Source organism: Rattus norvegicus, chromosome 3, assembly GCF_021556685.1.
Source record: "Rattus norvegicus strain SHRSP/BbbUtx chromosome 3, alternate assembly SHRSP_T2T, whole genome shotgun sequence".
Lineage (NCBI taxonomy): Eukaryota > Metazoa > Chordata > Mammalia > Rodentia > Muridae > Rattus > Rattus norvegicus.
Genome location: NC_141536.1, coordinates 7381849 through 7503744, shown reverse-complemented (window position 1 = coordinate 7503744; position 121896 = coordinate 7381849). Strand labels below are relative to the sequence as shown.

The 121896-nt window shown below is 49.2% G+C and overlaps 10 protein-coding genes, 1 long non-coding RNA gene and 2 pseudogenes across 24 annotated transcripts in view; 5 read left to right on the top strand and 8 right to left on the bottom strand.

Annotated features, from left to right (window-relative positions):
- Positions 1–2663: 2663 nt before the first annotated feature.
- Lcn15l1 (lipocalin-15 like 1) lies at positions 2664–7489 on the bottom strand. 2 transcript variants are annotated; one of them, NM_001431845.1, is given in 6 exon segments: positions 2664–3207; positions 3923–4018; positions 5261–5368; positions 5566–5639; positions 6386–6522; positions 7215–7489. In NM_001431845.1, coding segments are annotated over 6 exon segments (618 nt in total). In that variant the 5' UTR covers positions 7362–7489; the 3' UTR covers positions 2664–3151.
- A 1570-nt stretch (positions 7490–9059) lies between these two features.
- Positions 9060–9732, bottom strand: Eif4e-ps4 (eukaryotic translation initiation factor 4E, pseudogene 4; annotated as a pseudogene).
- Positions 9733–11106: 1374 nt separating this feature from the next.
- On the bottom strand, positions 11107–14407 carry Paepl1 (progestagen associated endometrial protein like 1). Of its 2 annotated transcripts, XM_087655088.1 has the most exons (6): positions 14266–14407; positions 13528–13664; positions 13219–13292; positions 12423–12524; positions 12155–12256; positions 11107–11220 (listed from the first exon to the last, which is right to left on the bottom strand). In XM_087655088.1, exons 1-6 carry the CDS (start codon positions 14362–14364, stop codon positions 11201–11203), a joined length of 534 nt encoding a protein of 177 aa, XP_087511214.1. In that variant the 5' UTR covers positions 14365–14407; the 3' UTR covers positions 11107–11200. The 2 variants fall into 2 exon arrangements, with proteins under 2 accessions (XP_087511214.1, XP_087511213.1); XM_087655087.1 differs by lacking the exon at positions 11107–11220 and having other exon boundaries at positions 12088–12256.
- A 9047-nt stretch (positions 14408–23454) lies between these two features.
- Positions 23455–26402, bottom strand: LOC148006408 (vomeronasal secretory protein 1-like). 6 transcript variants are annotated; one of them, XR_015684926.1, is made up of 8 exons: positions 26255–26402; positions 25779–25900; positions 25528–25598; positions 25187–25315; positions 24513–24640; positions 24348–24373; positions 23853–23976; positions 23455–23611 (listed from the first exon to the last, which is right to left on the bottom strand). XR_015684926.1 is itself a non-coding variant. In XM_087655312.1 (7 exons), exons 1-6 carry the CDS (start codon positions 26357–26359, stop codon positions 24348–24350), a joined length of 555 nt encoding a protein of 184 aa, XP_087511438.1. In that variant the 3' UTR covers positions 23455–24176. The 6 variants fall into 6 exon arrangements, 1 of the variants encoding a protein (XP_087511438.1); XR_015684924.1 differs by lacking the exon at positions 24348–24373 and having other exon boundaries at positions 24553–24640; positions 26255–26359; XM_087655312.1 differs by having other exon boundaries at positions 23455–24176; positions 24553–24649; positions 25182–25315; positions 26255–26359.
- A 7876-nt stretch (positions 26403–34278) lies between these two features.
- LOC147995383 (uncharacterized) lies at positions 34279–51376 on the top strand. Its single transcript, XR_015684190.1, has 2 exons — positions 34279–34506; positions 50225–51376. It is a non-coding gene; the product is annotated as an uncharacterized LOC147995383 (long non-coding RNA).
- On the bottom strand, positions 44641–48060 carry Obp2b (odorant binding protein 2B). 3 transcript variants are annotated; one of them, XM_087650176.1, is made up of 7 exons: positions 47718–48060; positions 47071–47204; positions 46798–46868; positions 46083–46193; positions 45381–45482; positions 45141–45167; positions 44641–44812 (listed from the first exon to the last, which is right to left on the bottom strand). In XM_087650176.1, the coding sequence occupies exons 1-6, from the start codon at positions 47802–47804 to the stop codon at positions 45142–45144; spliced, it is 531 nt and encodes a 176-aa protein (XP_087506302.1). In that variant the 5' UTR covers positions 47805–48060; the 3' UTR covers positions 44641–44812; position 45141. The 3 variants fall into 3 exon arrangements, with proteins under 3 accessions (XP_087506302.1, XP_087506304.1, NP_775171.2); XM_087650178.1 differs by having other exon boundaries at positions 47922–48060; NM_173148.2 differs by having other exon boundaries at positions 44665–44817; positions 47718–47852.
- Positions 51377–55305: 3929 nt separating the features above from the next.
- Positions 55306–58646, bottom strand: Prknl1 (parkin RBR E3 ubiquitin protein ligase like 1). The gene is made up of 6 exons (XM_087655086.1): positions 58153–58646; positions 57505–57638; positions 57226–57296; positions 56662–56772; positions 55961–56062; positions 55306–55653 (listed from the first exon to the last, which is right to left on the bottom strand). The coding sequence occupies exons 1-6, from the start codon at positions 58237–58239 to the stop codon at positions 55628–55630; spliced, it is 531 nt and encodes a 176-aa protein (XP_087511212.1). The 5' UTR covers positions 58240–58646; the 3' UTR covers positions 55306–55627.
- Positions 58647–62581: 3935 nt separating this feature from the next.
- Positions 62582–79439, bottom strand: LOC134486059 (von Ebner gland protein 1-like). Of its 2 annotated transcripts, XM_087655084.1 has the most exons (6): positions 79203–79439; positions 64742–64875; positions 64467–64537; positions 63903–64013; positions 63201–63302; positions 62582–62885 (listed from the first exon to the last, which is right to left on the bottom strand). In XM_087655084.1, the coding sequence occupies exons 2-6, from the start codon at positions 64792–64794 to the stop codon at positions 62875–62877; spliced, it is 348 nt and encodes a 115-aa protein (XP_087511210.1). In that variant the 5' UTR covers positions 64795–64875; positions 79203–79439; the 3' UTR covers positions 62582–62874. The 2 variants fall into 2 exon arrangements, with proteins under 2 accessions (XP_087511210.1, XP_087511211.1); XM_087655085.1 differs by lacking the exons at positions 64467–64537; positions 64742–64875 and having other exon boundaries at positions 79203–79431.
- Positions 65123–67238, top strand: Obp2bl1 (odorant binding protein 2B like 1). Its single transcript, XM_087655083.1, has 5 exons — positions 65123–65243; positions 65445–65515; positions 66115–66225; positions 66818–66919; positions 67133–67238. The coding sequence occupies exons 1-5, from the start codon at positions 65176–65178 to the stop codon at positions 67156–67158; spliced, it is 378 nt and encodes a 125-aa protein (XP_087511209.1). The 5' UTR covers positions 65123–65175; the 3' UTR covers positions 67159–67238.
- A 7656-nt stretch (positions 79440–87095) lies between the features above and the next one.
- Lcn3 (lipocalin 3) lies at positions 87096–90043 on the top strand. Of its 4 annotated transcripts, XR_015683330.1 has the most exons (8): positions 87096–87243; positions 87598–87719; positions 87900–87970; positions 88183–88311; positions 88858–88985; positions 89125–89150; positions 89522–89645; positions 89887–90043. XR_015683330.1 is itself a non-coding variant. In NM_001430809.1 (7 exon segments), coding segments are annotated over 6 exon segments (555 nt in total). In that variant the 5' UTR covers positions 87096–87138; the 3' UTR covers positions 89887–90043.
- A 9066-nt stretch (positions 90044–99109) lies between these two features.
- Paep (progestagen associated endometrial protein) lies at positions 99110–102404 on the top strand. Its single transcript, NM_001135809.1, is given in 6 exon segments — positions 99110–99235; positions 99837–99973; positions 100209–100282; positions 100977–101078; positions 101245–101346; positions 102291–102404. Coding segments are annotated over 6 exon segments (534 nt in total). The 5' UTR covers positions 99110–99136; the 3' UTR covers positions 102311–102404.
- Positions 102405–103793: 1389 nt separating this feature from the next.
- On the top strand, positions 103794–104466 carry Eif4e-ps5 (eukaryotic translation initiation factor 4E, pseudogene 5; annotated as a pseudogene).
- Positions 104467–121248: 16782 nt separating this feature from the next.
- Bmyc (brain expressed myelocytomatosis oncogene) overlaps positions 121249–121896 on the bottom strand; it is a 760-nt gene continuing 112 nt past the window's right edge. Inside the window, exon 1 of the mRNA NM_001013163.2 lies at positions 121249–121896. This exon is cut by the window's right edge and continues 112 nt beyond it. Within this exon, the coding sequence (NP_001013181.2) occupies positions 121286–121792 (507 nt within the window). The 5' untranslated portion in view covers positions 121793–121896 and the 3' untranslated portion in view covers positions 121249–121285.

The window sequence follows — 121896 nt, the reverse complement described above, 5'->3', positions numbered from 1 at the left end:
GGAAGCCCTTAGAGTTTTTATGCAACCCTTAGATTAAGAGAGATTAGGCATACTTTTTTTTGTAACCCACTTTTAATAAGGGTTCACCCTCTCCTCTAGCCCACCACCCGGCAGAGGCAGTGGTAGGGGAGGTTCTGTTGCTAACCTTATTCCACCAATTGGCTCTTGATCTGTCAATAAAGAAGGCCAGAGGCCGATGGGAGGAGGATACAGGTGGCACTTCCGGGTCCCGGGACGAAAAGGTAGATGCAAGAAAGGAGAGGGGCTTTTCTGCCATGCTTTAGAGGAAAAAGGGTGCAGCAACCATGTAAGGCCTTGGGGGAAGCTAGACCTAGTGGCCTCCGTGGCCCGAGATGTTTGGCAGGGACCAGGTGGAACAAGGGCAGGAGGGGAAACGGAGATAATAAATTGCTAAGGGCACGCCTTTCTAGGCTGCCATTATCTGTGCCCAGCAATTGTACTTAGCAGGCCAGCTAAAAGGTAACAGGGCTGTGTGTGTTTGTGTGTTTGTGTGTGTGTGTGTGTGTGTGTGTGTGTGTGTGTGTGTGTGTGTGTGTTTCTGCAGATTCCAGGGTCTCGGGAGTGGGCTGATAGCATACCTTTGGAGCAAAGGTGGGTAGAAAGAGAAGCTAAGCTGAGTGGAACAAAAGGAAAGCCGGGAGGGGTGGTTGCTCAGTCGAGGGCCCTGCATCCTGGGGAAAGGCCGTAGCGATTTTAAAACTACTTGCAACAAGGTAGTAGAAGAGAAAAGTTATTAGGATGTGGGGGAGTGGACCTGTTCAGCAGTAGTTCTTTGTGGGTGAGCTTGATCTCCTTGGGCAGCAGTTCTGTGCCGTAGCAAACACCAAATACGACTCAGTGCCTGCAGAGCAGTCTTCCAGGCAGGCAGACACCAGGCACAGACTGGCAGCTTCAGTCCAGTGCTTTCGGCAAGCAGACACCAGGCAGCTGTAGTTCAATCCTGGAGAAATTGCTAGGCTCGCCAACTGTCCTGAGGCAAGGCTGCAGAAGCTGCTTCCAGTTTTCCTCAGTGGCAGCATTACCACAAGTTGAGCTCAACAATGCTATGTAAGGCGAACCAATACATGTATGTCCTTAGCAAGATATAGCAAGGTGGAGCAAACCAAACCAAGGCTCAGTGCCGGTCTCCCACTGTCTGTGAGACTGGTCTCCCACTGTCTGTGAGGTCATGTTTACACTCCTTCATCAAGCCTCCTTTCATGAGTCTGCTGTATCCAAACAGCCTTTCACCTGTGGGCCCCAGCAAAACATCACTTGATACAACCAACTTTGTAAAGAAACTAGAAGTTTCCACTTCAGGGAAATGTAAAGGCAGCAAGTAGGGCAAAACTCCACAACACGTAGTCCTCAGGGCCGTGCCTCTGTGAGGCACACCCATCGTAATTGTGCTAATCAGTGAGCTGTATTCCATGAGCTCTAAAGCCATTTGTGGGTCCCCTTGCGTAGGCCTTGACAGCTGAGCTCAGGTTTGCCATGGGCACCTTGTGAGGAGTGGGTAGATCTTATTCCCTTCTTTGTCAGGAAGAGTGCTTCAACCGGACACTGGACTACTTAGTGTGTGGAGTAACCTGAGGGTTATTAAATCTTTATCATGTAGTGAGAAATAAGTCGTCATGGTCCATTTACAGGATGGCAGCGCTCACAGAGTTACAGATACAGGTGAGCTCCAGGCCCCTGTTCCTTCTAGCTAATGCTTGCTGCTCGTTCCGGAGAGCTGGCAAGTTGTGAACATGACCGAGTCCATAGTCAGAAAAGGGGCAGATTTTCACTAGATATGATTTTGTGTCCTGATACAACAGGATGGAGAATTTGGGAAGGAGTGGGGCAAGCCAGATGAAGGCAAAGACCGTCAGTCACTAGAGTTGGGGGAGGGGGCGTAGAGTTTCTTGTGACCGGAGACTTTAAAAACCATTTTCTCAGATTGGTGAGAGAGCTCGCTTGATTAAGATCATTTGCGGCTCTTGCAGAGCTCCTGAGTTCAATTTTCAGCACCCATAGTGTAAACCCCTGCTCCGGGACATCAGAAAATCTCTTGTGGTATTTGATGGTGGAGCGCGCGCGCACACACACACTCTCTCTCTCTCTCTCTCTCTCTCTCTCTCTCTCTCTCTCTCTCTCTCTCTCTCTCTCTCAAAAACTAACAATACCCAGAAACTAAACTACCTCACGCCCGACCAACATGCCAAGCGTGGAGGGTTGCATAAGAACGACCCACATAGGCTCGCATGTGTGAGTGTTTAGTAGGCCGTGGAACTGCTTGATAGGATTAGAAAGATTAGGAGGTTTGGCCTTGGAGGAAGTGTGTCACTTGGGGTGGGATTTAGGTTTCAAAAGCCCACACCAGGTCCCGCTTCTCTCTCCGCCTCTTTCCTTGCAGAGCAAAATGTAGCTAGCTTTCAGCTACCTATCCAGTGCCATGTCTGTCTGATTCCCACTGGGACGATAATGGACTAAGCCTTTGAAACTGTAAGCCAGCCCCAGTGAAATGCTTGCTTCTCTAAGCATTGCCTTGGTCGTGGTGTCTCTTCAGGGCAATAGAAGAGTAACCAAGACACCAAGACACCAAGACACCATTTTGGCCCTTTTCTCCACACTAGAGTCCCCCTTTTTACAGAACACTATATTAAAATACCGAGGCAGTCTTACTTTTTACAGTTTTATTTATTACTGAGTGAGGGTCATGCTTCCTAAAACATTGAAGGCTACACAGGGATGTCACATCTCTATGTATTCAAATCGCTCTTCATTTGTTACCAAAGATGGAGGGAAGCTAGGTCTTGAGTGTGCTAGGCAAGCATCCTGTGCCTGGGCCTCCCCTCATTCCTCAAGAAACACTTCTGTGTGCAAGATCGGGGAGCTTTCTGAACACAGAGCTTTGCTCACCCCTTTGCAAGCCCATAGATCCTAAGCCACAGGCCAGGCTGGGAGCCTTGCATGTCTGTCCCTGTTGTTTGATAATATTGATTACCACAGAAAGTGGGTGGGGAAAGACAAAGCCGGAAGGGGTCAGCTGCAGGCCCTGAGTTCTGGGCTCTGGGATCCAGACCCCTAGGAGGGACAGAGGGGTTTTTTGAGCTGCTGGCCCTGGTGAGAAAACCGAAGGAGGCTGAGCGGCAGAAGGTTGAGGGGCTCATGTGGAAGCCTCAAGCAGTGGGCTCATCGAGGCCCTGTCTGGGGGACACTGGTCTGTGGAGGACATAAAAGGTGGGATTAAAGTCTTTGCTTGTTTGCTTTCAAGTCCGTCAGCCAAGAAACCAATCATAATATGAAGATGTTGAGTCCCCAAGACTGCCCTGCCTTCTGCCCTTCAGCCCCCACGATGGCCAAATAGTCTGTGGTCTGGTAATGGCTCACCCCCTCACGTCCCAGCATGGTCCCTCTTCCAGGGGGCCTCGAGTTTCTCTTACGACCCCTGCATATGTAAGAGGCCCCTGCAGCCTGTGTTCCTGACAAATAGCCCAGCCCAGCCTGGCTCGTCTGCTGCTGCTGTCTGATGAGGTATGACCTGTACTTTTGTAAGCCTGTCTTGTTCTGTGTGTTGCCAAATTCTCAGAACAGACACGGCTGTGTGTATGTTGATCAATTAAATGACACCCTGAATGGTGGAACAAAAAGGCTCCGTGCTGAGGTCATGGGACCCCAAGATCTGGGCCACACCCAGGCCCTCTTCCCTCTCCCTTACTCGGGACTGTCTCTAGGGCACAGCCACAGCACAGAGTCAGTATGTGCCCCATCACTATGTCAAGGCACCATAGGAAGCCTGGCAGGGAAGCCACCTACCACAGGTCTGGCCAGAAAAGCAACATGGTGAAGGCTGTCCTTGTGTTACTGAATCACAGAGTGGATGAGAAAGGGAGGAACTCCTTATACAGCCCTGAGGCAGATAGAACGCCCCTCTTACCAGCTATGTTGAAGACGAGGGCCTTTTGAAGGTAGAATTTCTCTACAAATCCCAGGTATTTGCCCAGCCACATGGGATCTTCAAGCATTCTTCTCGCTGAAATTAGAGGGCTGGCAGTGAGGGTGAAGCCCTCTACGCTCTCAGCTTTAACTCTGGGGAAACACAGAGGGAGCAGAGCCCAGGCAGCATGACAGAGGCCCTGGCTGTCAGTTGCCTGACACTGGTCTGCTTCTGAGGTACAGAGCATATGACAGGGTCAGTTGGATGGCAGTGCCACCTCCCCAGTTACCTCCCTCTGCTAGTGGTTACAACAGTCCCTTTGTTGTCTCCTCTAAAAGTGCATCTGGGGCCACCAGTGTGGCCCAGTTGGCAGAAAACTGTAGAGAGAATATCTTAACGTCTGTGTGGATGTGGCACGTGTCGATAATAGATCTGATGGCCTATGGCTTAGGCAGGATGTGGGAGGTGGAACATGCGGGCGGCAGAAAGAATTCTGGGATGGAACCAGGTGAGGAGAGGTTCGCCTAAGGAAGATGTGTCAAGATGGATGCATAGGTAACCAGCCACGTGGCAGGAGGTAGGTTAAAATGAATAGTATATTTAAGTTCTGATCTAGACAGAGAAGAGCCTAGCTATAAGGTCAAGGTAAATACATTTTGAATCTGAGTCTTATTTCTGGTAGCACAGGTGGAAGAACCAGACCTAACTTCTACAGAGAGCACATGCAGTATGGTTTTTATTCCCAACATAGAAGAAAGGAAAAGGGGGCGGGGCAGGGATAGGTCTGATTCTAGCACAGGTAATGCTTCTCTAACAAACAGCGAGGAGACCCCAGAGAGCCCAGAGAGCCCAACCTCACCCCTGCACTCACATCCACACTACCCCACCCCTCATCCTTCTCAAGGCTCTTGACTACCCTCAGTGTCACCCAGGACCCTGGCTGTGGCCAACCCCACGTACCTCCAGTCTTCAGAATGCAACAACTAGCGCTTCCTCACAAGCACCTCACAAGCTCCTCAGGCCTTTCTCCCCTGACACCGTCCTTTGGGGCATCCTGAACGGGCCCAGTTTCTACCGATCCGAACCCCCAGCACATCGGTACATGGTAGCACCAGATGTTTGGTGCTTGTGAGGTGAATGAGAGAGTGAATGAATGCGTGGGAGTGTTGCGCCATTCGGTGGAATGCCTGCTTGCAGCTTAGAGCTGCCCACACCCTCAGCAACCAGTGTGAGACTCACCCTTCCAGACAGACAGTCTCTGGTCAGACTAGGGAGTGACCGCAACCTCCCCACAGGACCTGGACACAGAAGCCAGAGCTAGGAAGAGCCACCACCTACCCAGAAGTGCCCACAGGTTGATGACTTCGTTGTCCTCAAAACGTGCATAAAGAATGAGGTGGTTGTAGTCAGTGCTGACAAAATGCACGTGCAATTTGCCCCCATCAACTGTGGAGAACCAGGTGTGACACATAATGCCTCTGCCTTTTGTCCCCAGGTTACCGCCTCCCCACAGAGAACATGATGTTACTAAAAAGATGTGTGGCCTGCCCAAAGCTGGCAGTTCCTCCAGGTGTTTGTCTCTGAAGAATCCCTGGCTGGGGGCTTCTTCCACAGGGGACCCAGGTTTCCCATGAAGTACTCACAGGTTCCTTGGTACTGGCCTTGGAGCCCAGTTGGATGGACGGTAACATTAAATCCTGTGCACAACCCCTCTCCTCTAGAAAGAAGAGGCATTTATATTACCTCTGGCTGAGAGTGTAGCTGGCTCAGGACATAGAGAAACGTTGGTGGTGATCCTGGCTGAGAGCCCTGAAGGCCTCCTAAGGGTTCTCAGCTCCCAGTGTCTGGGAACAGCCTTTGTTAGGGTTAGACAGATGAAGAGAGAGGGTGGTAGCCACAGGCAGGAAGTAGTGGGATGGGGTCTTATTCACAATCGGATGAAGCCAGACCTCCCAGAAGATGCTGAGTCCAGAATGTCCTCTGAGCGTTGGGTGTTGGCACCAGGACCCTGGCCTGATTGTCTCTGGCTGTTTCTGCTCTCACCAGACAGTGTCTGTGTGTCCTGGGGCAGCCTGGTCTTGGACTCATTATATAGCTAAGGGTGACCTTAAATTCCAGACCATCCAGCTTCTACTTCACAAATGCTGGGATGAAAGGTATGAGCCACCAGGCTCAGGTAAGTCCACCACTAATGTAGCAAGGATTGTAGAACCAGACTTGAGGTTCCCTCCATGGCCAGAGGCAGGGCCACACAGTCTGCTCCTAAGGGAGTGTCAGTCAGACTAGGCAGCTAGCTGTGTGCCTGCCTTTTCCTGCCAGCTTCTTCTCTTAAGTCTTGGGTCCTGCATTTTGCAAGCTACAGCCTTCAGCCCCAGGACTAAGGACCACGGTCCCTCTGGCCACCAGTGCTAACTAACTGCTTTGAGCTCTGGGCATGAGATAAGAGTTACCACATAGACTCACTTCTCAAACAGCACAAAGTTCACATCCCCATTGTCTCTGGTCCAAATGGAGTGGAGAGAAAGTCTCAGGGGGTCAGTGGGCAAGACTAGGTCCCTGAGGCTTGTGGCCAGTTGGATGGTAAACCAACGTCCTTCCACCTGCAGGAGTGAGGGCATGGGGACCAGAGAGAGAGCTAGTTCAGAGCCTCCAGTCTCAATATACAGACAAGATACCTCTAAGCCTGGTCAGTAGGGGAGCACAGATTCCCAGAATGTATACTGGCTAACCCCACCCCCAATGTCAGTGAGCTTCTAGGGGTCACAGGTCAGAGGAGAAGCTGTGGTTTTCTACTTGAAACAGTCATCCACACAGCCATCTACACTGTCTTCTAGTCTTCCTCCCCTCTCCCCTCCTCTCCCCTTCCGTCCCTCACCTCTGCTCTGAGCCCTGCTCCCCAGAGTCATCATGGCTTGGAATTGCTCCCACTAACCCTCCCAGCCTGCCACTACCCACAGCTCTCACATCTCATTCTGGGCACCAAGACCCCAGCATGGAGAGGCAGAAGCTGACAGGAGACCAGACACACTTTGTGCCTGTTACATGTCATCCTAGCAGGGACCTATCACCCTAGCTGTGGCTCTGCGTCCATAGCCAAGACCCAACAGCCACTGAGATTGCACAAAGATTCCATTGCCCAAGAAAGGACCCCAGAGTTAATGCTCCTTGTGTCTGCCACAGCACATGAAGACCAGGCTGCTTAAGCCTCTGCCCCCGACTGGAGCACACCCTCAGTGTGGCCCTGCATCCTGTCCTCATCCCAGAACTGACTTGGCCTGGCCATGGTACTCACCTTATGTGCATCAAAGTCCGGCTGCACTGGCACCTCTTCCAGATTCTTCTGGGCCAGGTCTATATTGAACGACAGCACCAGTAGCCACACCCTCACCAGTGTCATGGCACCTGGGGCCAAGAGCAGCGGGTCCCAGCAGCAACCCATCTCTAAGAACACCCCAAGTAGTTCACTTCCCCTAAGAAGTTGCTGGCCAGCCTAGGTGACCTCCAAACCCTGCACATTCCAGTCTTCCCTAGGACTGACGCAGAGCACAGTGCCACTCAAGTTAGTCACAAACATGGTGAGCCTGTTGGGGCAGCTTAACCACACTGGGAGTCTGTCCTCGGAGCCCAGGGAGAGGCTGGTGGCTAGGCTACAGAAGATCGTAGGTGTGTCTGTTACCCCCTCAGGGGGTAGCCCCTTATCAGCAGGCCTGCCATCCTCCTAGTGTGTCCCAGCCGCTGGCCACAAGAGCAGGAGTGAAAGGTCCCTTCTACATCCTTGTTCACCTCACACCCAGACAGTTCCTTCTTTCCCTGGGGCATGGGGAAGCTTGGGCACATACAGAGAGTCTCTCTGGCCAGCACTTGAAGAATGTCAGTGCCCAGCCAGTGTGGGCTGTTACTGTACCGATCTACAATGGGTTTTTCTCGGCCACCCTCACTCCCAGCTGCATGGCCTCTCGGTCCCATGCATCCAGGACAACATGAGCTGTCTACTCTTCTAGCATCTTCCTTGGCTTTGGAGTCAGCCCCAGCTTTGCTCAGTCCCTGATGCTCCTCCCTTTATGTACATCAAAGTCTGGATTGACTGTCACCTCTTGCAGATTCTTCTGGGCCAGGCCTATATTGAAGGCCAATGTGGGGCCGTGGACTCTGAGCAACTTCGAAGCCGGGAGACCCTGAAGGAATGGGAGGAGTTTCACCTGCACCTGTGCGCCATGCCCCTGTCCCATAGCCTCAGGCCCCTGCCATAGATTTGTGGCCATCAGTCCCGTAAGGGCAATGCCCCAAGTCCTTCCACGTGTGGATAAGGCATCCCTAACATCTCAGACCAAGACAATAGGAAAAGAGACAGTGATGTGGTTGGGTAGGCTCAATAGAGAGAGCTCCATGCTAATGACATACCTAGAGGCCTGGAGACTTAGCCAATGAGCTTCCCTGCCCAGACGCTCCTCCCTGCAAAAGGCATTTCATCTTAGGCCCAACATGAGAAGTGGAGTATGGTTTTACCATCCACTTTCCACCACGACAATAAACGGTTGGGAACCACAGTCTATCTCTTGTCCTTTTTTTTTTTTTTTTCACAATGTAATATTTATTCCGCCTTTCTGTCATATTCATGGATCCTTCACCAATGTTACATGAGGAAGAAAACAAAATTCAAAACAAATGAAAAACTGAAATCGGAATCACTAATGTTATCAAGCAGGGAAGCAAATAAACTAACATCTAGCAGCCGTCATAAGAGGACAGCAAGGACAATGCTGTGACAGGAAAGAGAAGGTTGCTAGAAAGCTGTACTCAGACTCTCACACCAGCAAATCCGCTCCTGCATGGAGTGGAACAAACCCAGATCTCTTCCTGCTAAGGTGATAGAAATGCCCGTTCTTCTCTGAATACCGTGGAAAGGCAAGCGTGTGTGTCCTGGTAACTCTACCCGGCTGTTACAGAGTGGGCCAGGAGCACAACTGTGGGTTGTGGGGTGACGCGTACTGTAATTCTTTGATTGGGATAGTGGACACACTAGCAAGAGTTGGGGTGGGGGAGGAGAATGAACACAGAAGTACAGGCAAAGGCGAATGAGACTTCTCTTGTATCTTAGCAACACTTGGATGGGATCGGCTTCAGTACAGCTCCCAATCTCGATTGCGTGACGCAGTCTCCTGTGAGGATACTCAGAAGGTTCTTCTTAAACAACAAACCTATTTTTAGTGGTGGAGCTGCTCTTTGTAGCTGTGTCTGCGTGGGACTGATAACCGATCACTATCTTCAGAGGACGTCCTAACCTTTCCTTGTACACCCTCCCTATGTGTGTGACTGCATCACTGTTCTCACATTCAGTTGTCCATATTGCTATCTTATTACCCTTAGCTCTAACACCGACAACAGCTCCACACAGGTCATCACTGCAGCCATCAGAGGGTTCTCTAATAAGGCACAGCAGTGTCTCTAGCTAAACCTGGTCGCGGTCACTTCTTCTCTGCTCAATGTAATGTAATTAGCCATCGTCCTCCCCATGTGTCTGAATACCACCCTTAAAAAGTGAGTAGTCACAGCCCGGCATTAAATTATTAGACAGCTGGATATGGTTGCATAGAACCCAAAAGTCTTCAATGGTTTCACACTTAGAGATAAAGATTTGCTTGCCAAGATTTGCTTTTATCATTTTTTAAAAACTAGAGTGCCCACCTGTTCTGAAGAGGGCATTTGAGATAGTGCTTTGGGTTAGCAACCTCCTGAGGAGGCACTGTTTTGACCTCTTCTGCAGATGGGGGATTAGTGGTAACGGTGGTTTCTGGTTCCACAGTCACCATCTAGATTGTTCTGATCGCACAACCCAGACTGTCTCTTTTCATCAGGATCCACCCTGGGGAGACGTGGAGAAGGCCTTTGCCTACAGAGCTGCTGTCTAATCACCTGTTGAAGGCCTCCCTGCACTCCCAGCTACAACCAACACCATGCCTGCTGCCATTGAGCCAAGGACTCTCTCCATGGGACTAGTAGGAGCTTCCCTTTCCCCATCCCCCATCCCTGAACTAGACCCTACTCTGTTCTCAACACTTCCACAACTCCCAATGGCATCTGGATGTCCAAGAGCCTGAGAACCCCACGGCTCTGACTTATCCCAGGCCCAGGGAACCCCAAGGAAGCTCCAGCTTTCCCACTTCTCAGACTGCACTTCCCCACTCTGGAGAGATCTCTCCGTGCTCCTCTACTGCCCAGCAACCTTGCCCTGTGGCAGCATGGGGCAAGCACAATCAAACATCCCAAGTCCCCCCTTCCCAAGCAGCCAGACCCTGTGGCAGAGCAGATGTGGGACCCACAACCTAACAGCCAACAATAGCCCTCCCTAGTGTCCTGGTACCTGGGGCCAAGAGCAGCAGGTCTCAGCAGCTCCCCACCCAATTCATGCCAAGTGTGACGCCTTCTTCTGCACTGTCTGTTCCCCAGCCCTTTCCCCAGGCTCTGACCTATTTTGTCCTGCATAGACCAGGTTCAGGGACACTCTAGAGACCTGCACAAAGGGATGGGCCCCTACTTTGGATTTGGGGCAGGAATAGCTTGTGATAGGGTAACAAGAAGTCCAGCTTCTCATTGGTTGAGTTAGCTGACATTAGGCAGGTGCTTGCCTGCTCCTTGACTTCAAAGTTAAATTGACTTCTGAGGCAGGAAATGGTCACTCATCAGGAAAAGCCAATCCAGGGAGAGCCTGGCCTTACCTGCAGATCTTTCTGTGTATGCACAGCTCCCTGGTGATGTCCTACCCTCTACTCCTGGCCAAAATATCTCTGGCTTTGAGAGACCTGATGATGTGTCCCTTGTGTCCTAGAGGACAGAACATTCCTGACCATGGTTGATCTGGTCGTGGCTGACCCCAAAAGCGCTGGTCCAGGGTCTAGGAGGGGAAGGTGGTCAATGACCCTAGCATGGTTACAATAATGCATAACTCATGTCCCCTTGGGCCATTCAAGTGTCCTCTCTCATCTGAGATCAACCTCAGGAATCCCGATCTCCCTGTGGCCCCTCAGAGACCAGCTGCTGCCCTGGACAACAGATTTCTACCTGGGGACATAATCCCTTCCCCTCCTTGCCAGTGCTAGGGGGGGCACCACCCCTCTCTGGGCGACCTCCCTCTGAGCAGAGGAGCCCTGTGGCCTTTGGGTACAGCCAAGAAATCACTGGAGGCCTTGAGCAGATACTGAGTTTATTTATTACTCGGAGAAAAGTGGGTCAGTGTACGACGTCAGAAGCTTCAGGAGATGTGGGTCGTGGAAACGCTGACTAGAGTGTGTCACACTCACCTGGAGAAGGCAGATGCTCTGTGAATGATCTCCAATTGGTTGCAGGAACTTGCACATTCTAGAGAGCTCATGGCTCTGGATCAGTGCCCTGGAGTTTCTCTCTGTTTCTTCCTCCCAGGGCCCAGCCTCCTTCCTGCCCTCAAGTTGCTGTTCTTATCTCCTAGGCCTTTCACACCCAGGTGAGCAACATGGTCAACCGAGTTTGCCAACAGGGCTATAATTTCCCACATCCAACTACCCCTGAGCCCTGTCCCCACCTCAGAGTGTGATTCTTAGTGCCAGGGTTTTGAGGGACCTATGGAATGTCTGCACACTTTGTGCTGCGATGCTGGACCTGGGTTAATAGGGCTCACCCTGCTTTCTTGGGGATATGGATAGGCAGTCTGGGAAGTCAGGAGACAGAACTGAGGGGAGAGCCTGGACCAGGAGACCCCTGAGTCCAGGAATACAGACTGTGCGTACACACAAGATTTGTGCAGAGGTGCACACACACAATGCCAATGCATGCAAGGGTGTGTGTCCATGCACCCCAATGCCCTGGAGAAATCCTGGGTCTTTCTGGGCCCCATTAATGTTCTCATTCAGGCTGGGCCCTGGGTGCAACACCTTTTAAAAACCCTGGCTAATATACTGGGGAGTTATATATACTTTACAGATGCTCCCTGGAAAATCTGTCTGCCAGAATATGGGGGATGAAGACGGGAAGGAGTCTTGTCACCTACAGAGCTCAGGAACTACACCGTGTTGGGGATCACAGTGGACGCAGAGGTCTAGTCTCCTTTTCCTTCCAGAGACCCCTCATCAGATCAGCCCTAGTTCTCCTAAGTCCCAGACAGACCCCTCCATCCCCTCAACACTGTGGCCTACAACAGGCATCCCAGCTACTGTGGCTCGGTCCCCACAGAGGAAGCTCTACGTAGGAAGGGAAGCTTACGAGAGAAGGAAAGGTCCTCAATGTCCAGTGGTGAGATGCCTCTTCTGCATGTGTGAGAGAAGTAGTAGTCCCATCCAACGTCACTTGTGGACAGACTCCTGGCTACAGCCAACAGGATTGAATGCACAGCGAAACCAAGAGATCAGTAGGGAGGGTAATTGGGGTAGGGAGGGTGGCTCCAGCCCCCATCTCCCTGCCCTCCCCACCCGCCTCTCTAGCTTCAGACATTTTCTGCCTTCTTCAAGCTGTGGGTGGGAACAGCACTTACCATGGAGCTCAGTCACAATTAAGCTGCCCACTTTGCTTTCCAAGTCTATGATGGTGTAGTCTTCAGTAACATCCATAAAAGTCAGAAAGTTTTTGCCTTGGTCTGTGATGAAAAACCAAATGTTCATGGAGTTTGCTGGGATCCTTAGTGTCCTGGTACCCTGCACTGCCCTAGGTGGCACAGTGTGGCTCTTCCCCCACATGCTCACCTCACCTCACAGAAGCCAGCATACTGAGGAGTGCAAATCCCACCAGGTTGGGGCTGTTTCCTGCCTCTGCTTCTCTACCAGCCTCACCCTTGCTCTGCCTCCCCAGCCCTCTCTTCTCTAGCCTCTTGAGCTGGGTCTTTTTCTGGGTCAGAGAAGGGGCATTTCCAGCAAGGAGGAAGGGCTCAAGGGTCCCTCACTCTGTCTTCTGTCATCTGTCCTCCTCACCCACTGACACTGCCTGAGCGACATCTGTCCCAAAGGGAAGCCCTTACACAATACTCCAGAGCCTCAGATGGGTGAGGCTCCTGGGTCCCTTCTCCCTGTCAGCCTCCCCATCAATGCCTGACATCTGACAATGGGTCAGCTCTCTGCTGGGTTTCAGAAGGATTGTGGGAATCCCTGGGAACCCAAGGGAGCACAGTTTGGAGTCAAGGTTTTGGATTTTGAATTTCTGAAGATACAGCTGTGAGGTCTGTGGGGTTACCGTCCGTGTCATTTCTGCTCAGTCAGATCTGTACTGCAGCAGATGCCACAACTGTCCAAGTCACCATGTCACCCAGGGAGGAAGCAGTAGCTTCCTTCACTCACAGTCAAACGTATAGCGTCCAGGTGTCTCAGTCTTCTCTGCAATGTAGAATTTCTCCACACATTTTCCATCTTCTCTATGAGGAAAATAGCCTTTCTGAGCCATCCCCTGTGGGAGCTGGGTCCTAAAGCGTCACCAGACTCTCCCAGATGGAGCCCCATATGCTTCCCAGGCTCTAGGGAGCAGCCCATAAGATCAGTATCATCAAGGTCTTCTCAGGGTCTGAGCCCTGAGTCACTGAGGATCTGGGGGGTGGTAAGGAGAATGTGTCCCCACAGAACCTCGTCAGAGGTCTTTCCATGCCAAAATACCTGTGCAAGTAGGTGACGTTCAGGTTACCATTGTCCAGGAGAACAATGCCAGTCATGAAGCACCGATAAGCACCTCCTTCCTCAACGACAGATGGGTCAGTGGCAGCCAGCTTGAAGGTATGCCAAGATCCTGTCACCTGCACAGAGGAAAGTTTAATCCTGGCCACTGAGCCTGGAGAATCATCTTCCTGTGGATCTCAGTGGATCACTGCAGGAGGAGCCATGCATGTCCTGCAGAGGAATAGAGTACAGGCCTCAGCTCACGTGTTACTGTATGCTGAGAAGGAACCTTCTGCACTACTAACCGTGCTTCCACCTCACCCCAACCAAACAGGCCAGCACACTGCACCCATTGGCCATGGAGAATACTGTTAGAGTGTGGTGGCTCTCTGTTCTCCAGATCTCTAAAGAGCGATGACGTCCTCTACCATATGGAAACCTTCGGGTCTCTGTGCAGTAGGACACAAAATAGAGGGTCTGGCTACCCTGTCTATCCTATTGGGTCCCTAGGTTCAGGCTTCTCCTGGGTCCGACCATCTTTAGTGGGGCATTGCAGTGGCTCACACTCTAGGGGACCTGGTAGAGTGTCTCTGAGTCCGTGGCCTCAAGTAGAACCCCACTCCTTGGTCCCCATTACTGTGAGTTGCTGTCAAGACTTTGTAAGGTGATAGGGACCTGGAATAATAACTGAATACGTGGGCTGACTCCCTGCCTTAGCCTGAGGCCCCGGAGCATTACCTGTTCAGGTACAAAGTACGGCGTCACGGGAACATTGGTTTGATCCTGAAGTGCCCAGGTCAGGCCCAGCCCCACACTGAGCAACAGCAGGACCTTCATTTCTCTACTGTGTCTTCTTGGACTGAGCACTCACCATGTGGGTGCACAGATGCTCCAACCTTCTGTACATATACTGTTCTGAGGCCTGAAGTCCATCTACCCTTGCCCCACCCACAGGAGCTAACACGTTTGGAAGAGCATGGAGTTCAGAGGAGGATGCTGTCAGCCCTGTCCAGGCCAGGCCTGGGACACTGTGTACCTTGGCTTCTGGACTGAGGCACCTTAGTGGGTAAGCCCGGGACACTTTAGATGTGGTACCTCATTGGCCTGGAAAAATAACCAAGGGCTAAGCCCTGAAGTCTCAACAATTGAAGGCTAGGCAGGGTGTGTGTTCCTCTGGGGAGAGACCAGGGCTTCACAGAACTCGAGGCCAATGCCCTAAAGCAGAGCTGCACTTGTGCCCATGGGGTGTGACCTCTAACCTGATACAGTTATGTGGCTGTTGTCTCCTGAGGAAGCTGGGTCTTTAGGTCACTCTGTGGTGGTCGTGGGGCAGCTGAGCATGTACTTAGAGGACGGTTGGTCTTCATGGCAACCTTACTGCCAACTTTATGCTATCACCTAAATCTCTTTGCAAGATGCTGAAGGCTCTTACAAGGTGCTTTGGGGTACGTAGGTCAGGGATCCAGGCACAAGCAGGGCTGAGCTTTGGGGAGGACACCCCTCAGGGTACCCTCTGCCCTTTGCTCATGTCCATAGAAATCCTGTATGCCAGACACTTCCCCGCCATCTCATCCTCAGCTCCAGCGTTGGAATGGGAGCCAGGCTGTTCAGCCAGCAAGACTAAAAGGATTATGGCTCTAAAGGTCAGAGAATTGAACACACATGCAGAAGGGGAAGGAGATCTGAGACCCCAGTCTCCAGGTTGTAGGTTTTTCTCCCCCTTAGATGACAGAAAGGCCAAGGTAAGCCAGGGCCACTCCAGGGGTCTCAGTGGAAGTCCCACTGTGCTCTGTGATGAAACCGGGACCTCCAGCGAGGTTGTTACTCTGACTGTGGTTTTCTTTCAGTCAGCACCTGCTGCTCAGATTGCGTGGTATATATGTGTGCACATACACCAGCTTGTAGTTGTATACATTGTGAGAGAGTATACATGTTTATACGTGTATAGTATTTTTGTGAACCTGTGAGCTTATGCACTTCATATTGTAAGCATTCTTACATGTGAGAGTAAGCACGCATGTCTGTGTGGACACACATGTACAGACATCATGAGAGTAAGCATGCATGTCTCTGTGGACACACATGTACACATGTCATGAGAGTAAGCAAGCATGCTGTGTGGACACACATATACACATGTCATGAGAGTAAGCACACATGTCTCTGTGGACACACATGTACACATGTCAGTCTTTTCTGCTCGTTGAGCACTGACTCTGTCAGGAAATTCATGACTATTGGAATGTTGTAGAAATTCTCACAATCACCCGGGGACACCATGGCCTTGTTCTCAACTATGTCCTGTCACATCCACCAAAGTAGTGTGGAGGCCTGGCAGAGCAGCACAGTCTGGGGCTGATGTTGGCTCTAAGAAGAGAGTAGAGACTTTAGGTTGGGTGCACTGACACAGAAGCCAGCAAGAGATGCACAGGGTGAGGTGAAGCTGAGGTGTCATGAGGGACCTATGGGAGGACAGATGTTGCCCCTCAACCCCTAGTTACCAAGGAAGAGCTTCAGACAGGAGGGCTGGGACAGGGACCGTGTTCATCTAATTGTTGAATGCAGGACACCCAAGTTCCTGCATTAAGATGCTCCACAATGGACAGTGTCCATCACAAACATGGTGTCCGCACCATCTGGTCTGTGACACGGGTCTGGCGCCTGCGGGATGGCAGTTGGTGGGGGTCATGAAGCTCATCTGGGGATGCACACACAGCCTCGCTTGACAGGATCTGGGCTATACTCACTTCCTGCTTCTGGGTGAGGTGAGACGAGTGAAAGATCAGAAGAACAGTGTCCTCGGGGATGGGCCACAAGAATCCGGGTCTAGAATGTACTGCCAAGTTGGTCCCCAAGGTGAGAAGTGTCACTGCGTAAGTTCACAAAGGCAGGCGGGGTAGGTCCTTGTTTATTGTCCAAGACAGGGGATCTCTGGGCATCACACATCACTACCTGAGTCACTTTCTCCTGTGGCTACAAGGGGATGTCCGGGCACATTTCCCAGCTATAGGCCATCATGTGCCTCCCTCTCATGTGTCTGAGCCTGAAGTCACATTCGGATTCCTCCATAGAGAACACTGAAAGACCAGCTCATGGGAATGGCCTCACCTTGACCCAGCACTCAGGGCATCACCAGAAGCCCCTCCCACTGCCTGCCTTCCTGGGACAGAATAGTCCCACCAGCAGCCAGAGGTGGGCCTGATGCTCCGATGGAATTCCCATTCTCTTTCTTTATAAATTCAAAAACGATTTTATTCATTTTTATTTTATGTGCATTGGTGTTCTGCCAACATCTGTGTGAGGGTGTAAAAAAAACCTCCTGCAAATGGAGTTACAGACAGATTCATATATGAGCTGTCATGTGGGTGCTGGGAATTGAACCCTGGTCCTCTGGCAGAGCAGTCAGTGTTCCTCACTGCCGAGCCACTTCTCACGGCCTGACTTCCCATTCTGTAGCTCAAAAACTTCTTGATCTGAGAGTCTTGGATTAGATACTTATCCTAAGCTGGACAGGTAGCTGCAGAGCCCAGAGGATATCTGCTTCTCCTTAATCTCTTAACTCTGAGCTGAATCCACTGTGTGTCATTCATGGCGCTTACCTTAGTGGGTGGCTTAGTGCATCCAGGGATCTCAGGGTCCATGATGGCCAAGCTAACAAGGGGGCATCTCAGTTCTGGGGCTCCTAGAGCTCACCTCCTTGAGTAACGTTTTAGGCCTTGAAATAGTTCTCCTGTAAAAGTGGACATTCCTGCCATGTCGTTCTGGGTCTGGTCTATGTACTGTGGTTGCGTACTCTCCCATGATTCTTCTGGCTGTGAGCCACAGAGCGAAATGCGAGATAGGCTAAGGACGGCTGTGGAGCATCTGAGCCCAGTTTTCACAGAAGAAGAGAACTCAGCCTCTATCTATCTATGAAGTGGCCATCTGGGGACATGACTGACTAACTCAGGAGCTGCAATCCTAGCAGCTAGCTGTTAGGCCATCATACCTCTCGACAGCCTGTCCCCTCTCATGGAACCCTGCAAAGACATTTCCTGTGAGTTGTTGGCTAGCAAATTTTCTTGTGCCAGGATCTCTCACCAGGGTATTGGTGGCCACACATCCTGTCCCCCTCCTGCCTATGAATCAGGTTGGCTACAGGTTGGGGTGAAACCTCCAGCCTCCTTAGAAAGATATAGGGAGGAACTCCCACTCTGGCCAAGTGGACCTTGTTTCCTCTCTTCAGAGTCCTTGCTGCTGTTTGTCTGTTTGTCCATGGCATTAAATAAATCTTGCTAGCTCATGGAGCAATTTATGCCTTGGTGTAGAGTGTCATATCCGAGACCTCTCCAGGGCCACTTTTCTGTTGCCATTGACCCCTCTTTGCCATTTTAAAATCCAAGTGCAATCCTTGGTTGGGAGCAAAGTGTCCCCTTTGAGAGACACTGGGTCAGCCCTGGCAACTCCACTTCCTCATGATATTGGATGGTTTCCTATGACTCATCCGCATATGTTCCTTTTATGGACTGCTGATAGAACTGAGAGATCCCTCTCTTTTTGAGACAAGATTGGGAATGTATCTAGTTCCAGAGGCTCGTAGTCCTCAGTTGCACTTCCTCACTGCCTCTGATCACACTTACCTGCTGAGGCACCTATGCAGATGTGTGCTTGCTCGACAGATTTGTATTGAGATAACTTTATGATACGAGGAGGGGCCAACAAGATGGCTCTGTGGGTAAAGGTAAATGCTTTGCGAGCCTGGTGACCCGAGCTCAATATCTATAACCCACATAAGGTGATGGAGAGAATCAACTCCACAGCTTACCTCGAACCTCCACATACGTACCACGGCATGTTCACCTAAGGTACACATATACTCAATAATAAAATAGCTAATATTAATCGTAATCAGGGGAGAGTTCTAAAAAGCAGAGATGTTTGCCCTTCTTCCAGGGTTCACATCCTCCATGACCCCGTTCAGAGGTTCTTTCACATGCTCTTGGCCGGAAGCCTGTCCTGTTCAGGAGGGGATGCTGGGACAGAGAGTACTCCTTGACATCAGAAGATGTTTTTATACCATGGTCAGACATATAGTCAGACAAGAGCATGATTCAGTCTTTGAGGAGAGGACTTGGGGCCTACTTGGCAGAAGCGGAATCTCTTTGTCAGCCTCTGGAACTTAGGGTACACAGGATGTGTGGCCATCGATATACCACTCTTTGATGTATATTTCCATCCCAGATAAGATGCATCTGAAATTCTGTCAAGCTAGGGACTCGATGACTGTCTCAGCAGGGAGCCTGTTGCTACCTGTGGAAAGGGAAGAACCACTATAGATACGATGGTCTGCACAGCTGCTGTGTCTCAGATCCACTTCTGTACCACACAGCATCACTTCTGACCAAGGACCTGACTTCCCAGCTGAAGCACCTCACCAGGAACGGGACAGTGCTGCTGGCTGGCTGGCCAGAAAGCTACCCTACAGTCAACAAGCTTTCTGATACTCTCCAGGACCACCTGCTTAGGGAATAGTGCCACCCACAATGAGCTGGGCTCTGTCACCTTCATCACTTCATAACCAGAGCAGCTCTCCCTAGTCCACCAGCCCATCTGGTCTAGGTAATTCTCAACTAAAGAATTGAGTCAAGTTGACACTTAAAGCTAACCGGGAAGGGATCTCATCAAGATTTTTCTCACCATCTAATCCTCACCAGAGACCCATTCAGAAGAGTGCCACACTACCAGAGGTGGTTCTTATGAAGAAAGGGAAAGAGGAAGGAAAGAAGGGGGTGAGAGGAAGAGAGAGAGAGAGAGAGAGAGAGAGAGAGAGAGAGAGAGAGAGAGAGAGAGAGAGAGACATGGTAACCAAGGGCCAGGCTTAGTTTAGGGCCTTGTCTACACACTGGATTCTGGAAAATCCTGAAGCCTCTCCTCCTATAACTGTGAATGTGTGTAAAGACAGATCTCTCCTCTGGTGTTTTTTTTTAATCCAATGAATGAGCTACCTATTCAAAAGTGTCTTTACAATTTGAAAGAAAACTGGCCATTGGAAGGACACTGGTGATGTTCTTGTGTCTAACTGATGACCAACCAGAGAAAACTTAGCAGGACTGAGTGAAGTGTGACAACCAGAAGAAAGGGAGAACAAGTGACAGCAGAAGAGAAGATCTTCCTTAGCCCCTGGCCAGCAGGGAGGAGGGTGTGTGGTGTTCCCCAGAGTTCAGGAGGAGTCTGGGTTTGCTCTGTCCTCAAGTAAAATGAGGGTTTTAATTACTCCCTCATGTTTTATATAGTCATTTAGGGTTTTAAAGAGGAGAATAGTCTTCACACACATAGGAAAGCCTCCGTGTGCCTTCTATGGAAACCTGTGTGCTATGACGTTGTTCAGGGAGTGACATTTGAATTGGTCTGCCCCGGGGTGAGATATGCGGATAGAAGGAGAAAGCTAGAGTCTCAGCACAATGCTGTGCCAGAAAGTGCTGGAAACAGGATGGGGTCAGCCATCTTGCAAAAGGCCACTTTAAAGCACGGGTGGCTATGGGCCAGCCAGCTGGAGGAGGTAGTGGGGACACCCCAGTGCATAGCTAGCGCCCTGGATTCTGTTAGCTGACTCCATGTCTGGCTCACTTGAGAGCCTTAGGCCTCCCTTCCTTAGGTCACAGGGCTGGGCTTATAAGGTATGGCGCGGTGAGACCCTCCTTGCTTGTCCAGTGCCTGCCTTTACCTCAGCTTCGGGTGCAGAGTGGTGACCCCTCTCTTGCTTTTGTTAACAGCACTCTCTGTTGGCTGGGTCTGCTAGGTCAGCATGAAGCTGTGAGACACAGAAGCAAGGGGCTGTGCAGACCTCTGCAGAAGGGTCCAGGGGAACAACTGAGCCCTGCCCAGTCAGGGAACTGAGGGGCAGGGCATGGGGTAAGGGGCGAGGGCACAGAGTGTGCGTTTGAAACTGTGGGTTCCCTTTGTAGTTTATCGTGGCGTTGGCGGGGAGAAGAGTTCACATACTGCATTTTTCCTGAGGAAAGAAGTGGTTCTAGGCCGGTGAGCCTAGAAAAGCCTTCGGAGGAAAAGGATGGCTGCAGTTAGTGCTCCAGACAGGGAAAGGAAGGAAGAAACCCAGAGAAGAGAGAACGGGACAGAGAAGGAAGGGCAAAGGAAGGTGGGGGAAAATGGCCAATGCCCAAGCAAGATGACCCTCATGACTGGAAGACAGAGTGGGAGCTGTGGTGGATCATGAGAAGAGATTATGACTGAGATGGGGGAAGGTGTCTGCAGGGAGAGCAGAAGGATCCAGAAGGATTTGGTTGTAACCCAAAGGTAGATGCAGCATGACCCCCCCCCCCCCAGCTTTGCTGCTCTCTCCCCTGACAGCAGAGGCCAGCACTGGGGAGAGATGACCATGAGGTCATTTTGTTTTGTTTTTCACAACAGTGAATGTGGACCTATCACACGAAGGAACTCATTAATGAGTCTATCAAGAAAAAAGTCCAAGAAAGTTCTGAGACCTGATCAGCATTGGGCATTTACGGAGCCTGAAACAGCAGGGGGAGAAAACAGGGAGGGAGCAGGGAGAAGCACACAGAGTTCACAGCGACAGGCCTGACTTATAGCTGTGTCTAAGTATGTTCTTGTCTTATCACCTGGGCACCTGTCCATCCACCCATTCATTCACCAACATCTAAATATCCACCCATTTATCTGTTAAATCCACTCCACCTCCACCTGCTTTTTCACCACTGACTTCCATCCACTGATCACTCTCATCCATCCATCCACCCCCACCATTCACCCACCCATCCATCCCCCACCATCCACCCACCCACCCACACACTCATCCATCTGTCCATCTGTCTGTCCATCCACCCACCCACCCATCCACCCCCCACCATCCACCCACCCATCCACCCCCCACCATCCACCCACCCACCCACACACTCATCCATCTGTCCATCTGTCTGTCCATCCACCCACTCACCCACCCACCCACACACCCACCCATCCATCCATCCACCCACCCACCTACACACCCACCCACCCACACACCCACTCCTCCATCCACTCACCCACCTACCCATCCTTCCATCCATCCATCGAATGACTAAGCAACACGGAATGGAGATTATATGATTATGTGGTAACTCTGGCATTTTCTCTAATGACACTGAGAATCTAGTGTTTCACCCAATTGCTATTTATACAGGAACTCAAAACTGTGAAGTTCCTTCCAAACAGTCACTTTGACCTCTGAGGCTTTTAGAATGATTATGTAATTGTCATAACATTCCTGTGAACGTGGGCTTGGGGACAGTAATCAACGCTGATGGAAATATGTCTTGGTAAGATGCCCACACACTGGGCTGTGCCACATTGTCCCGTGGGGTGCCTGGGTACCACATGGACTTCCTTCTCTACCACGCAGAAGTCTGTAAAACATAAGAGAGCATCCTGGCTGAACTCCACGCATGGCTCTGATCACCCAGGGTCTGACCTCAGTGTAGTCTCACTGTTGGAGGCTCACCTCTTCTGAGGTAGCCTTCTGAGGTAGCTCCTCACCAGGGTGACCCTCCTTAGAACGGGCTGCAGCACTGCAGCCAGCAGGAGCCCACGCATGCTCTGCATGGCCGCTCTGCTCTCTGGCCTTCTGAATCTGTTTAACTCATGGAGGAGGCCCTAGGGCAGGACCCTCCCCTCTCTCACCCACACAGAAGCTCTAGCCAGACGGGAGGCCTGATCTCAGTTTGGCTTGGTCCTCATAATTAGACAGAGATAATCTATAGAATTCCTGTCAGAGGGAGATCCTATCAGTGTGGGAAGTGCTGCTTCAGGACTAGGAACCAAGAACTGTTCCAGGCCCCTTTCCCACAAGAAATACAGTTCCTGCGCCAGGCCATGCTCCCAGGCCTTCCAATTCCAGGCATGGCACTCAAGACCTTTCTAGAGCCTTTCCTTGGGGGCAGCATTCCATATCTATCCACATATGTGATCATGTGAGTGTGTATGTATGTCTGTGTACATGGTGACACCTAGGCATCAGTATGCTCATGTGTGTCTGTGTACACAAGCCATCCGTACGTCAGATTTCTGGAAATTACCAAAGCTGGTGTTTTCAAAACAACAGGTTGCTTGTCCCACACTGGAGTGGGGACTCCCTGCCAGTGGAGGACACGGAGCACATCCTCTTGAGGGAAGCCACAGAACTGTGTGAACCCCCTAAAGCCTCTGATGCTGGTAATCCCCACCAGTGATATCATACCCGGCACTGGGGAGGATTGGGTAAGAGGGTTCATAGATTAAAGAAAAATGGCCTGGATCACATCCCCCTTCCGATGGTGAGAGAGAGGGAGGGAGAGAGAGAGAGAAAGAGAGAGAGAGAGAGAGAGAGAGAGAGAGAGAGAGAGAGAGAGAGACTGGGTCCTAGCTGACCCCTCAGGCCACTCAGAGCAAAGTTTGAGAATGACCTGAGAAATAGCACTGAATGGCATCAGAGTGCTTTAGTAAGGTCGCTCCTCCACAGACTGTTTCTCCAGCTTGCACAGAGAGATTGCAAGTGTCCTGAACCCATGTGGACAATTTCTCAGTGTCCTACATACTGGATCTGGGAACCTACCCCAGGCCTGTGTCCTGGCCTCATTCCTACCTCGAGTCCCCAGGGGTCCCCACCTGCTTGGACTCTGTTGCTGCTCACCTGTGGCTTGGAGTCCCACCCTGTCATTGTCATGGACGTCCTCCTCATTTCACTCACGGCCTGAAACTTGGTCTCTGGGGTGCCACAACTATACAAGGATCCCAGGGGCTGGAGACCTGGCACCGTCTCCAGCTTCCGTGCCTCCCCCAAGCAAGGCTGGGGGTTCCAGCTCTCCTAAGTTCTTCTCACCCCATCTTCCCCTCAGGTGATCACAAGGGAGAGAGATTGAGACCACCAAGGGTCTCACACACAGGCAGAGTCACCAGGCCTGCTGAAGCTCTTTATTGAGGCGATGGGGAGGAGGATGAGGAGAGAGAGGAGAGTCGGAGGGACCAACAGGGCACTCTTTCCGCCTCCCACAGGACAGAGATTCTGGCTGTGCTCGCTGCCTTGGACTTCTTTGGAGCCTTGGTTCGCCATGCTCTAAAAAGGGGAGTTTGTGAGCAAGCAGGGTACAGTGACTGACTGGTTATGGTGGGGGGTGGGAATGTTAGGTGCTTTGGGGCAGCATCACAGGCTCACAGAGAAGCAAAACTAGCTAGTGCTGGACAAGGAATTCCTTTCTGCTGAGTTCTCTCAGAAAAGCTCTGTCCACGTAGTGGTGATTAGGCAAGGGTGTGACTGACAAGTGGAGGCATAAAGGATATGGATATCATGACCCCACCTGTCCCTGGCCATCCTCATTCAGGGCCCAGGACTTTCTGCTCCATGGTCAGAGTAGGCTCAGGGACACAGGGATGGCAGGTATACACCAGCAGGTAGGAAATCCCCAGAAGCCCTGAAGGAGACTAAGGACAGGACGTTTGCTGGATGGGTGGCAACTGGGCAGTGTATGTCAGGGTATCCCAGCGTGTCCCAGCGTGTTCCAGCGTGTCCCAGATTATCCCAGCGTGTCCCAGCATGTCCCAGCGTGTCCCAGATTATCCCAGCGTGTCCCAGCGTGTCCCAGCGTGTCTCAGCGTGTCCCAGCGTGTCCCAGCGTGTCCCACTGATGGAATGAAGAAGGCAAGCAACCCTTAATGACCCAGGAATGAAGTTCAGGGCACATGGAGCCCGGGGACACAGAAACCAGGAAGTTCCTGGCTGCAACTGAGACCTCCACGTGAAACCTGAGGCACAGTGGAATACCAAGGTTCTTCTCTGTTAAAGGGTCACTTACCTAGTTACTCTCTGGTTCACATGTTTCTGTAGGAAGCAGAAAACTCAGGGATAAGAATGAGCCCTGGACAACAGTCCATGGCTCATTTCTTCCCATGACCAAGAACTGTTGCAGGGACCACACTGTCCTCGTTGGGGGCAGGGGACATGAGAGTGGCAGACTTACTGGGGACAGAGAGAGGATCATGGGTTGCATGTGCCCTCACCCATCTGTTCAGGTATAAGCAGGTTCTCTGGAACAAGTCTCTTTAGCTGTGTGAACTCCTTAAATTCCTCCAAAGCCTCCAAATCTTCCTGGGGGTGGAAGACGGATGGGTGAGCAGAGGGAGGTGACCACATGTTTAAAAGGAGCCAGTGCCACAAAGACAGGAGCCCAGCACCAGGTGCTTCCTCATGAAATAGCCAAGGGCTGGAGGTGACCTGGTGTGGAGGGTTATCACTGAGCGTGGAGAGCATCTGAGCCATCAAAGGACCCTGGAAACCAAACCTCCCAGTGGAGGCCTGTAACTTCTTGCCTCCGACCTTAAAGGTCCCTGTACTGAGAAGGCTTCAGTCAAGTCACCACTGTCCTGTGTTATAAACCCCGCATGACACCATGAGATTCCACAGAGCATCACCAACAGCCTCTGTGGCCAAGAGGCAATGTCTTCCTCTATCCTGGGTGCTGCCTGCCAGGCTTGGCAGTTACTGCAGTGGAGGCTCAGCAAGGTAGGTGTGGCCAGCCAGCAGCACTGTGCCCTGCCCCCTGCCCAGGAGAGGAAAGCTGCTCCTCTCACACGGGGGCCTAGAGGAATGATGGGGTTGGCATGGGAATGGTGAGCTTGAGGGGTGGAAACTTACCCATGAGCTGGGTCATGGTGAAGCTCATCTCCTCCACATCCCCCTCACAGTAGAGCATGTAGTGACCCTTCACAGAAGATGGCTGCACCTGCATCTTCAGGTGGGTCTTACCCTCAAATGTGGGGGTCCCTGAAATGTCAAGGGCAGCTTACAATCTTGGGTCCCTCTCCTGACTGTCTCCTCAGTCTCTAGTCCCAGATTCTAAATGACTACTGTGGCCTGAGAGCCAAGGACTAGGGATCCCAGGACTTGCCTGTGATCCCTCCTAGGGGTGGGGCTTGGCAGGAGGCTCTCCCTTCCATGGGCTGCCAGCCACCCATCCCTGAGCTGATAACACTCACAGGCAGTGTATTGGCCAGGCACATCTGTTTTCTCCAAGATGATGGTCACTTCAAAGCACTGGCCGTACATCCTGAAATCAGAAACAGTTTGCAGTGGCCCTCTTATACCCAGCCCTCATACCGACTGGGGTCCTCACTCTTCAACCTGTTGCTGAAGTTCTTTCCAAGTAGGGGGACTTTTTAAAACTATTCATTGAGAGGTAATGGGGCAGGTAAGAGACCAACCAACCACAGGAGCCACAGACACTCACATAAATGTGACAGAAAACTCCAAGTCTCCGTTGTTCAGCACCAAGATAAAAATGGGTGAGACCTTGCTTATTGGGAACTCGTCTTCTGACACCATGGCCTTGTTGAACCACTTCCCGGAAAACTAGAAAGATGAATTTTCTCTTTGCCTAATGCCTGACCCCCCTCCCTGTGGAATACGTGCCCTCCGTCTACCATTCATGCCTGCCCATTCCCTCCCACCACCAAAACACAGAAAGTTCATTTGATGGGGACCTGCTTACTCTGAGGGTACCAGGGCCTTCTTCTAGCACACTCTCTCAGACTCCACCACTGAGCACAGGGAGGCCTGAACATACATCAGGATCCCTCAACTCCAAATTGGTCTGTTCTGTTGAGTTACCACCACAGATCACGTTGGGATCACCCTGAATCCAGAACCCTGGTCTTCCTGCACCAGTAAAAGCTGAGAGTACCCTGTGGCCCAGCGCTGACTCACATTCACATTATTGAAAGCAAGTGATGAGGAGTCCTGGGGCTGCAGGGCAGCAACCAGACAGAAGCTAACGGTCAGGAGCAAAGCCTTCATCTCTAGGGTCTGCATTCACAACCAACCAGCAGGTAGCAGGGGCAGGCGAGCCTATACTGGCCCCTCACCTCACTTGACTGCCTTTATACAGACCCATACAACATCCTTGGGGAAGATGTCAAAGAAGACCGGTTCTTCTGGGTTATGTCCACAGCCAGCTGGCAAGGGGATGTCAGTGTTTTGCGTAACAGCTTGTTAGGACTTCAAGTAATCAAGGCCATTGGTTGGAGTGGCAACCACAGTTTACAGTTCAAAGACCTGAGGGAGAATTGGAAACTCAGAGGAAAGGCCATGTGACCCACGCGGTCTGATCCTTTGTTGGAGTCTGGAGAATTGCAAGGACCACCCAGCAGTCCCTGGGGAGGGGTCAGAATGGGGAGAGAGCGGGATTTCAGACCCACTCCACCACATGTGCACCAGCTCAGCCCCTTGAGCCTCGTGCCTGCTGTTCTGTTGGTAACCTTATCCACGGGTGTCCTCAGGACACAGCTTTCCAACTCAGGGCACAGCCTGGTCATTGAGTTGTTCTTCTAGAAACAGTCTCCATATTTTCCCTTCTTGGCTTTCTCCTCCTCAGAGCACTGGCTGGGACTTCCTAAGGCCGCTGTAACAAACCACCTCCAACCAGGTCTTCACCACCTCACATCTGCTCCCCTCAGCCATGGAGGCCAGAAACTGGTTGTGGAGACTAGGCAGGCCAGAGCCACACTCCCCAAGGCTCTGGGGAGGACCCTGGGTGATCGGTAGCTCCCCATGACTCTCTTATTGTGTTTCCTTACCCACGTTCTGCTTGTCTTCACCTAGCCTCTGCTCAGCCCCGAAGGCCCCTCTGACCGCTTGTGACAAGGACTCTCGTCAGAGAATTTAGGCCACCCTAGTTCTTGCTGACCTTAGTTGAGATTGTTAATCTCTGAAGCAAGGCTTCGCTGTCCATAAGAACTCAGAGTCACACGTCAGTGGACCACATTGGCCTTCTGCACCTGGGCATCTCAGACAGTTTTCTGTGGTTTTTATTTGCCCTTGAAGGTTGAGAGAAATAGGTCTGAGATAGGGGACCAGGCCATAGTCACCATTGCACTCAGAAGGGCTCCCTTGGCTGTCCTCATCTGCTCCTGGCACTTAATCATGCAACTCCCATGCCCCACACTTTTCCTTCTGTCTGTCTATATCTGTGTCTGCGCCTTCAGCATCTCAAGTGAGAGCATCAGTCAGCCTGCTTTGGGTGGCATTCACTGCATGGCCGCTGCACTGAAGTTCTCCAGGTCTCTGAGAGAGCGGTCATGTTCTATTAACTTGAACAATAGAGGCTCCTAGATTGGGTGTCTGTCCTGGGACCCCAGACTGACCTAGCAACCCAGCGTGGGATGCAGCATCTTCCCAATGGAGTCTTTGTGTCCTGGGGCCGGGACTTGTGCTCCACATGCTCTCACTGACCTTTGGGCTCAGAATAAAAGGTGGCAGCTTGACCTGGTCATTGTCCTGTAGGAAGTTCTGAGCTGCCCCTGCCCTTCCAGGTAGGAAGGCACAAGGCCAGCACCTGTCAGGCCAGGGACCAAGATGTGGGTCCCAGCCTCCCGAGTGGAAGTCTCTGGCAACCCTTCTGTGTTGACCTTGTCCTGGTGACACACAGGCACCCTGCCAGCTGCCTAAAGAGTCCAGGTATTTGTCTGGATCTCTGAACGCCCTCCATGGCTGCACTGCGTTAGCCACATATTCAAGGACATCTCAAGGGACCAGGGTGCACTTCTGCTCATTGCTCAGTATGGTTGGTCAATGTGAGGGAGGCTTCAGTTAAGGCCCGGCAGTCCACAGAGGGACAGGAAATGTCTTAATGTCCCTTGTACATAATGTCAAGGCAGGGACACTAGAAAGGTATAGACACTTTTATCTCCCACCTGTCCTGTCCTAAAATTCATAACGGAAGCAAAGCTGCAGCTTCCAGAGCAGAAAGGGGATTCAGAGCCATGAGGGGCTGAGGGCACAAAGATTTCCCTTAGGATGGGGTCTTAAGACCCCTTCATGGTCTGCTACTGATGCATGAAAAAAAGCAGTGTAGGTGGGGACCTCACCAGTCCTGTGGACCCCACGCTGAATGGGGTGGATCTAGTGTCCCCAGTGTAGGCCACCATAGCCCTGTCTTTTGCATGGGTCAACAGCTCCGTGATCACTCTGAGGCTTCGCCAACTCCAGGCTCAATCAGGGATGGCATCACAGATACTGAGACAGATGAGGGAATTCATCACCAGTGTCGAACACCGAAAAATATTATTCGTATTGCTATTAATGCTAATGGAAAATTACTAATATCAACACTCCTTCTGATGTTAATTTTTCTGTGGAAATGCTGGGGCGTGCGGTGTGACTTGCCCCCCCATTTGAGAGCTGTGAGACTCTTCTTCCCTGGTATCCTGTGTGCCTTGAGAAAAGCGCTGTCTGTCAAGCAGTCGGCCACACTTCCCCTTGCCAACCACAGATGTCTGGAGGACGATGCTCAACAATTGCAGGACATGTCACTCGAGCACCGCTCTGGCTCCAGGAGGTGAGGCCCAGCTGTGCCTGTTTGAAACAGTTGATGGCAGACTTTTCCTCTAACACATCCGCCCCAGCCGGAGGAGCAGCAGCTTTCCTGGTGGCCTAGCAGGGGGAGAGCCATGCCTGGTGCAGAGGGGTAGTGCCCTGCCCAGGACAGATGCAGCCCTTACTGTGTGTGAATGTTTGCTATGGTGGGTACACACACCCCTTTTCTAGAGGCAGGGTGGATTCCTGAGCTCCCTTTGTGAGCTAAGGGGTCTCTTACTGTCTGCCCTGCTGTGCCTGCTGTCTTATGGTTCAATATTAGATTCAATAAAAGACTTCTTCAGGGGTTTGGCAGGATGACTCATTGGGTAAATGCATTTGGCATCAAACCTGACAACCAAAGTTTGATCCATGTGAGGCTCATGGTAGTGAAGAACAGTCTGCTGTAGTTGTCCTCTGACATGCCCGGCTATGACATGGTACACGCACAAGCCCTCACACAATAAATGCAATCTAATGAAGAAGAGGTGTAAGGGATGTCTCATTCGGTCAAGTACTTGCCTCATAGGTATTGCCCCACTTGGTATAGTTCTATGTCTCATGCCTCTGAGCTCTGTTCCCAGAACCCGTGTGAAAGCAAGGCACAGTGACAAGTGGTAAGCGCCTGTGATCCCTGTGTCAGATAAGAGGCAGACAGGTGGATCCCTGGAGATCACTGATCAGCTAATCTAGCAAAGTTCCAGGGCAGTGAGAGACTGTCTCTCAAACAAAAGATGGAGAACGCCTAAGGACTGACACTAAAGGCTGTCCTCTGGCCTACAAACACATCCCCACACACCCTGCCCCCCGACACACACAGATACACACAGACACACTCACAGAGAAACACACAGACACACATACACAGAGACACATACACACTCACAGAAACTCACATGGACACACATAGACACACACAGACATACACATACATACAGAGACACACACAGACCTACACGCAGACCCAAGCACAGACACAGTCACAGAGACACATAGGGACACACACAGACACAGAACACACAGACACACACAGACGTACACACATATACAGAGACATACAAACAGACATACACACAGATGATCCAAACACAGACACACAGAGTCACACACAGACCCAAAGACAGACAGACAGACACATGCACACACACACACACACACACACACACACACACACACACAGATACACACAGAGTTGTATGCAGAGACACAAAAAGAAACACACACAGAGATAAACACACAGAGAATTATACACAAGGAGACACATAAAGACTCACACAGAGAAACACACACAGGGAGATACAGATTCACACACACACACAGACACACTCATACATACACACAGAGTTGCACACACAGAGACACACACAGTCACATACAGAGAGACACACGAAAATACACAAAGAGACAAACAGACACATAAACACACACAGATTCACATACAGAAACATATACAGAAACATACACAGAGATACAGACACACAGATACACTCACAACCACATACCCACAGACGCACACAGACACACACACAGACACACACACAGTCACACACAGAGGGAAACACATACATAGAGACATGCAAACCCACACGCACACGCACACACACACACACACACACACACACAGAGACACACACAGTCACATACAGAGAGACACACGAAAATATACAAAGAGACACACAGACACAGACACACAGACACATACAGACTCACATACAGAAACACACACACACACACACACAGACACACACAGTCACACACAGAGGAAACACATATACAGAGACATACTCACAGATACACACACACACACACACACACACACACACACACACACACACACAAGAAGACAACACAGGCGGTAGGCGGTGTGTTCCTGCCTATTTTCTTTCCCCATCACGAATAGAGTAGAATGAGCTGGTCTAAGGAGTGGCTAAGATTTGACTTTTGTCAGACAATGGCTGAAAAGCCACAGCAGCTGAGAAGCAATGGAGAGAGAGGCAGGGAAAACAGGAGTTGGAGCCCTGGGGGAGACAATAGCCACTCCCAAGACAGGAGCCAAAGCAAAAACAACATGTGGCAGCATGGCAGGGGTCATACAAACAAGAAGGAATTAGAAGGTCCCGGTGGATGGCCAGGGCAGTGCTAAGATCGAGTGCAGAAGGAGAGAAATTGATAAGGCTCTTAGATCGAAAGACGGAAAACTGTAAAAGCCAGAGAAGAGGGACTGCAGACAGCAGTGCGAGAACAATCCTGAGAGTGGCCAGGATGTAAAGGCCAGGGTCTCGGGCAATCAGGTCTAGAACCGTCGTCAGTGGATGGACAGTCCCGCCCTTCTGGGCCTGCACAGAGCTGTCACACATCACTGTAGGGCCAAAGGTTTCAGGAGCCATGAGCGCCCTAACACTGGGCAGTGCCACTTGCTCCTGGTTCCATCTACTGCTGCCCCTGCCACCCATTGTGACCTGCAGCTTAGAAATACAACAATAGCCCCGGGACCAGCTTAAGAAGAGCTTCTTCCTGGCCACAAGTTCTATCCATCTGGGAGCATTACCAGACCCAGGGGCAACCTGGACAGCTCCTGACAGCAAGAGGAGTCCTTGATTCTCAGGGGTCAGACACTTAGATCTGGACTACAGAGGGGAAGAAGCCACAGGGTGTGACTGACACCAGCACAGCCTGGGACCCTGTGGCCCGAAGATCGTCCAGTCTCCCCGAGTCCCACTACAATACAGCGGCTGCTGCCGGGGTCCTCGGGATCCTGAGATCTCAGTTCCTTCCAGGCCCCTCTAGGCTGTGTTTCCTGAATTGAATCTTCTTCTAAAGAGCAGCTACAGTTTGCCCACAGCTTCCTGTGGCTGTGCAGGATCTCCTGAGATGCTGTGACCAGGAACCACGTGGAGTCATCACCCAAGCTTCCTGCTGACACACAGAGCGATGCTACTAGAGGTTGTCAATAATGGCCTATTCTGGAAATATTCAAATCTTCTTCTAAAATCAGAAGTAAACTTGCTTGGTTTTCTTCTCACACCCAGCACACAGTGTTTTAGGCACCATCATATGGAATTTGAGAGTGTGGGTTTCAGTCTGTCTTCTTTCCTGCTGCAGTCGTCCCAGTGACAAGGCTCCAGGTCAGCTGTGACAGCCGCACCTCACAAACATCATGTGCTCCACAGGAAACCCTCAGGGCTGACGTCAGAGAGATCGGCACCATCTCTGTTTAACCCACAGTTGGGCTGGTTCCATTCGCAGATGAACCGCGTAGATTTATTCTACAAGACAAACCACCCTTCAATCCAGCGGTAACCCCACTCCCACCACATGTCACCCCCAAATTCCAGACTGCCTCCCCTTCAGGGTCACCTAGTCCTTATTTCACAGCATCTGGGAACCAGACATCCTTCCTCTGTGTATGTCTCCATGGCGTATTACAGATGAAGCCTACGGGCTGTGACCTGTCATGACGATGCCTTGACACCAATGCTCAGTGTTCTGTGTATCTGCAGGTTGTCCAGGTCAGTGCTGGGTAGTGACTCACTCTGGGGACACTCTATAGATGGCCCCGCCATTCCTAGCTCTAGGTCAGTATGAAGTAGGCCTCCCTGTTGGTTATAGTAGAATCCTTTGCTTGCCTTTTTGCACGGATCCCTGACAGAAACTGCTACACAACATGTTGACTATTTACACCTACATAAAGATGTCACAAACTGTTTTCCAAATGTGTTTACAGACATTGTGTTTCTGCGTCAGTGCACTGAGTTCCTATTATCTAAGAGCGCCTGGCTGTTGTCGTGGGCCTGTGTTGTCTTCTTTCCTGGGTGGCTGAGACGTTCCCCTGTGCTTGTGAGCTTGGCTGCCACACACCTGTCATCATCGGCCGAGTCTGTTCTAGACCTTTGCTCGTGTCCGCTGGTGATTTGCTGGCCTGATGTCAAGGGTCGCTGCTTCCTCACTGACACTAGTGTTGTTCATGTAACTTGAAATGATCTCAAGGCATGGCTTGTTTTTCCGTCCAGCTAGGCGTGTCCTACCTACATAGCTGTTCTAAGTGTGAGGAAGTCAACGCTCTAATGTCCCTTTACAGGGCTGTTCCTTGCTGGCAGATCTCAGAGCTGCCTTGCCACCCAGGTCATGACAATGCTTTCTCTGTTTTCCCTTCATTCCTTTGAGATCAACAGGAAATTGAGGCCTGTAATCCTGTCAGAGCTGACTTTGACAGGAACACCCAAGCTCAGGGTCTGCCTGCTGACCTGCCTGTGCTTGGCCGTTGACCCAGTGCCACGGGAAGGAACGATGGAGACTTGCTTTTGTAATGATGTCAGAAACTAGGTTGATTTGATAACAGGTACTTTAATGAAATGGATAGCATTGTGAGCAACTGGGATTTGTCCCTCCCTCAGCATCAGGGTGGGGCATTCTATGTTATCTCAAGGGGGAAGCAGAAGCCCAGACCCATTATCCTCTTAGTTTCCATCCCTGCAGACTGAGGCTGTGTTAGCCAGGTTTCCATCACTGGGTTAAACACAACACAAAACAAAGTGAGGGAGGGAGGATTTATTTTGGCTCCAGGTTTAGATGGTCTGCCATGACCGATTGGTCTCATGGCTGTGGGTCTGTGGTGAGTCAGAGCCTCATGGCAGAGAAGCTTCAGTGGAGGAGGTGGCCATCTATGGTCTCAAGGTAACAGAGAGAAGGGGCGAGGGGCCATAATGAGGTAAAGTTGAAGGAGGCACTAACTGCTACCAGCCCCAGCCTCATTCTGCAGCCTCCCAAAACAGGACCACACTTGAGATCCACAGAGGACAGTGAGTTTATTACCTCACACCTGTTTTTCAAGACTGTGTGACAGAGAAACACGAAAGGAGACACAGGCATTGGTCTGGGAAGCCACTAGTCCCTCCGTCTGTTAGGCAGTGTCAACTGCAGTCACACGGAACTCTAATGTCACCCATCAGCACTTGCAGCAACAACCCACACCTGCACAGACACCTGAGGAGACAAATCCAGTCCATTCACAACTGCATGGGCTCTGTCTGCTGCCATCGAGTTCCGGCATGCATAGGAACATCACCGACGACACTGGGAAAATTCAGCTGCTGAGACACAGGCAGGAGAAGTGACCAACAGAGACATCCGGAGAAATCCATGGTTTCCAGCCAAGTGACAGTGCCCCTGGCTCACTGTTGTTCTCCTCCTGTCCAAGGATTGTGACACATGTGCCTCTGTGGGGACACGCGTACAGGAACGATCCAGGCATCGTATGAAGGACAACCTGACAGGTACAGAGACCTCGCCCATGATACGGAGCTGCTAACCTGCTTCCTGATCTCTCTCACAGAGCGCCGCCCCACTCGCTCACACCCAGCTCCTCAGGTTTCCTGCCCAGTGCCTTCCATTCTCACATCAAGGCCGGCCACGCCAGCTCCTCCGCACAGCCCAGCGCTTGTCAGAGTCCTCACTGATATTGTTTATGGATACTTAAGCCTGTCCACCTTTGATCCAGAGAGCACAAAGATGCCATTGTGGGACCAGCACCTGTCTCCAGGGCCATGGCGTATGGACAGCCCCGCAGGAAGTGAAACCCTTTCCAGAGATGACCTTCTGTGTCTCAGGTAGGTGGCTAAGTCCAGGAGCTCTAGAGTGGAGGGTGGAAGGCAGAGTTCCCATTGGGAGGGAAGCTGGGCTAAAGCCAGAAGCCAGGGCAGCCAGGGCGGCCAGGGCAACCTTCACTGAACTCAGAACACAGGCTGGCAGGTGGACTCATGGTGTCTCTTGTGTGCATTTGTCTGTAGGGAATGAGACCTGGCTCTGTTGAGAGCATGAGGGTCCTCAAAGCTAATGAGAAGGGAGACTGTGGACTCCAGAGGCATGGAGTTCATTCAGTAGGAGCAGAGGGGTGGCTCAGGACCGGCTGTGATGGAGCCTGGTTCTCCATCCCACATCAGGACACAAGATGGCAGAAAACGAATCACATGGACCTCAGTTGTACCAGAGCAGCCCCAGCTCTGCAAATGTCCTGTCCGTGGACCCTCAGATGACAGAGCAGCAGAAGGTCAAGTCCCTGTGTTTGAGATGAACCCCCTTGAGTTCACAGAGGGAGCCTACTCACTGATGCCTTCAGGGTTTACTCTGCCATATTGGAAGCTAACTCTTCAGTTCACCTGCTCATATTGGTTGGATGCATGGTTTAGTATTATTTTTCCATTAATTAACTCATTTATTTACTTTGCACCCCAAATGGAGCTTCTTCTCCCTCCTCTCCTCCCATGACCTCACTCTCCATTCCTGTTCCCTATGCCCTCGTCCTTTTCTCCTCAGAAAAGGGGAGATGTCCCACGGATATCAAACCATTTTGGCATATCAATTTGTAGGACTGGGTACATCTTCTACTGAGGCTAGATAAGACTGTCCAGTTAGGAGAAAGGAATCCAAAGGCAGACAACAGACTCAGAGACAGCTGTTAACAGCTCCTGCTGTTCATGGGCGCACATGAGGACCAAGCCACATATCTGTTACATGTGTGTAGGGGTTCTAGGTCCATTCCATGGGTGCTGTCTGGTTGGTGGTTCTCTGTGAGCCCTTATGTGCCTACTTAGTTGATTTTGTAAGTTTTCAGGTGGTATCCTTGTCCTCTCTGACTCTTTCAATCCTTCCTCCCCTTCCACAAAATTCCCTGAGTTCTGCCTGATGTTTGGCTGTAAGTCTCTGCATCTGCTTCCATCAGCTGCTGAGTGAATCTCGGATGAGAGTTATGCTAGGCTTCTGTCTGCAAGCAGAACACGATATCATTAATAGTGCCAGAGGTAGGCTTTCCTGGCATGGGAGACAGGGTGGGCCCGTTATCGTTTAGCCATTCCCTCATTTTCTGCTCCCTATTTAGCCTTGCACCTCCTTAAGCAGAGAAAATGGTGGGTTGAAGGTTCTGTGGCTGGGAATGCAAAGTTGTACCACCACTTTGGACATCAATTTGACAGTTTCTCAGAAAACTGGAAATAGTTAAGGCTCAAGGCCCAGCTATACCATTCCTAGGCGTATGCCCAAAAGATGCTGTACCATCTCACAAGGACACTTGCTCAACTATGTTCAAAGCAGCTTTATTCGTAATAGCCAGTCATTGGAAACATAGAATTCCTCAACTGAAGAACGGATAAAGACTATGTGATTCATTTTCATTTACTACTCAGCTATTCATCATGAAAATTTTAAGCAAATGGACTGGACTAGAAAAGATCATCTTGACTTTGGGATCCTAGACCCAGAAAGACAACATGGTGTTAAATATTTTAAGTAATTTATGTATTCTATATGTCGTTCCCCTGCTGGCTGTCCTGTGGCAAAGGCTTCGTGCCCTCTGTGGCGCCTTTCACTGCTGATTGCTTGCTTGGCTGTGCAGGAAGAAGAATTTCCATTTCACACAGCTCTTGTTGTCTTGGGATTATTTCCGTGTAATTCCAGCCCTATCCAGGAAGTCTTGTCTCTGTCTATCCTGAGTCACCCAGCTGACTTGTGTCTGTGTCCTGTATCCTGTCACACTGACTCATTCCATGTCATACCGGTTAGTGACTGCAGCCCTGTACTGTACTTTAAAACTAGGTGTATAACGCTTCCAGGTCTCGACCTTCTCTGCTCTGTATGAACAGCAGGATTATCTTCTATTTCTGTGAAGGCCATTGAAGAAATTTGCACTGAAGCTGAAGCTTGATTTTAGTAGCATTGCCGTGTTCACAAAATCGAGTCTCCCAATCCGGGAATAAGGTGTGCATTCTGCTATTCGTGCTCCCAAAATTCCTTTGTGCTTTTCAGGTTCTATAGTGATTTAATTTGAACACGTCCTTCCTTAGGTTTATTCCTCAGTACATCTCGATTTTTTTCTTTCTTTCTTTCTTTCTTCCTTTCTTCCTTTGTTGTTGTTGTTGGTGTTGACATTGGTTTTGGAGCCGGTGTTGGTGTTGACGTGACTTGGATCATCTTCACACTTTTGTGGCATGTTTGTTATTGTTATTAAATCTTGGTAAATACAAAGTAAGTTAATGTGCCCACAACCATAAACTTGACCTTTCACTGCCTTTGCGGTCATATTGCTTGGACTAAGACTTTGAGCTCTGTACTGAAGAGAAGAAGAAGAGAGGGATCATACTCTTGTCCTGCGTGGGGACCCGTCTTCCTACGTTCAAGGCCTGTTAAAGTGGAGTCTGTGACAGGGATGTGGGGTAGACCACTGCAGCTTCAGGGTCCTCAGACTCCACAGTGGGAGACACTTAAAACTAAGTATTGCTACGGCTGCTGGCCCAAGTTCACTGCTACCAAACTGCAGAGACCTCCAAGTTGATAAGGTCAGCTGCAGGCCACAAGGGTGGAGTCCCTTCCCTCATGCAGTGCCTGCGGAGCCCAGCTTCCTGCCACTGCGACCCTTTGGGCTCTCAGTACCAGCCCCCTACTCTCCACGGCTGCCTCCCAGGCTCTCAACCTGGAGCTGCAGGCCACAACAACACTGTTCTCCACATCTGGACCACCTGGCCAGGAAAGTGACTGTTCCTAACAAGAAGAGCAGCTGCATTTGAGGCATGTGTGAGGTGGGAGCTTACCCTATGGGAAGGACCACCAGGCTCTACACAAGACCACCATGCTGACCTCTGCCTGAGGCTCTGACCCCTCCCCATAAGTAGCTACCATGCTGGAGCTTGGCTGGCTCTTGTATAAGGACACCCCAAGCCAACATCTCAGCACAGAGGGGATTATCTGCCCAGAGGGACAAGGACTGGGAATAAGAAACAAAGCCAGGAGCTAGAGGAGGAGAGAGAAGCAGGGAAAAGAACAAGGGAGAGGAGGAGGGATGCCTGTCCCAGGGCAGCAGGAGAATATGGGGGCACATGGAGGGAGATGACAAAAGGCTGCCTCTTGATACAGAGAGGACAGATGTGTCGCAAAGGCAAGTGGTGATTTATAAAGGTAAAGTGGAAACTGGATGTCAGGATGGGGTGATTTTATTTAGATGTTTACTAGGGCAGCCAGAGGGGCTTTGATAGACAGCTGGACCTTGGTGGTCAGCCTCAGGAGGAGGAGGAGGAGGTGGACAAATTAGGGAATGGGCCTTGGTGTCCAGCTGTAGGACTGTAATCCAATGGTTTTAGCAGGGCAGAGGGAATGGGGGAGAGGGCCAGGCCTGCCTGAGTCACTCTCACTCGCCAGGTGCGGGCTGGCTAGCGTTCCTTCAGCTCTCTGCCTTCGGGTACATGCTGTCCTCTGTTCCTACATGTCCCCATCTGTCCTATGACTGCCTTGGTGAGTGTCTGACCTGTCCCTTCTTCCTCTGTAAGAGCAGCTCTCTATAGAGACTTTTCCTTACCCTGACTCTCCTCATCCCCCCAGGGCCCATGAAGTCACCTGTCAGCCTTCTGTAACTGCAGGTCTCTCAGTTAGGTCTTTACCATGCTAGAGAATTGCAGTCGTTGCTGCTCAGCCATTGGTCAACGATTTCCATGTTGCCCATTAGTAATTAGTTCCAGTCAGTTTTGTTCCTGCTCTTGTGCCCTGTGAGCTCCTGGCTGAGGGCATCCAGCCGGCACTCTGGGTGGGGCACCTCAGAGTTTGACTTGGTTCTGAGAACAAAAGAACAAAGGCGGTGTGGCTCATTAACAGAAATTGATTTCACAGTTTCAGAGCTGGGGGAGCCCAAGGTGAAGGAGTTGGCAGGTGTGGTGTTTGCTGAGGGACCACTTCCTGGGTCTCCGATGGCTGTGAGCCACTGTGTCCTTGCATGGTAGAAGGGAAGAACCCTGGTCCCCTCTGCTCACTTCCAAGTGTCAGTTACACTAGGAGACATACATCTCTGAAAATCCCCAGCCCTGACCCCATCACCTTGAACTTAGGTCTCCACACACAGAGCATAGGTGGACACAAAAATGCAGGCCACTGTGAGGCTGGCTCTCTGAATGTCAAACCCTGTCTGAGCTGTGACAACCAAGACTGTCCCAGTGTCTTTCAGATCTTGGTGTCAGGTTGTATTATGCAGCCATCTTTAACTTTCCAGCAGTATGGAGTTTCCTGGAGCTCTCCCAGGCAAAGAAGGAGAGGGAGAAGGCACGAGGAAGTAGGGAAAGGGCATGAGGAAAGGAAGAGGATGGGAGGAAGTGTGTGTAGAGAAAGGGAGGGGGCAGGAGGAGAAGGGGGAGAGGTGCCAGCGAAGAGTGAATGCTTGCCCCACATGAGAGAGATGACCTCAGTCTTGCTACAGACTTTCTCTGGGGCAAGAAAGGCTGGTGTTATGAATTACTCCACAAAATTAGACAGAGTGATCAGAGGACACAAGCTCACCTGAGCCGTTGCAGATGGGAGCTCTGAGATTCCTTAAGGTGGTACTGGCCACTCCCTCAATGTAACAAGAGTTTGGCCTCACTGCTTTGTGTGCCCAGTGGATCCTACCTATGCACCCACCCAGAAGCTATCTTTGGAGCTGTGAATGAAAGGCACACACACACACACACACACACACACACACACACACACACACACACACACACACACCTTATTTTTTAAAAGCCTTTGCTACCTCAAAGGCTGGGCACTCCTAAATCACTCTCTGCTAAATCATTCCCATTCCATAGGAAGTGGCCCATGTCCATTTACCTGAAATTTCACAAGGCTGGTTGGCCTCATTTCCTGCTGGTCCTGCATCCCTCTCTGTTTTTGCCTGCACAATTCTGTGTCACAACCCGTGTGGGCCATTGGCCGTTGGCATCCTTATTGGTTGATCAAAAACCATTTGGGGACAAGGACCTTTTAGCATTTGGGCATGCAAGTTCCCAACTGAATCAAAGCAAAAGCTCACCTTTTCTGGCCCAATTTATCAATAATAATAATAATAATAATAATAATACACTCTTCTCTGAGACATAAATTGAATATAACCATCACAATTATATAAGCCACAGAGTCTGGTATATAATTAACATCCAGTTCATCATATCTGTTTTGGCAGACTCTCTTACATCTGTTTGTGTTTTGGACAGTATTTTCTCTGCAGGTAAAATACACAATTTCAGCCCCATGGCTACCTTGCCATCATAAACATCCTCACGAGGAGGTAAAGATGCTCAATTCTTCTTCAAAGGAGAACGGGGAAGCTGTCAGGAGTAGACGTGACATTGTCAAATCAGCCTTAATACTGGAATAACGTTAAATGTCGCATTCTGTAGACTTCTGACGTTTTGAAGACTACCTATCTATGTAAAGCATATTTGAACTGAAAAACCTTGGCTGCTGTTAGCACTTCCCTGGCTTCTTTTTCTTTTTTATAAAACATAGCAGCTACTCTTAGCCATTTCTATTTGAGTACATTGAAATCACTTTAGGATAATTAAATTAACATCTAAACTAACCACGAGAATAGTATCTGGCCCTTAATTTGCATTACTTAATCATTCTAAGCAGTTTGTAATAACAGCTATAAAAGGACTGGGTCAAAGTCTTGTGTTCTCAAATGAGTTGCAGGGGAACAACGCCTATCTAAAGAGTAACAGTATTAATTTCAAATTGTGTATCAATATCCAAATTTATACCAATGAAAAACTTAATTCTATATCAATATATAAAGTCTCTATCTGTACCAATGTAAGAAATTATACTTCAATTTTACATCAATTACAAAGATTTTTTACCAATGTAAGATTATGGTTTCATAGTGCCTTTTTCAAGAATAAATTTAGTAATCCATCCCATCTTTTTCCTCTCTGTTCAAAATCATGACCATTCCTAAATTATCCCTTAAAATGACAACCAATCTATAACTTGTAAAATAACCATAACCAGATACCCAAACCGAAGGAATCTGCCTGACAACTCTCCATAGCTTCTACTTGCTGAATAGGAACAAAGAGAAATTCTTTAAAGGGATGGGGAGGGGTGGGAAGTTAGAAATTTGGTTAGACTTAAGAAAGCTAGCGCTAGCATCTGTTATCCAGTCTTTGCATGCTTAGAAGGCTCAGGGCTTGACTGGAGATCTGACTGAATCTGTCTGAAAGGTTGGACGAGGCAAGATCATCTGGTATCAGTAGCAATTCCTAAGGCTGTTCTGGAAGCAAGTCACTTGAAACAGCCTCAGGAAGCAGGGGGCTGGAACAACAAGTCAGTTCAGCATCTCTGAGGATGAATCTTGTCAAAGCTGTACATTCTGTAATACATGAATCTCACAACCAAAAGTTTAGTGCCATTAAGATTTTCATATGGATTGTACAGGGTGCACAGATCAGTTAAGGATGAAATATTGCTCCTTGTTTGGGCAGGTGAAAGACTACAGACCATTTTATGAGTCAATTCATCAATAACCAATTGTAATACATCTTCATTTATGTGAAGGGTGTCATGATGAGTCTTGAGGGTTCCATAACCAACAAGATTCATGACTTAATTTAGGGGAAGTTTTGGCTAGAGACATTTTTATGTCTAAGCCAGTTTCTGGGCTGTTCCCAAGTAGAGAAATCAGCAAATCAATTTACCTGCCTTGTTTGGTTTTTCTCTAATTTTTCGAGATCCTCAGATGGTCTTCCCCTGTCATATCTCATCCATATCACTCTGAAAAGACTTTCCTCCTCTCCTGTCAACACAAATACAGAAACTCTCCCCAAAAATAGCATGTGCTTGGTCCAGTAAATGGGAATCACCAAAGGTGTCGCTTGGCCTCCCCAGAGGGTTTAATGCAAACTTGTAACCATATGCATTTTGATAATTCAAACAACTCAAAGCAATTAGGGCAGTCTAGGCAAGTATTAGCTGTTGAGACAGTGCTTCTTCACCACCTCCTGATTTTCACCCTATAATGTAAGTTCAAAAGCCTCGATATTTTACACATTAATGTATACCTAAATGCCCCTGCTATGGAGATTAATATCTCTGTGGGTGCATATTGTAGTATGCCCCTTCCTTTTTATACACCTTGAATTAACATAAGTTTCCGTTATCTGTCTGAGGCAAGTTTTTTCTACCTACCCCTGCTCTTTGTTCTATAATTTGAGATCAAAACCTCAGCTTATTTATTCAACTATGTATTTAATTTTAATTAAATTCCCTTCTACTTACTGTATAAGCCTATTTCTAGGCTCTAATTTTTGTCATCCCAGAAATCCACTGTAGACAGCATTCAAAGATTCTGGGAATTTGCCTTGGTAAGACTTTTAAATATCTTTAAATTATTTGCTCATTCATTCTCCCAACCTTCTCCCTTCTGTGCAGCATGTCTGCTGTGCCTACAAAATGGCTGTCTGCCTCTCATTTTCTTTTTCAGAGCACTCAGCCAGGCTCTTTGCACAGCAGGGGCTCCCAGCCTCTCAGCTTAGGCTCTTTGTATCAGTTTTGAACTGAGGGAAGAAATCCTCAAATAATTTGGGCAAAATCTGTGTATTCCTTTCTATCCTTAAAAACAATGAAATCACATTGTAAATCTCTATCCTTTATTTATCTGGTTGCTACAGGAAGGCAGCTTTTATTCTTTGTTTCTTGCTGTCTTCCTCCTGGCAGAGGGACCAGGATAAACACCTGTCACTGCCAGCGGCTGTGTTCCTTTGTTCTAGTTTCAATGTTTGTGCAGAAACCGTGTGACTCTAGATGCAGCTTTGCTGGCTGAGAAACCAAATCTCTTCTCCTCCTGGTGCATGTGTAGTCTCTCTCTTATTTGGGAATATCTAAATTATTTTAATAGTGTGTACTTGCCCACTACCTTGCATGCCATCTATAGTGGAAGCTCATTGCAGATTACATGCATGCACTCTCCCAGAAGCTATCTTTGCATCTATGAATGAAAGATACACACATTAGCTTATTTTTAAAATGCCTTGGCTACCACAAAGGCTGAGCAATCCTAAACATTTCCCTGCTACCCAGGGCCAATTGGGGAAGTGGCCACTAGTTGGCTTTGTTTCTTATTGCTCTTGTATCCCCTCAATCTACTCCGAGTCATGGTGAGTCTCCCACTCCTCTCTGTGTCCCCACTGGCACAACCCTAAGTATCTTATCCTGTGTGCAGCCATTGGCCATTGGCATCTTCATTGATTCATCAAAAATCAATGAAGGATCTTTAGCATTTGGGCACACAGATTCCTGGTTGAATCAAAGCAGTAGAATCAGTCTCCGGCAGAGCTGTCACCCATGCTGGGGTGGGCTTGGTGATGCAGTTGCCTTTGAATCACTTCTGCTTCCATAAGTAACCCCTCACCCATCCTTTGTAAGTGATCCCAATACAACTCTGACTCATCAGGACGGCTGGTGGCATCTGTGCTCTGGGCTGTCATGAGATCCCAAACTGGAGTGAGTTGCTTCCCTGCAGGAAAAGATTTGTCACACAACATTATGTGACACCTGATTGCTGTGTGCCTTTTCCTCCTCCTCTTCTTTTTCCTCCTCCTCCTCCTCCTCTTCTTCCTCCTCCTCCTCTTTTTCCTCTTCCTCCTCTATCCTCTCTGACAGAACTGTTCACACAGCTTCCTGTCCCAGATCAGCAGTGAGTTAGATGTATGTGGTTAATCAGCAATCATATAAGTGATAACTTATTTCTCCCCAAGTGAAACGAACCAATTCAAGCCACATTCAAATACATATAAACATGGGTTTATTGGGAAGATGCTCTCAGGCAGGCAAGTTAAATGGCTCCAAGGAAGGAGGCCAGGGATATCAACATGGGGAAGAGAAAGAGAAAGCATGCACATGAGGAGAGATGGGAACCGAAAAAGAGCAGGACGAATCACAATGTCTGGGTTAAATAGGAATAGGACTCCGGGGAGAGGACAGCCCAGCATCTGGGCTGGAAAGCTTAGAGTTGGAGACAGAGTATGCCAGGGAGGAACTGAGGGATGCTGGGAGTGCAGGTCTGCTTTGGTAAGTAAAATACGCACCTCGGTCCCTTGGCCCAGGTTCTGAAACTCCCCATCCCAGCCTTTTGTTGATTAAAAAAGGAAGAAGGGTGACATAATCTTCTAAATACTTCCTCTTGTCATTTGACTCTCGTTATGGGGGAGGAAGGCTGGAAATATTGGCCAAGTCTAGGTAGAGGTGGCTGTTTCATTGCTGTCCATGTTGTGGGACAATCTGGGTTAGGAGTGTATAGGCCCATCTGAAGCAGTCTGTGAGGCTGACCAGAGCTCTGTAGGTAACTACTTTGGAGCTGTCCTGGATGAAGGTTCTGAGGGAACACCTAGACCTACAGGATGCTGGAAGAGATATGTATGTTAGGGATATACATATGTGTGTGTGTGTGTGTGTGTGTGTGTGTGTGTGTGTGTGTGTGTGTGTGTGTGTGATGTTCAGGAGTTTAGGAAGAACTTTTTCTTGAGTATACATTGGAAACTTTTCGGCCCATGTCCTTGGCAGGTTGGGGTGAGGTCCCAGAACCAATTAAAGTGTACTAGATCCCACCCTTGGGGACAGGCAGTTGCAGAGGGAAACATGCTGTTGATTGACAGTACTTACTGTGGGAGGGGGATTCAAGTGGATTCCATGAAGCGTATAAGAATCATTTTAAGTTGACTAAAAGACTTGCGTTTACCAACCCCAAATATCTTTCCTGTGACGCACGTTCTTCATTCCTCCTAAATACCTTAAATCACTTTCTGGTCACCACCAAGGGTTTGCCACACCCTCTAGCCTCCAAAACTTGCTTGATCACCTTCTGTGACCCACAAACACCTCCCTAGACTCTCAAGCAATTTCTTAGAAGCTTGCTAATGCAAGACCCCCTGCAGACAAGACTGAGACAGAAGGATGCTGAAGTGCTTTATTAGGAGAAGCTGTGCTGGGGTGGGTGAAGCTGAGGTGGAAGGGAAGTCCATCCATGAAGGTGAGGAAAGTCGTCTGGAGTTCGGGAGCTCCCAGGATGTATCAGAACTGAGTCAGCATTAGGGCAGGATCAGCAACTCTATCCCTGACGGGCAGCTGTGCTAAGGAGAACAGAGGGGAGTGGGAGACACTGGCCACTGTGCTTCTACCCTGAAGCCTTTGCAGTTATTGGTGGACAGTCACAGGCATGAGAGAGACTCTGTTTCTTATACCCGTGACCTGTAAAGTGTCTGCATGTCCCTGGGTTTGGGCGATTTGGGGATACAGCCACACGGAGAGCAGAGGTCAGGGATTGCATGAGGGATCACTCCTTGAGTAGACCTATTCTGCACAAGGGGATGAGAGGGGATTGAAGCTCAGGGACCCTCCAACTACAGAACCAAGGAGTTAGGCTTTGCCATGGTCCTTCCAGAGGGCCACTTACCCTAGTCACTCCCAGGTACACACTCATCTGTAGAAAGAAAGGACAGGGCAGGGGTGAGGAGGAGCTTTAGTACAGTGACCCATCACATCTGCAGCTCAGACCCTCCCAAAGCAGAGACTTGAAGCTGGGCTCTGATGCCCTCATGAGTGAAACAAAGTCAGACAAGGAACCCAGAGGCATACAGGGGCATGGAGAGAAGTGAAACAAAGTAGGTTTGGGGATGACATTATCAAAGCTCACCCAACAGCTCAGGGACAGTAATGTTTTCTTCTCTGAATCCCTTGCTCTTTACAAATTTCTTGAATTCCTCCATGGCCTCTGGGTTGTCCTTAGAGTCTCTCCCTGTGGGGAGAGGGCCAGGTGAGCAGGGCAGCAGTAATGCAGCGCTCTGCAGGGAACCAGGGACAGAGGCAGGAGCCCTGACCAGCACTGTGGCTGCCAACCTGGAGAGTGAGGACAGGAAGGAGGGGGACCCTGCAGGGGACATCCTGCTCTGGGATGAGGTCTCCCAGACACTGAGTGTCCCCATCAGCCTTCTGTGACCCTTACAAAGATTTCAGGGCATCTCCTGTACCTTTAAGGGACCCAGAGCTCAAAAGCATGGAGCTGTCCCCAGACTCTGGGGCAGGAGAGGGGTCCTACATATCCAACAAACCGTCTGTAGGGTTATTTACCTTCTTATTGACTGGCACATGGCCGAGAGCCATAGAAATGTCATTTGCCAGCTCCAGAGTGGAAACCCCTCCTGAGTGCTCAGACCTCCAAAGGTCACATAAGCTGGGTCCTCTCCCAGTTGGCCTACTTTTCACTTTGGGTAGTACATACTGTCTGGGCAACATGTTGAGTCTCCCCAGTCCCCAGTGCCCAACAAGGCTGCTGCTCCCTGATAGCTACTAGAAGCAGAGGCTGTGGACAGGACAGGGGGCCTCAGTGTTTCCTCACCCACGAGTTTCCCCTTCAGATATGATTTCCCATGGCGCTGGCCTTTAATGTAGAAGATGTAGTGGTCCTTTACAGGAATCTCCTTAATATAGAAGGTCTTCTTGCCTTTGACTAAGGTGAACAGAGAAATTAACAGCTCTTATCATTTCATTTCTTTTTTTTTTTTTTTTGGTTCTTTTTTTTTTTTTTTTTTTTTTTTTGGAGCTGGGGACCGAACCCAGGGCCTTGCGCTTCCTAGGCAAGCGCTCTATCACTGAGCTAAATCCCCAACCCCATCATTTCATTTCTTGAAAAGCATTTGGTCTATTTTCAAAGAAATATCCAGTAACACTTGTTGTGGTTGATGGCTTAGAAGACCCAGCCTGCCCAGCCCTAGTCTTTCTGGGTCGCCATAACTGGACAGAAGCCATCTTCCAGGACATTGCAGATTCTGTTTAGGATTCCAAGCAAGGTAAGGGCTAAGCTTGGTGCCAGGCCCGATCCTCCCTTCCCTGCTTTCCTGTTCTTAGCAATGCTAGGAGCTTAAGGGTCAAGAGCTATAGTGGAGTGCCTGAGGGATAAGTATGGGAGAGCAGTTAGTACCTGGTGCATCTAACCCATTACCTCTAATGTCTGGTACATGGAATATGAGTGGGTGGCCATAGGAGGAGCTAACCAAGGCAGGCAGCCTCCATGGGAAACCCCCTGCAGGAGCCCCGGGCTGCATGGTACTCACAGGTAGTGTACTTGCCAGGCTCATCAGTTTTGTGCATCGTAATTCGTCTCAAATGACAATGACCCTTCCCCCTGTAAAACAGGAGCCATGCTCAGCACACCCAGCATATCAGCCTGACCAGCAACTCTGAAGATTTATATCAAGTTAACCCCAAAATTTAGAGTACGGCATGGCACCAAGCCCGTCTAAGGCAGGGACATTCAGTCACTTATACCAAAATAAAAATGGAAAAGACCAAAAAGACACCTGCATAGGCTTGGTAGGGACACTCACCGGAATGTTATCCGGACCTCTAAGTCCCCTCCTTCCAGGGCTGTCACAGTCATAGGGAACACTTTCATAGGTCTCTTCCCATCTGTGTGGTTCCTGTCACAAACCGTGGCCTTTGTGTACCACTTCCCAGAGAACTGCAGAAGACAGAGCCCAGATACACCAAAGACCCTACTGTTTCCAGGCTCTAGTGCCTCAACCTGCAGCAAGCTGAGTATAGTCCAGAGCCTCGGCTGTAACTCTGATGAGAGCTGACCCCACACATCCCCACACATGCCCACTGGAGGGAGAGCCCAAGCTTGCGTGCTCTGCACAGTGAAGGCACAGGATCTGTGCTTTCTATGTCTCTGCTCTTGGAAGTCAGAGGTAAGCTCAGAAGAAGACCTCTGTCCTAACTCTCACATGCTATGAAAACTTCTGCTATCCCATGTCACACAAGCAAAGAACCTCGGCCTGATACCACTCTCCTGCTCCAGGCCAGTGCTGTGGGAGAGTCACTGCTAGTAAAACAGTGGTGTCCCTGTTCTGACCGTTGCCTGCTGGAGTGCAGGGTTAGACTTCAGTCTTCAAGGACACCACTGGAAGCAGTGGACCAACACCGAGAGGAGCCAGGCCACCTCCTATGCTACCCATTGCCCCTCCGTCCTCACATCCTCCTGGTCATCAGGTGGGGCTTCCTGAGCCTTCAGGACAGCCATCAGCCCCAGCAGCAGGACGGTGAGGAGCCGGCTCTTCATCTCCAGTCACTGGGCTCTCACACAAGGCAGCTCACCCTGGAAGTGTGTGCTCTGGTTCCTCACAGGGTTCCCTTTATATCCCCCATGGAGAGGGACGTGTGCCCACTTGGCACTAACCAGGTCCCTCCTGTCCCTCTCAAATGGCCAAACACACATCCATCATGGAGCCGAAGGTTGTTGTTGTTGGGATCTGATGTATATCAAGTCAGTGCCACCTGCAGATGAAGAAAGACACACAATGCCCTTCAAGGTCTGTGCCACCCAAGTGCTGTGCTCACAAAGGAATACAAAGTTCTGTGCCACTATGGAACACCATGACCCCTGACCCACTTCATCCTGCACTGAGGCCAGGTAAGAGCACCTCTTGCTCAGATGTCTTGGTCCTTTTTCACTAACCGGCCAATGCTCATCTACTCAACCACCAAGAGGGTTCCCTTTCCATACATCTCAACTGTAAGCTGGCTGCATGAAGAATTCCAGCCACACATTAGGGTCGTGAGTGTGTGTCCCCTGAAGAAATCAGTGAAGACATTCATGTCTGTGGCTCAAGGGGGTTTATGTCTAACAAGGTGACTTCGTTTTCTGCTGCTCCATCCTGAGGGCCTGCTAAGAGGATGTTTGCAGAACTAGATCTTCCCCGATACGGTAGAGGAACATATGTTGGTTTCTTGTCACCTTATGCCATATGGTAGATGGAGAATCAGGATCCATCACACCTGAGCTCCTGTTGACATTCTACTTCTTGGGTTATCAGCCCCCCAGCACGTTCATTTCCTCATTACCCTTGAGCAGACTCCTGGTATAAATATGGACACACGGTTATGTCTACGTTTTAGTTTCTCTGACACAGTCTAGAAGGACAGGTGTGAGGTTAATAAACTCACTGTCCTTTGTGGATCTCAAGTGTGGTCCTGTTTTGGGAGGCTGCAGAATGAGGCTGGGGCTGGTAGAAGTTAGTGCCTCCTTCAACTTTACCTCATTATGGCCCCTCGCCCCTTCTCTCTGTTACCTTGAGACCATAGATGGCCACCTCCTCCACTGAAGCTTCTCTGCCATGAGGCTCTGACTCACCACAGGCCCACAGCCATGAGACCAATCGGTCATGGGAAGAGCTTCTGAAACCTGGAGCCAAAATAAATCCTCCCTCCCTCACTTTGTTCTGTGGTGTGTTTAACCCAGTGATGGAAACCTGGCTAACACAGCCTCAGTCTGCAGGGATGGAAACTGAGAGGATAATGGGTCTGGGCTTCTGCTTCCCCCTTGAGATAACATAGAATGCCCCACCCTGATGCTGAGGGAGGGACAGATCCCAGTTGCTCACAATGCTATCTGCTTCAATACAATACATTTGATAAATCCAATTTGGTTTCTGACATCATTACAAAAGCAAGTCTGCATCGTTCCTTCCCGTGGCACTGGGTCAACGGCCAAGCACAGGCAGGTCAGCAGGCAGACCCTGAGCTTGGGTGTTCCTGTCAAAGTCAGCTCTGACAGGATTACAGGCCTCAATTTCCTGTTGATCTCAAAGGAATGAAGGGAAAACAGAGAAAGCATTGTCATGACCTGGGTGGCAAGGCAGCTCTGAGATCTGCCAGCAAGGAACAGCCCTGTAAAGGGACATTAGAGGGTTGACTTCCTCACACTTAGAACAGCTATGTAGGTAGGACACGCCTAGCTGGACGGAAAAACAAGCCATGCCTTGAGATCATTTCAAGTTACATGAACAACACTAGTGTCAGTGAGGAAGCAGCAACCCTTGACATCAGGCCAGCAAATCACCAGCGGACACGAGCAAAGGTCTAGAACAGACTCGGCCGATGATGACAGGTGTGTGGCAGCCAAGCTCACAAGCACAGGGGAACGTCTCAGCCACCCAGGAAAGAAGACAACACAGGCCCACGACAACAGCCAGGCGCTCTTAGATAATAGGAACTCAGTGCACTGACGCAGAAACACAATGTCTGTAAACACATTTGGAAAACAGTTTGTGACATCTTTATGTTGGTGTAAATAGTCAACATGTTGTGTAGCAGTTTCTGTCAGGGATCCGTGCAAAAAGGCAAGCAAAGGATTCTACTATAACCAACAGGGAGGCCTACTTCATACTGACCTAGAGCTAGGAATGGCGGGGCCATCTATAGAGTGTCCCCACAGTGAGTCACTACCCAGCACTGACACGGAACAACCTGCAGACGCACAGAACACTGAGCATTGGTGTCAAGGCATCGTCATGACAGGTCACAGCCCGTAGGCTTCATCTGTAATACGCCATGGAGACATACACAGAGGAAGGATGTCTGGTTCCCAGATGCTGTGAAATAAGGACTAGGTGACCCTGAAGGGGAGGCAGTCTGGGATTTGGGGGTGACATGTGGTGGGAGTGGGGTTACCGCTGGATTGAAGGGTGGTTTGTCTTGTAGAATAAATCTATGCGGTTCATCTGCGAATGGAACCAGCCCAACTGTGGGTTAAACAGAGATGGTGCCGATCTCTCTGACGTCAGCCCTGAGGGTTTCCTGTGGAGCACATGACGTTTGTGAGGTGCAGCTGTCACAGCTGACCTGGAGCCTTGTCACTGGGACGACTGCAGCAGGAAAGAAGACAGACTGAAACCCACACTCTCAAGTTCCATATGATGGTGCCTAAAACACTGTGTGCTGGGTGTGAGAAGAAAACCAAGCAAGTTTACTTCTGATTTTAGAAGAAGATTTGAATATTTCCAGAATAGGACATTATTGACAACCTCTAGTAGCTTCGCTCTGTGTGTCAGCAGGAAGCTAGGGTGATGACTCCACGTGGTTCCTGGTCACAGCATCTCAGGAGATCCTGCACAGCCACAGGAAGCTGTGGGCAAACTGTAGCCGCTCTTTAGAAGAAGATTCAATTCAGGAAACACAGCCTAGAGGAGCCTGGAAGGACCTGAGATCTCAGGATCCAGAGGACCCCGGCAGCAGCCGCTGTATTGTAGTGGGACTCGGGGAGACTGGACGATCTTCCGGTCACAGGGTCCCAGGCTGTGCTGGTGTCAGTCACACCCTGTGGCTTCTTCCCCTCTGTAGTCCAGATCTCCGCATCTGACCCCTGAGACTCAAGGACTCCCCTTGCTGTCAGGAGCTGTCCAGGTTGCCCCTGGGTCTGGTAATGCTCCCAGATGGATAGGACTTGTGGCCAGGACGAAGCTCTTCTTAAGCTGGTCCCGGGGCTATTGTTGTATTTCTCAGCTCTTTGCCTTTCCCCACTGTACTGTACAGTGAAATGACAAGACAGACAGCTTAGATTTGACAGCAGCCACATCAAGTGTAGGGCCAGAGTCTCTGGAGCAAGTGAGACTTTGTGTCCCACAGCGATCAAGGGGTGTCAGGCACACAGTAAAAGCAGGCTGTGAGTGCCAAGGAAGCTCTGTGGGATGACTACCCTGGGTCAGGGCCAGGCTCAGCACCAGGATGGGCAGTGTGAATGGTGAGCTGCTCAACCTCCACAGAACACTGTGGACCCACAGGATTCCAACATTCAGGATGCAAGAAGGCACTGCTGTTTGCTTGATTCCCATTAAAATTTCTGTGTTCTCCTGATTTTCCCTGTTCTGTCTTTCTGTGTGTATTTTCAGTGTTAGGGATCCAGGAATGCGTTCCGGTTCAGTTTATCTTCTTTTGTTTATGTGCCTGCTATGTCTGTATGCACCCTGCCTGCCAGAAGAGGGCAGCAGATCCCCGTATGGATGGTGGTGAGAGGCCCTGTGATTCCTGAGAATTGAACTTGAGACCTCTGGACAAACAGGCCATGTTCTCGGCTGCGGAGTCAGCTTACCAGCCTCAGACTCCTAGACGGTGTCATTAATTTTTTTCTGTTCTTTTAGATTTTTTTTTGTACTATGATTTTCTGGGTATTTTTTTTAAAAAGAATTCCTTTTAATTTTAATGTTCATGTTTATCTGATTTTCTTTGTGCATTTTATCTTTATGGTAAAATAAGATTTTTAAAATTTCTTCTGGTTATGCACTCCTACTTCACAACTTCTCCTTCCTTTTTTTATCTGTCTAATATCCATTTGTTTTGTATAAATTATACATGCGTGTGTGTGTGGGCAAGCATTTGCACACTTGCCCATGGGGATTTGTGTCTGAACTAGGCATACAACATATACAAACTGTGGAGTCCTGAGAACAGCATTGAACAGAATATGGCCTCTGGGCCTCCAACCTGTGTGACCCAGGTTCTCTGTAGTGTTTCTGATGTGTATAATGGGGCAGATGGCCCACACCCCTCTGGGAATCTGACTCCACATCCCTTCCCATAAGCCCACTGCATTTTGACCTTCTGGAACCAACCGGTTTTTCCTCAGTGGATTCTGGGGATTCGTTGTTGGATCCTTAGGTTTCTGGCCAAGCACTAGCCCTCCCAGCCTGCCCAGCCATCCTTCATTCAACCATGCTTTCTACTTTTACCATAGGTAAATTTTACTTCAGAGCCCACTCTTTCTCGTGTTCCCGCTCTCCTCTTTGTGGTTTGTGGTAGCAGAGCAATTGCCTTTATTTGGTTTGAGTGTATTTCCAGAGAGCTTCATGATGCACCGTCATGAGAGAATCTTTCTCCTCTTTGAGAAGTACTTGGAGTTGTGGTTTCAAGAGAAGGGTGCTCACTAAGGAGAGCCTGAAACAAATCTGGAAGAATTATCTATTTCAATGTGTGTTCACAAACACACAAACCGTGAAGACAGATCTTCAGACTCCAAGGAGACTGAAATGGTTGAACTACCAAAGAGAGCATTCACGCTCTCCTTGCAGACATGATGGTTACCCTTCCCCCAGTACAAACAAGCACATGGGTGAAGTCTGGAAATAAATCCAGAGCCTAGGCTAGAAAGTCAACAACACAGGTGAGATTGTGATGAAAACAGGCAGTAAATCTGCAGATACAAATGAATCACACAAAACACAGCACAAACCGTCACTGATAGCCTAGAAGACACATACATCCAGATACAAATAAAAGAAAACAAAACCACATAGGAATGGCAAGGGCTTGGCCGACTCTGACGCGATGAAGAGACTGAGAATACACAGAGGAAAAAGAAGGGACTGAGGTACAAATTGATGAGAAAAAAATTTGCACAACAGAATCGTAGCCCAACATTCTTCCAAGCTAGAGAAATCCCAGATATTCCATCACACGAGTTATTTAGGATCTCTCACACATGAGCAGAGAAGAAACATGCATCACACATTGTGTCTACAATACTATGTCAGCAGAGCACAGACACAACAGTGAAGGCTGCAAGAGGAAACAACAATACCAGTTCATGAGGGGAAGCCCATCAGAACAACATCACCCTTCTCTTCAGGACCCTCGATGTCCAGTGAAGCATGGGACAGGGTGTTTCTAACCCTTCAGTAACAGCCAATCAGGATCACCATAGCCAGTCGTGTTAGCCTTTAAAACGGATGGAGAAAGACAGGAACTCTGGGCTAAGCACCCACTAATGGAGTTCAGGAGCACTCAGCCAGTGTCCCCAGCAGATACTTTCAAGAATACTATGTAACAGAGAGAGAAGACAGGCAGGTTCATTCCCAAGAGCATAAGAAAGAATACTTTTCATAGGAAGGCTAGGCAAACCAGGAGAGCCAGGAAAAAATCCATTTGTGGTGTCCACTGGGGTAAACTAACAAATGTCCTGTGAAAGGTGGGTTTGTTTTGTTTGTTTGTTTGTTTGTTTGTTTCATTTTCTTTAAAGCAAGAAATCAGGCCTGGGGCAATGGCTCAGCACTCACAGGTCTACAGTGCTCTTGCAGATTCTGTTCCCAGCACCCATAGGAGACAGCTGACAAGTTCCTGCAACTCCTCCAGAACCATGGAATCAGCACTCCCTTCCTGCCTCACAATCACCCACACATGTGCACTCATGACCACACCTAGACACACAACACACATAACTGAAAACACAAATCTTTTTAAAAGAAAGAAGAGTAACAACTTTGGAGAGGTCAGCAAATCTCTCTCAGTAGAAGCGTGACCTGTAAAGGTCTTAACTCTCCACCTGCAGGGTGAACGGACACGCACAGCCCGAGGATTTGCTGCTGCAGACACATCTCACTGACAAAGAAGCACATGGCTCCAGGGGAGAGGCAGACAGGCCGACATGCATGTGGGAGTCAGAAGTGAGCAAGGAAGGGTTTCTACTTCCCCTGACACATTGTATCTCAACAAAGATTAGCGGGAAGAGATGCACAAGGCCACTACGTCTTAGTAAAGGGAACGGTGTGTGAGGAAGACGCAGTAATCAGTCAGAGAGCTGGCCAAGGTAAGAACAATGGCTGCTCTTGCAGAACACCCGGGTTTAGTTCCCAGGGCTCATGTGATGTCATGAATTCATCTGTAAGATAGTTTTGAGGATCCAATGTTCATCCTTTGTCTTGTTGGGGGCAATACATAAAACAGGCACACAAACTCTCATACACATAAAAAAAGTTTCAAAAGAAGACGCAAATACTTGTGCGCCAAATGTCATAAAACGAGCACAGAGGGGCAGATAGACCTGGATGTAGTATTGATAAGTGACTTCGATAGCCCATGTGGGACAAGCCATGTGAGGCAGTTGTCGGTCAGTTGGGGCTTGGGGATGTCCCTATATGATGGATACTGTGAGGCTATTGCTTGTCAATGTGACTACTAAAGCCAGGCTCCTGGTCAAGCCTGTGAGATACTTTTCTTGACTGAATGATTTGAAGTGAGAAGACCAAACCTAAGCCCAGATCTTTTAATGTGGGAAGATCCAGCTTAATCATGGGCCACCCATTCTGGTGTCTGCTGGTATAAGGACATGGAGGACGGAGGTTCATGCTCTTCACCTGCTTGCCCTCACTCTCATTGGGAAGTCCAACCCTCTCTCCCTTCTTCTTCTTCAGGATTCCTGCACATGCTGAAGACCAACAGAGACATCCAGCCTCACCCACACCGAACAACACTAGATTCTTGGATTTCCCACCAGGACACAGCCATTGATGCAACAGTTGTTCCTGGTTTTGGCTATGTAGGCTCATTTTATGATGTCTGCTTCCCTAGAGAACGCTGACTAAAATAGAGTTAGTGATGCTCTTCAGGGAATGGCTTTTGATGAAGCCCATGTCCGCACCCATGAGAGCTTTTAGGAAGCCGATGCAGACAAGGATGAGACAGAGGATGCTGAAGTGCTTCATTAGGTGGAAGGGAAGAGCGTCTGTGAAGGTGAGGAGAGCTCTCAGGATGTCTCAGAACTGAGTCAGCATTAGGCAGGACCAGCAAGTCTATCCCTGATGGGCAGCTGTGCCAAGGAGAATGGAGGGGAGTGGGAGACACTGGCCACTCTGCTTCTGTCATGAAGCCTGTGCAGTTATTGGTGGACAGCCACAGGCATGAGAGTTACTGTTTCTCACAGCAGTGACTTGTCAAGTGTCTGGATGTCCCTGGGTTGGGAGATGAGGGGATATAGCCATGCGGAGAGCAGAGTTCAGGGATTACACACATGATTGCTTCTTCATCGTTTTTTATTTTAGTTTTATTTATTTATTTTATGTATGTGAATGCACTGTAGTTGTCTTCAGGACAGAGGATGGGATCCCATTACAGATGGTTGTGAGCCACCATGTGGTTCCTGGGAATTGAACTCAGGACCTCTGGAAGAGCACTCACTGCTCTTATCCACTGAGCCACCTCTCCAGACCCCCAGGGATCGCTTCTTGAGTAGACCATTTCTACATAACTGGATGAGAAATGATCTAAATATGGAGCCTCCAATTGAAGAATACATGATGATAGATTTTTGATGGATTTCCATGAAGGCCGGTTACTTTATTTACTGTCAGAGAAGCAGTGTTCTGTAGAAAGCAAGAACAGGGCAGGGGTGAGAAGGAGCTCTTCGAGAAGGACCCATGATATCCAAGTTCAGATCAAAGCCAAAATTGGAAGCTGGGCTCCAGTGCTCTTATGAAGGGACAGTGAGGCTTGAAGGAAAGCGAGAAGACACATTACCCCGAGTGAAACACAAAGTACCCAGAGGCATACAGGAGCATACAAGATGTGAGAGACAGTGGAGACACAGACATTACCCAGAGTGCTCCCAGGGAGAGTCAGAAGAGAAACTAGCTGGGGTAAAGGGAAGACATGGTCAGAGCCTGCTCTCACCCCTTCTCTCAGGGACAATGATGTATTCCAGTCTGAATCCCTTGCTCTTTACAAATTTCTTGAATTCCTCCATGGCCTCTGGGTTGTCCTTAGAGTCTCTCCCTGTGGGGAGAGGGCCAGGTGAGCAGGGCAGCAGCAATGCAGCGCTCTGCAGGGAACCAGGGACTGAGGCAGGAGCCCTGACCAGCACTGTGGATGCCAACCTGGAGAGTGAGGACAGGACAGAGGAGGACCCTGCAGGGGACATGCTGCTCTGGGATGAGGTCTCCCAGACACTGAGTGACCACATCAGCCCTTTGTGACCCTTCAAGGGCTTTCTGGTTAAGGTCAGGGTCACTGCAATAGCTTTATGAGCTCTGGATCTCAGAAGCATGGGGTTGTTACTAACCTGGGGGCATCTGACCAACAACTCAAGGCCTCTGTCAGGATATTCATTCGTCTTCATATTGACTGGCACATGGCTGAGATCTATAGAAATGTCATCTGCCAGCTCCAGAGGTGGCAACCTCTCCGGAATGCCCGTACTCCAAAGGTCACATGAGCTGTGTCCTCTCTGTTGATCCAGTTTCTACATTGGATCCTACCTACTGCCTGGGTAGCACTTAGAAGCTTCCCAGTCCCCAGTGTCCAGCATGGCTGTTCCTATTTTGATAACTACTAGAAACAGAGACTGGGCAGGACCCTGGGTTGTGTTTCCTTACCCACCAGTTTCGCCTTGCAATATCTCTTCCTGTGGCGCTTGCCTTCACAGAAGAAGATGCAGTGGTCCTTCACAGGGATCTTCACAATATAGATGACACTTGTACCCTTCACTGATGGTGAACAGAGAAATAGCTCTTAGCATTTCATTACTTGAAAAGCCTTTGGAATGTTTTCAAAGAAATACTCGGGAACGCTTGTAGTTAATCACACAGGAGCCCCAGCCTGCCTAGCCCTGCTCTTTCTGGGATCTCTGTAACTAGAGAGAAGCAATCTCCTGGGACATTGCCAGGCCTTGCCAAATCCCAATAGAAGGTAAGGGCCGAGTTTCCCACCAGACCTGAACACCTCTCTTGCCTGCTTTGCTGTTCTTACCAATCATTCCTTAGGGGTCAAGACCTAAACAGGAGTAGTCAGGGTTTGGTGATGGTGTACCAGTCACCCGTGAACTCTGATGTCTCCTACATGGAATGGTAATGGAAAGCCAAAATGGGAGATGAGCAGTGCTGGCAGCCTCCATGCAGGAACTCGCCCCTGCAGGAGTCCCTGGTCGGCAGGACACTCACAGGCCGTGTACTTGAGAGGCTCATTCGTTTTTCTCAAGTGAACTTCTATGTTATAACAATATCCAGTAACCCTGCAAAACAGGAGCCATACTCAGTTCCCCTGGTTTATCAGCCCATCCCAGGCAACTCTAACATTTTATATCGGCCCTGTCCAAGACTTAGAGGATGGCATGGTACCATGCCCTCTCAAAGGCCCAGGCATTCAGTCACCCATAACCAAATAAGAATGGTAAAGACCACATAGATGGCAGCAGAAACCCAGGGGGTGGGTACACTCACCAAATCTTTATTTTGACATACAAGTCCCCTCCATCCATGTTGGAAACCATCATAGGGAGAGTTCTCTTTGGGTTGTTCCCAACGGTAAGGTTTCTGTCAGATACTGTGGCCTTTGTGTACCACTTCCCAGAGAACTGCAGAAGACAGAGCCCAGAATACACCTCAGACCATTTCCTATTGTTCCCAGGATCTAGTGCCTGAGCCTGCAGCCAGGACAGTCCAGAGCCTCGGCTGTAGCTCTGATGAGATCTGACCCCACACATCCCCACACATGCCCACTGGAGGGAGAGCCCAAGCTTGCGTGCTCTGCACAGTGAAGGCACAGGATCTGTGCTTTCTATGTCTCTGCTCTTGGAAGTCAGAGGTAAGCTCAGAAGAAGACCTCTGTCCTAACTCTCACATGCTATGAAAACTTCTGCTATCCCATGTCACACAAGCAAAGAACCTCGGCCTGATACCACTCTCCTGCTCCAGGCCAGTGCTGTGGGAGAGTCACTGCTAGTAAAACAGTGGTGTCCCTGTTCTGACCATTGCCTGCTGGAGTGCAGGGTTAGACTTCAGTCTTCAAGGACACCACTGGAAGCAGTGGACCAACACCGAGAGGAGCCAGGCCATCTCCTATGCTACCCATTGCCCCTCCGTCCTCACATCATCCTGGTCATCAGGTGGGGCTTCCTGAGCCTTCAGGACAGCCATCAGCCCCAGCAGCAGGACGGTGAGGAGCCGGCTCTTCATCTCCAGTCACTGGGCTCTCACACAAGGCAGCTCACCCTGGAAGTGTGTGCTCTGGTTCCTCACAGGGTTCCCTTTATATCCCCCATGGAGAGGGACGTGTGCCCACTTGGCACTAACCAGGTCCCTCCTGTCCCTCTCCCATGGCCAAACACACATCCATCATGGAGCCGAAGGTTGTTGTTGTTGGGATCTGATGTATATCAAGTCAGTGCCACCTGCAGATGAAGAAAGACACACAGTGCCCTGCACGGTCTGTGCCACCCAAGTGCTGTGCTCACAAAGGGCTCCAGGGGATGAGGAACTCAGATGCAGGAAGGGGGGGAGGACCAGGCTTCCCTTCACACCCCTGCCCCGCATCTGACCATGGCTGCCCTGAGCTCTGTTCCCTGAGACTTGGTTCATGTTCTTAGCTGCTGAGCCAACTTACCAGCCTCAGACCCCTAGACTGTGTCATTAATTTTTTTGTTCTTTTTGATTTTCTTTTGTAGTATGCTTTTTTTTGATTTTTAAAAAAAAGACTTCCTTTTATTTTTAACCACTAAACCATCTCTCAAGCCCCAACTCCATCCTTCTGATTCTCCTTCTACCTCTCTTTTTTTTTTTTTCTTTTTTTCGGAGCTGGGGACCGAACCTAGGGCCTTGCACTCGCTAGGCAAGCGCTCTACCACTGAGCTAAATCCCCAACCCCTTCCTTTTATTTTTAATGTTTATGTTTCTTTGATTTTGTCTATGCATACTATTTTTATGGTAAAATAATGTTTTTAAAATTTCTTCTGGTTATGCACTCCTACTTCACAACATTTTCTCCTTCCTTCTTTTATCTGTCTAATATCCATTTGTTTAGTATAAATGGTATGTATATATGTGTTTATGTATGTGTGTGCATGCGTGAGCACGCACTTGCCCATGTGTATTTGTGCCTGAACTAGGCATACAACATATACAAACTGTGGAGTCCTGAGAACAGCGTTGAACAGAATATCAGTCCGCTCCTCCAACCTGTGTGACCCAGGTTCTCTGTAGTGTTTCTGATGTGTATAATGGGGCAGATGGCCCACACCCCTCTGGGAATCTGACTCCACATCCCCTCCCATAAGCCCACTGCATTTTGACCTTCTGGAACCAACCGGTTTTTCCTCAGTGGCTTCTAGGGATTCATTCCTGGATCCTTAGGTTTCTGGCCAAGCATTAGCCCTCCCAGCCTGCCCAGCCATCCTTCATTCAACTATGCTTTCTACTTTTACCATAGGTAAATTTTACTTCAGAGCCCACTCTTTCTCGTGTTCCCGCTCTCCTCTTTGTGGTTTGTGGTAGCAGAGCAATTGCCTTTATTTGGTTTGAGTGTATTTCCAGAGAGCTTCATGATGCACCGTCATGAGAGAATCTTTCTCCTCTTTGAGAGGTACTTGGAGTTGTGGTTTCAAGAGAAGGGTGCTCACTAAGGAGAGCCTGAAACAAATCTGGAAGAATTATCTATTTCAATGTGTGTTCACAAACACACAAACCGTGAAGACAGATCTTCAGACTCCAAGGAGACTGAAATGGTTGAACTGCCAAGGAGAGCATTCACGCTCTCCTTGCAGACATGATGGTTACCCTTCCCCCAGTACAAACAAGCACATGGGTGAAGTCTGGAAATAAATCCAGAGCCTAGGCTAGAAAGTCAACAACACAGGTGAGATTGTGATGAAAACAGGCAGTAAATCTGCAGATACAAATGAATCACACAAAACACAGCACAAACCGTCACTGATAGCCTAGAAGACACATACATCCAGATACAAATAAAAGAAAACAAAACCACATAGGAATGGCAAGGGCTTGGCCGACTCTGACGCGATGAAGAGACTGAGAATACACAGAGGAAAAAGAAGGGACTGAGGTACAAATTGATGAGAAAAAAATTTGCACAACAGAATCGTAGCCCAACATTCTTCCAAGCTAGAGAAATCCCAGATATTCCATCACACGAGTTATTTAGGATCTCTCACACATGAGCAGAGAAGAAACATGCATCACACATTGTGTCTACAATACTATGTCAGCAGAGCACAGACACAACAGTGAAGGCTGCAAGAGGAAACAACAATACCAGTTCATGAGGGGAAGCCCATCAGAACAACATCACCCTTCTCTTCAGGACCCTCGATGTCCAGTGAAGCATGGGACAGGGTGTTTCTAACCCTTCAGTAACAGCCAATCAGGATCACCATAGCCAGTCGTGTTAGCCTTTAAAACGGATGGAGAAAGACAGGAACTCTGGGCTAAGCACCCACTAATGGAGTTCAGGAGCACTCAGCCAGTGTCCCCAGCAGATACTTTCAAGAATACTATGTAACAGAGAGAGAAGACAGGCAGGTTCATTCCCAAGAGCATAAGAAAGAATACTTTTCATAGGAAGGCTAGGCAAACCAGGAGAGCCAGGAAAAAATCCATTTGTGGTGTCCACTGGGGTAAACTAAAAAAACTTCCTGTGAAAGGTGGGTTTGTTGGTTTGTTGGTTTGTTTGTTTTGTTTGCTTTAAGGCAAGAAATCAGGCCTGGGGCAATGGCTCAGCACTCACAGGTCTACAGTGCTCTTGCAGATTCTGTTCCCAGCACCCATAGGAGACAGCTGACAAGTTCCTGCAACTCCTCCAGAACCATGGAATCCAGCACTCCCTTCCTGCCTCACAATCACCCACACATGTGCACTCATGACCACACCTAGACACACAACACACATAACTGAAAACACAAATCTTTTTAAAAGAAAGAAGAGTAACAACTTTGGAGAGGTCAGCAAATCTCTCTCAGTAGAAGCGTGACCTGTAAAGGTCTTAACTCTCCACCTGCAGGGTGAACGGACACGCACAGCCCGAGGATTTGCTGCTGCAGACACATCTCACTGACAAAGAAGCACATGGCTCCAGGGGAGAGGCAGACAGGCCGACGTGCATGTGGGAGTCAGAAGTGAGCAAGGAAGGGTTTCTACTTCCCCTGACACATTGTATCTCAACAAAGATTAGCGGGAAGAGATGCACAAGGCCACTACGTCTTAGTAAAGGGAACGGTGTGTGAGGAAGACGCAGTAATCAGTCAGAGAGCTGGCCAAGGTAAGAACAATGGCTGCTCTTGCAGAACACCCGGGTTTAGTTCCCAGGGCTCATGTGATGTCATGAATTCATCTGTAAGATAGTTTTGAGGATCCAATGTTCATCCTTTGTCTTGTTGGGGGCAATACATAAAACAGGCACACAAACTCTCATACACATAAAAAAAGTTTCAAAAGAAGACGCAAATACTTGTGCGCCAAATGTCATAAAACGAGCACAGAGGGGCAGATAGACCTGGATGTAGTATTGATAAGTGACTTCGATAGCCCATGTGGGACAAGCCATGTGAGGCAGTTGTCGGTCAGTTGGGGCTTGGGGATGTCCCTATATGATGGATACTGTGAGGCTATTGCTTGTCAATGTGACTACTAAAGCCAGGCTCCTGGTCAAGCCTGTGAGATACTTTTCTTGACTGAATGATTTGAAGTGAGAAGACCAAACCTAAGCCCAGATCTTTTAATGTGGGAAGATCCAGCTTAATCATGGGCCACCCATTCTGGTGTCTGCTGGTATAAGGACATGGAGGACGGAGGTTCATGCTCTTCACCTGCTTGCCCTCACTCTCATTGGGAAGTCCAACCCTCTCTCCCTTCTTCTTCTTCAGGATTCTTGCACATGCTGAAGACCAACAGAGACATCCAGCCTCACCCACACCGAACAACACTAGATTCTTGGATTTCCCACCAGGACACAGCCATTGATGCAACAGTTGTTCCTGGTTTTGGCTATGTAGGCTCATTTTATGATGTCTGCTTCCCTAGAGAACGCTGACTAAAATAGAGTTAGTGATGCTCTTCAGGGAATGGCTTTTGATGAAGCCCATGTCCGCACCCATGAGAGCTTTTAGGAAGCCGATGCAGACAAGGATGAGACAGAGGATGCTGAAGTGCTTCATTAGGTGGAAGGGAAGAGCGTCTGTGAAGGTGAGGAGAGCTCTCAGGATGTCTCAGAACTGAGTCAGCATTAGGCAGGACCAGCAAGTCTATCCCTGATGGGCAGCTGTGCCAAGGAGAATGGAGGGGAGTGGGAGACACTGGCCACTCTGCTTCTGTCATGAAGCCTGTGCAGTTATTGGTGGACAGCCACAGGCATGAGAGTTACTGTTTCTCACAGCAGTGACTTGTCAAGTGTCTGGATGTCCCTGGGTTGGGAGATGAGGGGATATAGCCATGCGGAGAGCAGAGTTCAGGGATTACACACATGATTGCTTCTTCATCGTTTTTTATTTTAGTTTTATTTATTTATTTTATGTATGTGAATGCACTGTAGTTGTCTTCAGGACAGAGGATGGGATCCCATTACAGATGGTTGTGAGCCACCATGTGGTTCCTGGGAATTGAACTCAGGACCTCTGGAAGAGCAGTCAGTGCTCTTAACTGCTGAGCCATCTCTCCAGACCCCCAGGGATCGCTTCTTGAGTAGATCATTTCTACATAAGTAGATGAGAAAGGATCTAAATATGGAACGTCCAACTCCAGAATACAGGATGATGGATTTTTGGTGGATTTCCATGAAAGTCATTTACTTTATTTACAGCCAAGTTAACAATGTTCTGTAGAAGACAAGAACAGGGCAGGGGTAAGAAGGAGCTCTTGGAGAAGGACTTGTCACATCTACAGCTCAGATCCTCCCAAAGCCAAAATTGGAAGCTGGGCTCTGGTGCTCTTATGAGGGGACAGTGAGGCTTTAGAGGAAGCAAGAAGACACACATTACACCGAGTGACACACAAAGTACCCAGAGGCATACAGGAGCATTCAGGATGTTTGGGAATGTGGAGACAAACACCCGACCAGGAGTGCTCTCAGGGAGAGTCAGAAGAGAAACTAGCTGGGGTAAAGGGAAGACATGGTCAGAGCCTGCTCTCACCCCTTCTCTCAGGGACAATGATGTATTCCAGTCTTAATCCCTTGCTCTTTACAAATTTCTTGAATTCCTCCATGGCCTCTGGGTTGTCCTTAGAGTCTCTCCCTGTGGGGAGAGGGCCAGGTGAGCAGGGCAGCAGTAATGCAGCGCTCTGCAGGGAACCAGGGACTGAGGCAGGAGCCCTGACCAGCACTGTGGATGCCAACCTGGAGAGTGAGGACAGGACAGAGGAGGACCCTGCAGGGGACATGCTGCTCTGGGATGAGGTCTCCCAGACACTGAGTGACCCCATCAGCCCTCTGTGACCCTTCAAGGGCTTTCTGGTTAAGGTCAGGGTCACTGCAATAGCTTTATGAGCTCTGGATCTCAGAAGCATGGGGCTGTGCCTAACCTGGGGGCATCTGACCAACAACTCAAGGCCTCTGTCAGGATATTCATTCGTCTTCATATTGACTGGCACATGGCTGAGATCTATAGAAATGTCATCTGCCAGCTCCAGAGGTGGCAACCTCTCCGGAATGCCCGTACTCCAAAGGTCACATGAGCTGTGTCCTCTCTGTTGATCCAGTTTCTACATTGGATCCTACCTACTGCCTGGGTAGCACTTAGAAGCTTCCCAGTCCCCAGTGTCCAGCATGGCTGTTCCTATTTTGATAGCTACTAGAAACAGAGACTGGGCAGGACCCTGGGTGTGTGTTTCCTTACCCACCAGTTTCGCCTTGCAATATCTCTTCCTGTGGCGCTTGCCTTCACAGAAGAAGATGCAGTGGTCCTTCACAGGGATCTTCACAATATAGATGACACTTGTACCCTTCACTGATGGTGAACAGAGAAATAGCTCTTAGCATTTCATTACTTGAAAAACCTTTGGAATGTTTTCAAAGAAATACTCGGGAACGCTTGTAGTTAATCACACAGGAGCCCCAGCCTGCCTAGCCCTGCTCTTTCTGGGATCTCTGTAACTAGAGAGAAGCAATCTCCTGGGACATTGCCAGGCCTTGCCAAATCCCAACAGAAGGTAAGGGCCGAGTTTCCCAGCAGACCTGAACACCTCTCTTGCCTGCTTTGCTGTTCTTACCAATCATTCCTTAGGGGTCAAGACCTAAACAGGAGTAGTCAGGGTTTGGTGGTGGTGTACCAGTCACCCGTGAACTCTGATGTCTCCTACATGGAATGGTAATGGAAAGCCAAAATGGGAGATGAGCAGTGCTGGCAGCCTCCATGCAGGAACTCGCCCCTGCAGGAGTCCCTGGTCGGCAGGACACTCACAGGCCGTGTACTTGAGAGGCTCATTCGTTTTTCTCAAGTGAACTTCTATGTTATAACAATATCCAGTAACCCTGCAAAACAGGAGCCATACTCAGTTCCCCTGGTTTATCAGCCCATCCCAGGCAACTCTAACATTTTATATCGGCCCTGTCCAAGACTTAGAGGATGGCATGGTACCATGCCCTCTCAAAGGCCCAGGCATTCAGTCACCCATTACCAAATAAGAATGGTAAAGACCACATAGATGGCAGCAGAAACCCAGGGGGTGCACTCACCAAATCTTTATTTTGACATACAAGTCCCCTCCATCCATGTTGGAAACCATCATAGGGAGAGTTCTCTTTGGGTTGTTCCCAACGGTAAGGTTTCTGTCAGATACTGTGGCCTTTGTGTACCACTTCCCAGAGAACTGCAGAAGACAGAGCCCAGAATACACCTCAGACCATTTCCTATTGTTCCCAGGATCTAGTGCCTGAGCCTGCAGCCAGGACAGTCCAGAGCCTCGGCTGTAGTTCTGATGAGATCTGACCCCACACATCCCCACACATGCCCACTGGAGGGAGAGCCCAAGCTTGAGTGCTCTGCACAGTGAAGGCACAGGATCTGTGCTTTCTATGTCTCTGCTCTTGGAAGTCAGAGGTAAGCTCAGAAGAAGACCTCTGTCCTAACTCTCACATGCTGTGAGACACACACAGATGGGAAGAGATTCATGAAAGTGTTCCCTATGACTGTGACAGCCCTGGAAGGAGGGGACTTAGAGGTCCAGATGACATTCCGGTGAGTGTCCCTACCAAGCCTATGCAGGTGTCTTTTTGGTCTTTTCCATTTTTATTTTGGTATAAGTGACTGGATGTCTTGCCTTAGACGGGCTTGGTGCCATGCCGTACTCTAAATTTTGGGGTTAACTTGATATAAATCTTCAGAGTTGCTGGTCAGGCTGATATGCTGGGTGTGCTGAGCATGGCTCCTGTTTTACAGGGGGAAGGGTCATTGTCATTTGAGACGAATTACAATGCACAAAACTGATGAGCCTGGCAAGTACACTACCTGTGAGTACCATGCAGCCCGGGGCTCCTGCAGGGGGTTTCCCATGGAGGCTGCCTGCCTTGGTTAGCTCCTCCTATGGCCACCCACTCATATTCCATGTACCAGACATTAGAGGTAATGGGTTAGATGCACCAGGTACTAACTGCTCTCCCATACTTATCCCTCAGGCCCTCCACTATAGCTCTTGACCCTTAAGCTCCTAGCATTGCTAAGAACAGGAGAGCAGGGAAGGGAGGGTCGGGCCTGGCACCAAGCTTAGCCCTTACCTTGCTTGGAATCCTAAACAGAATCTGCAATGTCCTGGAAGATGGCTTCTGTCCAGTTATGGCGACCCAGAAAGACTAGGGCTGGGCAGGCTGGGTCTTCTAAGCCATCAACCACAACAAGTGTTCCTGGATATTTCTTTGAAAATAGACCAAATGCTTTTCAAGAAATGAAATGATGGGGTTGGGGATTTAGCTCAGTGGTAGAGCGCTTGCCTAGGAAGCGCAAGGCCCTGGGTTCGGTCCCCAGCTCCAAAAAAAAAAAAAAAAAAAAAAGAACCAAAAAAAAGAAAAAGAAATGAAATGATAAGAGCTGTTAATTTCTCTGTTCACCTTAGTCAAAGGCAAGAAGACCTTCTATATTAAGGAGATTCCTGTAAAGGACCACTACATCTTCTACATTAAAGGCCAGCGCCATGGGAAATCATATCTGAAGGGGAAACTCGTGGGTGAGGAAACACTGAGGCCCCCTGTCCTGTCCACAGCCTCTGCTTCTAGTAGCTATCAGGGAGCAGCAGCCTTGTTGGGCACTGGGGACTGGGGAGACTCAACATGTTGCCCAGACAGTATGTACTACCCAAAGTGAAAAGTAGGCCAACTGGGAGAGGACCCAGCTTATGTGACCTTTGGAGGTCTGAGCACTCAGGAGGGGTTTCCACTCTGGAGCTGGCAAATGACATTTCTATGGCTCTCGGCCATGTGCCAGTCAATAAGAAGGTAAATAACCTGACAGACGGTTTGTTGGATATGTAGAACCCCTCTCCTGCCCCAGAGACAGCTCCATGCTTTTGAGCTCTGGGTCCCTTAAAGGTACAGGAGATGCCCTGAAAGCTTTGTAAAGGTCACAGAGGGCTGATGGGGACACTCAGTGTCTGGGAGACCTCATCCCAGAGCAGCATGTCCCCTGCAGGTCCTCCTCTGTCCTGTCCTCACTCTCCAGGTTGGCAGCCACAGTGCTGGTCAGGGCTCCTGCCTCAGTCCCTGGTTCCCCGCAGAGCGCTGCATTGCTGCTGCCCTGCTCACCTGGCCCTCTCCCCACAGGGAGAGACTCTAAGGACAACCCAGAGGCCATGGAGGAATTCAAGAAATTTGTAAAGAGCAAGGGATTCAGAGAAGAAAACATTACTGTCCCTGAGCTGTTGGGTGAGCTTTGATAATGTCACCCCCAAACCTAGTTTGTTTCACTTCTCTCCATGCCCCTGTATGCCTCTGGGTTCCTTGTCTGACTTTGTTTCACTCATAAGGGCATCAGAGCCCAGCTTCAAGTCTCTGCTTTGGGAGGGTCTGAGCTGCAGATGTGATGGGTCACTGTACTAAAGCTCCTCCTCACCCCTGCCCTGTCCTTCCTCTCTACAGATAAGTGTGTGCCTGGCAGTGACTAGGGTAAGTGGCCCTCTGGAAGGACCATGGCAAAGCCTAACTCCTTGGTTCTGTAGTGGGAGGGTCCCTGAGCTTCAATCCCCTCTCATCCCCTTGTGCAGAATAGTCTACTCAAGTAGTGACCCCCCCATGCAATCCCTGACCTCTGCTCTCCGTGTGGCTGTATCCCCGAATCGCCCAAACCCAGGGACATGCAGACACTTTACAGGTCACGGGTATAAGAAACAGAGTCTCTCTCATGCCTGTGACTGTCCACCAATAACTGCAAAGGCTTCAGGGTAGAAGCACAGTGGCCAGTGTCTCCCACTCCCCTCTGTTCTCCTTAGCACAGCTGCCCATCAGGGATAGAGTTGCTGATCCTGCCCTAATGCTGACTCAGTTCTGATACATCCTGGGAGCTCCCGAACTCCAGACGACTTTCCTCACCTTCATGGATGGACTTCCCTTCCACCTCGGCTTCACCCACCCCAGCACAGCTTCTCCTAATAAAGCACTTCAACATCCTTCTGTCTCAGTCTTGTCTGCAGGGGGTCTTGCATTAGCAAGCTTCTAAGAAATTGCTTGAGGGTCTAGGGAGGTGTTTGTGGGTCACAGAAGGTGATAAAGCAAGTTATGGAGGCTAGAGGGTGTGGAAAACCCTTGGTGGTGACCAGAAAGTGATTTAAGGTATTTAGGAGGAATGAAGAACGTGCGTCACAGGAAAGATATTTGGGGTTGGTAAACGCAAGTCTTTTAGTCAACTTAAAATGATTCTTATACGCTTCATGGAATCCTCTTGAATCCCCCTCCCACAGTAAATACTGTCAATCAACAGCATGTTTCCCTCTGCAACTGCCTGTCCCCAAGGGTGGGATCTAGTACACTTTAATTGGTTCTGGGACCTCACCCCAACCTGCCAAGGACATGGGCCGAAAAGTTTCCAATGTATACTCAAGAAAAAGTTGTTCCTAAACTCCTGAACATTACACATACACAGAGAGAGACACACAGACGACACACAGACACACAGACAAACACACACACACACGTGTGTATATTAACATACATGTCTGTTCCAGCATATATGAACATACATGTCTGTTCCAGCATCCTGTAGGTCTAGGTGTTCCCTCAGAACCTGCATCCAGGAAAGTTCCAAAGTAGTTACCTACAGAGCTCTGGTCAGCCTCACAGACTGCTTCAGATGGGCCTATACACTCCTAACCCAGATTGTCTCACAACCTGGACAGCAATGAAACAACCAGCTCTACCTGGACTTGGCCAATATTTCCAGCCTTCCTCCCCCATAATGACAGCCAAATGACAGGAGGAAGGCTTTTTCATATAAGATTATGTCACCCTTCTTCCTTTTTTAATCAACAAAAGGCTGGGATGCTGAGTTTCAGAACCTGGGACAGGGGGCCAAGGTGTGTATTTTACTTACCAAAACAGACCTGCACTCCCAGCATCCCTCAGTTCCTCCCTGGCATTCTCTGTCTCCAACTCTAAGCTTTCCAGCCCAGAAGCTGGGCTGTCCTTCCCCCAAAGGCCCTTTCCTATATAACCCAAACATTTTGATTTCTCTTGCTCTTTTTCGACTCCCATCTCTCTTTTTTTTCCCCAACTCTTCCTTGTACATTTCTTTTTTTTCCATCTCTCCTCATGTGCATGCTTTCTCTTTCTCTTCCCCATGTTGATATCCCTGGCCTCCTTCCTTGGAGCCATTTAACTTGCCTGCCTGAGAGCATCCTCCCAATAAACCCATGTTTCTATGTATTTGAATGTGGCTTGAATTGGTTCGTTTCACTTGGGGAGAAATAAGTTATCACTTATATGATTGCTGATTAACCACATACATCTAACTCACTGCTGATCTGGGACAGGAAGCTGTGTGAACAGTTCTGTCAGAGAGGATAGAGGAGGAAGAGGAAAAAGAGGAGGAGGAGGAGGAAGAAGAGGAAGAGGAGGAGGGAAAAAGAAGAGGAGGAGGAAAAGGCACACAGCAATCTGGTGTCACATAATGTTGTGTGACAAATCTTTTCCTGCAGGGAAGCAACTCACTCCAGTTTGGGATCTCATGACAGCCCAGAGCACAGATGCCACCAGCCGTCCTGATGAGTCAGAGTTGTATTGGGATCACTTACAAAGGATGGGTGAGGGGTTACTTATGGAAGCAGAAGTGATTCAAAGGCAACTGCATCACCAAGCCCACTCCAGCATGGGTGACAGCTCTGCCGGAGACTGATTCTACTGCTTTGATTCAACCAGGAATCTGTGTGCCCAAATGCTAAAGATCCTTGTCCCCTATTGATTTTTGATCAATCAATGAAGATGCCAATGGCCAATGGCTGCACATAGGATTAGATACTTAGGGTTGTGCCAGTGGGGACACAGAGAGGAATGGGAGACTCACCATGACTCGGAGTAGATTGAGGGGATACAAGAGCAACAGGAAACAAAGCCAACTAGTGGCCACTTCCCCAATTGGCCCTGGGTAGCAGGGAAATGTTTAGGATTGCTCAGCCTTTGTGGTAGCCAAGGCATTTTAAAAATAAGCTAATGTGTGTATCTTTCATTCATAGATGTAAAGATAGCTTCTGGGAGAGTGCATGCATGTAATCTGCAATGAGCTTCCACTATAGATGGCATGCAAGGTAGTGGGCAAGTACACACTATTAAAATAATTTAGATATTCCCAAATAAGAGAGAGACTACACATGCACCAGGAGGAGAAGAGATTTGGTTTCTCAGCCAGCAAAGCTGCATCTAGAGTCACACGGTTTCTGCACAAACATTGAAACTAGAACAAAGGAACACAGCCGCTGGCAGTGACAGGTGTTTATCCTGGTCCCTCTGCCAGGAGGAAGACAGCAAGAAACAAAGAATAAAAGCTGCCTTCCTGTAGCAACCAGATAAATAAAGGATAGAGATTTACAATGTGATTTCATTGTTTTTAAGGATAGAAAGGAATACACAGATTTTGCCCAAATTATTTGAGGATTTCTTCCCTCAGTTCAAAACTGATACAAAGAGCCTAAGCTGAGAGGCTGGGAGCCCCTGCTGTGCAAAGAGCCTGGCTGAGTGCTCTGAAAAAGAAAATGAGAGGCAGACAGCCATTTTGTAGGCACAGCAGACATGCTGCACAGAAGGGAGAAGGTTGGGAGAATGAATGAGCAAATAATTTAAAGATATTTAAAAGTCTTACCAAGGCAAATTCCCAGAATCTTTGAATGCTGTCTACAGTGGATTTCTGGGATGACAAAAATTAGAGCCTAGAAATAGGCTTATACAGTAAGTAGAAGGGAATTTAATTAAAATTAAATACATAGTTGAATAAATAAGCTGAGGTTTTGATCTCAAATTATAGAACAAAGAGCAGGGGTAGGTAGAAAAAACTTGCCTCAGACAGATAACGGAAACTTATGTTAATTCAAGGTGTATAAAAAGGAAGGGGCATACTACAATATGCACCCACAGAGATATTAATCTCCATAGCAGGGGCATTTAGGTATACATTAATGTGTAAAATATCGAGGCTTTTGAACTTACATTATAGGGTGAAAATCAGGAGGTGGTGAAGAAGCACTGTCTCAACAGCTAATACTTGCCTAGACTGCCCTAATTGCTTTGAGTTGTTTGAATTATCAAAATGCATATGGTTACAAGTTTGCATTAAACCCTCTGGGGAGGCCAAGCGACACCTTTGGTGATTCCCATTTACTGGACCAAGCACATGCTATTTTTGGGGAGAGTTTCTGTATTTGTGTTGACAGGAGAGGAGGAAAGTCTTTTCAGAGTGATATGGATGAGATATGACAGGGGAAGACCATCTGAGGATCTCGAAAAATTAGAGAAAAACCAAACAAGGCAGGTAAATTGATTTGCTGATTTCTCTACTTGGGAACAGCCCAGAAACTGGCTTAGACATAAAAATGTCTCTAGCCAAAACTTCCCCTAAATTAAGTCATGAATCTTGTTGGTTATGGAACCCTCAAGACTCATCATGACACCCTTCACATAAATGAAGATGTATTACAATTGGTTATTGATGAATTGACTCATAAAATGGTCTGTAGTCTTTCACCTGCCCAAACAAGGAGCAATATTTCATCCTTAACTGATCTGTGCACCCTGTACAATCCATATGAAAATCTTAATGGCACTAAACTTTTGGTTGTGAGATTCATGTATTACAGAATGTACAGCTTTGACAAGATTCATCCTCAGAGATGCTGAACTGACTTGTTGTTCCAGCCCCCTGCTTCCTGAGGCTGTTTCAAGTGACTTGCTTCCAGAACAGCCTTAGGAATTGCTACTGATACCAGATGATCTTGCCTCGTCCAACCTTTCAGACAGATTCAGTCAGATCTCCAGTCAAGCCCTGAGCCTTCTAAGCATGCAAAGACTGGATAACAGATGCTAGCGCTAGCTTTCTTAAGTCTAACCAAATTTCTAACTTCCCACCCCTCCCCATCCCTTTAAAGTACTTCTCTTTGTTCCTATTCAGCAAGTAGAAGCTATGGAGAGTTGTCAGGCAGATTCCTTCGGTTTGGGTATCTGGTTATGGTTATTTTACAAGTTATAGATTGGTTGTCATTTTAAGGGATAATTTAGGAATGGTCATGATTTTGAACAGAGAGGAAAAAGATGGGATGGATTACTAAATTTATTCTTGAAAAAGGCACTATGAAACCATAATCTTACATTGGTAAAAATCTTTGTAATTGATGTAAAATTGAAGTATAATTTCTTACATTGGTACAGATAGAGACTTTATATATTGATATAGAATTAAGTTTTTCGTTGGTATAAATTTGGATATTGATACACAATTTGAAATTAATACTGTTACTCTTTAGATAGGCGTTGTGCCCCTGCAACTCATTTGAGAACACAAGACTTTGACCCAGTCCTTTTATAGCTGTTATTACCAACTGCTTAGAATGATTAAGTAATGCAAATTAAGGGCCAGATACTATTCCTATGGTTAGTTTAGATGTTAATTTAATTATACTAAAGTGATTTCAATGTACTCAAATAGAAATGGCTAAGAGTAGCTGCTATGTTTTATAAAAAAGAAAAAGAAGCCAGGGAAGTGCTAACAGCAGCCAAGGTTTTTCAGTTCAAATATGCTTTACATAGATAGGTAGTCTTCAAAACGTCAGAAGTCTACAGAATGCGACATTTAACGTTATTCCAGTATTAAGGCTGATTTGACAATGTCACGTCTACTCCTGACAGCTTCCCCGTTCTCCTTTGAAGAAGAATTGAGCATCTTTACCTCCTCGTGAGGATGTTTATGATGGCAAGGTAGCCATGGGGCTGAAATTGTGTATTTTACCTGCAGAGAAAATACTGTCCAAAACACAAACAGATGTAAGAGAGTCTGCCAAAACAGATATGATGAACTGGATGTTAATTATATACCAGACTCTGTGGCTTATATAATTGTGATGGTTATATTCAATTTATGTCTCAGAGAAGAGTGTATTATTATTATTATTATTATTATTATTATTATTATTATTATTATTACTACTATTATTAAATTTGGCCAGAAAAGGTGAGGTTTTGGAGATTGGTACCAATGCTTTGATTCAGTTGGGAACTTGCATGCCCAAATGCTAAAAGGTCCTTGTCCCCAAATAGTTTTTGATCAACCAATAAGGATGCCAACGGCCAATGGCCCACACGGGTTGGGACACAGAATTGTGTAGGCAAAAACACAGAGAGGAACAGGAGAATCACCATATCTCAGGGTATAAGGGTGGGATGCAGGACCAGCAGGAAATGAGCCATGTGAGATTTCAGGTAAATGGACATGGGCCACTTCCTATGGAATGGGAATGACTTAACAGGGAATGATTTAGGAGTGCCCAGCCTTTGAGGTAGTGAAGGCTTTTAAAAAATAAGTTAAGGTGTGTGTCTTTAATTCACAGCTCCAAAGATAGCTGTGGCTATGGTGGGTACGTGGGTATGATGCACCAGGAGCACAAAGCAGTGTGGCCAAACTCCCACCATGCAGCTTGCACAAGCAGGGAACCTGAAGCTTCTGCACAGTCTGCAGAGCTCAACAGAGGATGTTCCTTTCAAGTGACACTGGTCTAAACCTCTCCCAGCTGTGGACTTTGAGATCACCAGGCAACGATCACCAACAAAATTTAAACTTAAATGATGAATGCACAATTTTATGTTATTTATAGCAACAATTGTTGCAAGAGGTAGCTTCTAAAGACACTCTGAGAGCTCTTTCGAAGGGGGAAGACAGACGAGTTCTTGAAGACACAAACTCCAACGTTACCAATTTGGGGGATTTTTCTCCTGCATGAGGCATCATCAGGTTTGCTAGTTTGTTTTCAGAGCACAGTGCAGTGATGAGAGATTACAGCAGCAGACTGAGGGTCTGGTGAAAATTTTAATAAAAGCTTCACAATGCAGGGAGACGAGCAAGGTGGCCCTGGATGGTCTCCTCTGTAGATTGCTGTCAATCCTATCCTGTTCTTTTTTACTTAGATGAAACTCAGTTTGAAATGGAGCCAGTGTTTCCACATCACAGACTCAGCACTGCTGGATTCTGCTTCTTCCAGCACCTGATTTCCTGTCAGTTTTCTTTGCAACTTGTCTTGTCTGAGGAGGACTCTCAGCTTTTGTTGGTTACTCAGGGACAAAGGGGCTGCAAGAATCTGCTACATTTCAGGGACTTCCTGAACCTATTTGAGGTAGTGAGGTATTTTGAGCAGTTTTACTTTTCTGTTTAAAGAGTTTTCCTGCAGGATGGAATGTTCCAGTCTCAGAGAAAACAGTCACACAGCCTATAGGCCTTTTATAGCCCAGCTCTTTAGCTCAGGAGGATTGGAAATTATCCTGAGGAAGAAGCCCCAGCCCTGAGAGGGGCTCTGCGTTCCACACCTGCCTGGCTGTGCTTCCACTCCCTGTACTCTGGGCCTCGCCATTCCAGAAGTCTGACATTCCTGCTAGCAATAGAGACCTCATCCCTCTTCACGGAGCTGCTGAGATGGCCCTGAGGCTTCCTCTGTCAGGTAGGAGAGGCCACTCCATGCAACTCTGCAGGAGCTTGCTCTGTCATCCTGCATCCTGGGATCACCGTGCTGGGGATGTGGTGTGAGGACAGTTAAAGCTCCCAGAAGTCCTCTTGTTACACTGAGGGAGTGGGCAGCACCACCTTAAGGAATCTCACGGCTTCCACCCACAACTGCTCAGGTGACTTGGAGCTCCTGGAGTTTGTGTCCTCTGATCATTCTGTCTACTTTTGTGGAGCAATTTATAACATCAGCCATTCTTGCCTCCAGGGAGAACCTGGAGCAGCACAGAGGTCATCTCTCTCTTACGGGGGAAATCATCCTCTCTTTGCTGTCCCCTTTCCTCCCTCTCCTCATACCCCCTCTTTTCCACCCACACACTTCTTCACACCGTCTTCCTCTCTTCATGCCCTTCCCCTATTTTCTGGTACCTTCCTCTCCTTCTCCCTCTCCCAGTTTTTCCCATCAAGGATACCAGCTTGTGAGCAACTTCTTTGCCTGGAGAGCTCCAGGAAACTCCAAACTGCTGGAAAGTTAAAGATGGCTGCATAATACGACCTGACACCAAGAACTGAAAGACACTGGGACAGTCTTGGTTGTCACAGCTCAGACAGGGTTTGACATTCAGAGAGCCAGCCTCACAGTGGCCTGCATTTTTGTGTCCACCTATGCTCTGTGTGTGGAGACCTAAGTTCAAGGTGATGGGGTCAGGGCTGGGGCTTTTCAGAGGTGCAGGCCTCCTAGTGTAACTGACACTTGGAAGTGAGCAGAGGGGACCAGGGTTCTTCCCTTCTACCATGCAAGGACACAGTGGCTCACAGCCATCGGAGACCCAGGAAGTGGTCCCCGGGCAAACACCACACCTGCCAGCTCCTTCACCTTGGGCTCCCCCAGCTCTGAAACTGTGAAATCAATTTCTGTTAATGAGCCACACCGCCTTTGTTCGTCTGTTCTCAGAGCCAAGTCAAACTCTGAGGTGCCCCTCCCAGAGTGCCGGCTGGATGCCCTCAGCCAGGAGCTCACAGGGCACAAGAGCAGGAACAAAACTGACTGGAACTAATTACTAATGGGCAACATGGAAATCGTTGACCAATGGCTGAGCAGCAACGACTGCAATTCTCTAGCATGGTGAAGACCTAACTGAGAGACCTGCAGTTACAGAAGGCTGACAGGTGACTTCATGGGCCCTGGGGGACGAGAAGAGTCAGGGTAAGGAAAAGTCTCTGTAGAGAGCTGCTCTTACAGAGAAAGAGGGGACAGGTCAGACACTCACCAAGGCAGTCATAGGACAGATGGGGACATGTAGGAACAGAGGACAGCATGTACCCGAAGGCAGAGAGCTGAAGGAACGCTAGCCAGCCCGCACCTGGCCAGTGAGTGTGACTCAGGCAGGCCTGGCCCTCTCCCCCATTCCCTCTGCCCTGCTAAAAGCCATTGGATTACAGCCCTACAGCTGGACACCAAGGCCCATTCCCTAATTTGTCCACCTCCTCCTCCTCCTGAGGCTGACCACCAAGGTCCAGCTGTCAATCAAAGCCCCCTCTGGCTGCCCTAGTAAACATCTAAATAAAATCACCTCATCCTGACATCCAGTTTCCCACTTTACCTTTATAAATCACCACTTGAGACACATCTGTCCTCTCTGTATCAAGAGGCAGCCTTTTGTCATCTCCCTCCATGTGCCCCCATATTCTCCTACTGCCCTGGGACAGGCATCCCTCCTCCTCTCCCTTGTTCTTTTCCCTGCTTCTCTCTCCTCTAGCTCCTGGCTTTGTTTCTTATTCGCTGTCCTTGGCCCATTGGGCAAATAATTCCCTCTGTGCTGAGAAGTTGGCTTGCGGTGTCCTTATACAAGAGCCAGCCAAGCTCCAGCATGGTAGCTACTTATGGGGAGGGGTCAGAGCCTCAGGCAGAGGTCAGCATGGTGGTCTTGTGTAGAGCCTGGTGGTCCTTCCCATAGGCCAAGCTCCCACCTCACACATGCCTCAAATGCAGCTGCTCTTCTTGTTAGGAACAGTCACTCTCCTGGCCAGGTGGTCCAGATGTGGAGAACAGTGTTGTTGTGGCCTGCAGCTCCAGGTTGAGAGCCTGGGAGGCAGCCGTGGAGAGTAGGGGGCTGGTATTGAGAGCCCAAAGGGTCGCAGTGGCAGGAAGCTGGGCTCCGCAGGCACTGCATGGGGGAAGGGACTCCACCCTTGTGGCCTGCAGCTGACCTTATCAACTTGGAGGTCTCTGCAGTTTGGTAGCAGTGAACTTGGGCCAGCAGCCGTAGCAATACTTACTTTTAAGTGTCTCCCACTGTGGGGTCTGAGGACCCTGAAGCTGCAGTGGTCTACCCCACATCCCTGTCACAGACTCCACTTTAACAGGCCTTGAACGTAGGAAGACGGGTCCCCACGCAGGACAAGAGTATGATCCCTCTCTTCTTCTCTTCAGTACAGAGCTCAAAGTCTTAGCCCAAGCAAAATGACCGCAAAGGCAGTGAAAGGTCAAGTTTATGGTTATGGGCACATTAACTTACTTTCTATTTACCAAGATTTAATAACAATAACAAACATGCCACAACAGTGTGAAGATGATCCAAGTCACGTCAACACCAACACCAGCTCCAAAACCAATGTCAACACCAACAACAACAACAAAGGAAGAAAGAAAGAAAGAAAGAAAGAAAGAAAGAAAGAAAGAAAGAAAGAAGGAAAGAAAGAAAGAAAGGAAGGAAGGAAGGAAGGAAGGAAGGAAGGAAGAAAGGAAGAAAGAAAGAAAGAGAGAAAAAATCGAAATATACTGAGGAATAAACCTAAGGAAGTACGTGTTCAGATTAAATTCCTATAGAACCTGAAAAGCACAAAGGAATTTTGGGAGCACGAATAGCAGAATGCACACCTTATTCCCAGATTGGGAGACTCGATTTTGTGAACACGGCAATGCTACTAAAATCAAGCTTCAGCTTCAGTGAAAATTTCTTCAATGGCCTTCACAGAAATAGAAGATAATCCTGCTGTTCATACAGAGCAGAGAAGGTCGAGACCTGGAAGCGTTTTAACACCTAGTTTTAAAGTACAGTACAGGGCTGCAGTCACTAACCGGTATGACACTGAATGAGTCAGTGTGACAGGATACAGGACACAGACACAAGTCAGCTGGGTGACTCAGGATAGACAGAGACAAGACTTCGTGGATAGGGCTGGAATTACACGGAAATAATCCCAAGACAACAAGAGCTGTGTGAAATGGAAATTCTTCTTCCTGCACAGCCAAGCAAGCAATCAGCAGTGAAAGGCGCCACAGAGGGCACGAAGCCTTTGCCACAGGACAGCCAGCAGGGGAACGACATATAGAATACATAAATTACTTAAAATATTTAACACCATGTTGTCTTTCTGGGTCTAGGATCCCAAAGTCAAGATGATCTTTTCTAGTCCAGTCCATTTGCTTAAAATTTTCATGATGAATAGCTGAGTAGTAAATGAAAATGAATCACATAGTCTTTATCCGTTCTTCAGTTGAGGAATTCTATGTTTCCAATGTCTGGCTATTACGAATAAAGCTGCTTTGAACATAGTTGAGCAAGTGTCTTTGTGAGATGGTATAGCATCTTTTGGGCATACGCCTAGGAATGGTATAGCTGGGCCTTGAGCCTTAACTATTTCCAGTTTTCTGAGAAACTGTCAAATTGATGTCCAAAGTGGTGGTACAACTTTGCATTCCCAGCCACAGAACCTTCAACCCACCATTTTCTCTGCTTAAGGAGGTGCAAGGCTAAATAGGGAGCAGAAAATGAGGGAATGGCTAAACGATAACGGGCCCACCCTGTCTCCCATGCCAGGAAAGCCTACCTCTGGCACTATTAATGATATCGTGTTCTGCTTGCAGACAGAAGCCTAGCATAACTCTCATCCGAGATTCACTCAGCAGCTGATGGAAACAGATGCAGAGACTTACAGCCAAACATCAGGCAGAACTCAGGGAATTTTATGGAAGGGGAGAAAGGATTGAAAGACTCAGAGAGGACAAGGATACCACCTGAAAACTTACAAAATCAACTAAGTAGGCACATAAGGGCTCACAGAGAACCACCGACCAGACAGCACCCATGGAATGGACCTAGATCCCCTGCACACATGTAACATATATGTGGCTTGGTCCTCATGTGCGCCCATGAACAGCAGGAGCTGTTAACGGCTGTCTCTGACTCTGTTGTCTGCCTTTGGATTCCTTTCTCCTAACTGGACAGTCTTATCTAGCCTCAGTAGAAGATGTACCCAGTCCTACAAATTGATATGCCAAAATGGTTTGATATCCGTGGGACATCTCCCCTTTTCTGAGGAGAAAAGGACGAGGGCATAGGGAACAGGAATGGGGAGTGAGGTCATGGGAGGAGAAGAGAGAGGAGAAGCTCCATTTGGGGTACAAAGTAAATAAATAAGTTAATTAATGGAAAAAATAATACTAAACCATGCATCCAACCAATATGAGCAGGTGAACTGAAGAGTTAGCTTCCAATATGGCAGAGTAAACCCTGAAGGCATCAGTGAGGAGGCTCCCTCTGTGAACTCAAGGGGGTTCATCTCAAACACAGGGACTTGACCTTCTGCTGCTCTGTCATCTGAGGGTCCACGGACAGGACATTTGCAGAGCTGGGGCTGCTCTGGTACACCTGAGGTCCGTGTGATTCGTTTCCTGCCATCTTGTGTCCTGATGTGGGAAGGAGAACCAGGCTCCATCACAGCCGGTCCTGAGCCACCCCTCTGCTCCTATTGAATGAACTCCATGCCTCTGGAGTCCACAGTCTCCTTCTCATTAGCTTTGAGGACCCTCATGCTCTCAACAGAGCCAGGTCTCATTCCCTACAGACAAATGCACACAAGAGACACCATGAGTCCACCTGCCAGCCTGTGTTCTGAGTTCAGTGAAGGTTGCCCTGGCCGCCCTGGCTGCCCTGGCTTCTGGCTTTAGCCCAGCTTCCCTCCCAATGGGAACTCTGCCTTCCACCCTCCACTCTAGAGCTCCTGGACTTAGCCACCTGCCTGAGACACAGAAGGTCATCTCTGGAGAGGGTTTCACTTCCTGCGGGGCTGTCCATACGCCATGGCCCTGGAGACAGGTGCTGGTCCCACAATGGCATCTTTGTGCTCTCTGGAGCAAAGGTGGACAGGCTCAAGTATCCATAAACAATATCAGTGAGGACTCTGACAAGCGCTGGGCTGTGCGGAGGAGCTGGCGTGGCCCGGCCTTGATGTGAGAATGGAAGTCACTGAGCAGGAAACCTGAGGAGCTGGGTGTGAGCGAGTGGGGCGGCGCTCTGTGGGAGAGATCAGGAAGCAGGTTAGCAGCTCCGCATCATGGGCGAGGTCTCTGTACCTGTCAGGTTGTCCTTCATACGATGCCTGGATCGTTCCTGTACGCATGTCCCCACAGAGGCACATGTGTCTCAGTCCTTGGACAGGAGAACAACAGTGAGCCAGGGGTTCACTTGGCTGGAAACCATGGATTTCTCCGGATGTCTCTGTTGGTCACTTCTCCTGCCTGTGTCTCAGCAGCTGCATTTCCCCAGTGTCGTCGGTGATGTTCCTATGCATGCCGGAACTCAATGGCAGCAGACAGAGCCCATGCAGTTGTGAATGGACTGGATTTGTCTCCTCAGGTGTCTGTGCAGGTGTGGGTTGTTGCTGCAAGTGCTGATGGGTGACATTAGAGTTCCGTGTGACTGCAGTTGACACTGCCTAACAGGCTGAGGGACTAGTGGCTTCCCAGACCAGTGCCTGTGTCTCCTTTTGTGTTTCTCTGTTACACAGTCTTGAAAAACAGGTGTGAGGTTAATAAACTCACTGTCCTCTGTGGATCTCAAGTGTGGTCCTGTTTTGGGAGGCTGCAGAATGAGGCTGAGGCTGGTAGCAGTTAGTGCCTCCTTCAACTTTACCTCATTATGGCCCCTCGCCCCTTCTGTCTGTTACCTTGAGACCATAGATGGCCACCTCCTCCACTGAACCTTCTCTGCCATGAGGCTCTGACTCACCACAGGCCCACAGCCATGAGACCAATCGGTCATGGGAAGAGCTTCTGAAACCTGGAGCCAAAATAAATCCTCCCTCCCTCACTTTGTTCTGTGTTGTGTTTAACCCAGTGATGGAAATCTGGCTAACACAGCCTCAGTCTGCAGGGATGGAAACTGAGAGGATAATGGGTCTGGGCTTCTGCTTCCCCCTTGAGATAACATACAATGCCCCACCCTGATGCTGAGGGAGGGACAAATCCCAGTTGCTCACAATGCTATCCATTTCATTAAAGTACCTGTTATCAAATCAACCTAGTTTCTGACATCATTACAAAAGCAAGTCTGCATCGTTCCTTCCCGTGGCACTGGGTCAACGGCCAAGCACAGGCAGGTCAGCAGGCAGACCCTGAGCTTGGGTGTTCCTGTCAAAGTCAGCTCTGACAGGATTACAGGCCTCAATTTCCTGTTGATCTCAAAGGAATGAAGGGAAAACAGAGAAAGCATTGTCATGACCTGGGTGGCAAGGCAGCTCTGAGATCTGCCAGCAAGGAACAGCCCTGTAAAGGGACATTAGAGGGTTGACTTCCTCACACTTAGAACAGCTATGTAGGTAGGACACGCCTAGCTGGACGGAAAAACAAGCCATGCCTTGAGACCATTTCAAGTTACATGAACAACACTAGTGTCAGTGAGGAAGCAGCGACCCTTGACATCAGGCCAGCAAATCACCAGCGGACACGAGCAAAGGTCTAGAACAGACTCGGCCGATGATGACAGGTGTGTGGCAGCCAAGCTCACAAGCACAGGGGAACGTCTCAGCCACCCAGGAAAGAAGACAACACAGGCCCACGACAACAGCCAGGCGCTCTTAGATAATAGGAACTCAGTGCACTGACGCAGAAACACAATGTCTGTAAATACATTTGGAAAACAGTTTGTGACATCTTTATGTAGGTGTAAATAGTCAACATGTTGTGTAGCAGTTTCTGTCAGGGATCCGTGCAAAAAGGCAAGCAAAGGATTCTACTATAACCAACAGGGAGGCCTACTTCATACTGACCTAGAGCTAGGAATGGCGGGGCCATCTATAGAGTGTCCCCACAGTGAGTCACTACCCAGCACTGACCTGGAACAACCTGCAGTTACACAGAACACTGAGCATTGGTGTCACGGCATCGTCATGACAGGTCACAGCCCGTAGGCTTCATCTGTAATACGCCATGGAGACATACACAGAGGAAGGATGTCTGGTTCCCAGATGCTGTGAAATAAGGACTAGGTGACCCTGAAGGAGAGGCAGTCTGGGATTTTGGGGTGACATGTGGTGGGAGTGGGGTTACCGCTGGATTGAAGGGTGGTTTGTCTTGTAGAATAAATCTACGCGGTTCATCTGCGAATGGAACCAGCCCAACTGTGGGTTAAACAGAGATGGTGCCGATCTCTCTGACGTCAGCCCTGAGGGTTTCCTGTGGAGCACATGACGTTTGTGAGGTGCGGCTGTCACAGCTGACCTGGAGCCTTGTCACTGGGACGACTGCAGCAGGAAAGAAGACAGACTGAAACCCACACTCTCAAATTCCATATGATGGTGCCTAAAACACTGTGTGCTGGGTGTGAGAAGAAAACCAAGCAAATTTACTGCTGATTTTAGAAGAAGATTTGAATATTTCCAGAATAGGACATTATTGACAACCTCTAGTAGCATCGCTCTGTGTGTCAGCAGGAAGCTAGGGTGAGGACTCCACGTGGTTCCTGGTCACAGCATCTCAGGAGATCCTGCACAGCCACAGGAAGCTGTGGGCAAACTGTAGCCGCTCTTTAGAAGAAGATTCAATTCAGGAAACACAGCCTAGAGGGGCCTGGAAGGAACTGAGATCTCAGGATCCCGAGGACCCCGGCAGCAGCCGCTGTATTGTAGTGGGACTCGGGGAGACTGGACGATCTTCCGGCCACAGAGTCCCAGGCTGTGCTGGTGTCAGTCACACCCTGTGGCTTCTTCCCCTCTGTAGTCCAGATCTAAGTGTCTGACCCCTGAGAATCAAGGACTCCTCTTGCTGTCAGGAGCTGTCCAGGTTGCCCCTGGGTCTGGTAATGCTCCCAGATGGATAGAACTTGTGGCCAGGAAGAAGCTCTTCTTAAGCTGGTCCCGGGGCAATTGTTGTATTTCTAAGCTGCAGGTCACAATGGGTGGCAGGGGCAGCAGTAGATGGAACCAGGAGCAAGTGGCACTTCCCAGTGTTAGGGCGCTCATGGCTCCTGAAACCTTTGGCCCTACAGTGATGTGTGACAGCTCTGCTCAGGCCCAGAAGGGCGGGACTGTCCATCCACTGACGACGGTTCTAGACCTGATTGCCCAAGACCCTGGCCTTCATCCTGGCCACTCTCAGGATTGTTCTCGCACTGCTGTCTGCAGTCCCTCTTCTCTGGCTTTTACAGTTTTCCGTCCTTCGATCTAAGAGCCTTATCAATTTCTCTCCTTCTGCACTCGATCTTAGCACTGCCCTGGCCATCCACCGGGACCTTCTAATTCCTTCTTGTTTGTATGACCCCTGCCATGCTGCCACATGACTGTTATTGCTTTGGCTCCTGTCTTGGGAGTGGCTATTGTCTCCCCCAGGGCTCCAACTCCTGCTTTCCCTGCCTCTCTCTCCATTGCTTCTCAGCTGCTGTGGCTTTTCAGCCATTGTCCGACAAAAGTCAAATCTTAGCCACTCCTTAGACCAGCTCATTCTACTCTATTCGTGATGGGGAAAGAAAATAGGCAGGAACACACCACCTACTGCCTATGTTGTCTTCTTGTGTGTGTGTGTGTGTGTGTGTGTGTGTGTGTGTGCATGTATCTGTGAGTATGTCTCTGTATATGTGTTTCCTCTGTGTGTGACTGTGTGTGTCTGTGTGTGTGTGTCTGTGGGTATGTGGCTCTGAGTGTATCTGTTTGTCTGTCTGTGTCTCTGTGAGTCTGTGTATGTGTTTCTGTATGTGAGTCTGTATGTGTCTGTGTGTCTGTGTCTGTATGTCTCTGTGTATTTTTGTGTGTCTCTCTGTATGTGACTGTGTGTGTCTCTGTGTGTGCAACTCTCTGTTGTATGTATGTGTGTATGTATGAGTGTGTCTCTGTGTATGTGTGTGTTTGTGAATCTGTATCTCCCTGTGTGTGTTTCTCTGTGTGAGTCTTTATGTGTCTCCCTGTGTATAATTCTCTGTGTGTATATCTCTGTGTGTGTTTCTCTTTGTGTCTGCATACAACTCTGTGTGTGTGTGTGTGTGTGTGTGTGTGTGTGTGTGTGTGTGTATGTGTCTGCTGTCTGTCTGTTTGTCTTTGGGTCTGTGTGTGACTCTGTGTGTCTGTGTTTGGGTCATCTGTGTGTATGTCTGTGTCTGTTTCTGAATGTGTGTGTATGTCTGCGTGTGTCTGTGTGTTTCTATGTCTGTGTGTGTCCATATGTGTCTCTGGGAATGTGTCTGTGTTTGGGTCTGTGTACGTCTGTGTGTGTCTCTGTATGTATGTGTATGTCTGTGTGTGTGTATGTGTGTCCATATGAGTTTCTGTGAGTGTGTATGTGTCTCTGTGTATGTGTGTGTCTGTGTGTTTCTCTGTGAGTGTGTCTGTGTGTATCTGCGTGTGTCAGGGGGGGCGTGTGGGTGTGTATTTGTAGGCCAGAGGACAGCCTTTAGTGTCAGTCCTTAGGCGTCCTCCATCTTTTGTTTGAGAGACAGTCTCTCACTGCCCTTGAACTTTGCTAGATTAGGTGATCAGGGATCTCCAGGGATCCACCTGTCTGCCTCTTATCTGACCACAGGGATCACAGGCGCTTACCACTTGTCACTGTGCCTTGCTTTCACACGGGTTCTGGGAACAGAGCTCAGAGGCATGAGACATAGAACTATACCAAGTGGGGCAATACCTATGAGGCAAGTACTTGACCGAATGAGACATCCCTTACACCTCTTCTTCATTAGATTGCATTTATTGTGTGAGGGCTTGTGCGTGTACCATGGCATAGCCGGGCATGTCAGAGGACAACTACAGCAGGCAGTTCTTCACTACCGTGAGCCTCACATGGATCAAACTTTGGTTGTCAGGTTTGATGCCAAATACATTTACCCAATGAGTCATCCTGCCAAACCCCTGAAGAAGTCTTTTATTGAATCTAATGTTGAAACATAAGACAGCAGGCACAGCAGGGCAGACAGTAAGAGACCCCTTAGCTCACAAAGGGAGCTCAGGAATCCACCCTGCCTCTAGAAAAGGGGTGTGTGTACCCACCATAGCAAACATTCACACACAGTAAGGGCTGCATCTGTCCTGGGCAGGGCACTATCCCTCTGCACCAGGCATGGCTCTCCCCCTGCTAGGCCACCAGGAAAGCTGCTGCTCCTCCGGCTGGGGTGGATGTGTTAGAGGAAAAGTCTGCCATCAACTGTTTCAAACAGGCACAGCTGGGCCTCACCTCCTGGAGCCAGAGCGGTGCTCGAGTGACGCGTCCTGCAATTGTTGAGCATCGTCCTCCAGACATCTGTGGTTGGCAAAAGGAAGTGTGGCCGACTGCTTGACAGACAGCGCTTTTCTCAAGGCACACAGGACACCAGGGAAGAGTCTCACAGCTCTCAAATGGGGGGCAAGTCACACCGCACCCCCCAGCATTTCCACAGAAAAATTAACATCAGAAGGAGTGTTTATATTAGTAATTTTCCATTAGCATTAATAGCAATACGAACAATATTTTTCAGTGCTCGACACTGGTGATGAATTCCCTAATCTGTCTCAGTATCTGTGATGCCATCCCTGATTCAGGAGTTGGCTAAGCCTCAGAGTGATCATGGAGCTGTTGACCCATGCAAAAGACAGGGCTATGGTGGCCTACACTGGGGACACTAGATCCACCCCATTCAGCGTGGGGTCCACAGGACTGGTGAGGTCCCCACCTACACTGGCGTTTTTTCATGCGACAGTAGCAGACCATGAAGGGGTCTTAAGACCCCATCCTAAGGGAAATCTTTGTGCCCTCAGCCCCTCATGGCTCTGAATCCCCTTTCTGCTCTGGAAGCTGCAGCTTTGCTTCCGTTATGAATTTTAGGACAGGACAGGTGGGAGATAAAAGTGTCTATACCTTTCTAGTGTCCCTGCCTTGACATTATGTACAAGGGACATTAAGACATTTCCTGTCCCTCTGTGGACTGCCGGGCCTTAACTGAAGCCTCCCTCACATTGACCAACCATACTGAGCAATGAGCAGAAGTGCACCCTGGTCCCTTGAGATGTCCTTGAATATGTGGCTAACGCAGTGCAGCCATGGAGGGCGTTCAGAGATCCAGACAAATACCTGGACTCTTTAGGCAGCTGGCAGGGTGCCTGTGTGTCACCAGGACAAGGTCAACACAGAAGGGTTGCCAGAGACTTCCACTCGGGAGGCTGGGACCCACATCTTGGTCCCTGGCCTGACAGGTGCTGGCCTTGTGCCTTCCTACCTGGAAGGGCAGGGGCAGCTCAGAACTTCCTACAGGACAATGACCAGGTCAAGCTGCCACCTTTTATTCTGAGCCCAAAGGTCAGTGAGAGCATGTGGAGCACAAGTCCCGGCCCCAGGACACAAAGACTCCATTGGGAAGATGCTGCATCCCACGCTGGGTTGCTAGGTCAGTCTGGGGTCCCAGGACAGACACCCAATCTAGGAGCCTCTATTGTTCAAGTTAATAGAACATGACCGCTCTCTCAGAGACCTGGAGAACTTCAGTGCAGCGGCCATGCAGTGAATGCCACCCAAAGCAGGCTGACTGATGCTCTCACTTGAGATGCTGAAGGCGCAGACACAGATATAGACAGACAGAAGGAAAAGTGTGGGGCATGGGAGTTGCATGATTAAGTGCCAGGAGCAGATGAGGACAGCCAAGGGAGCCCTTCTGAGTGCAATGGTGACTATGGCCTGGTCCCCTATCTCAGACCTATTTCTCTCAACCTTCAAGGGCAAATAAAAACCACAGAAAACTGTCTGAGATGCCCAGGTGCAGAAGGCCAATGTGGTCCACTGACGTGTGACTCTGAGTTCTTATGGACAGCGAAGCCTTGCTTCAGAGATTAACAATCTCAACTAAGGTCAGCAAGAACTAGGGTGGCCTAAATTCTCTGACGAGAGTCCTTGTCACAAGCGGTCAGAGGGGCCTTCGGGGCTGAGCAGAGGCTAGGTGAAGACAAGCAGAACGTGGGTAAGGAAACACAATAAGAGAGTCATGGGGAGCTACCGATCACCCAGGGTCCTCCCCAGAGCCTTGGGGAGTGTGGCTCTGGCCTGCCTAGTCTCCACAACCAGTTTCTGGCCTCCATGGCTGAGGGGAGCAGATGTGAGGTGGTGAAGACCTGGTTGGAGGTGGTTTGTTACAGCGGCCTTAGGAAGTCCCAGCCAGTGCTCTGAGGAGGAGAAAGCCAAGAAGGGAAAATATGGAGACTGTTTCTAGAAGAACAACTCAATGACCAGGCTGTGCCCTGAGTTGGAAAGCTGTGTCCTGAGGACACCCGTGGATAAGGTTACCAACAGAACAGCAGGCACGAGGCTCAAGGGGCTGAGCTGGTGCACATGTGGTGGAGTGGGTCTGAAATCCCGCTCTCTCCCCATTCTGACCCCTCCCCAGGGACTGCTGGGTGGTCCTTGCAATTCTCCAGACTCCAACAAAGGATCAGACCGCGTGGGTCACATGGCCTTTCCTCTGAGTTTCCAATTCTCCCTCAGGTCTTTGAACTGTAAACTGTGGTTGCCACTCCAACCAATGGCCTTGATTACTTGAAGTCCTAACAAGCTGTTACGCAAAACACTGACATCCCCTTGCCAGCTGGCTGTGGACATAACCCAGAAGAACCGGTCTTCTTTGACATCTTCCCCAAGGATGTTGTATGGGTCTGTATAAAGGCAGTCAAGTGAGGTGAGGGGCCAGTATAGGCTCGCCTGCCCCTGCTACCTGCTGGTTGGTTGTGAATGCAGACCCTAGAGATGAAGGCTTTGCTCCTGACCGTTAGCTTCTGTCTGGTTGCTGCCCTGCAGCCCCAGGACTCCTCATCACTTGCTTTCAATAATGTGAATGTGAGTCAGCGCTGGGCCACAGGGTACTCTCAGCTTTTACTGGTGCAGGAAGACCAGGGTTCTGGATTCAGGGTGATCCCAACGTGATCTGTGGTGGTAACTCAACAGAACAGACCAATTTGGAGTTGAGGGATCCTGATGTATGTTCAGGCCTCCCTGTGCTCAGTGGTGGAGTCTGAGAGAGTGTGCTAGAAGAAGGCCCTGGTACCCTCAGAGTAAGCAGGTCCCCATCAAATGAACTTTCTGTGTTTTGGTGGTGGGAGGGAATGGGCAGGCATGAATGGTAGACGGAGGGCACGTATTCCACAGGGAGGGGGGTCAGGCATTAGGCAAAGAGAAAATTCATCTTTCTAGTTTTCCGGGAAGTGGTTCAACAAGGCCATGGTGTCAGAAGACGAGTTCCCAATAAGCAAGGTCTCACCCATTTTTATCTTGGTGCTGAACAACGGAGACTTGGAGTTTTCTGTCACATTTATGTGAGTGTCTGTGGCTCCTGTGGTTGGTTGGTCTCTTACCTGCCCCATTACCTCTCAATGAATAGTTTTAAAAAGTCCCCCTACTTGGAAAGAACTTCAGCAACAGGTTGAAGAGTGAGGACCCCAGTCGGTATGAGGGCTGGGTATAAGAGGGCCACTGCAAACTGTTTCTGATTTCAGGATGTACGGCCAGTGCTTTGAAGTGACCATCATCTTGGAGAAAACAGATGTGCCTGGCCAATACACTGCCTGTGAGTGTTATCAGCTCAGGGATGGGTGGCTGGCAGCCCATGGAAGGGAGAGCCTCCTGCCAAGCCCCACCCCTAGGAGGGATCACAGGCAAGTCCTGGGATCCCTAGTCCTTGGCTCTCAGGCCACAGTAGTCATTTAGAATCTGGGACTAGAGACTGAGGAGACAGTCAGGAGAGGGACCCAAGATTGTAAGCTGCCCTTGACATTTCAGGGACCCCCACATTTGAGGGTAAGACCCACCTGAAGATGCAGGTGCAGCCATCTTCTGTGAAGGGTCACTACATGCTCTACTGTGAGGGGGATGTGGAGGAGATGAGCTTCACCATGACCCAGCTCATGGGTAAGTTTCCACCCCTCAAGCTCACCATTCCCATGCCAACCCCATCATTCCTCTAGGCCCCCGTGTGAGAGGAGCAGCTTTCCTCTCCTGGGCAGGGGGCAGGGCACAGTGCTGCTGGCTGGCCACACCTACCTTGCTGAGCCTCCACTGCAGTAACTGCCAAGCCTGGCAGGCAGCACCCAGGATAGAGGAAGACATTGCCTCTTGGCCACAGAGGCTGTTGGTGATGCTCTGTGGAATCTCATGGTGTCATGCGGGGTTTATAACACAGGACAGTGGTGACTTGACTGAAGCCTTCTCAGTACAGGGACCTTTAAGGTCGGAGGCAAGAAGTTACAGGCCTCCACTGGGAGGTTTGGTTTCCAGGGTCCTTTGATGGCTCAGATGCTCTCCACGCTCAGTGATAACCCTCCACACCAGGTCACCTCCAGCCCTTGGCTATTTCATGAGGAAGCACCTGGTGCTGGGCTCCTGTCTTTGTGGCACTGGCTCCTTTTAAACATGTGGTCACCTCCCTCTGCTCACCCATCCGTCTTCCACCCCCAGGAAGATTTGGAGGCTTTGGAGGAATTTAAGGAGTTCACACAGCTAAAGAGACTTGTTCCAGAGAACCTGCTTATACCTGAACAGATGGGTGAGGGCACATGCAACCCATGATCCTCTCTCTGTCCCCAGTAAGTCTGCCACTCTCATGTCCCCTGCCCCCAACGAGGACAGTGTGGTCCCTGCAACAGTTCTTGGTCATGGGAAGAAATGAGCCATGGACTGTTGTCCAGGGCTCATTCTTATCCCTGAGTTTTCTGCTTCCTACAGAAACATGTGAACCAGAGAGTAACTAGGTAAGTGACCCTTTAACAGAGAAGAACCTTGGTATTCCACTGTGCCTCAGGTTTCACGTGGAGGTCTCAGTTGCAGCCAGGAACTTCCTGGTTTCTGTGTCCCCGGGCTCCATGTGCCCTGAACTTCATTCCTGGGTCATTAAGGGTTGCTTGCCTTCTTCATTCCATCAGTGGGACACGCTGGGACACGCTGGGACACGCTGAGACACGCTGGGACACGCTGGGACACGCTGGGATAATCTGGGACACGCTGGGACATGCTGGGACACGCTGGGATAATCTGGGACACGCTGGAACACGCTGGGACACGCTGGGATACCCTGACATACACTGCCCAGTTGCCACCCATCCAGCAAACGTCCTGTCCTTAGTCTCCTTCAGGGCTTCTGGGGATTTCCTACCTGCTGGTGTATACCTGCCATCCCTGTGTCCCTGAGCCTACTCTGACCATGGAGCAGAAAGTCCTGGGCCCTGAATGAGGATGGCCAGGGACAGGTGGGGTCATGATATCCATATCCTTTATGCCTCCACTTGTCAGTCACACCCTTGCCTAATCACCACTACGTGGACAGAGCTTTTCTGAGAGAACTCAGCAGAAAGGAATTCCTTGTCCAGCACTAGCTAGTTTTGCTTCTCTGTGAGCCTGTGATGCTGCCCCAAAGCACCTAACATTCCCACCCCCCACCATAACCAGTCAGTCACTGTACCCTGCTTGCTCACAAACTCCCCTTTTTAGAGCATGGCGAACCAAGGCTCCAAAGAAGTCCAAGGCAGCGAGCACAGCCAGAATCTCTGTCCTGTGGGAGGCGGAAAGAGTGCCCTGTTGGTCCCTCCGACTCTCCTCTCTCTCCTCATCCTCCTCCCCATCGCCTCAATAAAGAGCTTCAGCAGGCCTGGTGACTCTGCCTGTGTGTGAGACCCTTGGTGGTCTCAATCTCTCTCCCTTGTGATCACCTGAGGGGAAGATGGGGTGAGAAGAACTTAGGAGAGCTGGAACCCCCAGCCTTGCTTGGGGGAGGCACGGAAGCTGGAGACGGTGCCAGGTCTCCAGCCCCTGGGATCCTTGTATAGTTGTGGCACCCCAGAGACCAAGTTTCAGGCCGTGAGTGAAATGAGGAGGACGTCCATGACAATGACAGGGTGGGACTCCAAGCCACAGGTGAGCAGCAACAGAGTCCAAGCAGGTGGGGACCCCTGGGGACTCGAGGTAGGAATGAGGCCAGGACACAGGCCTGGGGTAGGTTCCCAGATCCAGTATGTAGGACACTGAGAAATTGTCCACATGGGTTCAGGACACTTGCAATCTCTCTGTGCAAGCTGGAGAAACAGTCTGTGGAGGAGCGACCTTACTAAAGCACTCTGATGCCATTCAGTGCTATTTCTCAGGTCATTCTCAAACTTTGCTCTGAGTGGCCTGAGGGGTCAGCTAGGACCCAGTCTCTCTCTCTCTCTCTCTCTCTCTCTCTCTCTCTCTCTCTCTCTCTCTCTCTCTCTCTCTCTCCCTCCCTCTCTCTCACCATCGGAAGGGGGATGTGATCCAGGCCATTTTTCTTTAATCTATGAACCCTCTTACCCAATCCTCCCCAGTGCCGGGTATGATATCACTGGTGGGGATTACCAGCATCAGAGGCTTTAGGGGGTTCACACAGTTCTGTGGCTTCCCTCAAGAGGATGTGCTCCGTGTCCTCCACTGGCAGGGAGTCCCCACTCCAGTGTGGGACAAGCAACCTGTTGTTTTGAAAACACCAGCTTTGGTAATTTCCAGAAATCTGACGTACGGATGGCTTGTGTACACAGACACACATGAGCATACTGATGCCTAGGTGTCACCATGTACACAGACATACATACACACTCACATGATCACATATGTGGATAGATATGGAATGCTGCCCCCAAGGAAAGGCTCTAGAAAGGTCTTGAGTGCCATGCCTGGAATTGGAAGGCCTGGGAGCATGGCCTGGCGCAGGAACTGTATTTCTTGTGGGAAAGGGGCCTGGAACAGTTCTTGGTTCCTAGTCCTGAAGCAGCACTTCCCACACTGATAGGATCTCCCTCTGACAGGAATTCTATAGATTATCTCTGTCTAATTATGAGGACCAAGCCAAACTGAGATCAGGCCTCCCGTCTGGCTAGAGCTTCTGTGTGGGTGAGAGAGGGGAGGGTCCTGCCCTAGGGCCTCCTCCATGAGTTAAACAGATTCAGAAGGCCAGAGAGCAGAGCGGCCATGCAGAGCATGCGTGGGCTCCTGCTGGCTGCAGTGCTGCAGCCCGTTCTAAGGAGGGTCACCCTGGTGAGGAGCTACCTCAGAAGGCTACCTCAGAAGAGGTGAGCCTCCAACAGTGAGACTACACTGAGGTCAGACCCTGGGTGATCAGAGCCATGCGTGGAGTTCAGCCAGGATGCTCTCTTATGTTTTACAGACTTCTGCGTGGTAGAGAAGGAAGTCCATGTGGTACCCAGGCACCCCACGGGACAATGTGGCACAGCCCAGTGTGTGGGCATCTTACCAAGACATATTTCCATCAGCGTTGATTACTGTCCCCAAGCCCACGTTCACAGGAATGTTATGACAATTACATAATCATTCTAAAAGCCTCAGAGGTCAAAGTGACTGTTTGGAAGGAACTTCACAGTTTTGAGTTCCTGTATAAATAGCAATTGGGTGAAACACTAGATTCTCAGTGTCATTAGAGAAAATGCCAGAGTTACCACATAATCATATAATCTCCATTCCGTGTTGCTTAGTCATTCGATGGATGGATGGAAGGATGGGTAGGTGGGTGAGTGGATGGAGGAGTGGGTGTGTGGGTGGGTGGGTGTGTAGGTGGGTGGGTGGATGGATGGATGGGTGGGTGTGTGGGTGGGTGGGTGAGTGGGTGGATGGACAGACAGATGGACAGATGGATGAGTGTGTGGGTGGGTGGGTGGATGGTGGGGGGTGGATGGGTGGGTGGATGGTGGGGGGTGGATGGGTGGGTGGGTGGATGGACAGACAGATGGACAGATGGATGAGTGTGTGGGTGGGTGGGTGGATGGTGGGGGATGGATGGGTGGGTGAATGGTGGGGGTGGATGGATGGATGAGAGTGATCAGTGGATGGAAGTCAGTGGTGAAAAAGCAGGTGGAGGTGGAGTGGATTTAACAGATAAATGGGTGGATATTTAGATGTTGGTGAATGAATGGGTGGATGGACAGGTGCCCAGGTGATAAGACAAGAACATACTTAGACACAGCTATAAGTCAGGCCTGTCGCTGTGAACTCTGTGTGCTTCTCCCTGCTCCCTCCCTGTTTTCTCCCCCTGCTGTTTCAGGCTCCGTAAATGCCCAATGCTGATCAGGTCTCAGAACTTTCTTGGACTTTTTTCTTGATAGACTCATTAATGAGTTCCTTCGTGTGATAGGTCCACATTCACTGTTGTGAAAAACAAAACAAAATGACCTCATGGTCATCTCTCCCCAGTGCTGGCCTCTGCTGTCAGGGGAGAGAGCAGCAAAGCTGGGGGGGGGGGGGTCATGCTGCATCTACCTTTGGGTTACAACCAAATCCTTCTGGATCCTTCTGCTCTCCCTGCAGACACCTTCCCCCATCTCAGTCATAATCTCTTCTCATGATCCACCACAGCTCCCACTCTGTCTTCCAGTCATGAGGGTCATCTTGCTTGGGCATTGGCCATTTTCCCCCACCTTCCTTTGCCCTTCCTTCTCTGTCCCGTTCTCTCTTCTCTGGGTTTCTTCCTTCCTTTCCCTGTCTGGAGCACTAACTGCAGCCATCCTTTTCCTCCGAAGGCTTTTCTAGGCTCACCGGCCTAGAACCACTTCTTTCCTCAGGAAAAATGCAGTATGTGAACTCTTCTCCCCGCCAACGCCACGATAAACTACAAAGGGAACCCACAGTTTCAAACGCACACTCTGTGCCCTCGCCCCTTACCCCATGCCCTGCCCCTCAGTTCCCTGACTGGGCAGGGCTCAGTTGTTCCCCTGGACCCTTCTGCAGAGGTCTGCACAGCCCCTTGCTTCTGTGTCTCACAGCTTCATGCTGACCTAGCAGACCCAGCCAACAGAGAGTGCTGTTAACAAAAGCAAGAGAGGGGTCACCACTCTGCACCCGAAGCTGAGGTAAAGGCAGGCACTGGACAAGCAAGGAGGGTCTCACCGCGCCATACCTTATAAGCCCAGCCCTGTGACCTAAGGAAGGGAGGCCTAAGGCTCTCAAGTGAGCCAGACATGGAGTCAGCTAACAGAATCCAGGGCGCTAGCTATGCACTGGGGTGTCCCCACTACCTCCTCCAGCTGGCTGGCCCATAGCCACCCGTGCTTTAAAGTGGCCTTTTGCAAGATGGCTGACCCCATCCTGTTTCCAGCACTTTCTGGCACAGCATTGTGCTGAGACTCTAGCTTTCTCCTTCTATCCGCATATCTCACCCCGGGGCAGACCAATTCAAATGTCACTCCCTGAACAACGTCATAGCACACAGGTTTCCATAGAAGGCACACGGAGGCTTTCCTATGTGTGTGAAGACTATTCTCCTCTTTAAAACCCTAAATGACTATATAAAACATGAGGGAGTAATTAAAACCCTCATTTTACTTGAGGACAGAGCAAACCCAGACTCCTCCTGAACTCTGGGGAACACCACACACCCTCCTCCCTGCTGGCCAGGGGCTAAGGAAGATCTTCTCTTCTGCTGTCACTTGTTCTCCCTTTCTTCTGGTTGTCACACTTCACTCAGTCCTGCTAAGTTTTCTCTGGTTGGTCATCAGTTAGACACAAGAACATCACCAGTGTCCTTCCAATGGCCAGTTTTCTTTCAAATTGTAAAGACACTTTTGAATAGGTAGCTCATTCATTGGATTAAAAAAAAACACCAGAGGAGAGATCTGTCTTTACACACATTCACAGTTATAGGAGGAGAGGCTTCAGGATTTTCCAGAATCCAGTGTGTAGACAAGGCCCTAAACTAAGCCTGGCCCTTGGTTACCATGTTCTCTCTCTCTCTCTCTCTCTCTCTCTCTCTCTCTCTCTCTCTCTCTCTCTCTCTCTCTTCCTCTCACCCCCTTCTTTCCTTCCTCTTTCCCTTTCTTCATAAGAACCACCTCTGGTAGTGTGGCACTCTTCTGAATGGGTCTCTGGTGAGGATTAGATGGTGAGAAAAATCTTGATGAGATCCCTTCCCGGTTAGCTTTAAGTGTCAACTTGACTCAATTCTTTAGTTGAGAATTACCTAGACCAGATGGGCTGGTGGACTAGGGAGAGCTGCTCTGGTTATGAAGTGATGAAGGTGACAGAGCCCAGCTCATTGTGGGTGGCACTATTCCCTAAGCAGGTGGTCCTGGAGAGTATCAGAAAGCTTGTTGACTGTAGGGTAGCTTTCTGGCCAGCCAGCCAGCAGCACTGTCCCGTTCCTGGTGAGGTGCTTCAGCTGGGAAGTCAGGTCCTTGGTCAGAAGTGATGCTGTGTGGTACAGAAGTGGATCTGAGACACAGCAGCTGTGCAGACCATCGTATCTATAGTGGTTCTTCCCTTTCCACAGGTAGCAACAGGCTCCCTGCTGAGACAGTCATCGAGTCCCTAGCTTGACAGAATTTCAGATGCATCTTATCTGGGATGGAAATATACATCAAAGAGTGGTATATCGATGGCCACACATCCTGTGTACCCTAAGTTCCAGAGGCTGACAAAGAGATTCCGCTTCTGCCAAGTAGGCCCCAAGTCCTCTCCTCAAAGACTGAATCATGCTCTTGTCTGACTATATGTCTGACCATGGTATAAAAACATCTTCTGATGTCAAGGAGTACTCTCTGTCCCAGCATCCCCTCCTGAACAGGACAGGCTTCCGGCCAAGAGCATGTGAAAGAACCTCTGAACGGGGTCATGGAGGATGTGAACCCTGGAAGAAGGGCAAACATCTCTGCTTTTTAGAACTCTCCCCTGATTACGATTAATATTAGCTATTTTATTATTGAGTATATGTGTACCTTAGGTGAACATGCCGTGGTACGTATGTGGAGGTTCGAGGTAAGCTGTGGAGTTGATTCTCTCCATCACCTTATGTGGGTTATAGATATTGAGCTCGGGTCACCAGGCTCGCAAAGCATTTACCTTTACCCACAGAGCCATCTTGTTGGCCCCTCCTCGTATCATAAAGTTATCTCAATACAAATCTGTCGAGCAAGCACACATCTGCATAGGTGCCTCAGCAGGTAAGTGTGATCAGAGGCAGTGAGGAAGTGCAACTGAGGACTACGAGCCTCTGGAACTAGATACATTCCCAATCTTGTCTCAAAAAGAGAGGGATCTCTCAGTTCTATCAGCAGTCCATAAAAGGAACATATGCGGATGAGTCATAGGAAACCATCCAATATCATGAGGAAGTGGAGTTGCCAGGGCTGACCCAGTGTCTCTCAAAGGGGACACTTTGCTCCCAACCAAGGATTGCACTTGGATTTTAAAATGGCAAAGAGGGGTCAATGGCAACAGAAAAGTGGCCCTGGAGAGGTCTCGGATATGACACTCTACACCAAGGCATAAATTGCTCCATGAGCTAGCAAGATTTATTTAATGCCATGGACAAACAGACAAACAGCAGCAAGGACTCTGAAGAGAGGAAACAAGGTCCACTTGGCCAGAGTGGGAGTTCCTCCCTATATCTTTCTAAGGAGGCTGGAGGTTTCACCCCAACCTGTAGCCAACCTGATTCATAGGCAGGAGGGGGACAGGATGTGTGGCCACCAATACCCTGGTGAGAGATCCTGGCACAAGAAAATTTGCTAGCCAACAACTCACAGGAAATGTCTTTGCAGGGTTCCATGAGAGGGGACAGGCTGTCGAGAGGTATGATGGCCTAACAGCTAGCTGCTAGGATTGCAGCTCCTGAGTTAGTCAGTCATGTCCCCAGATGGCCACTTCATAGATAGATAGAGGCTGAGTTCTCTTCTTCTGTGAAAACTGGGCTCAGATGCTCCACAGCCGTCCTTAGCCTATCTCGCATTTCGCTCTGTGGCTCACAGCCAGAAGAATCATGGGAGAGTACGCAACCACAGTACATAGACCAGACCCAGAACGACATGGCAGGAATGTCCACTTTTACAGGAGAACTATTTCAAGGCCTAAAACGTTACTCAAGGAGGTGAGCTCTAGGAGCCCCAGAACTGAGATGCCCCCTTGTTAGCTTGGCCATCATGGACCCTGAGATCCCTGGATGCACTAAGCCACCCACTAAGGTAAGCGCCATGAATGACACACAGTGGATTCAGCTCAGAGTTAAGAGATTAAGGAGAAGCAGATATCCTCTGGGCTCTGCAGCTACCTGTCCAGCTTAGGATAAGTATCTAATCCAAGACTCTCAGATCAAGAAGTTTTTGAGCTACAGAATGGGAAGTCAGGCCGTGAGAAGTGGCTCGGCAGTGAGGAACACTGACTGCTCTGCCAGAGGACCAGGGTTCAATTCCCAGCACCCACATGACAGCTCATATATGAATCTGTCTGTAACTCCATTTGCAGGAGGTTTTTTTTACACCCTCACACAGATGTTGGCAGAACACCAATGCACATAAAATAAAAATGAATAAAATCGTTTTTGAATTTATAAAGAAAGAGAATGGGAATTCCATCGGAGCATCAGGCCCACCTCTGGCTGCTGGTGGGACTATTCTGTCCCAGGAAGGCAGGCAGTGGGAGGGGCTTCTGGTGATGCCCTGAGTGCTGGGTCAAGGTGAGGCCATTCCCATGAGCTGGTCTTTCAGTGTTCTCTATGGAGGAATCCGAATGTGACTTCAGGCTCAGACACATGAGAGGGAGGCACATGATGGCCTATAGCTGGGAAATGTGCCCGGACATCCCCTTGTAGCCACAGGAGAAAGTGACTCAGGTAGTGATGTGTGATGCCCAGAGATCCCCTGTCTTGGACAATAAACAAGGACCTACCCCGCCTGCCTTTGTGAACTTACGCAGTGACACTTCTCACCTTGGGGACCAACTTGGCAGTACATTCTAGACCCGGATTCTTGTGGCCCATCCCCGAGGACACTGTTCTTCTGATCTTTCACTCGTCTCACCTCACCCAGAAGCAGGAAGTGAGTATAGCCCAGATCCTGTCAAGCGAGGCTGTGTGTGCATCCCCAGATGAGCTTCATGACCCCCACCAACTGCCATCCCGCAGGCGCCAGACCCGTGTCACAGACCAGATGGTGCGGACACCATGTTTGTGATGGACACTGTCCATTGTGGAGCATCTTAATGCAGGAACTTGGGTGTCCTGCATTCAACAATTAGATGAACACGGTCCCTGTCCCAGCCCTCCTGTCTGAAGCTCTTCCTTGGTAACTAGGGGTTGAGGGGCAACATCTGTCCTCCCATAGGTCCCTCATGACACCTCAGCTTCACCTCACCCTGTGCATCTCTTGCTGGCTTCTGTGTCAGTGCACCCAACCTAAAGTCTCTACTCTCTTCTTAGAGCCAACATCAGCCCCAGACTGTGCTGCTCTGCCAGGCCTCCACACTACTTTGGTGGATGTGACAGGACATAGTTGAGAACAAGGCCATGGTGTCCCCGGGTGATTGTGAGAATTTCTACAACATTCCAATAGTCATGAATTTCCTGACAGAGTCAGTGCTCAACGAGCAGAAAAGACTGACATGTGTACATGTGTGTCCACAGAGACATGTGTGCTTACTCTCATGACATGTGTATATGTGTGTCCACACAGCATGCTTGCTTACTCTCATGACATGTGTACATGTGTGTCCACAGAGACATGCATGCTTACTCTCATGATGTCTGTACATGTGTGTCCACACAGACATGCGTGCTTACTCTCACATGTAAGAATGCTTACAATATGAAGTGCATAAGCTCACAGGTTCACAAAAATACTATACACGTATAAACATGTATACTCTCTCACAATGTATACAACTACAAGCTGGTGTATGTGCACACATATATACCACGCAATCTGAGCAGCAGGTGCTGACTGAAAGAAAACCACAGTCAGAGTAACAACCTCGCTGGAGGTCCCGGTTTCATCACAGAGCACAGTGGGACTTCCACTGAGACCCCTGGAGTGGCCCTGGCTTACCTTGGCCTTTCTGTCATCTAAGGGGGAGAAAAACCTACAACCTGGAGACTGGGGTCTCAGATCTCCTTCCCCTTCTGCATGTGTGTTCAATTCTCTGACCTTTAGAGCCATAATCCTTTTAGTCTTGCTGGCTGAACAGCCTGGCTCCCATTCCAACGCTGGAGCTGAGGATGAGATGGCGGGGAAGTGTCTGGCATACAGGATTTCTATGGACATGAGCAAAGGGCAGAGGGTACCCTGAGGGGTGTCCTCCCCAAAGCTCAGCCCTGCTTGTGCCTGGATCCCTGACCTACGTACCCCAAAGCACCTTGTAAGAGCCTTCAGCATCTTGCAAAGAGATTTAGGTGATAGCATAAAGTTGGCAGTAAGGTTGCCATGAAGACCAACCGTCCTCTAAGTACATGCTCAGCTGCCCCACGACCACCACAGAGTGACCTAAAGACCCAGCTTCCTCAGGAGACAACAGCCACATAACTGTATCAGGTTAGAGGTCACACCCCATGGGCACAAGTGCAGCTCTGCTTTAGGGCATTGGCCTCGAGTTCTGTGAAGCCCTGGTCTCTCCCCAGAGGAACACACACCCTGCCTAGCCTTCAATTGTTGAGACTTCAGGGCTTAGCCCTTGGTTATTTTTCCAGGCCAATGAGGTACCACATCTAAAGTGTCCCGGGCTTACCCACTAAGGTGCCTCAGTCCAGAAGCCAAGGTACACAGTGTCCCAGGCCTGGCCTGGACAGGGCTGACAGCATCCTCCTCTGAACTCCATGCTCTTCCAAACGTGTTAGCTCCTGTGGGTGGGGCAAGGGTAGATGGACTTCAGGCCTCAGAACAGTATATGTACAGAAGGTTGGAGCATCTGTGCACCCACATGGTGAGTGCTCAGTCCAAGAAGACACAGTAGAGAAATGAAGGTCCTGCTGTTGCTCAGTGTGGGGCTGGGCCTGACCTGGGCACTTCAGGATCAAACCAATGTTCCCGTGACGCCGTACTTTGTACCTGAACAGGTAATGCTCCGGGGCCTCAGGCTAAGGCAGGGAGTCAGCCCACGTATTCAGTTATTATTCCAGGTCCCTATCACCTTACAAAGTCTTGACAGCAACTCACAGTAATGGGGACCAAGGAGTGGGGTTCTACTTGAGGCCACGGACTCAGAGACACTCTACCAGGTCCCCTAGAGTGTGAGCCACTGCAATGCCCCACTAAAGATGGTCGGACCCAGGAGAAGCCTGAACCTAGGGACCCAATAGGATAGACAGGGTAGCCAGACCCTCTATTTTGTGTCCTACTGCACAGAGACCCGAAGGTTTCCATATGGTAGAGGACGTCATCGCTCTTTAGAGATCTGGAGAACAGAGAGCCACCACACTCTAACAGTATTCTCCATGGCCAATGGGTGCAGTGTGCTGGCCTGTTTGGTTGGGGTGAGGTGGAAGCACGGTTAGTAGTGCAGAAGGTTCCTTCTCAGCATACAGTAACACGTGAGCTGAGGCCTGTACTCTATTCCTCTGCAGGACATGCATGGCTCCTCCTGCAGTGATCCACTGAGATCCACAGGAAGATGATTCTCCAGGCTCAGTGGCCAGGATTAAACTTTCCTCTGTGCAGGTGACAGGATCTTGGCATACCTTCAAGCTGGCTGCCACTGACCCATCTGTCGTTGAGGAAGGAGGTGCTTATCGGTGCTTCATGACTGGCATTGTTCTCCTGGACAATGGTAACCTGAACGTCACCTACTTGCACAGGTATTTTGGCATGGAAAGACCTCTGACGAGGTTCTGTGGGGACACATTCTCCTTACCACCCCCCAGATCCTCAGTGACTCAGGGCTCAGACCCTGAGAAGACCTTGATGATACTGATCTTATGGGCTGCTCCCTAGAGCCTGGGAAGCATATGGGGCTCCATCTGGGAGAGTCTGGTGACGCTTTAGGACCCAGCTCCCACAGGGGATGGCTCAGAAAGGCTATTTTCCTCATAGAGAAGATGGAAAATGTGTGGAGAAATTCTACATTGCAGAGAAGACTGAGACACCTGGACGCTATACGTTTGACTGTGAGTGAAGGAAGCTACTGCTTCCTCCCTGGGTGACATGGTGACTTGGACAGTTGTGGCATCTGCTGCAGTACAGATCTGACTGAGCAGAAATGACACGGACGGTAACCCCACAGACCTCACAGCTGTATCTTCAGAAATTCAAAATCCAAAACCTTGACTCCAAACTGTGCTCCCTTGGGTTCCCAGGGATTCCCACAATCCTTCTGAAACCCAGCAGAGAGCTGACCCATTGTCAGATGTCAGGCATTGATGGGGAGGCTGACAGGGAGAAGGGACCCAGGAGCCTCACCCATCTGAGGCTCTGGAGTATTGTGTAAGGGCTTCCCTTTGGGACAGATGTCGCTCAGGCAGTGTCAGTGGGTGAGGAGGACAGATGACAGAAGACAGAGTGAGGGACCCTTGAGCCCTTCCTCCTTGCTGGAAATGCCCCTTCTCTGACCCAGAAAAAGACCCAGCTCAAGAGGCTAGAGAAGAGAGGGCTGGGGAGGCAGAGCAAGGGTGAGGCTGGTAGAGAAGCAGAGGCAGGAAACAGCCCCAACCTGGTGGGATTTGCACTCCTCAGTATGCTGGCTTCTGTGAGGTGAGGTGAGCATGTGGGGGAAGAGCCACACTGTGCCACCTAGGGCAGTGCAGGGTACCAGGACACTAAGGATCCCAGCAAACTCCATGAACATTTGGTTTTTCATCACAGACCAAGGCAAAAACTTTCTGACTTTTATGGATGTTACTGAAGACTACACCATCATAGACTTGGAAAGCAAAGTGGGCAGCTTAATTGTGACTGAGCTCCATGGTAAGTGCTGTTCCCACCCACAGCTTGAAGAAGGCAGAAAATGTCTGAAGCTAGAGAGGCGGGTGGGGAGGGCAGGGAGATGGGGGCTGGAGCCACCCTCCCTACCCCAATTACCCTCCCTACTGATCTCTTGGTTTCGCTGTGCATTCAATCCTGTTGGCTGTAGCCAGGAGTCTGTCCACAAGTGACGTTGGATGGGACTACTACTTCTCTCACACATGCAGAAGAGGCATCTCACCACTGGACATTGAGGACCTTTCCTTCTCTCGTAAGCTTCCCTTCCTACGTAGAGCTTCCTCTGTGGGGACCGAGCCACAGTAGCTGGGATGCCTGTTGTAGGCCACAGTGTTGAGGGGATGGAGGGGTCTGTCTGGGACTTAGGAGAACTAGGGCTGATCTGATGAGGGGTCTCTGGAAGGAAAAGGAGACTAGACCTCTGCGTCCACTGTGATCCCCAACACGGTGTAGTTCCTGAGCTCTGTAGGTGACAAGACTCCTTCCCGTCTTCATCCCCCATATTCTGGCAGACAGATTTTCCAGGGAGCATCTGTAAAGTATATATAACTCCCCAGTATATTAGCCAGGGTTTTTAAAAGGTGTTGCACCCAGGGCCCAGCCTGAATGAGAACATTAATGGGGCCCAGAAAGACCCAGGATTTCTCCAGGGCATTGGGGTGCATGGACACACACCCTTGCATGCATTGGCATTGTGTGTGTGCATGCACATGTACCTCTGCACAAATCTTGTGTGTACGCACAGTCTGTATTCCTGGACTCAGGGGTCTCCTGGTCCAGGCTCTCCCCTCAGTTCTGTCTGCTGACTTCCCAGACTGCCTATCCATATCCTCAAGAAAGCAGGGTGAGCCCTATTAACCCAGGTCCAGCATCACAGCACAAAGTGTGCAGACATTCCATAGGTCCCTCAAAACCCTGGCACTAAGAATCACACTCTGAGGTGGGGACAGGGCTCAGGGGTGGTTGGATGTGGGAAATTATAGCCCTGTTGGCAAACTCGGTTGACCATGTTGCTCACCTGGGTGTGAAAGGCCTAGGAGATAAGAACAGCAACTTGAGGGCAGGAAGGAGGCTGGGTCTTGGGAGGAAGAAACAGAGAGAAACTCCAGGGCACTGATCCAGAGCCATGAGCTCTCTAGAATGTGCAAGTTCCTGTAACCAATTGGAGATCATTCACAGAGCATCTGCCTTCTCCAGGTGAGTGTGACACACTCTAGTCAGCGTTTCCACGACCCACATCTCCTGAAGCTTCTGACGTCGTACACTGACCCACTTTTCTCCGAGTAATAAATAAACTCAGTATCTGCTCAAGGCCTCCAGTGATTTCTTGGCTGTACCCAAAGGCCACAGGGCTCCTCTGCTCAGAGGGAGGTCGCCCAGAGAGGGGTGGTGCCCCCCCAGCACTGGCAAGGAGGGGAAGGGATTATGTCCCCAGGTAGAAATCTGTTGTCCAGTGCAGCAGCTGGTCTCTGAGGGGCCACAGGGAGATCGGGATTCCTGAGGTTGATCTTTCCAGGACAGATGTGGAGAGGACCCGTTGGTGTATATCTGAGAGAGGAAACTTGAATGGCCCAAGGGGCATGAGTTATGCATCATTGTAACCATGCTAGGGTCATTGACCACCTTCCCCTCCTAGACCCTGGACCAGCGCTTTTGGGGTCAGCCACGACCAGATCAACCATGGTCAGGAATGTTCTGTCCTCTAGGACACAAGGGACTCATCATCAGGTCTCTCAAAGCCAGAGATATTTTGGCCACAGGGAGCTGTGCATACACAGAAAGATCTGCAGGTAAGGTCAGGCTCTCCCTGGATGGGCTTGACTTTTCCTGATGAGTGACCATTTCCTGCCTCAGAAGTCAATTTAACTTTGAAGTCAAGGAGCAGGCAAGCACCTGCCTAATGTCAGCTAACTCAACCAATGAGAAGCTGACTTCTTGTTACCCTATCACAAGCTATTCCTGCCCCAAACCCAAAGGTGGGGACCATCCCTTTGTGCAGTTCTCTAGAGTGTCCCTGAACCTGGTCTCTGCAGGACAAAATAGGTCAGAGCCTGGGGTAAGGGCTGGGGAACAGACAGTGCAGAAGAAGGCGTCACACTTGGCATGAATTGGGTGGGGAGCTGCTGAGACCTGCTGCTCTTGGCCCCAGGTACCAGGACACTAGGGAGGGCTATTGTTGGCTGTTAGGTTGTGGGTCCCACATCTGCTCTGCCACAGGGTCTGGCTGCTTGGGAAGGGGGGACTTGGGATGTTTGATTGTGCTTGCCCCATGCTGCCACAGGGCAAGGTTGCTGGGCAGTAGAGGAGCACGGAGAGATCTCTCCAGAGTGGGGAAGTGCAGTCTGAGAAGTGGGAAAGCTGGAGCTTCCTTGGGGTTCCCTGGGCCTGGGATAAGTCAGAGCCGTGGGGTTCTCAGGCTCTTGGACATCCAGATGCCATTGGGAGTTGTGGAAGTGTTGAGAACAGAGTAGGGTCTAGTTCAGGGATGGGGGATGGGGAAAGGGAAGCTCCTACTAGTCCCATGGAGAGAGTCCTTGGCTCAATGGCAGCAGGCATGGTGTTGGTTGTAGCTGGGAGTGCAGGGAGGCCTTCAACAGGTGATTAGACAGCAGCTCTGTAGGCAAAGGCCTTCTCCACGGCTCCCCAGGGTGGATCCTGATGAAAAGAGACAGTCTGGGTTGTGCGATCAGAACAATCTAGATGGTGACTGTGGAACCGGAAACCACCGTTACCACTAATCCCCCATCTGCAGAAGAGGTCAAAACAGTGCCTCCTCAGGAGGTTGCTAACCCAAAGCACTATCTCAAATGCCCTCTTCAGAACAGGTGGGCACTCTAGTTTTTAAAAAATGATAAAAGCAAAACTTAGCAAGCAAATCTTTATCTCTAAGTGTGAAACCATTGAAGACTTTTGGGCTCTATGCAACCATATCCAGCTGTCTAGTAATTTAATGCCGGGCTGTGACTACTCACTTTTTAAGGGTGGTATTCAGACACATGGGGAGGACGATGGCTAATTACATTACATTGAGCAGAGAAGAAGTGACCGCGACCAGGTTTAGCTAGAGACACTGCTGTGCCTTATTAGAGAACCCTCTGATGGCTGCAGTGATGACCTGTGTGGAGCTGTTGTCGGTGTTAGAGCTAAGGGTGATAAGATAGCAATATGGACAACTGAATGTGAGAACAGTGATGCAGTCACACACATAGGGAGAGTGTACAAGGAAAGGTTAGGACGTCCTCTGAAGATAGTGATTGGTTATCAGTCCCACGCAGACACAGCTACAAAGAGCAGCTCCACCACTAAAAATAGGTTTGTTGTTTAAGAAGAACCTTCTGAGTATCCTCACAGGAGACTGCGTCACGCAATCGAGATTGGGAGCTGTACTGAAGCCGATCCCATCCAAGTGTTGCTAAGATACAAGAGAAGTCTCATTCGCCTTTGCCTGTACTTCTGTGTTCATTCTCCTCCCCCACCCCAACTCTTGCTAGTGTGTCCACTATCCCAATCAAAGAATTACAGTACACGTCACCCCACAACCCACAGATGTGCTCCTGGCCCACTCTGTAACAGCCGGGTAGAATTACCAGGACACACGCACTTGCCTTTCCACGGTATTCAGAGAAGAACGGGCATTTCTATCACCTTAGCAGGAAGAGATCTGGATTTGTTCCACTGCACACAGGAGCGGATTTGCTGGTGTGAGAGTCTGAGTACAGCTTTCTAGCAACCTTCTGCTTCCTGTCACAGCATTCCTGTCACAGCATTGTCCTTGCTGTCCTCTTATGACGGCTGCTAGATGTTAGTTTATTTGCTTCCCTGCTTGATAACATTAGTGATTCCGATTTCAGTTTTTCATTTGTTTTGAATTTTGTTTTCTTCCTCATGTAACATTGGTGAAGGATCCATGAATATGACAGAAAGGTGGAATAAATATTACATTTGTGCAAAAAAGAAAAAAGGACAAGAGATAGACTGTGGTTCCCAACCGTTTATTGTCGTGGTGGAAAGTGGATGGTAAAACCATACTCCACTTCTCATGTTGGGCCTAAGATGAAATGCCTTTTGCAGGGAGGAGCGTCTGGGCAGGGAAGCTCATTGGCTAAGTCTCCAGGCCTCTAGGTATGTTATTAGCATGGAGCTCTCTCTATTGAGCCTACCCAACCACATCACTGTCTCTTTTCCTATTGTCTTGGTCTGAGATGTTAGGGATGCCTTATCCACACGTGGAAGGACTTGGGGCATTGCCCTTACGGGACTGATGGCCACAAATCTATGGCAGGGGCCTGAGGCTATGGGACAGGGGCATGGCGCACAGGTGCAGGTGAAACTCCTCCCATTCCTTCAGGGTCTCCCGGCTTCGAAGTTGCTCAGAGTCCACGGCCCCACATTGGCCTTCAATATAGGCCTGGCCCAGAAGAATCTGCAAGAGGTGCCAGTCAATCCAGACTTTGATGCACATAAAGGGAGGAGCATCAGGGACTGAGCAAAGCTGGGGCTGACTCCAAAGCCAAGGAAGATGCTAGAAGAGTAGACAGCTCATGTTGTCCTGGATGCATGGGACCGAGAGGCCATGCAGCTGGGAGTGAGGGTGGCCGAGAAAAACCCATTGTAGATCGGTACAGTAACAGCCCACACTGGTTGGGCATTGAAATTCTTCAAGTGCTGTCCAGAGAGACTCTCTGTATGTGCCCAAGCTTCCCCATGCCCCAGGGAAGGAAGGAACTGTCTGGGTGTGAGGTGAACAAGGATGTAGAAGGGACCTTTCACTCCTGCTCTTGTGGCCAGTGGCTGAGACACACTAGGAGGATGGCAGGCCTCCCATTAAGAGGCTACACCCTGAGGGGGTAACAGACACACCTACGGTCTTCTGTAGCCTAGCCACCAGCCTCTCCCTGGGCTCCGAGGACAGAGTCGCAGTGTGGTTAAGCTGCCCCAACAGGCTCACCATGTTTGTGACTAACTTGAGTGGCACTGGGCTCTGTGTCAGTCCTAGGGGAGACTGGAATGTGCAGGGTTTGGAGGTCACCTAGGCTGGCCAGCAACTTCTTAGGAGAAGTGAACTACTTGGGGTGTTCTTAGAGATGGGTTGCTGCTGGGACCCGCTGCTCTTTGCTGAACTCATGGCTGAATCTCCATCCCTGACTTCCAGCTCTACCTCAGAGCAGTAGTGATAAAGACAGTGTGGGATTGGCATAAAAACAGAATTGTTAATCAGTGAAAACCCACTTTTAATAAGTTGAAAACCCACATTTAAATCCACACAACTATGAATGCCTGATTTTTTATGAGACTAGAAATACACACTGGAGAGGGAGAAAATCATCTTCAACAAATGGTGCTGGTCTAACTGGGTGTCTGCGTGTAGGATAATCTTAATGGATCCATATCTACATCCTGCACAAAATACAAGTCCAAGTGGATCAATAAAGACCTCAACATTAATCCAGGTACACTGAACCCGAGAGAAGAGAAAGTGGGGAATAGCCTAGGAGACAACCTCCTGAACAGAACATCCACAGCACATACACAAGATTAACAGTCAATAACTGCGATCCTATGAAACAAAATGCTTCGATAAGGCACAGAACACTGTCAATCTGACAAAGTAGGAGTGTATACAATGGAGTTCCACCAGCTCCATATCAGATAGACAGTTAATACACAAAATATATAAAGAACAAAAAGGACTGGAGAGGTAGCTCAGCGCTTAAGAGTACTGACTGCTCTTCCAAAGGTCCTGAGTTCAATTCCCAGCAACCACATGGTGGCTCACAATCACCTATATGTAATGGGGTCTGATGCTCTCTTCTGGTGTGTCTGAAGAGAGCTACAATGTACTCACATACATAAAATAAATAAATAACTCTTTTAAAAAAAGAAAGAACTAAAAAAGGTGAGAGCTCACCTTTTCTGAAAAGAAAGGGAGGAGGAGTGGATGGGGAGGAGAGCTGGGAGGAGGGAAAACTGTGGCTGAGATGCAAAGTAATTAATTTTTAAAAAGGGACACCTGAAAAAAATTTAAAAATAGGGTATAGTTCTAAACAGAAAACTTTCAATAAAGGAAACGCAAATGGTGGAGAAACACTTAAAAGCATGTTCAACCTCCTTAGCCATCAGGGAAATGCAATTCAAAACTGCTTTGAGATTTGGTCTTACAGCTGTCAGAATGGCGCCAATCATCAGAACAAGTGAGAGCTTGTGCTGGGAGGATGTGGAGAGAGAGGAACAACCACCCATTGCAGGTGTGAGTGCCAACTCATACAGCCACTGTGGAAATCAGTGCGGTGGTTCCTGAAGAAGATGAGCATCGATCTACTTCAATACCCAGCTACACCGCTCTCAGACAGTATCAAAAGATGCTCATTATCAAAAGACACTTGATGCTCTGTTTCTAGTATCCAGAAATTGCAAATTACTTAGGTATTCCTCAGCAGGAGAATGGATAAAGAAAATGTGGTAATCTATAATAGAGTATTGCTTCTCCATTAAAAAATGGTTATATGGGCTGGAAAGATGGCTCAGCGGTTAAGAGCACCTGACTGCTCTTCCAGAGGTCATGAGTTCAATTCCCAGCAACCACATGGTGGCTCACAACCATCTGTAAAGAGATCTGATGCCCTCTTCTGGTGTATCTGAAGACAGCTACAGTGTACTCATATATAATAAATAAATCCTTTAAAAAAAAAAAATGGTTATGTGTCTGTGGGCCATGGTGCCGCTGAGGGCCATGTCGATGTCCAAGGCCTATGTTACCGTGGAAACCATGTGAAAGTCCATGATCTGTGCTGCTGCTGACTGTAAAGGGCAAAGAAGCTACTTTTGTCCTGGTTTCAATGAATGCGGATTCACAGTTAAGACATAGAAGATTCTGTGACAACACTTACCTCCGCCCTCCCAAAAAAGTGGCAGCCTAAACAGAAATCAATTGAAGAGAACTCTTAGAAGTCGCAGTAAGGATGCTAAAGCAGAGCTCTGCACAGTTGATGTTTCTGGTGGATGGGGACAAACTACATTATCTTTAAGGGACTGGTAACTGGGAGTTTGACCATGCTTCAGTGTATAGGCAATACAAATTGAACTGGCTCTCCTCCTCCTCCTCCTCCTCCTCCTCCTCCTCCTCCTCCTCCTCCCCCTCCTCCTCCTCCTCTTCCTCTCCCTTCTCCTCCTCTCCCTCCTCCTTCTCCTCTTCCTCTTCCTCCTCTCCCTCCTCCTCCTCCACCTCCTCTTCCTCTCCCTTCTCTTCCTCCTCCTCCTCCTCTTCCTCTCCCTTCTCCTCCTCTCCCTCCTCCTCCTCTTCCTCTTCCTCTCCCTTCTCCTCCTCTCCCTCCTCCTCCTCTCCCTCTTCCTCTTCTCCCTTCTCCTCCTCTTCCTCCTCCTCTTCCTTCTCCTCCTCCTCTTCCTCTCCCTTCTCCTCTTCCTCTCCCTCCTCCTCCTCTTCCTCCTCCTCCTCTTCCTCCTCCTCTTCCTCTCCCTCCTCCTCCTCTTCCTCTTCCTCCTCTTCCTCCTCCTCTCCCTTCTCCTCCTCTCCCTCCTCCTCCTCTTCCTCTCCCTCCTCTTCCTCTCCCTTCTCCTCTTCCTCCTCCTCCTCTTCCTCCTCCTCCTCTTCCTCCTCCTCCTCTTCCTCCTCCTCCTCTTCCTCCTCCTCCTCTTCTTCTCCCGCCTCCTCCTCTTCCTCCTCCTCCTCTTCCTCTCCCTCCTCTTCCTCTCCCTTCTCCTCTTCCTCCTCCTCCTCTTCCTCCTCTTCCTCTTCTTCTCCCGCCTCCTCCTCTTCCTCCTCCTCCTCCTCTTCCTCTCCCTTCTCCTCCTCTTCTTCTCCCTCCTCCTCCTCTTCCTCCTCCTCCTCTTCCTCTCCCTCCTCCTCCTCTTCCTCTCCCTTCTCATCCTCTTCCTCCTTCTCCTCTTCCTCTCCCTCCTCCTCCTCTTCCTCCTCCCCCTCCTTCTCCTCCTCCTCTTCCTCTCCCTTCTCCTCCATGTCGTCACCGTCTTCTTCTTCTTCTTCTTCTTCTTCTTCTTCTTCTTCTTCTTCTTCTTCTTCTTCTTCTTCTTCTTCTTGAGGGTGGGGAGGACACAGGGTGAGAGAGTTGTGATCAGGGTTCATGATGTGATGTTTCCAAATGATCAATACGAATATTATGTATTTTAAAGATAACATCATGAAAATTGACTAGATGGAAAGAACTAGAAAAATCATTCTGGGTGAGGTATCCCAGACTCAGAAAAACAAACATGATTTACATTTGCTATATGTGGATATTAGCAGTGACGTCATTGATAACAAAGAGCCACAGGGGTTAGGTATAGAGTAAGGGACTATAGGGAATAAAGAGATCTTGTTAGGAGAGGGAAATAGATAGTTATGGATTGGGGGGCTGCAATGGAAGAATCAAGTGGGGAGTGACAGAAAGAGGAGGTTGTGGGAGGGAATAGAAACAACTAAAATTAAGGGATATCTGAGGGGTAGTATGGAAACTTCCTAAAATATATACATATATGAAGGTGATTAAAATAAAACCATTAGATAGTGGGAGAGACAGAGCCCCAAAGGGCCATCTCTTGGCACCAAACAAAGCTTCCAGTACTTGTCAGGAGCCATAATGGGACAAGCTAATAACTAGCAGGTAATCTCCCTCAGATGACCTGCTTCAGATTGTTATATAATCTGTGACAGGTTCACCCTTATTAAGCAAGTCTGTAAGGGATTCATTTTAGGAAAGATTCCTGCTATTAAAATGCTTTTCCTGTTATTATTAAACTCATATAACAATCACTAAATAATAACCCACCCCTTTGGAGCAGATCTCTGCAAATCCATGAAGATGTATTGTCTCGTAGTGATGCTGTATAGACAAATAGATGACTTCTTAAGTCTTTATGATGATCCTATAGGAATTCCTAAAATTGGCAGGGAAGAGAGCTGACCACCCAGGAGTGAAGACATCCTGAGACTGCAGGACAGACTGCCACCTCTGCATACCTCTGTCCACATCCCTGGTCCAAGGGAAAACTGCACAGTGCCTCTGGACACAGGAATATAAGAACAGACAGCCGCCGGTACCCACAGTTCTGGTCTGTGCCCAGGACTGAACTGAACCAGCCAAACACCTCCCTGCATCCAAGTCCCGTGGGGGAAAGAGCTAGAACCTCAGAAGTGTGGATACTCCTGAGAAGTCAGAGGATAATACCCTCTGCCTACAGTCCCTGACTTCAAGCAGTATTACAGAGCAATAGTCATAAAAACTGTATGGTATTGGTGCAGAGACAGGCAGATAGATCAGTGGGACAGAATTGAAAACCCAGAGATGAACCCACACACCTATGGTCACTTGATCTTTGACAAAGGAGCTAAAACCATCCAGTGGAAAAAAGGTAGCATTTTCAATAAATGGTGCTGGTTCAAGTGGAGGTCAGCATGTAGAAGAATAAAAATCAATCCGTTCTTATCTTATCCAAGCTGATGTACAAAGCTTAAGTCCAAGTGGATCAAGGACCTCCACATCAAACCAGATACACTCAAACTAATAGAAGAAAAAGTGGGGAAGAGTCTCGAATACATGGGCACTGGGGAAATTTTCCTGAACAAAACAACATGGCTTATGCTCTAAGATCAAGAATCGACAAAAGGGACCTGATAAAACTGCAAAGCTTTTGTAAGGCAAAGGACACTGTCATTAGGACAAAACGACAACCAACAGATTGGGAAAAGATCTTTACCAATCCTACATCTGATAGAGGGCTAATATGCAAAATATACAAAGAACTCAAGAAGTTAGACTCCAGAGAGCCAAATAACCCTATTAGAAAATGGGGGTACAGAGCTAAACAAAACATTCTTAGCTGAGGAATATCGAATGGCTGAGAAGCACCTAAAGAAATGTTCAACATCTTTAGTCATCAGGGAAATGCAAATCAAAACAACCCTGAGATTCCACCTCACACCAGTCAGAATGGCTAAGATAAAAAACTCGGGTGACAGCAGATGCTGGTGAGGATGTGGAGAAAGAGGAACACTCCTCCATTGTTGGTGGGATTGCAGACTGGTACAACCATTCTGGAAATCAGTCTGGAGGTTCCTCAGAAAATTGGACATTGAACTACCTGAGGACCCAGCTATACCTCCCTTGGGCATATACCCAAAAGATGCCCCAACATATAACAAAGACACATGCTCCACTATGTTCATAGCAGCCTTATTTATAATAGCCAGAAGCTGGAAAGAACCCAGATGCCCTTCAACAGAGGAACGGATTCAAAAAATGTGGTCCATTTACACAATGAAGTACTACTCAGTTATCAAAACAATGACTTCATGAAATTCATAGGCAAATGGAAGGAACTAGAAAATATCATCCTGAGTGAGGTAACTCAATCACAGAAAAATACACTTGGTATGCACTCATTGATAAGTGGATATTAGCCAGAAAGCTCAAATTACCCAAGTTGCAAACCACAGACCACAGGAAGCTCAAGAAGAACGATGACCAAAATGGGGATGCTCCCACTCCTTAAAAGGAGAAAAAAATATCCATAGGAGGAAATATGGAAGCAAAGTTTAGATCAGCGACTCAAGGAACAGCCATTCAGAGCCTGGCCCACATGTGGCCATATATATACAGCCACCAAAACTAGGTAAGACTAATGAAGCTAGAAAATGCATGAGGAAAGAGACGGGATATAGCTCTCTCCTGAGAGACACATCCAGAGCATGTCCAATACAGAGGTCAATGCTAGCAGCAAATCACCAAACTGAGAACAGGACCCCCTTGGGAGGAATTAGAGAAAGGATTGAAAGAGTTGAAGGAGCTTGCAACCCCACAAGAACAACAATGCCAACCAACCAGAGCTTCCAGGGACTAAACCACTACCGAAAGACTATACAGAGACTGACCCAGGGCTCCAACTGCATATGTAGCAGAGAATAGCCTTGTTGGGGCACCAGTGGAAGGGGAAGCCCTTGGTCTGCCAAGGTTGGACCCCCAGTGCAGGGGAATATGGGGGGGTGCAGTAAGGGGGATGTGTAGGAGGAATACCCATATGGGGGCTTATGGACAAGAAACCTGGAAGGGAAATAACATTTGAAATGTAAGTAAAGAAATATATCTAATAAGATATTTAAGGGGTTGGGGATTTAGCTCAGTGGTAGAGCGCTTGCCTAGGAAGCGCAAGGCCCTGGGTTCGGTCCCCAGCTCCGAAAAAAAAGAACCAAAAAAAAAGATATTAAAAAAAAAGAATTCCTAAAATGACATCAGTGATTACTAAGCTCTTTTATAGTGGGGCTGCTCTTAGGTCCTTTTCTGATAGTCAAAACTGCAGTGAGGACTCTGCCAGTCTCCCAAGTGTCACCAACTAATTGTTCTTAGATGGTGACCAGACTTTCTCCTACTCAGAGCACATTCCAAGAGGTTGTAAAACAATTAACCAAAGTCATAGAAAGGGAACTAAGGATTTATTATAGGTGCTAGGAGAGAAGATAAAATATTGACTGGCTTTATTAATACAAAATTTCACTAACGACTTATGGTTTTCAACCTTCAGTGAACCTGCGGCGATGACAGGTGATGGAAGTTTAGCCGGATAATTCCTGCTAACAGATATGCATGCAAACATTCTCTGTTGTACACTTCTATTTCAATTTATGATTTGATTTTTTTTGTGTGAACTTTGTAACATGTAATCATGTATTCTGAGGACCCAGAGAAAAGAATAGAGACATTTTCCCTTTCCCTGCTTAGATAAAGAAAAAATTTTTCCCCTTAGGAGAATTTTTTGCTTTTCCCTGCTTAGAGTAGAAATTTTTCCCTTTCCCCACTCAGAAGAAATTTTCCCCTTCCCCGATTAGGATCGTCCCACTTTCCCCCTTAGTTAGCTTTCATAGGAAACTTTTTACAAATTAGTAATAAACTCTATAATCACTCTTCGAAGCGTCCCTTTTTCTTCCTGTGACATCCACTAACAGGCTGAAAGTTAGAGCCTCGCAGGCCTGCTGAGGTAGAACAAAGGCCACATGACTTACTCCCCTGCTCTTGGGCTAAGCCGGCAGCCTTTTACCCTCAGAACGACCAAGAATTTTTTTTTTTTAGGATTTTTAGAGGTTATCATCAGCATGTCAGTACCGTTAGAGAGCAAGAATGTCCTGAGACCCTCAGACCTTAAAGTTATCGTCAGAGTCCTATTCTGTATCCCTGCCACAGCCCTCTCTGGGCAGGGAGGCTCCCAGCAAGTACTGTGATTAGGGTGCATCTAATTGAGTTGTTGGCCAAAAGGTTCCATGGGAACCCCAAACAGCCCGGGCTGTTGCCGAGACTCTGGGTTGGACTCCACAAACTGATGGCAAGTCTCCATTTTGAAAACAACACCTGCATAACTCATTGAAAAGGGAGATGTGGAACCAGGGCCTTCACCTCAACTTTCCAGCATCCTCCTTAACAGGAAGGTACTGTAGGCACTACCCAAAGAGTCGTGTAAACACCAAGCCAGACACAATCCTTTATCTACTGCAAGATACACTAGCACGAAGTTGGCGGGGGTAACCAACCAGTGACCGATTTAAAAGCCCATGCATAAGATGGAATCCATACCCAACACTGCTTGTGTGACCAAGAACCTGAGCCTACACAACCGGATCAGACTGGTCTGAAAGAAAGGGCAAACGTGTAGTGATAAAATGACGACCAATGACATTCCGCTATACTCCCAGATGAGTGCCTCGCTCAGCCACCATCAGAGAGGCTTTCTCCTGCACCAGATGGAAACGGATATAGAAACCTGCAGCCAGACATTATTCAGAGAGCAAGAGACCTTAGAAAACTCAGCTCTGGATGGGACGGCTCCATTAAACCTCTCTCCTCAGAACCTGGAGAACCCCAAGGGAGAGGCAGCAGAAGTGATGAGCCAAGGGAATTAGGACACTAGGAAACCCAACTCTAAATGAGCACAAGCCAAGCTCACAAACTCACCGGGACTGGAACAGCATGCACAGCCTGCACTGCGCCTCTGCCTGTGTATGACAGTTTCCAACTTGGGTCTTTATGGGGCTCCTGAGAGTGCCAACAACTAGGTCTCTGATTCTTTCCTTCTCTTGGGTTTTCTTGCCCAACTTCAGTGTGATGGTTTTGAGATATATATATATAGATAGATAGATAGATAGATAGAGATAGATATAGATATAGATATAGATATAGATATAGATATAGATATAGATATAGATATAGATATAGATATAGATATAGATAATGAATGAAAACCCAGGCACTGAGGCAAAGGTTAACAACTGCACTGTCACTTAAACCTGCTGGGAGAAGAAAATCAGTTTTCTCCAATTGACACTGAGCATGTCAACCACTCAGGAAAAGCTCATGTCCTGGAGTAGTTGACTAACATAGAATGCACTCCAGTTTGTGTGTGTGTGTGTGTGTGTGTGTGTGTGTGTGTGTGTGTATGCATATGTGTGTATGTGTATGTGTGTATGCATATGTGTGTTTGTGTGTGTATGAATGTGTGTATGTGTGTATGCATATGTGTGTATATATATATGTGTGTGTATGTATATATGTGTATGTGTGTATGTATATGTGTGTATGTGTATGTGTGTATGCATATGTGTGTATGTATGTGTGTATGAATAAGTGTGTGTGTGTGTGTGTGTGTGTGTGTGTGCGCGCGCACTTGCACTTTTATTTGGCAACAGTTTGCTGTTTTATTTTATTTTTGAGTATGCTTTTATTTTGTTTTCTTGGTTTTGTCGTGCTGGGTTTTTGTTTGCTTTTGGGGAAAGAACTTAAAGTTTTGTGGGAGGGGAACCTGGAGGGAATTACCTGGGGGAGGTAAGAATATGATCAAATTATATTTAAAAGTTGCAAGTAATAAAAATAATAATTTTTTTAAATCAACAGATGAAGATATATATTTTTATGCCTATCCTGTAATGGACGCATAATTTTATTTCATAAAAAAAATTACCCCTGAAACCAAAAAATTATATCATGCATGTGTGGTATAGGGTGCACACCTTTAATCCTAGCACTCGAGAAGCAAAGGTTGATTTCTCTGAGTAAAAGGGCAGCCTGATGTGCATAATACAAGGGCTAGAACTACACAGTAAGAGTCTATCTCAAAAACAAACAACAACAAAAGTTAAGCATGCGCCTTTAATCCTCTCACTTTGAAGACAGAAGCAGGTGGATCTTGGAGTTTCAGACCATCCTGGTCTGCATAGGGGGCGGTCAGCCTAAGACACATAGCAAGAGTTAGTCTCAAAAACATCAACAACAAAGAGACCAATTGTGTCTTTGTAGAATAGAATACCAGAAATAGTCTAGACATCTGACAACAGGCTATAGAAGTAGGATGCATCTGGGTCAGCAGGAAGCTGGGGTGACACCCCACTCACACCCCAGACTGGGACCTGCTTCTTGATTCCTGGTCTATCAGGTCTTGGCCCTGTATCTCCCCATCTAGGAGGGCAGGGGGCTGCTCGGCTGAACTTTCCACAGGAAAACGACTGGGTCAAGCTGCCACTTTATGATGTTCTGTCCCCCAAGGTCATGTGCAAAGCAAAGCTTGACTCCAGGAGCAGGAAGATATTGCATCCCGTTAGCTGCTGGATCAGCCCCAGGATCCCAAGACAGGTGTCAAAGCTAGGAGCTTCCACGGTCTGAGCTAAGAGAACATGGCTGCTCTCTCAGAGAGCTGCAGAATGTCAGTGCAGAGGCCATGCAGTGAATGTCACCCAGAACAGGCTTGGACACAGACAGCATGGACAGGGTGAGAGATGTGACTTAGCATAACAAAAAAGCCAGCACAGGGAGAGGGAACTTCTCTGGGTGCAGGGGTCCTCTGCTGGTGCCCCTCTCTCGGAGTCCAAGGAAGGAAGACAACCAATGAGAACACCCACAAATCACTAAGATCTCTTCAGGGAAGGCCATATGCTGGATAGCTGACTGGTGGCCCTTTAAACCATGTGACCCAAGGGCATGTGACTGTGAAGCAATATTGCAAGGTGAAACTGGTGGGTAATGACATTTCTCTATACTCCCAGATGAGTGCCTTGCTCAGCCATCATCAGAGAGGCTTTCTCCTGCACCTTGGAAACAAGAACACAAGAAGAGCTTGCAGTAGTGAATAAGACGGTTGAGGGTCCGGGTGGCCTAAATGCACTGACAAGGGTTCTTGTCACAGTCAGACAAAGGGACCTTTGGGGCCCTGGAGGGGTCAAGTGAAGACAATGGCAGAACAGGAACAAGGAAGAGGTTGAGGAGTGCAGGAAGCTGTCAATACAGGGGCCTCCCCGGAAGCTAGGGAAGTGTGGCACTGACCTAGTCTTCACACCCTACTTCCGCACCTGAGGGGAGCAGATGTGAGATGTTCAGGTGGTTTGTTACAACAACCTCAGGCAGCCCCAGCCAGTGCTCTGAGGAGGAGAAAACCAGGAAGGGGAAGACATGGAGAGTGGTTCTATAAGGACAACTCAGTGACCAGGCTGAGCCCTGAGTTGAAAAAGTGGGTCCTGCAGGACACCCTTGGATGAAGCTACCAAGAGAAAGTTTGGGGTTCTTGGGGCTGAGTTGCACACAGGCTGAAGTGGGTCTAAAACCCTGCTCTGTTCATATCGAACCCTTCCGTGTCACTGCCGAGAGCCCCATCCAGTTCTCCCAATAGGGACAACACATCCTATTCATGAGACCTATCTTCTGTGTTTCTAATTCTCCCTCAGCTTCTTCAGACTAAAACCAGTAGCTGCCACTTTGGACCGACCATGGAATGTTGATCTCTTGAAGTCTTAACAAACTTTATGCAAAACCTGGCATTCCCCTTCCCTACAGGATGCGGCTATTACTCAGAAGGACCTGGTCCTCTCTGCCAAGCACCTTGTGGACTCTGCAAGAAGCTGAGTCTGAATGCAGCTGACCAAGGAGGCAGAAGAGCCTCCCAAGCCCCAGGAGTACGTGAGGGCTGCCTGGGAATGCAGACTCTGGAGAAGGCTCTGTTCTTCACCACTGTCCTCTGCCTTGTGGTCTCATTTCCCAGGATTCCCTAGCCCCGGCACGGAAGGAGCAGAAAGTGAGGCTACGATCTGAGACATCAATAGACCAGATAGACTAGGGTTCTGGCTTCAGAGGGGGCCTAGGTCTGACCCTCACCTCTCTCTCGTCAAAAGAGTCCCAAGGCATTACTTCTAAACAGGACCACATCCCTAATCGTGTTTACCATCCTTTCTCCCCTCTCTGAACATTTAAAACACCTAAGCCTGCTAGAGCACCTGACGATGAGCGGGTCATCTCCTCAGCACACAGGCATCCTCTGTCTGTGAGATGATGAAACAGGGACATCTGTGGAAGACAGCTGCTTTTTCTCTGGAGGCCTCTGATGCAAACAGAAGAGCACAAAGTTACCAGCACAGGACATCCTGCACCATCGACATCAACCACATCCATGACACAATGGACACACTGCAGGAAGACGACTGAGCAGCTCCGTGCTGCAAGGAGCGGAGGATCCGGAGGAAGAGAATGCAGACGACAGGGAGAGTGGAGGGCACCGAGAAGTTTGAAGTTCACAGCTCAGCAAAAGCCCTGGCCTTGGGTGGGAAACAGGAAAGTATCCTGAGGAAGAAGCCCCAGCCCTGAGAGGGGCTCTGCGTTCCACACCTGCCTGGCTGTGCTTCCACTCCCTGTACTCTGGGCCCCGCCATTCCAGAAGTCTGACATTCCTGCTAGCAATAGAGACCTCATCCCTCTTCACGGAGCTGCTGAGATGGCCCTGAGGCTTCATCTGTCAGGTAGGAGAGGCCACTCCATGCAACTCTGCAGGAGCTTGCTCTGTCATCCTGCATCCTGGGATCACCGTGCTGGGGATGTGGTGTGAGGACAGTTAAAGCTCCCAGAAGTCCTCTTGTTACACTGAGGGAGTGGGCAGCACCACCTTAAGGAATCTCACGGCTTCCACCCACAACTGCTCAGGTGACTTGGAGCTCCTGGAGTTTGTGTCCTCTGATCATTCTGTCTACTTTTGTGGAGCAATTTATAACATCAGCCATTCTTGCCTCCAGGGAGAACCTGTAGCAGCACAGAGGTCATCTCTCTCTTACGGGGGAAATCATCCTCTCTTTGCTGTCCCCTTTCCTCCCTCTCCTCATGCCCCCTCTTTTCCACCCACACACTTCCTCACACCATCTTCCTCTCTTCATGCCCTTCCCCTATTTTCTGGTACCTTCCTCTCCTTCTCTCTCTCCCAGTTTTTCCCATCAAGGATACCAGTTTGTGAGCAACTTCTTTGCCTGGGAGAGCTCCAGGAAACTCCAAACTGCTGGAAAGTTAAAGATGGCTGCATAATACGACCTGACACCAAGATCTGAAAGACACTGGGACAGTCTTGGTTGTCACAGCTCAGACAGGGTTTGACATTCAGAGAGCCAGCCTCACAGTGGCCTGCATTTTTGTGTCCACCTATGCTCTGTGTGTGGAGACCTAAGTTCAAGGTGATGGGGTCAGGGCTGGGGCTTTTCAGAGGTGCAGGCCTCCTAGTGTAACTGACACTTGGAAGTGAGCAGAGGGGACCAGGGTTCTTCCCTTCTACCATGCAAGGACACAGTGGCTCACAGCCATCAGAGACCCAGGAAGTGGTCCCCCAGCAAACACCACACCTGCCAGCTCCTTCACCTTGGGCTCCCCCAGCTCTGAAACTGTGAAATCAATTTCTGTTAATGAGCCACACCGCCTTTGTTCGTCTGTTCTCAGAGCCAAGTCAAACTCTGAGGTGCCCCTCCCAGAGTGCCGGCTGGATGCCCTCAGCCAGGAGCTCACAGGGCACAAGAGCAGGAACAAAACTGAATGGAACTAATTACTAATGGGCAACATGGAAATCGTTGACCAATGGCTGAGCAGCAACGACTGCAATTCTCTAGCATGGTGAAGACCTAACCGAGAGACCTGCAGTTACAGAAGGCTGACAGGTGACTTCATGGGCCCTGGGGGACGAGAAGAGTCAGGGTAAGGAAAAGTCTCTGTAGAGAGCTGCTCTTACAGAGAAAGAGGGGACAGGTCAGACACTCACCAAGGCAGTCATAGGACAGATGGGGACATGTAGGAACAGAGGACAGCATGTACCCGAAGGCAGAGAGCTGAAGGAACGCCAGCCAGCCCGCACCTGGCGAGTGAGTGTGACTCAGGCAGGCCTGGCCCTCTCCCCCATTCCCTTTGCCCTGCTAAAAGCCATTGGATTACATCCCTACAGCTGGACACCAAGGCCCATTCCCTAATTTGTCCACCTCCTCCTCCTCCTGAGGCTGACCACCAAGGTCCAGCTGTCTATCGAAGTCCCCCCTCCCCCCCAGCTGCCCTAGTAAACATCTAAATAAAATCACCCCATCCTGACATCCAGTTTCCCACTTTACCTTTATAAATCACCTCTTGCCTTTGTGACATGTCTGTCCTCTCTGTATCAAGAGGCAGCCTTTTGTCATCTCCCTCCATGTGCCCCCATATTCTCCTGCTGCCTTGGGACAGGCATCCCTCCTCCTCTCCCTTGTTCTTGTCCCTGCTTCTCTCTCCTCCTCTAGCTCCTGGCTTTGTTTCTTATTCCCAGTCCTTGCCTCTCTAGGCAAATAATCCCCTCTGTGTTGAGAACTTGGCTTGGAGGGTCCTTATCCAGCATGGTGCCTACTGTGTGGGGAGGGGTCAGAACCTCAGGCAGAGGTCAGCATGGTGGCCTTGTGCAGAGCCTGGTGGTCCTTCCCATAGGCCAAGCTCCCACCTCACACATGCCTCAAATGCAGCTGCTCTTCTTGTTAGGAACAGTCACTCTCTTGGCCAGGTGGTCCAGATGTGGAGAACAGTGTCCCAGCTCTCTGGGCTGGGACCAGGAGCCATCCTGAAAGGAAACCTGTTGTTTAAACCTGTTCTAGCTTGGAGGGCAAGAACAGGGAACCATGGCCATTCAGGGACCGCCACAGAGCTCCATGGTGAGAACCTGGGAGGCAGCCGTGGAGAGTAGGGGCCTGGTACTGAGAGCCCAAAGGGTCGCAGTGGCAGGAAGCTGGGCTCCGCAGGCACTGCATGGGGGAAGGGACTCCACCCTTGTGGCCTGCAGCTGACCTTATCAACTTGGAGGTTTCTGCAGCTTGGTAGCAGTGAGCTTGGGCCAGCAGCTGTAGCAACACTTAGTTTTAAGTGTCCCCCACTGTGGGGTCTGAGGACCCTGAAGCTGCAGTGGTCTACCCCACATCCCTGTCACAGACTCCACTTTAATATACACCTGGGAGACACTACCCTCATCTCAGCTAGAACTTCAGCTTCTCCTGGGAGAAGGAACTGAGGAAGTTCAGGAGGGAGAGGGGTTAAGAGGGCTGCCCAGACTCAGACTGCAGAGCCAAGTACGGCCAGCAGAGGCCCCTGTACTCACTCAGGCAAAGTACCAAGAGATCTTGCTGCCTTGTTTCTTGTGGGCTCAGCACCGGCCTAAACTGTAGGAGAGACAAGAGTCTCTGTTGACCACGCCACCTCCCAGCAGTGTCTAAATACAGGAGACCCAGAGAGAAGAGGCACAAATACCTTAGTGTTCTTTTTCTCTTGCCTCTCATGATTCACCTTTTCCCTCCTGCTATAGTTCAGTAGTACCTTTATTTTATTTTTAAAATTCTATCAATTATTTTAAACCTCTTAGCCTATTTAATTTTGTTTATGCGTTTGTTTCATTATTGGGCAATCTTTTGTCTTTTCATCTTTCGTTTTAATTTTTCCTTTTTGGTCATAAAAATTTCCCCTTTTTTACTTTTTGCCTACCTTTAGCAGTAGTATTTTCTGTAGCTTCTTGGTTCTTTATTTTGTTAATTTCATAAAGCTGTTTTTTTTAAGCATGGGCTCAACAAATTTGCCAATATTTTGATTTTCTTAAATCAGTAAAAAAAAAAAATCAGCTTTTAAAAGGAAAATATACCTTTATACTTCATATCTTAGATTTTGTATAACTGATAAAATGTTTTATTGAAGTTATTTACATTTAAGGGTCCAGCTGACGTTGGAAATTGATATACTTTAAGATTTCTTTTTTTTAAACAAATACAAATCTGATAAGGGGAGTGAGGGAGGATGGCAAGCTTAAAAAAGAAAAGGGGGAAGGGAGGGTTCTCTTATGCCCAGAATTTGAGGCCGTTATCATGGCTGAAGCTTACAGTCCAAAGCCCCGGTGCTGTGCGCTCAGGTGTTGCAGGTGCAGTCTGGAGGCGTAGCAGGCTCCACGTCGGCGGCCGGGCTCACGCTGGCGCCTTCTTTGCGCACAGCCTGGTAGGGGTCCAGCTTGGACACCAGCTTGGCGGAGGCCGAGAAGCCGTTCCACATACAGTCCTGCAGAATGATGTTCTTCACGAAGGTCTCGTCGTCCGGGTCGCAGACGAAGCTCTGCTTCACCGCGTCTCCTGGCAGCTCGGGCAGATCTGCGGTGGAGAAGCTATCACCGTCGTGATCCCTGGGGGAGAAAGACGCGGCGACCGCTTCGCAGGGAGGCGAGTAGAGGCCCGGGTGGCCCGGGGACGGGCGCGGCGTGGGCAGCAGCTCGAATTTCTTCCAGATGTCCTCGCTGGGCGCTGGCGGCTGCGGGGGCTGCTGGTGCACGTCCTCCTCCTCATCGTCGCACATGAAGTATGGCTGCACCGAGTCGTAGTCCAGGTCGCGGTTGCCGTTGGCGAGGCTCACGTGGAGGGGCATGGTTGCAGCGTTGCGTTTGGAGGCGACCCGGAGGGGTGCAGGGCTGCTGCGGAAACCTGGCGCGCTGCGCAGCAGCCCCGAACCACTCCCCTTCCCAGACCCTC

What these genes read in the sequence shown, in the direction of transcription:
- Lcn15l1 (XM_087646337.1), bottom strand. An exon ending in CAACCTGTGGGCACTTCTGG is followed by an intron (nt 4,019 to 5,260) that starts GTAGGTGGTGGC and finishes CTCTAATTTCAG; the next exon opens with CGAGAAGAATGCTTGAAGAT. An exon ending in CCTCGTCTTCAACATAGCTG is followed by an intron (nt 3,208 to 3,922) that starts GTAAGAGGGGCG and finishes TGTCCTCCACAG; the next exon opens with ACCAGTGTCCCCCAGACAGG.
- Paepl1 (XM_087655087.1), bottom strand. Translation starts at nt 14,364, where the DNA reads ATGAAGGTCCTGCTGTTGCTCAGTGTGGGGCTGGGCCTGACCTGGGCA. An exon ending in CGTACTTTGTACCTGAACAG is followed by an intron (nt 13,665 to 14,265) that starts GTAATGCTCCGG and finishes TCCTCTGTGCAG; the next exon opens with GTGACAGGATCTTGGCATAC. An exon ending in AACGTCACCTACTTGCACAG is followed by an intron (nt 13,293 to 13,527) that starts GTATTTTGGCAT and finishes TTTTCCTCATAG; the next exon opens with AGAAGATGGAAAATGTGTGG.
- LOC148006408 (XM_087655312.1), bottom strand. Translation starts at nt 26,359, where the DNA reads ATGCAGACCCTAGAGATGAAGGCTTTGCTCCTGACCGTTAGCTTCTGT. An exon ending in GAGTTTTCTGTCACATTTAT is followed by an intron (nt 25,599 to 25,778) that starts GTGAGTGTCTGT and finishes TTCTGATTTCAG; the next exon opens with GATGTACGGCCAGTGCTTTG. An exon ending in GCCTGGCCAATACACTGCCT is followed by an intron (nt 25,316 to 25,527) that starts GTGAGTGTTATC and finishes TTGACATTTCAG; the next exon opens with GGACCCCCACATTTGAGGGT.
- Obp2b (XM_087650176.1), bottom strand. Translation starts at nt 47,804, where the DNA reads ATGAAGAGCCGGCTCCTCACCGTCCTGCTGCTGGGGCTGATGGCTGTC. An exon ending in GCCTGGCAAGTACACTACCT is followed by an intron (nt 46,194 to 46,797) that starts GTGAGTACCATG and finishes TGTTCACCTTAG; the next exon opens with TCAAAGGCAAGAAGACCTTC. An exon ending in TACTGTCCCTGAGCTGTTGG is followed by an intron (nt 45,168 to 45,380) that starts GTGAGCTTTGAT and finishes TTCTTTCTACAG; the next exon opens with ATGAGTGTGTACCTGGGAGT.
- Prknl1 (XM_087655086.1), bottom strand. Translation starts at nt 58,239, where the DNA reads ATGAAGAGCCGGCTCCTCACCGTCCTGCTGCTGGGGCTGATGGCTGTC. An exon ending in TATGTCAAAATAAAGATTTG is followed by an intron (nt 57,297 to 57,504) that starts GTGAGTGTACCC and finishes CCTGTTTTGCAG; the next exon opens with GGTTACTGGATATTGTTATA. An exon ending in CATTGTCCCTGAGAGAAGGG is followed by an intron (nt 55,654 to 55,960) that starts GTGAGAGCAGGC and finishes TGCTTTCTACAG; the next exon opens with AACACTGCTTCTCTGACAGT.
- LOC134486059 (XM_087655084.1), bottom strand. Translation starts at nt 64,794, where the DNA reads ATGATGGTTTCCAACATGGATGGAGGGGACTTGTATGTCAAAATAAAG. An exon ending in TATGTCAAAATAAAGATTTG is followed by an intron (nt 64,538 to 64,741) that starts GTGAGTGCACCC and finishes CCTGTTTTGCAG; the next exon opens with GGTTACTGGATATTGTTATA. An exon ending in TTGCAAGGCGAAACTGGTGG is followed by an intron (nt 63,303 to 63,902) that starts GTAAGGAAACAC and finishes CTCTCCCCACAG; the next exon opens with GGAGAGACTCTAAGGACAAC.
- Obp2bl1 (XM_087655083.1), top strand. Translation starts at nt 65,176, where the DNA reads ATGAAAGTGTTCCCTATGACTGTGACAGCCCTGGAAGGAGGGGACTTA. An exon ending in TCTGAAGGGGAAACTCGTGG is followed by an intron (nt 66,226 to 66,817) that starts GTGAGGAAACAC and finishes CTCTCCCCACAG; the next exon opens with GGAGAGACTCTAAGGACAAC. An exon ending in TACTGTCCCTGAGCTGTTGG is followed by an intron (nt 66,920 to 67,132) that starts GTGAGCTTTGAT and finishes TCCTCTCTACAG; the next exon opens with ATAAGTGTGTGCCTGGCAGT.